Source organism: Siphateles boraxobius, unplaced genomic scaffold (assembly GCF_051911475.1).
Source record: "Siphateles boraxobius isolate OS27281-9 unplaced genomic scaffold, OSU_SipBor_1 48, whole genome shotgun sequence".
Lineage (NCBI taxonomy): Eukaryota > Metazoa > Chordata > Actinopteri > Cypriniformes > Leuciscidae > Siphateles > Siphateles boraxobius.
In genome coordinates, this window is record NW_027509119.1 from 989889 (window position 1) to 1134067 (window position 144179).

At 40.2% G+C, this 144179-nt stretch overlaps 3 protein-coding genes and 1 long non-coding RNA gene across 4 annotated transcripts in view; 1 reads left to right on the top strand and 3 right to left on the bottom strand.

The window, feature by feature from the left end:
- Positions 1 to 616, bottom strand: part of LOC143710610 (uncharacterized) — an 862-nt gene extending 246 nt beyond the window's left edge. The window contains exons 1-3 of the long non-coding RNA XR_013194602.1: positions 471 to 616; positions 260 to 388; positions 1 to 172 (exon numbers count right to left, since the gene is read on the bottom strand). The exon at positions 1 to 172 is cut by the window's left edge and continues 14 nt beyond it. This is a non-coding gene — a long non-coding RNA (uncharacterized LOC143710610). The remainder of the gene's footprint in view (positions 173 to 259; positions 389 to 470) is intronic.
- Positions 617 to 10185: 9569 nt separating this feature from the next.
- Positions 10186 to 67177, bottom strand: LOC143710809 (uncharacterized). Its single transcript, XM_077202001.1, has 26 exons — positions 67070 to 67177; positions 63362 to 63476; positions 60183 to 60433; positions 56181 to 56321; positions 55937 to 56092; positions 48652 to 48796; positions 48367 to 48539; positions 48156 to 48284; positions 47889 to 48074; positions 47560 to 47804; positions 41390 to 41532; positions 41255 to 41320; positions 34777 to 34848; positions 33884 to 34103; positions 28412 to 28502; positions 27619 to 27733; positions 24629 to 24879; positions 14851 to 14991; positions 14182 to 14337; positions 13696 to 13840; positions 13414 to 13586; positions 13203 to 13331; positions 12930 to 13115; positions 12601 to 12845; positions 10505 to 10647; positions 10186 to 10433 (listed from the first exon to the last, which is right to left on the bottom strand). Exons 1-26 carry the CDS (start codon positions 67139 to 67141, stop codon positions 10186 to 10188), a joined length of 4137 nt encoding a protein of 1378 aa, XP_077058116.1. The 5' UTR covers positions 67142 to 67177.
- Positions 67178 to 75612: 8435 nt separating this feature from the next.
- On the bottom strand, positions 75613 to 89443 carry LOC143710593 (cadherin-1-like). Its single transcript, XM_077201562.1, has 10 exons — positions 89309 to 89443; positions 87860 to 87974; positions 81878 to 82128; positions 79589 to 79729; positions 79340 to 79495; positions 78832 to 78976; positions 78555 to 78727; positions 78348 to 78472; positions 76124 to 76266; positions 75613 to 76050 (listed from the first exon to the last, which is right to left on the bottom strand). The coding sequence occupies exons 1-10, from the start codon at positions 89348 to 89350 to the stop codon at positions 75950 to 75952; spliced, it is 1392 nt and encodes a 463-aa protein (XP_077057677.1). The 5' UTR covers positions 89351 to 89443; the 3' UTR covers positions 75613 to 75949.
- An 18385-nt stretch (positions 89444 to 107828) lies between these two features.
- On the top strand, positions 107829 to 126417 carry cdh1 (cadherin 1, type 1, E-cadherin (epithelial)). Its single transcript, XM_077201520.1, has 16 exons — positions 107829 to 108267; positions 108392 to 108506; positions 110445 to 110719; positions 114421 to 114561; positions 114660 to 114815; positions 115137 to 115281; positions 115380 to 115552; positions 115635 to 115763; positions 115845 to 116030; positions 116115 to 116359; positions 117112 to 117254; positions 117326 to 117550; positions 117667 to 117885; positions 118491 to 118621; positions 121389 to 121532; positions 125561 to 126417. The coding sequence occupies exons 1-16, from the start codon at positions 108217 to 108219 to the stop codon at positions 125765 to 125767; spliced, it is 2685 nt and encodes an 894-aa protein (XP_077057635.1). The 5' UTR covers positions 107829 to 108216; the 3' UTR covers positions 125768 to 126417.
- The last annotated feature ends 17762 nt before the right edge of the window (positions 126418 to 144179 follow it).

Genomic DNA, 144179 nt, shown 5'->3' on the forward strand with positions numbered 1-144179 from the left:
TGATGCCCTCTAGCTGGCTGGGTCCAGTACTGACACTGAAAAACCCACTCCTGTCACCGCTAATAATCTTATATTTGGTTGACCAGGCAGGAGATCCATGTTCATCTTCATCAGTAACTGCAAGTCTGGCCACTTCAGCCCCAACTTTATTCTCTGGGACAGATACAGTGTGCTAAAACAAAGAGATGTATGGTGTAAATAAGTATTAATAAAGTTAAAATGCTTATTATAACATTCTGAATGTATTAATATACATTACTGTGGTTTGCTCAAACTGAGGTGCGTTATCATTGCTGTCAGTCACAGTAATAACAGCTGTGCCAGTGGTTGAATAACCATTTCCTTCCAGATCAGTAGCAGTAATTAACACAGTATATCTGGAAAATGTCTGAAAAGAAAGATGTTTTCAGGTGAGTTTGTTTACATGAAATTATTCTTCACCAATGTGAGATCAATTCATAATTTCTCACCTCTCTGTCCAAGCCTAAAGCATTCACACGAATTCCTCCGGTAACAGAGTTGATTGTAAACAGGTTTGGTTTTGGCAGTTCTGGATCTTGCTTGACGATTAATAAGTGACAATACCATTGTAAGTCTCTGGATCATCTGCATCAGTGGCTGTGACTGTCATAAACTCATGACCTTCAGTGAGAGAAGAAGAAAGACTGATTCGGTGGAAAAACTGAAGAGGCATTTGAAAAAGAAAAAAACTGCTAAAAACATTTAAAAATTACTGTCAGAAAAAGAGATTCAATTGGCTCAATAAAACATTTTGTCACATGTAAACCTGGTTTCCTGAGTTTTAAGGCTATATGCTACTCTTTTCATGTATTATTTACTTATAATTATTAAAACATTTCTCAATCGATTTTACACATTTCTGTGTTCAGAGTGGAAGGAAACGGTATTAGTGGAAAGTACTTGAGCGAGCTCTTAACGCATTATAGTCCTTCACGTCTATTGCGATCACAAAATTCTGGCCAGTTGATAATACCTAGAATATCTAAATCGTCTGCTGGCAGTAGATCCTTTTCCTACTTAGCACCAAAACTCTGGAACAATCTTCCTAACATTGTCCGGGGAAGCAGACACAGTCTGTCAGTTCAAATCTAGACTAAAAAAACGTCTCTTTGACCTAGCATTCATATAACACATTATAGACTTCTATAATTCAATATTAGGCTGCATAGTTTAGATCAGCCGGAACCGGAAACACTTCCCATAAATCCTGATGTACTCGGTACATCATAAGAAGGTGAAGAAGATGGTGTCTACGCTAATATTAGTCTCTCTGTTTATCCCGAGTTTTACCACAGTCCGCCGGATCCAGGCCATATCCGGATCTGATGAAGAACCATCACATGGACACGGCGACAAAGCATCCCTGAAGTGCCAGCCTCATCAACACTGTTGAGGCCTCATGGACAACTCAACAAACTCGTCTCCATACCAGCGTGATGACTCCGACCCAACCAGATGAACTGGATAAATATTGTGAAAGTTCTGATCTCATCTGACTTCTGACCTATAATGCTGCCTGAATCATAATCATACACTGTTCGTTCGTTGGCCACAGGAGAACTGGCCCCCCCGACTGAGCCTGGGTTCTCCCAAGGTTTATTTCTCTATTCTGTCACTGATGGAGTTTTGGTTCCTTGCCACTGTTACCTTTTTCGCCTTTGTCACCATTGGCTTTTGGCTTGTTTAGTTGGGGACATTTAATTTTATATTTAACAATATTTTTACAACATTATTTTCCTGTTATCTAAAGCTGATGTGAAACAGTCTGTATTGTAAAATGCGCTATATAAATAAAGGTGACTTGACTTGACTGATGAGAGCTGAAGAGGGATCGGCTTACAAGCATTACAGATTCTTGAGCCCAATAAAACTTTTTTCGTGTGTGTCCTCGTGTAGTTTATGAAAAAAAAAAAAACGAGAAAATGAGAATGAGAACACTGTGTTGCTGGGAATTCTAACAAAACATGGGCAGATAAATCCAGAATAAGAAGCTTTTGAGGAGCAATGGCATGCCCTGTTGAGGGGCCCTTTTATATTCCTCAGTTTAACCATGGTTAAAGAGATTGCATTTTGTAGATTGATTATTTTGTCAAATACTAAAAATATTTTACTATTTTCAGTTGCTTCAGTGTTTTGCATAAAGAGATCACTGGATCACACTAAAGAGATCCAAAGTTTTTGGAAAGTGCCCTGAATAAAATCCTACCTTACAGAGGAAAATAATAACTGCCAATTGCACAATCTTCATTATCGCAATTCAAAGCAAAATGTCTTAAAAAGGTCCTTTAGGTAATACTTCCTTGTTGGTTTTTAAGATTGTGCAGCTGTTTAATTGCTTGAGTTGCATAAATCCTGCAAATTTGTTTTTTAGGGGGTGGGGGCGGAGTCGCCTAAAGGAGGGGCATGAAGTGAGGTAAATTTGCTAGAACATAAATAACTAAAATAATTAAACTCAAAATTTTAAATACCTGCATTTTCCGGTGAATAAAGGCTACAGTATATCAGTATTTCACAATTTAGTACAGTATTTTTATGACTTGACTGGATCCAAGGGGGTCTATTATTTTTAAAACTGTATCTGTTACCATTTTAAATAACTTCAAGGGAAGTTTCTGGTCACATGTTTTTCAGAAACCTGGTGAAACAAGTGTTTGGGAACACAAGCATTTCCACAGTGTGCAAAAATTGAAGTCCAGAAAAAGTTTAGGTGTAGGCTACAGTAGGAGAAGTAGCCTACAACTTTTACACATTTATACTTTACTTAGCATTATTTGCCTACACAAAACATTCTGGTCAAAACAGCAGTTTATTTTTTATATTTGCAAACAATCTTTCAATTCTGAAGTCACTTCATACAAAAATCTTTATACAGTCTGCATTACCATCATGATATTAATATTAGCCCACACTGTTATTCTCATCTTTTCCCCCCCATTGCTAACATGTATTAAGCCACTGTCAAAACCCTTTTCACACAGTCAGCGAAACAGAAGACTTTCACTAAACAGGGAATTATTTTTCATTTCATTTAATGCCTGTATCTTCCATAATCTCTTTAGTCATTCATAGAGATTGTAGTTAATATGCCTCAGTCCTATTTTTTTAAAGTATAGTGTAAAACTGATTAGCCTACTGTCAGGTTGTGGGTAAGGGATGAGAAGAGGACTCAATCACAGAAGAATAAAGGGCTTTTATTAATAAAAAAATGAAACAAAACTCAAACAAATACTACCCCAAGGGGGAAAAGAAGCTGCCCCACTGCGGGTACGACTGTGGTCCCTTTGGTCCCGCTTGCACGGCCTCTGAGAGCCTGGCTAGCGCTCCCCAGCCCGTCACCCTGGCTCACTCGGACCATCAGGCTAGGCTATGAGATTCAGTTCGCCCGGCATCCCCCCTCAGTGAAAGCTGTCGATGGTCAAATGGGTCTGTCCCCAAGATTGGTTTGCAGCGAATGATCTGAAGGATGCCTACTCTCATGTCTCGATTCTTCTTCGACACAGGGCGTTTCTGCGCTTTGTGTTCGAGGGTCGAGCGTATAAGTACAAAGTCCTATCCTTCGGGTTGTCCCTGTCTCCCTGAGGCAGCCCTTGTTCCCATGAAGGAACTCACCGTTCACATTCTTAACTATCTCGACTACTGGCTGATACAAGCACAGTACAAGTTGTGTGAACACAGGATCTTTTCTCAGTATGGTGTTGGGTTCGATAAAACAGTCAGTACGCCTCACAGAGGAACATGCTCGTCGGTGCTTGAAAACTTTCAAGGGCAGGACGGCAGTCCCACATGAAATTCTTTCAGAGGCTCCTGGGGCATATGGCAGCCGCAGCAGCTGTGACACCGTTCGGCTTGCTTCATATAAGACTGCTTCAGCACTGGCTTCCACGGACTGCTCAACCATATGGCCGATGAGATATCCTGAGCTGTGCTTCCTGAAGAGTGGTGACTCCTCCCGCTTACGCTTACGCCTTGAAGTAAAACCTGTTCGCCGTGTGCTGTTCCTCTCGACCCCCGAAGATGTTCGATCAGTGTCTTGCTTTTTTTTCCTGCAGCACAGGTTGGAGCGAAGGCTGTCTCCCTCCACCCTCAAAGTTTATGCTGCTGCTATTTCCATATATCACCAGCCCATAGGAGGTAAGTTGGTTGAGAAGCATGACCTGGTCGTCAGGATCCTTATCTTTTGAAGTTTACATTTAGTCATTTAGCAGACGCTTTTATCCAAAGCGACTTACAACTGAGGACTAAAGACAAGTCAAGTCATTGTGAAGAGTTTTATTAAAGAATACATTAGTGTCCTGTATTCTTTCCTCACAGTAAAAAAAAAAATATATATTTATATATATATATATATATATATATATATATATATATATATATATATATATATATATGTAATTGAATTACAATTAGGTCAGTTTAAGTGCAGCAATTTTTTGGCAACCCAGCTGCCAGTGTACTGTGTTTTCCTTCTCTATATAGTCCATAATTGGTTACTGTGATTTTCTTCAGGACATAATTGATTATTGTGTTTTCTACAGTAGATTTGAAGTTATTGTGGATTTTTACAGGGCATTGCTACTCACACACACACACACACACACACACACACACACACACACACACACACACACACACACACACAAACACACACACACACACACACACACACACACACACACACACACACACACACACACACACACAATATTGCTTAAAATCTAACAAAGATTTATTAAATTTGGTTATCTGTTTTGGAAATTGCAAACCAGTTTTAAAGAATCGTCTCGGTTACGTATGTAACCCTAGCTCCCTGATAGGGAACGAGACGCTGCATCAAACGCTGTGGGAACGCCCCTGCGTTGTGCGTCATGAAGCATGTATGGAATCAGCCCAATGGAGAGATGGAACGTCATAGGCGGGTGACGTCATCGACCAGGAAACTATAAAGCACCCCATAAACACAAGCGCAACAGCTTCTGATAGGCCTGAAGGAAGCGCTAGCGGGAATGCCGGGAGTATGGTGGAATGACGCAGCGTCTCGTTCCCTATCAGGGATCTAGGGTACATACGTAACCGAGACGTTCCCTTTCAAGGGAACTCGAGCTGCGTCAAACGCTGTGGGAACGCTAATACCCACGTCGCCATAGGACCAAGTGACCGCCATGTGAGAACTAGCGCACAGAGGACGAGAGCACCTGTGCCCCAGGGGTAGAACTTAAGTCTAGGTCGTAGAACTTAATGAAAGTATGCGGTGAAGACCATCCAGCCGCATCACAAACGTCACTGAGGGAAACTCCTGACAGTAAGGCTTTAGAAGCCGCCATACTCCTGGTAGAGTGGGCTCGTACAGCCAAAGGTGAAGGCTGACCAGCCGACTCATAGGCAAGTGAGATAGCCTCGACCACCCACTTGCTCATTCTCTGTTTAGACACAGGACACCCCTTCTTGGGTGGCCCAAAGCACACAAATAGTTGTTCTGACTTCCTCCACAGGGCAGTTCTGTGGACATAGGCGTCTAACGCCCTAACAGGGCAGAGTAAATTAAGTTTCTCCTGGTCAGACGACAGAAATGGAGGAGGATAAAAGGCCTGCAGAACTGTAGGTCTAACAACATTAGTAGGGACCTTGGGAACGTAACCTGGTCTAGGATGCAGAAAAGCCTTAACCATGCCAGGCGAAAATTCCAGGCACAAGGGTGAAACCGACAGAGCCTGCAAATCCCCGATTCTCTTTAGTTCAGGAGATAGCAAGAAGAAAGATAGTCTTAAACGTGAGAAACTTCTCAGGAACTTCTTCGATAGGTTCAAGAGGAGCTAGGGAAAGACATTCTAATACGATGGCCAGATCCCCGGCCGGCACCCTCGTACGAACTGCTGGCCTCAGCCTCAGTGTGCCACGAAGGAAACGAGTTATAAGCGGGTGTCTCCCAAGAGAAACTCCACTGAAAGGGACGTGGTAAGCAGCCAGTGCCGCCACATACACCTTTAGTGTGGAGGGGGATAGCCCTGTGGAGAAGCGCTCCTGCAGGAATTCCAGCACTGCACCCACTGGGCAGTTAACTGGGTCCTGCAGGTGCTCTCCACACCAAGAAGTGAAGAGTTTCCACTTCAAGGCATAAAGCTTCCTCGTGGATGGAGCTCTGGAGTGAAGAATGGTCTCAACAACCTCGGTTGAGAGACCAGAGTTCATGAGCTGGGCCCCCTCAGAGGCCAAGCCCACAATACTGGGCGGGGGTGAAATATCATGCTGCCCGCCTGAGAGAGTAGATCCTTCCTGACCGGGAGCTCCAAGGGAGAGCCGTCCAGGAGAGAAATCAGGTCCGCAAAGCATACTCGGGCCGGCCAGAACGGGCTACTAATAGTAGGCTGACCCCGTCCCGGCGAACCCTCTCCAGAACTCCAGGTAGCAGAACAATCGGGGGAAAGGCGAACAGACGTGACGTGAAGCATCCGTCGTTAGCGTTACGCGACGACAAAGAGCCCCCAACACAGGCCCTTTGAATAGGAACCAAGTTTCTTTCCACATGACCAGAGCACGAAGGCAGCGCCGCGTTACTTTGACCGTGCGGAGCGGATTTCCCCTCGGGGAGAATCCCTTGATCCTGAGCCACCACTGTAGCGATCTCATGTACAACAGGCCGCAAGGTATAACGTCGGACGCTGCTGCCATCAGACCCGACAGTCTCTAAAACTGTTTTACAGTAGGTAACTGGCCTAGCTTTACTTGTTTCACAGCTGAGAGAATTGAAACAATGCGGGTCGGAGCGAGTCGCGCCTGCATCGAAACCGAAACCCAAACGACACCCAGAAAAGTGGTCTTCTGAGGAGGTAATACACTTTTCTTTGCGTTCAGCCTCAACCCCAACTTCCTGATATGAACGAGAACGACATCTCAATGTCGAACCGCCATCTGCTCTGTCTGAGCTAAAATCAACCAATCATTGATGTAATTGAGGACACGAACACCCTGAAGCCTCAGGGGCACTAGTGCTGCGTCCATGCATTTCGTGAAAGTGCGGGGAGATAAAGCTAGGCCAAACGAAAGAACCCTGTGCTGGTACACCTCGCCCCCGAAGGCGAATCTCAGGAACTTCCTGTGTTGTGGAAGGATGAAAATGTGGAAGTACGCGTCCCTTAGATCTATCGTGACAGACCAGTCCTCGGATCTGATTTGTGACACGATCTGCTTGATAGAGAGCATCTTGAATTTTGGCTTCCCTACCGAGCGATTCAATAGGCGCAGGTCTAAAATTGGACGCAACCCCCCATCCTATTTTGGAACGATGAAATATCGGCTGTAATAGCCTGACTCCACACTGGGAGGAGGAACCCGTTCTATAGCCTCCTTTTGAAGGAGTGCTTTCACCTCTTGTTCCATAACCAGAGCCAGCACACCAGCAGGGAACAACTGGTCTAACCGCTCTGAAACCCTCCTCAGAGCGAGCGAGCGTCCCTCGGGAAATCGCTCGCTGGGACCGTCTGCGCCCCGGCATGAAGGCGGGGTTGGCAGAACGGGCCCCTGAGGGCACCGAGGAAGAATGGGCACGGTAGAAAGAGGTGAACACCTTTCCGCCTCGGTGGGGACCACCCTCAGTGTCCTGCGCGCTGTGGCGCCAAGACTTCTTCTTAGCCGAAGCCTTCTTAGCTAATATAACTGTACTCAGATCAGTTCTATTACTGGGAGATTTCGGCTGAGAGTGCCGCGGCTGAGCCCACTGTCCAGCAGGGGGAGCACGAGACGCGACACTCTGCTTCAGCGCCCTATATGATGAGCTCGCAGACGGCCAGGGCTGCTCCCGCTCAGCAGCCCCAGGGACATGAATTTTTAAAGGGAGAAATTTCTTAAAAGCTGTTGTTTGCTTTTCCTTCTCCTGGAATTTATCGAAGACAGAATTTACAGCATCGCCAAATAAATCCAGGGGGGAGAGAGGAGTGTCTAAAAGGAAAGCTTTTTCTTTTTCTTTTATATTTGTCTGATTTAACCACAGATGTCTTTCTGCGGCCACCAGAGCTGCCATAGATCGACCCACTAGCTTGGCCGACTCTCTGGTTGCGCGCAGGGATAAATCAGCAGCCTGACGCAGTTCGCGAACCACGTCAGCACTGACCTCCTCACTCTCACTCACGTCCCTCAGCAGGTCAGCCTGGTATGCCTGCATAATAGACATAGTATGCAGACATGACGCAGCCTGACCCGCCGCCGAATACGCTTTACCCACAAAAACCGAAATAATTCTAAGAGGCTTGGTGGGTAATGCCGGTGCCTTAACAGATGACGCAGCCTCGAGGGAGAGAAAACTTGCAAGCGTCTCTTCCACGCGAGGCATAGCCGAATAACCATATGATTTTGCCCCCACAATATTAGAATATGTTGAAGTCTGGGGACTAAACACTCTATATGACACCGTTTTTTTCCACGATTTCAACACCTCAGTGTGGAGATCGGGAAAAAACGGCAAGCACCGGCGTGGAGGTTGCACTCGTGACGGCAAAAATCTCTCATCTAATTTTGATTTAGAAACAGACTCCTGTCTAGTCACTGGCCTTACAATGCTGAGTTTTTCTACAGCTCTTGTTAATACCTCCACTAGCTCATCACTTTCGGGAGTGTAAGGTGGCGAATCCTCCACATCTCCCTCATTTATAACTGGTGCCTCAGCCCGAGCGGAAGAAACCGCAGCGCGTGCTTCCGAACACGGGACTGAGGCACTGGATCTCACAGGTGAAGGGAGAGATAAGGCAGAGCCCGTCTCTAACCCCGCTGAGAGATCCATCTGCGATCCCCACGATATGCGCCGTCGCTCTGCCTCGGCAAGAGCGGGACCCGAACCGCGGGGAGCACGCACCGAACCGCTCTCCTTGAAGAGCGCCCGGCGGGAGCGGAGCGTCCTTAATGGCAGACGCTCGCAATGCTCACAATCAGCTCCCTCGAGAGCTGTCTGGGCATGCTGCACTCCCAAACAAACAACACAAAGAACGTGTGTATCCCCACTCGTAAAATAACACGAGCAGGGAAGGACACACTTCCTAAACTGCTGTTCGTTCGCCATATCTCTCTCAATATATATATATATATATATATATATAAATTGTTTGTGTGGTGCAGAGTATGTAAAAACAGACAATATTCACACAGGGACAGATTCACATATAGCGCGACTGAAGGCACAGAAAGCTGTTGCGCTTGTGTTTATGGGGTGCTTTATAGTTTCCTGGTCGATGACGTCACCCGCCTATGACGTTCCATCTCTCCATTGGGCTGATTCCATACGTGCTTCATGACGCACAACGCAGGGGCGTTCCCACAGCGTTTGACGCAGCTCGAGTTCCCTTGAAAGGGAACTATATTTTTAGTATAGATGTACTAAACAAATCTATGATTAAACATTCTATGATTAAACATTCAATCTTTTGGATTAATTGATAGTCAAATGTATTTAAATTAACAACAACAGATGCAAATTAGAAAGTTTAATGTTCATAACATTACAAAAGGCAACTGCTTTTTAAGAAAGGTAAATAAAGAATAAAAATATGAAAACAGAGTTAAAAAGTTACATTGAGATTTTGGACCTTGAAATATGTCAACAGAGAATATTATGAAATGTTTAAAAAACAGTGTATTTATGATGATCTGTTGTGCGATTTGTACAAACAAGTTTTTAAAATTTGAAAACCAATTGTGAAAATAGTACAAAACAATTGTAAAACAATACATTTTAATATAATAAAGCACAACAATGATTACAGCAATGTTAAGATGACATAGATATAATGAATGTAAAATGATCAGCAAAAAAATGAAAACAAAATAAAGGATTACTTATGAATAAATGATTAATGAATTATAAAGAAGTAAAAAACAAATACAACGTGAGCGATGCTAGCAAAAGACAGAATGTATTGCTTGCTAGGCAAGAAGTGTCGTCACAGACACTAAATTCTTCTCCTTCGCAGTGACACACAGTTGCTTGAATGGAGCTTTCCTGATCCAACCCACCCTGATCAATGACTTTCAGGACAACATTATAGTCACCCTGCTCCAATGAAGACTTTGGTGTCAGAAAGACACCGGTTGCTAAAATGGGCACATTATAATAGTTAGACATGTATAAGCCAGCCAGATATTTCAATGTGTAACGTATGAGAGAATGAGATTAATTTATCTTTAAAACATTAGTAATTGCTTACATGTGCGATTCATCGAGGTGAACCAATCTTTACTGGTTTCTCCGTGGGTCTCAACTCTAAAAGGCCCAGCGAAAGGAGGTCCATCTTTGTCCGTTATAGAGAGAAGCACTGGGGCTGAACCACGATTGCACATTTTTATATTCCTTTCACTGATGACAGGAGCGTTGTCATTTACATCCTCCAATTCAATTATCAGGGTTCTTGTGCCAGTTGCTTGAGGAGTACCTGCACACAAGCACAGACATCAGAAAAAGGCCAGCAAGAATTATTCTCTTAAAAAATAAAACACAAATTACCATCATCCAGCGCCCAAATGATAGCTCTGTATTTGCCATCTTTGACTAAGTGAGATTCTCTATCCATGAGGCTCTTGACTGTAATAATTCCAGTGTCTGGAGTAACACTCAGCCAGCCGGCAGGATCACTGCCAATTTTATACCTGGAAGGAACCAAACATACAGGTTTAAACTAGAAATGTTCAGCAAGAACAACTTAATTCTTGCCTGGAAGTTTTAAATCTTTTGACGTTCAAAGAATATTTAGGCATGCTATGATTTGAATTCTGTGTAGGGTCTGGACCAATCAGACCCACACTAATTATTCATATTCACTATATTTAATGAATATAAAGGTCTATGAAACTCTCCCCCAAAACTAACCTCACAAATGAAGTTACTTTGTCAGCCGGGTGTCCGGTTACAGAACACTTTAAGACTGATAACAGACTTTACGACCTCAAAGGAATGTGGCCACATGCGCCACATGCTTAAGAGAGAGAGACCCTCTTTAATTAAATAAACTTTGCGGTGTTACTCTGATCTATGAAGGAACATGCCTCACAGAAACTGTGATGATTTACTGTCTCGTGTACTATTAGGTATAACAACATGGTATGTTTGATTGGGGTGTATGTGGTTGAACAACCACCCAACGGTCAATATAACCTCACCTGTATCATGCTTCCTAGCAAATTAATCCTCATTTAATGACACACACTTTGATGTACATCACCTTCTCTTAGAATGCAATGTGAATTTGTTATGTCTATTTGAGCTTGAATGAACAGTCTAAGCATGCTGGGGACAAAGACCATAAATCAACTAAGAGCCGCTTCCCCTCTCGGACATGTCACCTTACTCATAGGTCCATTCAAACCTTAGGGGTTGGTTCTTTTCTCAGGGTATATCAGAGGCAGGCAACAGTGACCGCCCTCTCTTAGTTTTTTCATCCAGCCGCAACACTGTTCTGGTGAGACTGGGGAGCCCCCTCCCCCTCCACGGGGGCCCCAAGGGCCCAGCAGGCCTCGATTCCAACCAGAGGTTGGCTCAGGCAGGAGAGAGAAGACTCTCTCACAAAGAACCAATCTCAGGAGTTTTGGAACAAAGACTCCAACCAACAACGACTCCAATCACCCATCCTTTTGACTTCCTCACTTCCAATCATGCGTTCCTGGAGAAAGAGAACGCTCAACCAACTTCCACTTGACGCTGCCGGAACCATCAACGACTTCAATTTTCAACAACTTCAAGAATTGTTCCCATTACAAATGCAAGTATTCAATTCAATGAAATGTGAAAATGAAATTCTGATGGTTCTTCTCATAGACCCTCTTCCGGTTTCCAATTTCATCCTATCACTAACCTATTTATGTATTCATGTGTGTATGTTGTTTAGTGTATTTATATTGATATAAATATCTATATTTAGTTAATAAACTTGTACATAATATGTATTTGGTTCTGTTTTGTTTGCAATACAAGTCACTTTACGATCACGGTTTTTGCTACTGGCTCAAAGTACTGTACAGGCGAAGAAATAATTATTCTTCGGTGGCCATGGAAGATACCCTTTATTAGAATAAATTAATAATCAAAATAGTTCGTTGGAAGAACTGATTAATTGATTGTAATATTAATTCAGGCACATCAAGTTAATCCAATTAACTGACCCAAATATTTATAATTAATAATAACAAGATATTATTGATTATTAATATTTCCAAAAAGCTGAGTTCCTTACACTGTGTATGAGAGATTTTACATTGGAAGGGAAATAGGCCTTGATAGGTAGACAGTTGCTAAGGTGGTTCCCAGACAGTAACACAGTGTCGGCCCAGACCCGGCTCACATCTATGGAATCCGAATGTTCCAGATGATGGCCGGATCTGGGCAGACACTATGCGACTGTCTGGATTCTTAGTGGTTAGTAGTGCTAGTAAGGCTGTTTGTCAATTTCTTTTTGTTTAAAAAAAATAATGCAAAATCCATCACTGGAAGACTTTGGGATTTTTATTGTTTTAAAAGATCTGAATCTCTAGAGAAATCAAAGAGAATTTTCAAATGGAATAATTAAAATGGTTTGATTGTCTTGGAGGGGAAAAAACATTTCTTACGTTATCTTCTGTGATTTTCCAATGTCTGGATCAGTGGCTTTATAAGTAACCAGTTCACTACCAACTGGTGAATCTTCAGGTTTGTTAATAACCTTCTCCTTTGGATTAAACTCTGGAGGCTCATTAACATCTTCTACATTCACCGTGACTGTGGCAGTGGAAGTGGCCAAAGAACCGACAAATGGATCATCGTTCTCAACAATCACAGACAGAATGAATTGCTTGTTCTTCTCAAAGTCCAGGGGCTGAATGGAAAAGAAAGCATCTTTTACTAAAGGAACATGATCACAACCAATTGCCTGTGGAAACACATGAGCAACACACAGTACCTTTACAGTGGTGATGATGCCCTCTAGCTGGCTGGGTCCAGTACTGACACTGAAAAACCCACTCCTGTCACCGCTAATAATCTTATATTTGGTTGACCAGGCAGGAGATCCAGGTTCATCTTCATCAGTAACTGCAAGTCTGGCCACTTCAGCCCCAACTTTATTCTCTGGGACAGATACAGTGTGCTAAAACAAAGAGATGTATGGTGTAAATAAGTATTAATAAAATTAAAATGCTTATTATAAAATTCTGAATTTATTAATATACATTACCGTGGATTGCTCAAACTGAGGTGCGTTATCATTGCTGTCAGTCACAGTAATAACAGCTGTGCCAGTGGTTGCATAACCATTTCCTTCCATGTCAGTAGCAGTAATTAACAAAGTATATCTGGAAAATGTCTGAAAAGAAAGATGTTTTGAAGTGAGTTTGTTCACATGAAATTATTCTTCACCAATGTGAGATCAATTCATAATTTCTCACCTCTCTGTTCAAGCCTAAAGCATTCACACGAATTCCTCCGGTAACAGAGTTGATTGTAAACAGGTTTGGTTTTGGCAGTTCTGGATCTTGCTTGACGATTAAATAAGTGACAATACCATTGTGAGTGTTTGGATCATCTGCATCAGTGGCTGTGACTGTCATAAACTCATGACCTTCAGTGAGAGAAGAAAGACTGATTCGGTTTAAAAACTGAAAAGGCATTTGAAAAAGAAAAAAAACTGCTAATAAACATTTCATTGAGAAACTGCATCATACGCCTACCTATTTCAGCAGCTTCAGCAACATTTCCATTGAATGGATTTTGTGTAAAAACAGGCTTATTATCATTTTGGTCCATCACATATACAATAATTTCCATTGGATTTTCCCTGATATTCTGACCAACTGCAGTCGCATCAGATATAAGCTAAAAACAGGAGAAGAAATACAAGCACGTAAAGAAAATAATATCTGAGGTTGTTTGAAAACACAAATAAATTAGAGTTGTATTTTTTATTCCATGTCTGTTATATTTGACGTGTATATTTGCAAGTGTAGTTAAAATTAAATTTTTAGTTGATATACAAAAATAAAAATATATAAATAAAAAGTATAAAAAGTCTCTTTAAACATGAAAAGTAAATTGTGTGTCAAGCTATTTCACAGGGCCTTTTTATCTGAATCTTTATACTTTTTTTTATTTTAACTTTCAAAGAATTAAGTACAAGCAGACAATCCATTGCTGAAATGCACTAAAAATCAGCTTACTCTGTATGAAGCTTTTTTTTCTCTGTCGAGTGGCCGAGTCACATACAGAATCCCTGTTAATTTGTCAATAGTAAAAGTTTCCTTAGGCTCCAGATCCGCTCCTTCACCTGTTATTGTGAATTGCATCTGAAATTCCTTAGAATAGTCCGACTTTATCTAAATACAGAAAGCAATAAGATTCAGTAAAAAAAAGATGTCAATGATAGACAAACCACTTTCTCGTTCATCTAATTTTAAACATTCCCTTCATGACTTTATTTTTTTATTTTTTATTTTTATTTATTTTATTTATCAGGGACAATGGACAGTAAAGAACTGCCCCAGAATTAGCTACAAAGCTAAATTTCATCTGCAGTCACAATAGTATTGTCAGTTACTCAATCGTCAAGCAAGATCCAGAACTGCCAAAACCAAACCTGTTTACAATCAACTCTGTTACCGGAGGAATTCGTGTGAATGCTTTAGGCTTGGACAGAGAGGTGAGAAATTATGAATTGATCTTGCATTGGTGAAGGATAATTTCATGTGAACAAACTCACTTCAAAACAACTTTTTTTTCAGACATTTTCCAGATACACTTTGTTAATTACTGCTACTGACATGGAAGGAAATGGTTTTTCAACCACTGGCACAGCTGTTATTACTGAAAGTAAACAGACTTTCTCCTACCTGGACCAGTCTCTCTGGGAAAGGACCTCTGCTATTCTCAGTCACACTGAATGGAGGAATAACCCAACCTCTCTTTGCTCTCTTCAGACCCGTTGAAGACTTTGGAAACATCAGAACCAGATCATCAGAGGGAGATTCCATCTGAAAAAGTTAGTAAAAGACACTGAGCAACAAGACATTTTTCTTTTACAATTAAACACAGCACAAAACCATTAAATATTTGGATAATTGCATCTTTAGAATCAGAATGAACTTTATTGCCAAGTTTGCTTACAACACAAGGAATTTGTCTTCATGACAGCAGCTTCCAATGCACAGACAGAAGACAGTGACAAGACACAGATAATGAAACTAAAATAAGTGAATAAAAAATAACATAAAAATCAGTGCTGTCAGCGTTAACACGTGAAATCATGCGATTCATTTCAAAATCCTTAACACATTCAAATAATTTAATGCAATTTACGAAAAATAACTGACAAAAGTATGTGAAGCTGCTTCATTAACGTAATTTTCGTCACACAGTTAAATTTCCATTCTAACCCATTACACCGATTCTGCATCTGTGTTTGATCAGATCATTTTAAGCTGTAAACTCTGTGAAAGTTTTCAGTGATCCAGTAATCAAATTCATTCAAACAATCAGTCCAAAACAGCACTAATGCAAAGAAGGCAAGGCTGCACAGGCGTAACTATCGGTTCGCGGTTGCTTACGGGCCCGGACCAATCAGGGGCCCGCGTGACTGGAAGATATTGATTGACAGCCGGGGCCCCCTATCGCATTTTACTACTTTTAGTCTGATCGCATTTTACTTTATCGCGAATTTATTTGAATAAATAATGACAACAACATATTTTACTGATCATCGAATACATGTGTGAAACGAACAATGATGGATTTTGGTGTAAGGCTCAAGCCCCTGCCCCTTTTGTCTCAAAATGTATTGTGCCCCTCTCTTATAATTGTAAATAATAATAATAATAATAATTATTATTATTATAAATAGTATAATGAATAACAATACACTTATACACTATTGCCACTTACAATTATAATAATATGGAAAAGTTACATTTATCCTACCTTGCTACTGTAAAAGTTGCGGCAGCATGCGAGTTATGCTTAACTAAAATAAAAGTATAACTCGATTTCAGCCGCATTCTGAGTCTGACAATGCCATTCGTTTTTATCCAATAAGAAATACATTTAGTGAAATGAAATCTTCAGTCCATGTCCAAATCTAAATTGTAAGGAATTTATATCTTTGATTTCATAGTAACACTTTACAATAAGGTTCATTTGTTTATTATTCATGTATTAACTAACATTAACTAACCATGAGCAACACATTTGTTACTGTCTTTGTTAATCTTAGTTAATAATAATACACCTGTTAATTGTTTGTTCATGTTATGTCACAGTCAGTGCATTAACTAATTTTAACGAATTCAACTTTTGATTTTAATAATGTTTTATTGAATGCTGAAATTAATACTAACTAATATTAATAAATGCCGTAGAAGTGCAGTTCATTATTAGTTCATGTTAACAAATTTAACTAATGAAAGCTTATTGTAAAGCGGTACTTATTTCATGATAGCTAACACTATATGCATATAATAGTATTCATATAGGAATTGCGCTCTTGAAAACATTTCTAACTTTAACTTTCAGGGAAAATGTTTTTAAACAAAGACTGAGGGGCCGTTTATATGACCGTTTTCAACTAAAACGTTTTAGCCATTCATTTACATGACACTGGCATTTTGGGGCCCTGAAAATGCAAACTTTTGAAAATGAGTTTCAAAGTGCAAGATTTCGAAAACTGTGACGTTATGCGCACGCGTATTACGTGTTCAGTCCAGCGTTTTTAGTCGTTTTCGCAAATCCTTGTGGAAGGGGATTTTTTATATGTTCTTGTCGGTTTGCGAAAACTTCTGTTTTTAGTACATCGTTGTCATGTAAACGTCCCCTTAAAGGATTGTCGGAAGCTTAGTGATGGTGACGTTAAAGTCATGCAACTGTGGGGTTGTTCATACACTTCAAAATTCATAAAAGTTGTGTTCTAAATACTATTTAGTAATATTATAATAGTTTCCCTATTTTCGTTTGATGTGTTATGCATTCTAATTGTATCAACACATCTTTTCATAGAATGCCAAGGAAATAAAGGATAAAAAAAACGAAAAAAAAAACAAAACAAGGAACTCTTCTTTTTTTCTTTTTGCCCTTTTTGGTCCTTCCGCCCCTGCCCCCGAGGAGGTCTGTGCACGCCACTGTCCGAGAGAATAGACTAAATTGCGTTTTTAGTGTATTATTAATTCTAGTGTGAGCTTTGCTTTAAAACACGAGCTCCGTCATATTCTGTGATTGTTTTTAAAGAGCGCAGTTTTGGTGACGTTCAGGAATTGTACATGTAAGCTCATGAGAGTCTGTTATACTGATGCACAAACAACAAACAGTTTATGTGTGTTCTCAATAACTGATCACGTGCTGCATTTATGTACAGACACATTTCAGTTCCCTTTCAAGGGAACTCGAGCTGCGTTTGAGACGCGGTGGGAACGCTCTTTTGCTCTTTTGAACGCGTGATTACATCGTGAAGCACGTGTAAAATCAGTCCAATGGAAGCCCGCAACGACATAGGTGACGTCATATACCAGGAAACTATAAAGCACCCCTGAATTCAGACCGCGACAGCTTCTGTACCTTCAGCAAGCGCTCTCTGTGATATCTGTCCTATTCATTGTTGTCTGTCAAGCCCAATATATATATCTATTTATCTATCATTATGGCGAGCAAGCAAGATTATAAACGTTGTGTTGTTCCCTGCCCTCGTTATATCACGGGTGGGGACACACTTCAGCTTTGTGTTGCTTATTTGGGAGTGGAGCATACCCAGTCAGTCCTCGAGGGGGCTGACTGTGAGCATTGCATGAGTTTGTCTATGAAATCTCTCCGCTCTCGCCGGGGTTTGAGACGGGCCCCGCCCTTTCTCAGCCCTTACCTGCTGGAGCCTAGCCCGCTCTGCGGTTTCTCCTTCCCAGGTTGAGGCACCAATATTACGGCTATCCAGTTCTGAGGATCTGGATGTCGTTGAAATGGGGGATTTTGAGTGTTCGCCAGCTCATACCCCTGCTGATGAGGAGCTTATGGAGGTTTTATCTCGTGCTGTTACTAAATTAAATATTGAGTGGCCAGCCGATGATGATGTTGAATCTAGAAAGAGTCTTTTAGATGAACATTATCTACCATCTAGATCACGACCTCCTCGTCGGGAACTCCCGTTTTTTCCCGATCTCCACACCGAGGTGTCGAGATCGTGGAATAAACCGGCGTCTTCAGAGTGCATAATCCTCAGACCAGTAATTATATTAAAATTCAAGGGATTGATCACTATGGTTATATGACTATGCCTCGTGCGGAAGACACGCTGGCGAGCTATCTCTCCCCCGAGTCATCTTCATCTCTGAAAGCCATGACGTTACCCACCAGGCCTTTAAAAAATACATCTTTGTTGGTGGGTAAAGCGTATTCGGCAGCAGGTCAGGCCGCGGCATGCTTACATACTATGTCAATTCTCCAAGCATACCAGGCTGACCTGCTGAGGGACATGTATGATTGTGAGGAAGTAAGTGCTGATGCAATTCGAGAATTGTGTCGCACGACAGATCTATCTCTCCGGGCCACCAAGGAGAAGGCCAAATCTGTGGGCCGTTCTATGGCAGCCCTGGTGGCCACGGAGTGTAATTTATGGTTAAATCTATCAGAGATTAAAGATAAAGATAGGTCTGTTCTTCTGGACGCACCGCTTTCACCTACAAGTCTGTTCGGCGACACTATAAATTGTGTTGTCGATAGGTTTCAAGAAAACAAGAAACAAGCGGCTGCGTTTCAGAGGTTTCTTCCTCGCCGGTCCAGTGTCCCCGAGGCTGCTCGTAACATAAAGCCTGAGCAGTCTCGTCCGTCTACGAGCTCCGCACATAGATTTCAGCAAAAACAGAGCGTCGCCGCTCGGGCGCCTCCTCAATACGGGGTTCCTGAGTGGCGGTCGCAGTCCAAGCCTGTTAGAGGTAGACAGGATCTGAGGACTGTCATCACTAAGAGAGCTTGGTCTAAGAAGAATTCCTGACGCCAAGGCCATCAGGCTTCTGAGGGTGGTCCCCTCCAGGGAGGAACGATTCCAAGGAACCTTCCCTCCTTGGCGTCCTCCGGGGGGCGATTTTCCAAGAGTCGCAGCATTGCCACTTCGGTTGTTCCCTGCCGGTTCGCCGCTTCAGGGCGCCGAGGTGTCAGCGTCCCCGTGCAATCCTCTGAGGAGGGGTGTAGAACGGTTAGTTCGGTTTTTCCCTGCCGGTTCGCCGCTTCAGGGCACCGAAATTATTGTTCAATGAAATCCAGAGGCCAGTCTCGCCAGTTCCCTTATCGGAATTTCTGGTAGCGTGGAAACTTCTGCCAAATATTTCTATATATGTCCTGCACATAATAGAAAAGGGTTACAGAATTCTGTTCGGTACTCGTCCGCCCAGATTTCAAGGGGTCCTCTCTACGGTAGTTTACTCACAGCATGCTCTGGTTATTGAGCAGGAAGTACTGACACTTCTTCAAAAAGGAGCTATAGAAAAGGTTTCTACTCCCAGGAGATAGTCAGAGTTTTACAGCCATTACTTCATTGTTCCAAAGAAGGATGGAGGTTTGCGTCCTATTCTAGATCTGCGCCATTTAAACAGCAGAGTTCAGAAACTCAATTTCAGAATGCTTACACTCAAACAGATTGTATCACAGATTCAGTCCGAGGACTGGTTTGTAACAATAGACTTGAAGGACGCGTACATCCATGTATCTATCCATCCTCATCACAGGAAGTTCCTGAGGTTCGCTTTCGGAGGCGAAGCATACCAGTATCGGGTTCTTCAATTTGGCCTAGGTTTATCACCCAGCACCTTTACAAAATGCGTGGTCTCCTTTGAGACTCCAGGGCATTCGCGTATTAAATTACATCGACGATTGGTTGATTTTAGCTCAGCCAGAGCAGTTGGCAGTTCGGCATGTCGTTCTGTCCCACATAAAGAGTTTGGGGTTGCGGCTCAATACCAAAAAGAGTGTGCTCCTCCCTGCTCAGAGGACCACTTTTCTAGTTGTAATTTGGGATTGGACCACAATGCAGGCACGCCTGTCTCCTGCACGTATTTCTGCGATTCTCATAGCCGCAAAGAATGTGAAACTAGGGCAGTCACTCACTGTAAAACAGTTTCAGAGACTGTTGGGTCTCATGGCAGCTGCGTCCAACGTAATTACTTTTGGCCTTCTGTACATGAGACCCCTACTGTGGTGACTCAGGACCAAGGGGCTCGTCTGCTACTAGTAGCCCCTTACTGCCCAACCCGAGTTTAGTTCTCGGACATAGTGTCTCTTCTGGACGGCTCTCCCAATGAGATTCCACTCAGCAGGGACCTGCTGTCCCAGGCAGGGGGCACGATATTTCACCCTCGGCCGGAGTTGTGGAAACTGTGGGCCTGGCCTCTATAGGGGCCCAGCTCAGGGAATCCGGTCTCTCGACTGATGTCGTGTAGACCATTCTCCAATCCAGAGCTCCTTCCACGAGAAGACTTTATGCATTGAAATGGAAATTATTCTCCACTTGGTGTGGTGAACGTCACTTAGATCCTGTTAACTGCCCTGTTGGTTCAGTTCTTGATTTCCTGCAAGACCGTTTCTCTGCCAGATTATCTCCTTCCACCTTGAAGGTCTACCTGGCGGCTATATCGGCCTACCACACCCCTCTGGGGGGTACTTCTATCGGGAGAGATCCTTTAATTACTCGTTTTCTCCGTGGTACACTGAGGTTAAGGCCTGCACTGTACTCTAGAGCACCGGCTTGGGACTTGGCCGTTGTACTTGAGGGTCTGGCTTTGGCTCCCTTCGAGCCCATCGAAGAGGTTTCAGAGAAATTCCTCACTTTAAAAAACTGTGTTTCTCCTTGCTATTTCTTCTATCAAGAGAATTGGTGATTTGCATGCCCTGTCGGTTGCTCCTTCATGTCTGGAATTTGCACCTGGGATGATGAAAGCATTTCTCTACCCGAGACCGGGTTATATTCCTAAGGTCCCAGTCAATGTTGGGGGCCCAATAGTGCTGCAGGCCTTTTATCCTCCAGCTTTTAATACCCCAGATCAGGAACAACTTAACCTGTTATGTCCAGTTCGGGCTTTAGATGCCTACGTACACAGAGCTGCCCTGTGGCGTAAGTCTGAGCAATTATTTGTCTGCTTTGGGTCACTCAAGAGATGATGCCCTGCATCTAAACAGGTTATGAGCAAATGGATAGCTAAGGCTATATCAATGGCTTATGAAGCGGCCGGACAGCCTTCACCTATGGCTGTACGGGCACATTCTACTAGGAGTATGGCGGCCTCTATGGCCTTAATTTCGGGTGTTTCCCTTCTTGATATTTGTAATGCAGCAGGATGGTCTTCTCCGCATACATTTCCATTGGACTGATTTTACACGTGCTTCACGACGTAATCACGCAGAGCGTTCCCACCGCGTCTCAAACGCAGCGTCTCATTCCCTATCAGGGAACCAGGGTTACATACGTAACCTGAGACGTTTGAACACACACTAAGGATAATGTTTGATTCGTCATGTGTTGTTTTAGCTTCACGGTTCACTCATTTAAAATGAAAACAAGCTCTTTCTGGTTGCCATGTACACATACACTGTGAATTCTTTAAAGGTTTTCTTTTTCTCTAATGTTTTTTTTTTCATGGGTGCTTTAGTGTCCATTTTCTTTTATATAATAGAATTATATGGACTTCTTATATTATTTGGTTATTTGGTGTCCCTTTGGAGTCTCCAATGGTCCTTGAAGCTTGCAGAACATAGTTTTGTGAGAATCACCCTTCAATCTGATTGTTTACTTTGCTGGATATAGCACATTGTGAAAAAATTAATGGCATATGCTTAAAGTGTAAATTGCAGGTTACATTTTTCACGAAGATAATGCAATGTGCTTATTAAACATAAAGATAAGAACCGTCACCATTGTTTTGTATGTTTCATAGTGGTTTTAAGCACTCCCTCTCCCTTCCAATAGGCTGGGCGTGACGTCATAAATGGGACTCCAAACCTAGAGTTACCATTAGTCTAACGGCAAGTAGGCTAGCAGTTATATTGGAGACCTAACTCAGCTAGCACAAATGGTGTTGATTAATGAAGTAACTCAATTGTAAACACACTTGTGTGTGCTGGTTTCAAGAGGACCGTGATCCTGCCTGAAATGAGTGTAAGCTATTCGCAAAACAAACGGGTTCAGGCAGCATACGTCAAAACCAGGACGCTGCGTGAGGCACGTCAGATTTGCCGGTTGCGGGTCGAGCTGCTCTACTAAACTCAAACGCATTCAAAACACTCGTCAAATACAGCGATAGGGACATCAATCTCTTTTTTTTTCTGACAATGAGCATCGCTAATTAGTTGCGATTTAGAACACCCAATATCGCGCTCTGTCTGCAGATGCCAGCAAAAGTGCCATTGTGCCTGTGCAGTGTGTGCATCTCTGATTAAGACTACTAACACCATGCAAGTAAATAATGTCTTCAGTCGTTGTCCCTCCTTGCTATTCTACATGACGACAACATTTTGAAAAGACTTTGGCTTGTTCCCTATCCGGGTTAGCACCAGGTTAACGTAGGCTAGCTCTAGCTACTCACCAGGACACCTGGCCAACCCTCCACTCATTTTCCTCACAAGTATTGATAACTCTTTGAGGGCCATGATTTCTGGTAATGTCCTCCCCTCTCTCACGCCTGACTGGTTCAAAATTGTCCATAGTCAAGCCACAAACAGAAGGAATCTAGCAGAGTATGGGTTACTAATCAATCTTATGACATCATCACCCAGTTACGGTAATAAACATGCTAACTTTGAAGAAACCCCAATAAATGTTATTTTAACGCATTTTAAGACAGAAATGTTTAAATATATACATATTGAGCACTTTAATTTACACATTAATTGGTTGTGGTGGTTAACCTGCAATTTACACTTTAATTTCACGATAAGTGTGTGATTAATTAGATTAAAAATACAAAATAGACAATATGTGTATGTACAGGTGTTATGTACCAATGCAAGGGAATGTGAATAAAAGGTATTATATGCTTAATAAATATAAGTATAAATAGTGTTGTGCATTGCTCATGTTTATTGCCCAGTGGGGGCATTTAACTGTTCATGAACTGTTCACTGCCCGAGGAAATAACTTTTCTTGATTCTGGCGGTTCTGGTGCTCACTTGTCTGTAGCGCCGGCCAGACAGAAACAGTTCAAAGAGGCGGTGGGGTGGATGTGAGGAATCCAAAGTGATTTTGCCAGCCCTTTTACTCACTCTGGATGAGTACAGTTCTTGGAGAGTGGGAAGGGGTGTAGCGATGATTCTCTCGGCAGTGCGGACTATCCTCTGTAGTCTTCTGAGGTCTGATTTGCTAGCTGAGCTGAACCAGACAGCGATAGAAGTGCAGAGGACAGACTCTATGGGCCCTATTATACACCCGGCTAATTTCAGCCCGACTCAGTTATCATTTTCTCGTCCTGCACTACGTTGTTTAAATAGCAAATGCATTTGAGCCCATCTATTCGCCCATGGGCTGCTGGTCTGCAAATGAGGTGTGTTCAGGCGCATTGTTGGCGAGTTGCTATTTTGAGGTTACTTAAATAGACTGAGCCATTGACCAACTGAAACCTGGTCTAAAATCAATAGCGCAGTATTTTTTTGTTATTTAAAGAGCGCATTAGTAATATGAGCCTAAAGGCGGGTCCACAACGCGCTTACACTATGCTTATTACACACATGTGCATCAGCACACAAACATGCTAAATATTACAAATAAAATGATTACAATGTAAAATATTATTATTGTGTACATAAAGATATGGTGGAATCCGGCTTGTCCCGTAGATGGTCTGCTTGCACGCTTTAACCTTAAACCTTTGCACAAGCAGATCCGTTTTGCTAGAGAAGCATTCAGTCTTTCCGTTTGCAAATTCCACCATGCTGGCTGTCAGCACAGGATTTCAGACAGGCTGGTGAAACACCTGTTCATCATATAAAGTAATTGTGTATCTTCATAAAATTTGGACTAATCTCTTCATGAAATTTTTGAAGTGACAGTGGTAGTTGCATGGACTGTCAATGGAGGGACATAGAGCTCTCAGATTTCATTTAAGATATGTTCTCTTGTGTTTCGAATATGAACGAAAGTTTTACAGGTTTGGAACGACATGAGGGTGAGTATTACTGACTTTTTTTTTTGGTGAATAACCATTTATAGGGTAGGGATGCAAAGCAGAGGAAGAGATAGAAGAGGCCAATAACATAGGCACATTTCCGATGATATAAAGGCCACTATTGTCGACCATGTTTTCAATCATGGCCTTGCAGTAACATAACGCTGGGTGAACTCAGAAATGAGGGAGACCTGGATCCAAATGCAGAGTAAGATTTAATGAAAATAAGAGTCAAAATAATAATTAAAAACACCAGAGAAAACGAGGCCCAGAACTGAGAACACCAAACAAACAGACATACAAGGACAAGACCTGAAAATCAACACAGGAAACACTGAGGTTTATATACACAAGATAACAAGAAGCTAATGAGGAACAGGTGTGAGTAATGAATCACTATGGCAACAAACAAGGCATCAATGGAAACAAAAGCAAACAGGACAGGCTTGTACTGTACTGACAGCGTTTTTTTTAAGGAACTTGTTTGTACCTGTGGAGAGGAGATGTTCATGACCGTGTCCATGTGATGGTCCTCATGATGATGATTGACACGCTCAACTCTGACAGATACCGTGTGCTTCTTTCCACTGGAGTCCCAAGCATCCACAGAAAACACCTTGTGGCCTTCATGAAGAGTCACTTGTCTCTTCAGTGTTACAGTCCCATCCGTGTCCACATCAAAACACCTGTCAGCGGACTGGAAGAGCGTTCTTGTTCTTCCATCGCATGCATTAAAAATTACTGTCAGAAAAAGATTAAATTGGCAGATATGTAAACCTGGTTCCCTGGTCTGTAATAGTGCTGTCAAAAGTATCAGTAGGTCACCTTTGCAATAAGTCAGGGAATCAGGGTTAGCAAGTCAATACTTTATTTTTTTAAATGTAATGATACCAATCTTATCATACATAAGGGTCAATCCAGTACCCTCTGATAGGTCGTGATCTCGGCTTCATTGTTTAAAAAGGGAGCACTCTTTGCTCTCTTCATGTATATAACCCATTCATAATTTGAATAAAAGTTTGAATAAAAGTGCAACACTGCAAAGTTTTAGGAGTGATGACTGTATTAAAATGCAGGACTGAATCTGAAATTATGATGTTTGACATTGTGATAATGTCAGGACAGGATAGGCCAGGACAAAAAACCCCTGATAATTCAAAATAAATCTGTGCATAGTCTTCAAGTAAGTGCAATAGACCTGCCACTTGTTCTGGTACCTGTAATGTGTTTCTTTGTTTTTAATTTTATTACTAACTTTTGTTTGATCTTTTTAAAGAAAAGTTTACTTATTTTAACAATAGTTGAAGGCTACATGCTAATGTTTTATTGAATAATTTACTTAAAATTAGTAATATCTTTAATAAATTAACTAATTTACTTCATGTAATCTTTTACTTTTCCAATAGTTAAATAAAGCAACTATTAAAATAAAATAGTTACAATAGTTATTGCTAGTGCCACCTTCTGAGATGTCACATCACTGTTGCCTCAAAAGGAAGCGTATGTGCCATCAGATATCTACGAAGGAAGTCATAGCGTTAAGGGAAGGATTTGCATTGATCTAGAAGACCCAATCAGGGAGCGAATGTGGGCAGCCATGCCTTCATTTTCATAAGTCTCCATTTTTGTCCATCTACACTGAAATGCAACCCCAGAGTTTTCAAACTAAAACGGGGTTGGCAGCGTTTCCATTTTCAAGGGTCGAAAACTCCAGAGTAGTGTTGACCCAGGCGTAACCGCAGCAAAAGTTATACGTTTTAAAACAAAAATGCACTAATTTAAGCCTCAGGCTACGTAAACAATGACCTGGAGACAGACCTGCAAGTTTTGCTTTTTAGCGGCCATTGTGTAGTTAAACTCTGCATTTTATAATACTGCAGCTGCCTAAATGTGTTACAGGTCTGCCAGGTTCCTGCACTTACTAATCACACCGCATTGCCTATCACTCTCCTGAGCACTGATCACACACACCTGTACCTCATTATCACCCTCATCACCTCCACTATATAAGCACACACTTCACCCCAGTTCATTCTCTGATCTTGTTTCCTTATGAAGTGGACACCTTCATAAGTGATTTCCCCTGTGATTCCCCAGGAGGCGTTGGAGGCGTTGGAGGCGTTGGAGGCGTTGGAGGCGTTGGAGGCGTTGGAGGCGTTGGAGGCGTTGGAGGCGTTGGAGGCGTTGGAGGCGATGGAGGCGATGGAGGAGGCAGAGTGAACCAAAGTGGGGACTGGGCTGTCTGGCTCAAAGCGAAGATTATTCCAAATGCCTCAGTCCATACCTTGAGTGAAGATTTGCTCTCAGATTCAACTGACATTTGATATCCCCTCAGCAAGAGAAGCTTGCTCTGTTCCCAAAGAATAATGCACTGTGTTGATTCCACATTGGGCGCGAACATATCCCCCAATGGACTTTCTTGATTAACTGTGCCCCAACCTACTGACAAGGCGTCTGTCATTGACGCTTTTATGGGATTGCATTCACACGCCCTGTTTATTAAATCTGGCCCATAGAGTAAAAAATTGGGGATGTTTCTAAAGGTTAAACCGGAGACTCCTCAATGCTGACCATTCCGACTCAATTTAATGGATAGCACACCCATTTTATCAGGATCAGGAACGGCTCGCCTGCAATGCAGATCAGGAAGCCTTAGATACCAACCTCAGCCGGTCAGCCGGTCACCCCAGTTCTTCTTGGGGGAGTCCAGACAACCTCGCCGCTTGGATACTCTTGAGAGCTGAAGCGAGATCGGCTCACAGGCAGAACAAACTCTTGAGCCCGCCGGGGTAACTTATCGATGACAGCAATCACTGCGTCGCTGAAAAACCCCAACTGAGCAACAGGAGAATCTAGCAGAAAGGACTTTTTCTCAGGTATCTATGAGGTTCTACCACAAATGTCTCTCAGTCACCACCAACTCTGCCATAGAACGACCAGTGGCATGAGCCATATGCTTAGTTAATCAGAGAAACAAGTAATTTACTCGTTTGAGCTCCTTGACTGCCTCAGGAGTTAAGGAAGTGCCTTCATCCTTATCCTTGATGACATCAGCTTGGTACATCTGCAACACTGCTATAGTGTGCCTGTAACTCGCCCTATTATCAGCCATAAAGGAATTACCAATCAGTAGAAAGAACATCATTTCCAACCAAAAGACAAGCAAGCTTCCAGTTTTTGGCATTGTTAACTCCATCGAGAAATACACTTCAAACAGTCCGGTGAGAACAAAAAAGAAAGGGAGAAATCCATCTACTCGTTCTCTATAATCTCTTTCGTCTCAAGCTCAACATCAGATCCCTAGGATCCTGGGTCATGTCACGCCTCACAGCCACAGGATTAGTGTGACAATGGCGGATTTTCCCAATTTTCCTCATTTACATAGATTATTTAGCCTAATACTAAACATATTTAAACAAAAACTCTCAATGTTCAGTTGCTTCAGTGTTTTATTTAAAGAGATTTGTGAACACAGCCTACCTCTTCCTAGTCTTTTCCCTTGGTGAAGGTCATCTCTGTGCACTTTAAAAACCAGCAACTCCGACTCAAAGCCTGGAGAACATGAAGACTCATCCACAGATTCACACAAAAGGACCTAATTTGAAACATATAAAAATTTGTAACATTCACAAATTTTGAAATTTACATTTTGATTATTTAATCACTTCCAGCACAACAGCAGTATATGTGGGCTAAACTGTGGATCATTTTCCATTGTTTCCCCACAAACTGTATTAAAGGGGCGGTTGATTATGATTTAACTTTTTTAACTTTTGTTAGAGTAATATTGCTGTTTGAGCATAAACAACATCTGCAAAGTCTCGATGCTTAAAGTTCAAAGCAAAGGGAGATATTTTCTTTTAAAGAAATAGCTTTATGGATTACAAAAAACGGCTGGTAGTGACTACACAAAGGAATGTTGTGTAGCCCCTACCAACCGTTTGTTGTAATCCTTAAATATGAACTGAACTGAAAAAAAAAATTGATAACGTGTTGTTTATGACAATTAAAAGTAAATTACACTAAAAATTTTAAACAACACAAAAATTGTGTTTGTTAGTATACGAACGCTGGCAATTTCAATGACGTCACTGACATGGTAGGACCCGCTAAGGTATATAGGCAACAGCTGCAGGTCCTATATACAGTACACACACGAAAATGAGTAATTTTAATGGCATGGGTTATGCATATGAGCCTGTGAGGGACAGGCCAGTAGTATCTGACTACGACCACATGGAGGACGGTCAGTTTCAGGCTCCACCTACAGTACAGGGTCGTTTGGGGGAAGTGACTGGTGTGGGCGTGGGTGCTGCCGGAGCATGGACACTGCACCGGAGTCGATCTGTTGCAGAGAGCTCAACCTGGAACATTTATTGATCGGCGAAAATGCATCACCATGCACCGTTCATTTCAGATGCTGTGCAATGAGAGAGACGTGTTGGAGGTGGCTATGCTATCTCTGAGACGCTGGAGCGCCCCATAAGTAGCTGGTATGTATTTTACGAATTGGCGACTGGGCTAGGCTAACTTGTTATATCGTTTTCTCAGAATGTTTAGGTTAACAGCGTACAGCGGTAGTTCACTCTTTGGGCGAGGGGGCATTTGGGAAGGAGGAATAGGATTCCGTTCCCATCCTGTGCAGTGAACTACATCAGGAATCTTTTCCCCTCAGCCGAATATCAAGGATTCGAGTAACTTATGCGTTGGAGTTGTAGCTAAATAAAACATTTGATGTCAGACGCTTCATGTTCTCATTGACGTTTTCAACACATATGTCTCTCGAACCTAGGATTAAACACTAGAAATCAAGACTAGAATAATTTTGTCGACTATGCAGGGGGTAGAGAGAAGCTAGCTCTGCTAGAGTTGGTTTGCAACGGAGTAGCCTACCAAGCCAGTGACTAGCCGAATGTTGAAATCCAACATGGCGGTGCCCGTTGACAACAACAACATTTTCAAGGTACCATTTTATCCCTTTTAACAAATTCTGCCATTTTAATGTTTGTACCAATGAGAATTCACGAGTTCACACTTACATATAATTTTGAGGGAGTAAGATTGAATGCGTATTTGGCGTGCTGTCCGGAGGGAGGGCTCCGAGCTCGGAATTCAGCCCGAACCCAGAGTACTCCCCCCATATGTAAGTGATTTTTAGAACTAGGAGTGTGGAGAACTAGGAGTGTGGAGAAGGGGTGGAGGGGGGATGCTGCAAACTGTCAATGGATCGAGGTAAGACTGCTGAGTCTATATGTACCCTCTTATCATTGATTGCTGATTGCTGTCCACTCGTGTTAATTATCTGAACGTGCTCCTCCCGAACTTAGTTAATAAAACTTCATTAAATAAAATACATCTGTTATATCACCTTTACTCAAATTTCAGTTCAGTTCATCTTTAAAAAGCTATATTTTTAGTGACATCACTAACCCTAAAATTTACATAAACCCCACACCCAGGGAACACAATTTATAGATTGTCATGACAGAATATGCTAATCAGTGACTAGAAGATAACTACACATAGGCTACATAATTTCATCAACTAACCATTCAGAAATGTGGTCTACATGTCATCACTTCTTCTTGAGTCTCTCCATCTTTCCGACTCCGGTTTGAACATAAAAGGCTAAACGTTTTTGAAATTTTCAGGACACTACCTCTTGAAGTTCCACCCCTGTGCTGGGAGCAGCAGCTCATTTGCATTTAAAGGGACAGACACAAAAACAGGGCGTTTTTGATCACCCTCAAAAAGTGAAAATTTTAACATGCTATATAAAAATATCTGTGGGGTATTTTGAGCTAAAACTTCACATACACACTCTGGGGGGACATCAGAGACTTATTTTACATCTTGTGAAAAGGGCATTATACCATTATACCCCATTAGATGACTACATCTTTCAAATTACATGACACAACTCGGATCATGTTGGAGGATTATAAGTTTGTTCGGAGCATTTTGTTTTGTAAACGAGGCACTGTGTGCATGGAGAGTTCATAAATAAACTTTTGTTGACAGATGAAGCATCATGTGTAATTTAAACAAATTAGATGTTTCATAAGTAAAATGTAAAGTTGTACATTATTGGTGCAGAAACTGCAGAGATTTGATGTATTTGTAAATGAAGCACCACAATCACACACTGGTTACGTATCCTATTGAGTTAACAAAAGTCTTAAAACACTTGAATCCATATAACAAAAGGAAAAAGGCAGAAGCCTGTTTTGATAAAATCAATCCCTGAAAAATAAAGGTGACGTATAATTTAAAAATAACATTGACACATAAAAACATCCAAAGGTGTTGGATAAAATCCTACCTTACAGAGGAAGATAATAACTTCCAATATCCCAATCTTCATTGTCTCCATTTGAAACAAAATGTCTCGAAATGTCTTTCAGGTCCTACCTAGTTGTTTTTTAAGATTTCACTGGTATATAATTGCTTGAGTTGCGGGGGTGGGGTGTTCATTGGGTTTGCTGGTCAGTGGGTATATTTCCTGTGGGTATATTTCCTGTTTTGAGTGTGAAATGTGTCAAGTTCAAAAAAATTATTAAACTCAAAATGTAAACTATACCTGCATTTGTCAGTGTATATAAGGTCCAGTATATCAGTATTTAACAATTTAGTGCAGTATTTTAATTACTTGACTGGAGCCAAAGAGTTCTGTACTATCTAAAAAAAAGCTGTATCTGTGAACATTATAACATCAAGGGCAGTTTCTGGGCTCACATACTTTCAGCTAGAAACCTGGTGAAAAATATCCCACAGAGTGATTTTTTTAAAAGTACTTTTTAACAGTGTTGTACTAATGGCGACAAAGGAGAAAACAGAAGAATATTTGCTGGAGTAATACTGTTACACTATTATGCATAATTTAACGTTACAAGCCTATGCAAAATATTCTGGTCAAAACAGCAGTTTATTCTCTTTTTTTCAATTTCCTGTTATCACTGTAAAGCTGCTTTGAAATGGTCTGTATTGTATAAAGTGCTATACAGATAAAGGTGACTTGACTTTATTATTGCCAGTGGTGGAAAGAGTACTGAAAAAACAACCTCAAGTAAAAGTACCATTACATTCCAAAAAATGTAGTGTGAGTAGAGTAAAAAGTACTTGTCCAAAAAAAATACTTGAGTAAGAGTAAAAAAGTAGCTTATTTAAAAGTACTCATGAGTAGTGAGTAGTGAGTACTGAGCTGCGGATTCTACCCCTTATAATAAACATTGTGCACTACAATTTATAAATTAAACAAAATTGCACATACTGTAATTCACATTATATTTTATTCTTTGTCAGAAAGATTGAAGAATATCTATCATCCATCTTTTTAAAATGCATCAAATCAGTACACTCATCACCATTTAAATGTAATTACATTTACTCACATTGTAATGCTGATAATATAATTTGTAAGGACAATTGTGCATTAAATAGGGAAGTTATATCCAGGAAACTTTTACAAAAGAAACAAACAAACACACACACACACACACACACACACACACACACAAAAGCATGTCTCTTTGTAGTCTCGGCGAAGCTGTTTTATCAGCAGCATCCACACACAAAAAAACAAAAGTTGAACATGAAAAATGTTTTTGTGCAAGTGCACTTGCAAAATGAAGAAGGGTTGTATGGTTCAATCAAAAAACGTTGTTTATTAACGAGCTGTAGTCACGCACTGACAGAAATACAGTTCAAGTTAACGCCATGGTTCATAGAGTGCACTGATTCTGAATCTGGCGGCATGGCGAGCGCGAGACGCGGCAGTGCACAGATCGTGACACGCGTCTCTCTATAATGTGATTGTGAAGTAAATGGGAGCAGGAATTCACCACATTATGAACTCGTCACGTAATACCCCCAACCTCAGACCAAATGTTAAGCCCTGTAGACAGGCCAGCCTATATAAATATAATATTAAGCAGAAATGTGAAATGTACCTTAGCATATTAGAGGAAGATGCTGATATCTGGATTGAATTGATGCGTGAAGAATGCACTTCCACAGCAGGAATAAGCGGTTAAATTTTTCTATGCTTAATTTGATTTGATGACAGTCACAAGACCGGTTACTCGATCCAATCACGTTGATGGATAAAAATAAAATAAAATTAAAACAAGCATGTAACGAGTAGCCTAACTACCACAAACAGAAGGAAAATAGCGGAGAAAAAGTACCGATACATCACTTAAAATGTACTCAAGTAAAAGTAAAATTACACAATTTTTAAACTACTCAAAAAAGTACAATTTCTGAAAAAAACTACTTAATTACAGTAACGTGAGTATTTGTAATTCGTTACTTCACACCCCTGATTATTGCTAACAAAAATCATTCAATATTGAAGTCATCTTTTCAAAAATCTTTATACAGTCTGCATTACCATCATGATATTAATCTTAACCCACACTGTTATTCTCACCTTTTTTTTCAATTGCTAACACACATTGGTAAAAACTGAAGCCACTGTCACAACTCTTCACACAGTCAGCGAAACAGAAGTCTGTGAGGACTAAACAGTGAATCATTTTTTATTTCATTTAATGACGGCATCTTACAAAATCCATAAACCTAGAAATCCCTATATATGTGCAGCACATTTGTCAAATGTTAACACACTACTTTCCAAACTGATAAATCACATGCGAAATAGAATGATAGCACATTTTGTGCATGTTTGCAGTATCTTGAAATATATAGAAAACCATATGTGGCGAAGGACGGCCGAGGGACGTGAGAGAACGGCGCGAGGGCCGGTGGTGTGATTGCTAATGAGCAACACCTGTGTAGCACACCGGTCTCGCATCTCTCACGGAGGAGCGGAAGAATAAAGGAGGAGCGACGACGTTGATGATCGAGAGAGGAACAGGCCTGTATTTTAGTTGTGTTTGGTTTTTGTATTTGTATTTTATTTTAGCCAGCAGTCATCCGTGAGGGGCTGCTGGCAGTTCTTTATGTTTATTTTTGGTAGCCAGTAGTCGCCCGACAGGGGCTGCTGGCGGTATTTTTGTTTGTTTGTTTTATTTTATATAAAGTTTATTTAATTGTTCGCCGGTTCCCGCCTCCTTCTTCCCTGAACATTGCTACACTGGTGCCGAAACCCGGGAAGAGGGAGGAACGCGCTGTCAGAGAGTCCTCGCCGCTGTGGGGAATCCGCGGAGCCATCGAGCATGGTGCGCTAGTCGCCGGCGCTCGCCGTGGGCCGGAGCCTGCTGCCATCCGCCGAACGAGGGGAGGAGCAGGGAGCGGGGGACTCGCGACCATGGACGCTCGAGGCGATGCGCTGGAGTTAGTTGCCGGTGGGACGGTCGAGCTCGCTGCCGGCCGCCTGGGTATTGGAGGGGCGGCTGCCATCCGGGAGGGAGAGGAGGAGTCGCCGCCGCTCGCCGTGGGCCGGAGCCTGCTGCCGTCCACCAGCGAAGGGGAGGAGCAGGGAGCGGGGGACTCCTGCCATCTGCCCAAGGCACCCGAGGAGCCGTCGCCGTCCACCGGGCGGCGGAGGAGCGTCGAGCCGTCCACCGAGGGCTACCCAGCGTCACCGCCAGGCGCCGCGGAGGAGATCGCCCAGCTGGTGGGGGACCAGATGGCAGCGCGTTGTGGGAACCGGACCAATCTTTGGACCAATTTTCTGAATGCTGAACATTGTGATGACTCCATTTAATGGATAGCACACCCATTTTATCAGGATCAGGAACGGCTCGCCTGCAATGCAGATCAGGAAGTCTTAGATACCAACCTCAGGTACAGGCGTTTAAGAGGGGGTGAGGCCAAACTAGTGAAGCCGGTCACCCCAGTTCTTCTTGGGGGAGTCCAGACAACCTCGCTGCTCGGATGCTCTTGAGAGCTGAAGCGAGATCGGCTCACAGGCAGAACAAACTCTTGAGCCCGCCGGGGAACCTTATCGATGACAGCACTCACTGGGTCGCTGAAAAACCCCAACTGAGCAACAGGAGAATCTAGCAGAAAGGACTTCTTTCTCAGGTATCTGTGAGGTTCAACCACAAAAGTCTCTCAGTCACCACCAACTCTGCCATAGAACGACCAGTGGCATGAGCCATATGCTTAGTTAATCAGAGAAACAAGTAATTTACTCGTTTGAGCTCCTTGACTGCCTCAGGAGTTAAGGAAGTGCCTTCATCCTTATCCTTGATGACATCATCTTGGTACATCTGCAACACTGCTATAGTTTGCCTGTAACTTGCCTGATTATCAGCCATAAAGGAATTACCAATCAGTAGAAAGAACATCATTTCCAACCAAAAGACAAGCAAGCTTCCAGTTTTCGGCATTGTTAACTCCATCGAGAAATACACTTCAAACAGTCCGGTGAGGACAAAAAAGAAAGGGAGAAATCCATCTACTCGTTCTCTATAGTCTCTTTCGTCTCAAGCTCAACATCAGATCCCTAGGATCCTGGGTCATGTCACGCCTCACAGCCACAGAACTAGTGTGACAATGGCGGATTTTCCCAATTTTCCTCATTACATAGATTTAGCATAGATTTTACATAGATTACATAGATTTTCCTCATTTACTTATTTAGCCTAATAATAAACATATTTAAACAAAAACTCTCAATGTTCAGTTGCTTCAGTGTTTTATTTAAAGAGATTTGTGAACACAGCCTACCTCTTCCTAGTCTTTTCCCTTGGTGAAGGTCATCTCTGTACACTTTAAAAACCAGCAACTCCGACTCAAAGCCTGGAGAACATGAAGACTCATCCACAGATTCACACAAAAGGACCTAATTTGAAACATATTAAAATTTGTAACATTCACAAATTTTGAAATTTACATTTTGATTATTTAATCACTTCCAGCACAACAGCAGTATATGTGGGCTAAACTGTGGATCATTTTCCATTGTTTCCCCACAAACTGTATTAAAGGGGCGGTTGATTATGATTTAACTTTTTTAACTTTTGTTAAAGTAATATTGCTGTTTGAGCATAAACAACATCTGCAAAGTCTCGATGCTTAAAGTTCAAAGCAAAGGGAGATATTTTCTTTTAAAGAAATAGCTTTATAAGGATTACAAAAAACGGCTGGTAGTGACTACACAACATTCTGTGTGGAATGTGGTGTAGCCCCTACCAAGCGATTGTTGTAATCCTTAAAGATGAACTGAACTGAAAAAAAAATGTTGATAACGTGTTGTTTATGACAATTAAAAGTAAATTACACTAAAATATTTAAACAACACAAAAATTGCGTTTGTTAGTATACGAACGCTGGCAATTTCAATGACGTCACTGACATGGTAGGATCCGCTAAGGTATATAGGCAACAGCTGCAGGTCCTATATACAGTACACACACGAGAATGAGTAATTTTAATGGCATGGGTTATGCATATGAGCCTGTGAGGGACAGGCCAGTAGTATCTGACTACGACCACATGGAGGTCGGTCAGTTTCAGGCTCCACCTACAGTACAGGGTCGTTTGGGGGAAGTGACTGGTGTGGGTGTGGGTGCTGCCGGAGCATGGACACTGCACCGGAGTCGATCTGTTGCAGAGAGCTCAACCTGGAACATTTATTGATCGGCGAAAATGCATCACCATGCACCGTTCATTTCGGATTGCTGTGCAATGAGAGAGACGTGTTGGAGGTGGCTATGCTATCTCTGAGACGCTGGAGCGCCCCATAAGTAGCTGGTATGTAACAGTGTATTTTACGAATTGGCGACTGGGCTAGGCTAGGCTAACTTGTTATATCGTTTTCTCAGAATGTTTAGGTTAACAGCGTACAGCGGTAGTTCACTCTTTGGGCGAGGGGGGATTTGGGAAGGAGGAATAGGATTCCGTTCCCATCCTGTGCAGTGAACTACATCAGGGATCTTTTCCCCTCAGCCGAATATCAAGGAGTCAAGTAACTTATGCGTTGGACTTGTAGCTAAATAAAACATTTGATGTCAGACGCTTCATGTTCTCATTGACGTTTTCAACACATCTGTCTCGTACCTAGGATTAAACACTAGGAATCAAGACTAGAATAATTTTGTCGACTAGACAGGGGGTAGAGAGAAGCTAGCTCTGCTAGAGTTGGTTTGCAACGGAGTAGCCTACCAAGCCAGTGACATAGCCGAATGTTGAAATCCAACATGGCGGTGCCCGTTGACAACAACATTTTCTACATACCATTTTATCCCTTTTAACAAATTCTGCCATTTTAATAATTGTACTAATGAGAATCAAATAAATCTGTTATATTACCTTTACTCAAATTTCAGTTCAGTTCATCTTTAAAAAGCTATTTCTTTTAGTGACATCACTAACCCTAAAATTTACATAAACCCCACCCCTCGGGAACACAATATATAGATTATCATGACAGAATATGCTAATCAATGACAAGAAGATAACTACACATAGGCTACATAAATTCGTCAACTAACCATTCAGAAATGTGGTCTACATGTCGTCACTTCTTCTTGAGTCTCTCCATCTTTCATACTCCGGTTTGAACATAAAAGGCTAAAAGTTTTTGAAATCTTCAGGACACTACCTCTTGAAGCTCCACCCCTGTGCTGGGAGCAGCAGCTCATTTGCATTTAAAGGGACAGACACAAAAACAGGGCGTTTTTGATCACCCTCAAAAAGTGAAAATTTTAACATGCTATATAAAAATATCTGTGGGGTATTTTGAGCTAAAACTTCACATATACACTCTGGGGACATCAGAGACTTATTTTACATCTTGTGAAAAGGGCATTATACCACCCCATTAAATGACTACATCTTTCAAATTACATGAATTATTTTCTCAGTCAGACACAACTCGGATCATGTTGGAGGATTATATGTTTGTTCGGAGCATTTTGTTTTGTAAATGAGGCACTGTGTGCATGGAGAGTTCATAAATAAACTTTTGTTGACAGATGAAGCATCATGTGTAATTTAAACAAATTAGATGTTTCATATGTAAAATGTAAAGTTGCACATTATTGGTGCAGAAACTGCAGAGATTTGATGTATTTGTAAATGAAGCACCACAATCACACACTGGTTACGTATCCTATTGAGTTAACAAAAGTCCCTTGAATTTGAACCCTTGAATTTTTTTCCACAAATAAATTACTATTGTCACCCCTAGTCTTGTATGTGTTGTCTTAGTTTCACCTTCACAGACTCTTAATTCCCATCCAGTTTCGACTTGTAGCTTGTGTGGAATCGGATTAAGAGCTTACGGTCATGCTTTCCTTTTCTGTCCTGAGCGCTCGCGGTTGGATGATTGGTTCCTAGGTGTGGCGCGGTTCACAGCCGCACACGCCCCAGTGCCTTTCTTCCCACATGAGGAAGTTCAGAAGACGTGGAAGGTACCTTTTACTGCCCAAAGCCGTTCTTCTTCCTCCTCCACTCTCACTACCTACGATGGCGGGGCCACCAAGGGTTACGTGGATGTTCCACAGGTGGAGAACGCAATCGCGGTGCAAATTGAAAAGTGCCGCCACCTGGCGGAATCGTCCGCGCCCCCCGTCCAAGTCCACATTCATGTAAGACGACGGCAGCTCTGGCTGCTAAGGCTTACTCCGGCTTACTCCGCCGCTTCACAGGCCGCTTCCGCCCTGCATGCCATGGCCACCCTGCAGGTCCATAAGGCAAAAGCTCTCAAACAGCTGCACAAGGGTAGTTCTGAGCCGGGGTTGGTGCAGGAATCCCTCGGCCAGACGATGTACACTCTGGTGGTCCAGGAGTGTCATCTCTGGTTAGACCTGGCTGAGATGAAGGACGCCAACAAAGTTTGCTTTCTCGCAAACTTCCCCATCTCCCAGGCCGGCCTCTTTGGCGACACTGTTCGAGGACTTTGCCCAGCAGTTTTCGGCAGTCCAAAAGCAGATGGAGGCCATAAAGCACATATTAGCCCGGCATTACACTGCCACCAAGCCGCCACAGGCTGGCTCCCAGCTCAACCTGCTGCTGCTCCGGCTCCAGGAAGACCGCAGGCATCCCGGAAGGCGACGCAGCCCGCCCTGAGACGGGTGGCCCAGAGATGGAAGGAACTGCTCTGTTCCAGGGGACGGTGAGGACAACGCTTCACTCCTGTTTACCTCGGTGGCAGACAAAGACGCCCATGTTCTGTGTGCAGACATTGCAGTCCTCCTGGCAAAGGACGCAATCGGCCCCTCCAGCCGAGATGAAGTCAGGATTTCACAGTCCGTACTTCATAGTACCCCAAAAAAGCGAGGGGGTTGCGGCCAATCTTTGATCTGCGTTTCTTGAATCGGGCCCTGCACAAGCTCCTGTTGAAGATGCTCACGCAGAAATGCATCCTCATGTGCCTTCGCCCCCAGGATTGGTTTTCAGTGATCGACCTGAAGGATGCATACTTTTATGTGTTGATTCTGCCTCGACACTGACCGTTTCTACACTTTGCGTTCGAAGGTCGAGCATATCAGTACAAGGTACTGATACCTGTCTCTCTGTGTCTTTACCAAGGTCGTGGAAGCTGCCCTTGCCCCGCTCAGGGAGGAGGGCATTCACATCCTCAACCTGGCCCTCTCCCGAGATTAGTTATGTGAACACAGGGACGTTCAGCTCAACTGGGACTCTGTCAATATGTCATGCACAGTCGGTGATGAACTGTCTGAATACATTCAGGCAGAAGACAACAGTTTCATTGAAGCAAATTCAGAGGCTTCTGGGGCATATGGCATCCGCGGTCATACTACTCAGATTGATGCACATGAGACCACTTCAGCACTGGCTACACAGCCGAGTCACGAGACTCGGCGTGCAAATCTCACTGGCCAATATTCATTGGCTTGTTTTGTTACCACTTTGAGGTGATTGGGCTTCCAGGTGAGACCCCACTACGTCAGTATTGACGCAATGTCTCTGTTCCCGGGTCTTACATAAGTAACCTAGACGTTTGCATTCATCAGTTCCTGTTTCCTTTGTTCAGTTTTCCCGGTTCTCCTTTGTTGTCATGATCACTAATTTGATTTACCATCAAATTCACCTGTGTCGTCATTAATCACCTCGTCTGCCTGTGTATTTAAGTTCCTGTGTTTTCAGTTCTAGTTGTCCGGTCTCATTAATGTTACATGGTGTTTGTTTGCCTTCCTGCCTTCTGCTTAAGATTCCTTTAGATTTTATTAAAGATTGTTTGTACCTGAATCATCATCATCTTTGTGTGTATTCCTGCTATGAACTGTGACAACTATATGCAAAGACAAGTTGAAAAAAGTATTGCAGCATTTCTGATTCTTTCTTGTTACACATGCTTTACAGTTTTTTTTATTTATTATTTGTTTTGGTACTGATTTTACAAGGTTTGAACCTATTAGTATAAAAATCCAAACTGATCAATGTAAAATGCTGTATTTGATTCCATTTGTCTTCCTTCACATGGATCTCTGATTTAAACATAGCAGAATTAACTATAGCATACATTCATTGTTAAATTTGTACAGATTTTTTTTTACTACTACTTCTACTTTTTGCATTATAACTTAAAATCAGATGGTTATAGACCTTATATAAACAACGAGGTACAGATACTCTACGAGTGCCAAATAGATACATTAATAAACAGTACAATATTAATTGCATGCGCTTAAAGATATAACTCTGTTTTTATGACCTGCATGTGAAGATGTCTAACTTGTATCCCATAATCCTTGTGACACAGTTTGAAAACTGATCCATTTCACAGATTCAGAGGTTTGGTTTGTGTTGTGTTAACTAAAATAACTCTTAAATTGTGTTAAGTTTTTTTATTTTTTTTAACAGACCTATAATAGGCATTTTACAATAATCCCAGAACATTGGTAAATTGGACTTGATTAAATCATAAAAAGAAAAGAAAACATAATATTTTGATGTTAGTTGGAAAAATGTGATACACAATTACTACATTGACATTTATGCATTTAGCAGATGCTTTTATTCAAAGCTACTTACAAGAGAGGAATTCGTCAAGGAGTCAACAAAACATGTATATATATATATATATATATATATATATATATATATATATATATATATATATATATATATATATATAATACAATTTTGGTTAATCTGACTACTAGATTAGGAAGAAAGCAGAAATGCAGTGAAGAAAAGTTTAAGTGCATGAGAGCCTTGGTTTAATGCTGTGGTTGCAGAAACTGTTTCTTAAGCTGCTTCTTGAAAGATGTGATGGTCTCAGCAGTTTGGGTAGAGGTTGCTAGCTCATCCCACCAGAGAGGAATAGACAGTGTGAAAGGTCTTTTGGGCTTGAACAGTCCCGTGCTTATAACACAGCGCTATTGGATTGCATTTCCTATAGCGTCAAATATCGACGCAATGTGAGTAAACAGTTATCGAAAGAGGAACTTTTTGGTTACTAACGTAACCTCAGTTCTCTGAGATAGACAGGATCGAACATTGTGTACGCTTGTAACAGTTTAACAAACTGCTATGCTTTTCATCCTAACCCCTAGAGGGCATAATGTAGTTTTACCCTAAGGAAGTACTTTATTTTAAGTCAAAGAAGGAATGGCAGAGATTTGTGTTAGCAGACGCAGGGAGCGAGTGATGGGAGAAACAAAGTTTTTCAAATCTTTGAATCAATAGACACAAATCAGTTGCAAAATTATTCACTGTAAATGCAACAAACACACAGGCCAAACATGCATGAAAACATCTTTTAAAAACCCATTGCAAATGTTTTATTGAAAACATCGAAATCTATCAAATACAATGAACTAATCATCTAATACCATTAATGGAATTAAAGGCCCCCTGTAGTCAATTATTTTATCCATTAAAACTCATCTTTGATCACCAAAATGACATTTAAACGTTTTTTTTTTCCTGTGAAACTGCAGTTTTATGGAGAAAATACTCAGCAATGGTGTTGACATGAATTTGCACATTATTTGTCTGAAAGCATATTAAAAATACCACATAGACATATAAAAAACATTAAAAGTAAGATTTTCACCACAGGGGGACTTGAAGATCTTCAAGAAAGATTGGTGATGCATTAAACATAATCAGGGCGTGCTGTCATTTATGTCATCTAATTCAACTATAAAATAAACTTCTCTTTCGGATTTAACCTTGTTTACTTCTTCACAGCAGAAGTGGGAAAAGGGTTGATAGATGAATCATTGCAGACAGAATGTATTGCTTGAATCCTCCAATTTAATTACCAGGGTTCCTGTGCCAGTTGCTGGATCTTCAGCTGCACACAAGCACAGACATCAGAAAAAGGCCAGCAAGAATTATTCTCTTAAAAAAGGAAACAAATTACCATCATCCACGGCCAAAATTATAGCTGTGTATTTGCCATCTTTCACAAAGGGAGATTCTCTATCCATGAAGCTCTTGACTTTAATAATTCCAGTGTCTGGAGTAACACTCAGCCAGCCGGCAGGATCACTGCCAATTTTATACCTGGAAGGAACCAAACATACAGGTTAAAACTAGAAATGTTCAGCAAGAATAATGCTATGCTATGATTTGACAACTGCCTTGATACGTAGATTTCTATGGGGGGAAGCTTAGAAGTGAGTGTTAATTTCCCTGATTTATGGCAGACCTGGGCATTGTACGACCACATCAGGCTCTGACCGGCCAGCGTGAGGTATTTGGTTAATTAAAGCTGGAGTCCATAACTTTTTTTTGTGTTCAAATTTTACAAAAATTATACATTGAGCGAGTACATCATGAATCAATTTTACAAACCGTGTTTTGGTCTTATCCCGAATCACTATGGTACATCTATAATCAGTGTTTATATTCTGACTATTTTATGCTAGTCGGGTTAACTGCAGCTGCAGAGTAGCCCAGTGCCTGCGTGACTCGTCATAGACATGAGAGAAGTAGCTCCGGCTGCAATGTTCTTCCGCAAGACACGTGCAGTTCTGTTTATTAACTGCCAAAAGTTATTGACTGCTGTTTTAAAAGTCAAGGCAACTGATTTTTTTTCAGTGTTTGTGATCCACCTTCACTCATATGTGTTCGCGATCATGCAGCACACCTTTCAAGAAATGTGAGTTTGCTGTTAGCCTTGAAATATGTTAGCTAACGTTAAAAAAAGAAAGATTGATGCAGAATGTAGAGTTTTTAACAAGGCATGGACTTCTAAGTATTTATTTACTGAAGTCAAAGGTAAAGCTGTGTGTTTAGTTTGTGGAGAACAGATAGCTGTGCTCAAGGATTACAATTTGAATCACCATTATGAGACTAAACATGCAGAAAAATACAAGAATCTGTCGGACGCAGAGCGGGCACGGACATCTGACACGTTGCTAGCTAAGCTGCAGAAGCAGCAAGGACTTTTTAACAAGCTTCACGGATCCACGGATGCAGCAGTCAAGACCAGCTTTGTGATATCCCACAAAATCGCAAAAAACAGTAAGCCATTCTGTGATGGGGAGTTTATCAAAGAATATTTGGTGGACTCTGCAGCGCTAATATGCCCTGAGAAAAATAGACGCATTTGCGAATGTGTCTCTCTCCAGGCGAACAGTAACGAGACAAGTCGAGAACATCGCGGGAAATCTGGAGATTCAGCTGCAAAACAAAGTGGACAATTTTGACTATCTCTCCTTGGCTCTGGACGAGAGCTGTGCGTTTGTACGTGGGCTATACGTTTGTACGTGGGATAACGAAAGACTTTGCGATTACGGAGGAGCTGGCAGCTATGGGGTCAATGAAAGGGACTACAACAGGGAGTGATTTGTTCACAGAGGTAAATTTATCCATGGACAAACTGGGACTAAAATGGGACTAAAATGGGACAAACTGACAGGTGTTACAACCGATGGTTGTCCAAATCTGACAGGGAAAAATGTTGCACTTTTGAAGCGGATGCAAGATAAAGTGACTGAAATAAACCCAGAACAGAAATTGACATTTTTGAATTGCATTATTCACCAGGAGGTGTTGTGCAAGTCAGTACTAAAAATCAGTCATGTTATTGATGTTGTTACTAAAATAGTTAACTTCATCAGGGCAAGAGCACTGAACTAAGTGAACATCAGAGGATGTTGGTTCTCTTTGGATCTACCAACATTTGTGAACAAACATTCTCAGTGATGAGGTTTAACAAATCCAGATACAGATCCTCTCTCAGTGATGATCACTTGTGTGCTGTCCTTCGCATATCCACCTCAGATATGCAACCTGACTTCAGTGCACTTGTTAAAGCCCAACACAGGCTAGATTTCTCTCACTGAACAAGAAAAAAAAAACTTGGGTGAAACAATCAAACAAACAACACTGGGGGCATTTATTGCTTTTTTAGATAGTTAATGTGATGCTGGTCTTTGAAATACTTAATTTTTTTAATAAAAAGTTTTGATGCTAGTTTTTGAAACACTGCAAAAAATGCACATTTCAAAACTGTTTTTGTGAAATGTTTATTAAATAGTGATTCATTTCCTTCATTTACTGTTTTTTTTTTTATAAAGAGAAATAATATATTGGGCAGAACTGAGTTAAGTGTATTGGTCCGGCCCTCTGCAACCACCCCAGTTTCTCATGTGGCCTCTTGTCGAAATTAATTGCCCACCCCTGATTTATGGTATGGTTTAATTAATCTGTTTTGCCTCTTACTTGCAATTTGCAAGTTAATGATTTATTTATTTATTTTGGGGTTAGTAGGGAGGTGGGTGCCATTTATTTTGACTAATTTTTTCTCCTGTTTATGTTAGCAAGGGAGTTAGCTTATTTTGCTGTACTCTTGTTTTTCTTTTCTTTTATTTTAAGTAGTTTGGTTAATAAGGAGTTAGATTGATTATGTTTATTGTTTTGGCAATACCCCCTTCTGAATCTAAGACCCCTTTTTTGTCTTTTGTTTGATTTGTAAATAAAAACTACTTTCTTTAATGAGAGAATTGTTTATAGTGAAACAATTCTGGGTCTGGAGATGGGGTGGCTTCATGCTGTTGCACATTCATTTCACCACCATCCACTTTCTTTTGCTGTTGCTTTTCTCCCCTAGACCAATCAGGAAAACGTAATAGTAAATGGGGGCTCGTCCCTTGTTGATTTGTAGTATTGAAAATTTGTCTACCCTGTGTGTGACAATTATTTGTGGTAAGTGCTTTTTATTTCTGCATTTCTCACATTTGTTTGCCTGGCTGATTCACTTTTTGATGAGGGAGGAGTGTCTTTGTAGGATATGGAATTTGATCTAATTGCATTCACATTATATGCTTCTTGGGAAGCATATAACCGTTGTCGGAAAAAAGATTTATTTGAAATAGCAGATTTTTTTAATATTACTATTCCAAAAGAAGCGAGTAAACAGGTAATCAAGGAGGCGTTTTGTTAAAAGGTTACTTGAAAGTTCCTCTTACAGATCGTGCTTCTGCCATGTCGGCATCCGTGACACCGGATAGGTTTCTTCAATACTCCGTGATGGCTTTCGGAATGCGTAACGCACCAGACACCTTTCAGCAACTTATCAATATAGTGTTGGCTAGGGTGCCTAAGTGTAACGCATATTTAGACGACCTAGTAGTGTATTCCACCAATTGGTTGGAACATGTGTCGTTATTGCGAATAGTTTTTGAGCGTCTTGAGAAAGCGCCGTTGACTTTAAATTTAGCTAAATGCGAATTTGGTCAGGCCACTATTACGTATCTTGGGAAGGAAGTTGGTCAAGGTCAAGTGCGTCCAGTAGAAGCAAAAGTTGTCGATATAGCAGAGTTCCCTGCGCCAACCACTCGACGTGAACTCCGTCGATTTTTAGGGATGGCTGGCTATTATTGTGGCTTTTGCAAAAACTTTTCGACGATTGTGCACCCGCTGACTTCACTTTTTAGTCCATCCCGAACGTTTCTATGGTCTGATGAATGTCAGCATGCTTTTCACTCAATTAAAGTTCTTCTGTGTAATGCACCTGTTTTAGTCGCACCAGACTGTGACTCTGCTTTTAAACTCGATGTGGATGCCAGTGCTGTTGGTGCTGGAGCTGTCCTAATTCAGGAAGGTAAAGATGGTATTGATCATCCTATCTGTTATTTTTCACGGAAGTTTAACAGACATCAGTTGAAATATTTGACGATCGAGAAGGAAGCACTAGCACTTTTAATGGCTCTGCAATATTTTGATGTACATGTCGGATCGAGTAATATTCCAGTCACCGTGTGTACCGATCATAACCCTCTAGTCTTTCTGTCGCATATGTATTATCAGAATCAACGTTTGATGCGCTGGTCTCTGATTGTACAGGGTTATAATCTGGTAATCAAACTAAAGGAAGGCGTCTAAAATGTGATAGCTGACGCACTATCTAGAGTTGCTTATTGTGGCATTTGATAATTGTTTGACAACTATATTTTCGATTTATCCCACATATAGTTGGTTCTTAAGGGGGGAAGTGTTACGTTCCATGCGCGTTTTGTGTTTGTTTTCATTGTTCTGTGCACGTTAGTGTACTTTGCACGGCTGTTGTGCTCATTATCTTCTATCTGTCTCTAGCTCCCTCTCTCTGCTCGCAGGTTGCTGTGATTGGCTGAGTTGGACGTCAGTCATCATCAGTCATTATTAAGGCGTTGCTTAAGCACCAGTCGGAGGCCGCCCAGCTGGTTTTAAAACGATGGCGTGTTCATTCATGCTCTCTTTTCTGTAGCGAACTTTTCTCTTTGTAGCGAACTGAGTTTTCTGTAGCGAACTTTTCTCTTTGTAGCGAACTGAGTTTTCTGTAGCGAACTTTTCTCTCTGCAGCGAAATTAGTTTTCTATAGTGAACTGAGCTCTTTGTAGCGGAATGAGTATGTGTATGGCTTTGCCTGTGAACTGGGTGGTGTGCTATTTGTTTTGTTCTTTGTACTTTCAGTATTAAGACATGTCATGTGAGCTTAGTTTTGATGCATGTCTACCTTTTCATTTGCCCGGAGATATCGTTTAACAACAGATAAATTGGGAAGAGAACGCAGGTCAGTATATCGCGATATACACTGCACCCGTAGCAAATGACTGTCTAGACACACTAGGTAAGAGGTGAGCGCCATTCTTTGTACTTATGTTTTACTAGGTAGTTTAGTTAAGGTGCCGGAGTTGTGCAAAAATTTCAACTCCCTGCCAAATTATTACCCCCCTCGTTGAAATCAGTATCTGACTGCCTAAAGCCTAGTTCACACTACATGATTTTAAAACGTCGGGCTGAACTGTGCGGTTCACACTACATGACTTGCTCTCTGAGAAATCAGGAGTGTTCAAGTGTTGAGCTGTTCACACCACACGACACAGCGTGATTGATTCGCAACAGGAGGTAACGCACTACACGAGTTGACAACAACTCTGTCACCCAACGATTCTATCTTGTCTACAAATCTATCTGTCTAATGTCTATCTTGTTGCGATACAGCACGCGCGCCGATTCACAGCGAAGAACAACACAACACGCGAATATGGATGTCAGACAGAAACTAGTGCTGCAAACTGTTTGCGCGATGATTTGCTCTGAGAAAAAAGGCAAAAAAAGAAAAAATAAGAGAGTATGGGCGAAAGAGTGGATCTGCATACGAGAAGAGCAGGTCTGTGCTACAGAGAGAGTTGGAGGTGAGTAGCCTACAGCATGTTTATATCGGAGATGTAGCTGCATGTTTATGTTTAGCTGACGGCAAAAATCACGTATTTACCCGGTGACCTCAACTCATGCCTTGCTGTGATTGGCTGTCGCTCATGACATCAGTGAGATTGAGTCGTGCAACAGCTCTGGATATCTAGCATGCTAGATATTTTTCTAGGCTCGGCGACGCGCCTGCGAGGCGTCTGCGAGGGTCTTTGATGCGTTGTTGGCTCTTTCATACTAACAGATTGGCGAGCGCTCATCGCCCGCTAATCCCCCGCGATTTGCACGCGATAACACCCTGACCTGTCGGCGAGCTCAACGATTTGCAAATCGGTCTTAAATCGGGATTAAAATCATGTAGTGTGAACTAGGCTTAATCCTAACCCCATCCCTAATCCTAACCCCTCCCCCACAACTAATCCTAAACCTACCATACTGGGGGGGTAATAATTTGGTGGGGGTCAGAATTCGGCACCACATCGGATGCACTGAAGCTTTCGGTTTATTTTCTACATTTTTCTTTGGTTAGATTAGGTTTAGATTAAGGATTGTTTTGTTATATTTTGTTCTTTCTTTTGGCGCCGCTATCGTTCTTTTTCCCATTTATTGTTTGTTCCCTTAATTATTTTTGTACATAGCACACCTTATTGTTGTTTCTTTGACTGGATTCAGTGGCTTCGGCTTGTCGAAAATAAAGTCCAGTTTATTTTTCCCTTCAAGAAGAGCCTGTCATGTATTTTTCCACCATATCTCACCTTCAGCAGTACGTCAGTATATAAATGTTGCTGTATCTGCCCTTTCAAGGTTCGTAACACATACGTACATATAAAATAACATACGATTTCAGATCTAGAAATCTGTAAAGAATTTTAAAATGGAATAATGAAATCTTACGTTATCTTCTGTGATTTTCCAATGTCTGGATCAGAGGCTTTATAAGTAACCAGTTCACTACCAACTGGTGAATCTTCAGGTTTGTTAATAACCTTCTCCTTTGGATTAAACTCTGGAGGCTCATTAACATATTGTACAATCACCGTGACTGTGGCAGTGGAAGTGGCCAAAGAACCGATAAATGGATCATCGTTCTCAACAATCACAGACAGAATGAATTGCTTGTTCTTCTCAAAGTCCAGGGGCTGAATGGAAAAGAAAGCATCTTTTACTAAAGGAACATGATCACAACCAATTGCCTGTGGAAACACATGAGCAACACACAGTACCTTTACAGTGTTGATGATGCCCTCTAGCTGGCTGGGTCCAGTACTAACACTGAAAAACCCACTCCTGTCACCGTCAATAATTTTACATTTGGTTGACCAGGCAGGAGATCCATGTTCATCTTCATCAGTAACTGCAAGTCTGGCCACTTCAGCCCCTACTTTATTCTCTGGGACAGATACAGTGTGCTAAAACAAAGAGATGTATGGTGTAAATAAGTATTAATACAGGTAAAAATGCTTAACTCTGAATGTATTAATATACATTACCGTGGATTGCTCAAACTGAGGTGCGTTATCATTGCTGTCAGTCACAGTAATAACAGCTGTGCCAGTGGTTGCATAACCATTTCCTTCCATGTCAGTACCCGTAATTAACAAAGTATATCTGGAAAATGTCTGAAAAGAAAGATGTTTTAAGGTGAGTTTGTTTACATGAAATTATTCTTCACCAATGCAAGATCAATTCATAATTTCTCACCTCTCTGTTCAAGCCTAAAGCATTCACACGAATTCCTCCGGTAACAGGGTTGATTGTAAACAGATTTGGTTTTGGCAGTTCTGGATCTTGCTTGACGATTAAATAAGTGACAATACCATTGTGAGTGTTTGGATCATCTGCATCAGTGGCTGTGACTGTCATAAACTCATGGCCTTCAGTGAGAGAAGAAGAAAGACTGATTCGGTTTAAAAACTGAAGAGGCATTTGAAAAAGAAAAAAAACTGCTAATAACCATTTCATTGAGAAACTGCATCATACGCCTACCTATTTCAGAAGCTTCAGGAACATTTCCATTGAATGGATTTTGAGTAAAAACAGGCTTATTATCATTTTGGTCCTTCACATTTACAATAATTTCCATTGGATTTTCCCTGATATTCTGACCAACTGCAGTCGCATCAGATATAAGCTAAAGACAGGAGAAGAAATACAGGCACGTTAAGAGAATAATATCTGAGTTTGTGTCTTTTAGTCAGACCCGTCGCCAGACCTCAGTCTTAAGGGGGGCATGTGAAATGCATGGGGGGGGGGGCCCAATTATTATTAGCCTACAGCCTACGTATATTTATAATAATCAACTCTAGTCGCGCAGCACGTAATCATCACTTTTAAACATATAACCAACCGCAATATGACCAGGTCGCCTATAGCCTACACCACATTACATAGAAGCAATGTTATGAATATCCATAAAACACTTGACTATACAACATATTAGATGTAACACCAGAAGCATCTCTCAAAGATTGCATTTTAAAGCAGTCAACAGAGAGATATGCATTGCCATGAGACATACACACGCACGCACATACACTCGCACAGAGACTTTGAATCTACCGGTACTTTGAGTGGAGGCAGCGCTGTCCTCTCTCCAGTCCCTCCTGTCAGTACAGTTGGAGGCGGCGTTTCTCCGAGCAGAACCTCCTCGTCGAAGTATTCTTCCACTCGGAAGGAACTGAAGCGAGTATGCCGGGGAAACCTCGTTCCCTTTCGAGGGAACTCGAGCTGCGTTGAGACGCGGTGGGAACGCTCTGCGTGATTGCGTCGTGAAGCACGTGTATAATCAGTCCAATGGAAGAGCGAGACGTCATAGGCGGTGACGTCATAGACCAGGAAGCTATAAAGCACACCAGAAAACAGACCGCGACAGCTTCTGTTGCCTTCAGCAAGCGATCTGTGTATTCTGTCCTTGTCATATTTATTGTTGTCTGTCAAGTTGCAATATATATATATTATGGCAAAAGAGAGCAAGCAGCTTTTGTGTTGTTCCCTGCCCACGTTATATCACGGGTGGGGACACACACATCAGCTTTTTGTTACTATTTGGGAGTGGAGCATGCCACAGTCAGTTCTCGAGGGGGCTGACTGTGAGCATTGCGAGAAGCTGTCCGTGAGGACGCTCCGCTCCCGCCGGGCGTTCTTCGAGGAGGACGGTTCGGTTCGCGCTCCCCGCGCGGGTCCCGCTGTTGCCGATGCACAGCGGCGACTCGCATTTTGGGGTTCGCAAACGGATCTGACAGCGGGGGTTGGGACGGGCTCTGCCCTATCTCAGCTTTCACCTGCCAGATCCAGTGCTGGCGATTTCCAGTTCCGAGGAATTGGTATCGTTAGTGTTTTGTTTAGAAAAAGAGAACAAAACAAATAAAGATATTAAGAAAAGGCAGATGTTTGAGTTTTCAATAAATGAATAAATAAGTCAGCTCATAACTCTGTTGAATAAAGAGGAGCTTTAAAAGGAGGTTTATCTAGTGTTGTTGCTAGTTAAATATTTTCTGGCCAGCTGAACTTTATGAGAGTGAAAATAAGGAGTTTATTAGATGAAATAAATCTAAAAACAGAAAAACTCTGTATCTCAGCCTCCTCGTCGGGGACTGCCGTTTTTCCCTATCTCCACACCACACTGAGGTGTCAAGATCGTGGAATAACTCGGTTTCTATGTTATGTGTTTAATGCCCTACGTCTAACTATAGTAATGCTATGGGTATTAAGTATCATGGTATGACAGTGCCTCGGGTTAAAGAGACGCTTGCTAGCTTTCTCTCTCCCGAGTCGGCGTCATAATTTTTAACCCCGACGTTACCCACCAGCCATCTAAATAAAAAATTTTTTAGGCAACGCTGGTGGGTAAATTATAAAGACATGGATGAATGTGAGGTTGTCAGCACTGACGCTATTCGAGAATTGCGTCGTGCAAAAACAGATAAACTATACTGGGGAGGGACGGTTTCGAGAAATCGTTTCTCCTCTGCGTCCTCTGGGTGGCACCTCTCTGAGGAGGGTCGCACACGGCCAGTTCGGTTGTTTTCCTGCTGGTGGCCACGGACTGATATATATATATATATATATATATATATATATATATATATATATATATATACGTTTTTCTGATTTAAAAGTAAAGAAAAATAAGATAAAATTATGTCTGTTCTTCTGGATGCTCCGCTTTCAAGAAACTAAGAATAAACCGTTCAGCGGCGTTCCAGAGGTTTCTTCCTCACCAATCTATGTTCCTGAGACTGCTGGGCGGAGCAGTCTCAGTCTACTAAGCTCCTCGCAGCACAGCGAGCATCGCCATTTGGGCTCCTCCACAATCAAAGGGGACTCGGGTGGCGGTAGCAGTCTAGCCAGTTAGAGATATGCAAGATCTGAGGACTATTTTATCTCTAAAAAAAGCTTGGACAATAGGAAGCCCTGATGCCAAGGCTATCAGGCTTCTAAAGGGTGGTCCCCTCCGGGGTAGGGATGGTTTTTGAGAAAATCGTTTCTCCTCGGCGCCCTCTGGGGTGCGACTCTCTGAGGAGGGTCGCAGCGCTGCCAGTTCGGTTTTCCTGCCGGTTCGCCGTTCAGGACACCAAGGTGTCAGTGTCCCCAAACGATCCTCCGAGGGGGGTCGTAGAGCAGTCAGTTCGGTTTCCCTGCCGGTTCGCCGTTTCAGGGTGCCGAGGTGCCTGCTTTTTCCAATGATCCTCCGAGGAGGGTCATTGGAACGAAGTTATTTAAAGGGAGGCAAGATCTGAGGACTGTCATCTCTAATAAAGCTTCTGAGGGCTCCTCCGGGGCAGGGACGGTTTTGAGAAATCGTTTCTCCCCGGCGCCCTCTGGGGTGCGACTCTCTGAGGAGGGTCGCAGCGCTGCCAGTTCGGTTGTTCCCTGCCGGTTCGCCGTTCAGGGCACCGAGGTGTCAGCGTCCCCATACGATCCTCCGAGGAGGGTCGTAGAACGGTCAGTTCGGTTGTTCCCTGCCGGTTCGCCGCTTCAGGGCACCGTACTGACTGTTCAACCAAATCCAGAGGCCAGTCTTGAGAGACTGGTTCCCCTAGTAGAATTTCTGGCAGCGTGGAAACTACTGCCACATATTTCTCGGTGGGTCCTGCACACTATAGGAAAGGGTTCAGAATTCGGTTCTTGTCCGCCCAGATTTCTAGGGGTCCTCCCCACTGTGGTTGACCCCGAGCAGGCTTTGGTTATGGAGCAGGAAGTACTGACACTTCTGCAAAAGGAGCTGTAGAAGGGGTTCCTCCTCCCGGCAGACAGTCAGGGTTTTACTGCCATTACTTCATTGTTCCGAAAGAGGATGAGGGGTTGCGTCCTACTCTAGACCTGCGTCAATTAAACAGCATATTATGCTTACGCTAAATATGATTGTGTCACAGATTCAGTCCGAGGACTGGTTTGTCACAATAGACTTAAAGGACGCTTACTTATCTATCCATCCTCATCACAGGAGGTTCCTGAGGTTTGCTTTCAGGGGCGAAGCATACCAGTATCGGGTTCTTCCATTCGGCCTAGGTTATCACCCCACACCTTTTACAATATGCGTGGATGCAGCTCTGGCTCCTCTGAGATTCCAGGGCATTCGCGTATTAAATTATATCGACGATTGGTTGATTTTTAGCTCAGTCCGAGCTTTTGGCAGTTCAACATCGAGATGTCGTTCTGTCCCACATAAGGAGGTTGGGGTTGCGGCTCAACACCAAAAAGAGTGTACTCCTCCCAGCTTGAGGACCACTTTCTAGGTGTATTATGGGATTCGACAACAATGCAAGCACGTGTGTGTCTCCTGCACGTATTTCTGCGATTCTCACAGCCGTAAAGAATGTAAAACTAGGTCAGTCACTCACTGCAAACAGTCTCTGAGACTGTTGGGGCTCATGGTAGTTGCGTCTAACGTAGTTACTTTTGGCCTTCTGTACATGAGACCCCTGCAGTGGTGGCTCGGGACCAAGGGGTTTTCTCCGAGGGGAAATCCGTTTTTCGCATGATCAAGGTCACGCGGCTATGCCTTCGTGCCTCGGTCATGTGGAAGAAACCTTGGTTCCTCGCCCAGGGCCCAGTGCTGGGTGCTTCTTGTCGACGCGTCACGCTATCGACGGATGCTTCCCTCACAGGATGGGGGGCGGTCATGAGTGGCCGCTCGGTGAACGGTCTTTGGCTGGGGCTCATGGCAGTTGCGTCCAACGTAGTTACTTTTGGCCTTCTGTACATGAGACCCCTGCAGTGGTGGCTCGGGACCAAGGGGTTTTCTCCCAGGGGAAATCCGTTTTCGCATGATCAAGGTCACGCGGCTATGCCTTCGTGCCTCGGTCATGTGGAAGAACCTTGGTTCCTCGCCCAGGCCCATTCTTGGGGGCTTCTTGTCGACGCATAATGCTATCGACGGATGTTTCCCTCACAAGTCGGGGGCAATCATGAGTGGTTGGTCGGCGAATGGTCCGGACAACACACTGATGGTCTCGTATATCAGAGCAGATATCCTGTTGAGGCAGGGGCTGTGGCCCGGGGAATGGAGACTTCACCCCGAGGTGGTGGAGCTTCTTAGGGAGAACTTCGGTCAAACTACAAGTCGACCTTTCGCATCGCTTGTACAATGCATTGCCCTTGTGTTTCTCCCTCACGCATCCAGCTCCGCTTGGACTGGATGTAATGTAATAGGTGTGGTTGCCACTACACCTATACGCTTTTCCCGATATCTTTGCTCCTGGGAGCTCTGGAGTTGTGGATACTGTGGGCTCGGCCTCTGAGGGGGCCCAGCTCATAGATTCAGGTTTCTCGACCGAGGTCGTCGAGACCATACTCCAGTCTAGAGCTCCCTCCACGAGAAGACTAATATGCTGTTCTCTGCCTGGTGCAGAGAACGCCTTCTGAATCTCGTTTCTGCCCTTTTGGTACAGTACTTGATTTCTGTAATGAATATTTCTTTGCTGGGCTATCTCTGAGGAGAGATCCTTAATTTCGTCTTCTCCGTGGTACATGAGGCTGAGGCCTGCACGTACTTGGATTTGCACCTGGTGAGTGGTAGTATTTCTTCACCCCAGATCGGGTTGTATTTCTAGGTCCCTACTAAATGTGCGGGTCATTTGTGCTCCAGGCCTTCTGTCCTCCACCTTTAATACCCCAGATCAGGAAAATCTTAAATCTGTTATGCCCTGTCCGGGCTTTGGATGTTTAGGTCCACAGAGCTGCTCAGTGGCGTTTATCAGAACAATTATTTGTCTGCTTCGGGTAACCTAAGATAGGTTGCCCTGCATCTAAACAGATAATGAGCAAGTGGGTAGTTGAGGCTATCTCACTTGCTTATGAAGCGGCCGGACAGCGTTCACCTGTGGCTGTTCAGGCCCATTCTACTAGGAGTATGGCTGCCTCTAGGCTTTAATTTCGGGTGTTTCCCTTCAGGATATTTGTAATGCGGCAGGCTGGTCCTCACCTCATACATTTGTCAGATTTTATGACCTACACCTCTCCACTCCCGGGGCTAGGTTGCTTGCTTCTAGTGTGCGCAAGGACTTCACACAGAACGGGCATTTGTCTTATGGCGTAGTGGGTATGGGGTTCCCACCGCGTCTCAACGCAGCTCGAGTTCCCTTGAAAGGGAACGTCTCAGGTTACGTATGTAACCCTGGTTCCCTGAGAGGGAACGAGACGCTGCGTTCTCCCGCCATACTTCCTGCATGCCCTGATCGACTTGCTTCAGGCTTTTTCAGAAGCTGTCGCGGTCTGTTTTCTGGTGTGCTTTATAGCTTCCTGGTCTATGACGTCACCGCCTATGACGTCTCGCTCTTCCATTGGACTGATTATACACGTGCTTCACGACGCAATCACGCAGAGCGTTCCCACCGCGTCTCAACGCAGCGTCTCGTTCCCTCTCAGGGAACCAGGGTTACATACGTAACCTGAGACGTTTTGAAACAGCTTTTAAAAATGCGTGGTAACTGTTGAGCGGCTTAGTTGTACGTCACGTAGCCGACGTAGCCTAACGTTCCCATCAATCAAATAAAATCACACCATTGTTTCTTTATATTTTTAACGTTTTAATGATAAAGAATGCAACACAAAATTAGCAACTATGATAATATTAAAATTAAATTATCTGTGCCTCAAGTGGGGGGGCACAAGCATTTTTTGGGGCGGGCCCGGCCCCCTATGGCCCGCCCATAGCGACGGGTCTGCTTTTAGTCCATGTCTGTAAGCTTTGACACATCAATATGCAAGTGTAGTAGAAGAAAACACTTAATTTCTTAGTAGATATACACTGTAAACCCAGATTTTGTTCCTAATTAAACTTACGAGTGATCATTACTTATTCTTTTATGTTTTGTAAAAACCTGCTATTTCTAAACAACATTAGTTGTTTGTACTATTTAGCTAAAAGATTCATTGCACTAATCAAGTTAAGCAGAGATTACTTGGTATGTTTAGTTTCATAAGGAAGGGGAGGGGTTCAAACACCACATCACACTTCAAAAGGCAGAAACCACTGGTATTCAAAAACCTGCCTGGTCACGTGAAAAGACCCGCGTCTAACGTGCTTCCAAGGGGCTCTACACCTGGCTGGACGAGCACAGGCCTCGACAACAGACGGTATAGAGAATTAACAGAGGTTTAGATGTTGATGAATTATTGTTTAATTTAATTTACAAATATTCACCATAATGGTGATAAGTGTTGGCTTTAGTTGGTCTCTTGCCCTTGACATTTGAAACTAGATAATTATCTGGCTGCTTTACCTGTGTGTCTAAAAAGGCACATTTGTTATAGCTAAAAAGCTATAGTAAAGTGATCCAGTGATGACTGCACATTGATGTTGTCATCAATAGAGATTAAAAGTCATGAAAAATGAAAACCTTCATGTTGCAATGCATACTGGGTACCTAATAGTACACCTAAACTCAAAAAGTTTTAGAATGTGAACTAATGATTTTCAGTAAAGACTACTAATGTAAACTTGTTTTGTTTACAGCACCTACATATGTTAATGCAACTCAACATGTTAAGTTTCAGCTTGTGTAAAAACTAAAGTGGTATAGGGCAACGGGTTTCCACGCGATTTGCGAGTAAAGTCAACTAATTCGGGTTAAGAGTGTACAAATTACAAAAAAAACAAAAAGTATGCTCTCTGCAAAACACTCAAAGTGTCATTTCATGGGGCCTTTTTAACATTAACTGAGGACAGCTTTCAAAAATTAAGAATGAGCAAAAAATATTACGTTAAAAATACACCAAGAGGAACTAACTGCTGATTTTAAAAGTTAAAGGACTAAAATTAACTTACTCTGTATGAAGCTTTTTTTTCTCTGTCGAGTGTCCGAGTCACATACAGAGTCCCTGTTAATTTGTCTATAGTAAAAGTTCCCTTAGGCTCCAGATTCGCTCCTTCGCCTGTGATACTGTAAACCATCTTAACTTCCTTAGAATAGTCCGACTTGATCTAAATACAGAAAGCAATAAAAGAACAAAGTCAATAACAGACAAACCTCTTTCTTGTTTTAAACATTCCCCTCATGGCTTTCTCTCACCTGGACCAGAAACTCTGGGAAAGGACCTCTGCTATTCTCAGGTACATTGAATGGAGGAATAACCCAACCTCTCTTTGCTCTCTTCAGACCCGTTGAAGACTTTGGAAACGTCAGAACCAGATCATCAGAGGGAGATTCCACCTGAAATTTATTAAATGACACTTAGAAACAAATCAATTTCGTTTGCAATTACACACAACACACAAACCATTAAAATATCTGGCTATTTGTTGCATCTCCAGAATCAAAAAGAGCTTTATTGCCAAGTATGCTTAGACACACAAGAAATTTGTTTTGGTGACAGAAGATTGGTGAAAGACAGCGACAAGACACAGATAATATAAATGAAATAAGTGAATAAAAATAAATATATTTAAAAAATACACAATATACAAAACAGACAATAAAAAATATATGTATGTAAAGGTATTTTATATACCAATACTAGGAATGTAAATAATAGGTATATGCTACATAAATAAGTATAAATAGTGTTGTGTATTGCACATGTTTATTGCCCAGTGGGGGCATTTAACTGTTCATGAACTGTTCACTGCCTGAGGAAATAACTTTTCTTGATTCTGGCAGTTCTGGTGCTCACTGGTCTGTAGCGCCAGCCAGACAGAAACAGTTCAAAGAGGCGGTGGGGTGGATGTGAGGAATCCAAAGTGATTTTGCCAGCCCTTTTACTCACTCTGGATGAGTACAGTTCTTGGAGAGTGGGAAGGGGTGTAGCGATGATTCTCTCGGCAGTGCGGACTATCCGCTGTAGTCTTCTGAGGTCTGATTTGGTATCTGAGCTGAACCAGACAGCAATAGAAGAGCCAAGGACAGATTCAATGATGGCATGATGATCAGCACTTCCTCAGCTAATGAAGGAAGTACAACCACTGCTGGGCCTTTTTCACAATGAAGTTAATGTGATTTTACCACTCATAAAAGATGGTTGTGCCCAGGAACCTGAATGACTCCACTGCTGCCAAAGTGCTGTCCCAGATAGTAACATAATCTGCGTTTACATGGATCCTTATCAAATATATCCATATCGAATATAGCCATATATCGAATGGATGGCTCAATCGGACTAAAAAACATTAATGTAAACACCTTAATCGATCTGATTGAGATAGATTGGATTGGAATTTTGATTGGATTGAAAGGGGTGGATTATTCGTTTTGTAATCCGATCGAGAGAACATGTAAACACTTGATCGGATTGAAAACTGAAACTGAAAGGATTGCGCATGTGCAATGACGTAGAGATAGCGTAATGACATGTGACGCACGGAACGACCTGTTCTTCCTGTTGAATAAAGTGTCATCTAAATGAGTGTCCCGTTATCCTAAAATTCTCATTTCACTGCGTGTATGAAGTGGAGCAGGACAACGACCCACCAGTGCTTGTTTCAGACTCTCATCCACGGACGACTTGTTTTGGGCGCTGGGTTTTACTGCGTGATCAATATAAGCAGCGGCAAAACGGTTCATATTCTAAATGTCTCCAAATCATGACCAGAGACAGATAAATATTAAGTCTGCTGTTTAAAGCAAATAAAGAACCAATAGAGGAGAATAGTTATGCGTGAACAGCGGCAGTATTCGTGCAGTGTGCGCATGTCAAAAAATCAATTCCGATTTGAAGCTTGTGACATATAAACGCGCACATAAACCAATTACTTTATTTATCGTTCATGTAAACACCGTGTTCGAATTCATCAATCGGATTGATTTCATTCCGATTGAACCAAAAGGTGTCCATGTAAACGTGGCTGTAGTGCCGGCCCAGATCCGGCCCGCATCTGGTACATGTGGACACGTGGTCCCATGTTGACAGCATCATCGACAGACACGTTGGCTCGATAAGAGAAAAACTGTAAGGGGTCCAGCAAGGGTCCTGTGATGTCCTTCAGGTAGGCCAACACCAGTCTTTAAAATGAATTCATGACCACACACGTTAACAACTGGTCTGTAGTCATTCAGTCCTGTGATTTTGGAATTTATTTGGGATGATGGTGAAACTTTTGAAGCAGGAAGAGACTTTGCACAGCTCCAGAGATCTGGTGAAGATCTTGGTGAAAATAGGGGCCAGCTGGTCAGCACAGGATTTCAGACAGGCTGGTGAAACACCTGTTCATCATATAAAGTAATTGTGTCTCTTCATAAAATGTCGACTAATCTCTTATTGAAATTTTTGAAGTGACATAGTGGTAGTTGCATGGACTGTCAATGGAGGGACAGAAAGCTCTCAGATTTAATTCAAGATATCTTCTCTTGTGTTTCGAATATGAACGAAAATCTTATAGGTTTGGAACGACATGAATGTGAGTAACAACACACGGTTACTAACGTAACCTCGGTTCTCTTTAGATGAGGGAACGAGTGTTGCGTAAGCTAGCTTACGCTACCGGAAAACCTCTTTTCTCGAGAATACTGAGAGAATGAATATGCGGCAAGAGAGCAGCTGTCCTCGTCCGCGATGTTCTGGTCCGACTCCAGATGCACGACAGAAGCTGACTGAGGTTGGGCGGCCATGATCGAGGCGGGGGAACCAGACGGCGATGCACACTGGGAGATGGCCGGCGTGCATTCGCTCACACGAATGGGCTCTGGAGCTCTCTGCGAACATCGCTTTTCATGGCGCGACACAGACAAGAGAGACGGAGGGGTAGGGTCCACGTCAAAAGAGGCCAGTCGGACCCGCAGGGTCGACAGAGCCATGGCTTCGCATTCCGGGCAGCCGCCTCGGGAAAGCGCGAAGTCAGCGCGGGATCGTCCCAGGCAGGAAACACACAGGATGTGGCGGTCCCCGTCACTGAGAGGGGCTCTGCAAGAGCCGCATTTTGTAAAACGAGACATTTGCAACAACGCCTCGGCTCTTTTAGAAAGTTTGCAGGGCGAACACAAGCAATGAGAAAGGATATGGGCGCCGGATAGCACAGCAGGAATGGCGGCGAAACGGCGAAGATGGCCAACTCCTGTGTCTGCAAAGCAGATAGCTCGTCCCGCTGAGCGGCTTTTCGACAGCGCCGGCTTCTCCAGAGATTCAGCGATGTGGAGTCTTCGCGAAAAATCAAAGAACATCCTATCTGGACTCGGCTTATATAGACATAAGCCACACCCATTCTGGCGGGACATGACGTGCCAAGGCGCCTGCGCCCTCATTGGTACTCAAGTCATGAATAGTCCATCGATAGGCTGCAGCAGTTGCCGCAGAGCAACCAATAGGCGGGCAAGCTGCTTTGCCTAGGTCTCCTCTGTGTAGCAATGCGTTTTAAATTAATGCAAAATTAAGGATAATTTTTGGATTCAGTATTCTCGAGAAAAGAGGTCTTCCCGTAGCGTAAGCTAGCTTACGCAACACGAGAATACTCTCTTAAGAGAACTGACTTTTCTTTTTTTCATTTTTGGGTGAACTAACCATTTACAAGTTGTCAGAATTTATCAAGCACATTTTCTATCTATTTTCTAAAGCCGGAAAGAAGAAGAGGAGTGGAAGGGTGAATGGTGGTGGAAGTTTAGGGATACAAAACAGAGGAAGAGATAGAATAATTTAAAGATAGCATCCGCTATCTGATTAAGATTTCTAAAGAAGAAATAAAGGCCACTATTGTGGACCATGTTTTCAACCATGGCCTTACAATAACACTGAGTGAACTCAGAAATGAGGGAGATCTAGATCGAAATGCAGAGTAAGATTTAATGAAAATAAGAGTCAAAATAACAATAAAAACACCAGAGAACTTGAGGCGCAGAACTGAGAGCACCAAACAAACAGACATACAAGGACAAGACCTGACACAGCAGGTCCTCAAGCAGGTCCTCAGAGTTTCCTCAACACAGGAAACTCTGAGGATTATATACACAAGATAACAAGAAGCTAATGAGGAACAGGTGTGAGTAATGAATCACTATGGCAACAAACAAGGCAGCAATGGAAACAAAGGCAAACAGGACAGGCTTGTACTGTACTGACAGCGGTTTCTTGTAGGAACTTGTTTGTACCTGTGGAGAGGAGATGTTCATGACCGTGTCCATGTGATGGTCCTCATGATGATGATGGACACGCTCAACTCTGACAGATACCGTGTGCTTCTTTCCACTGGAGTCCCAAGCGTCCACAGAAAACACCTTGTTGCCTTCATGAAGAGTCACTTGTCTCTTCAGTGTTACAGTCCCATCCGTGTCCACATCAAAACACTTGTCAGAGGACTGAAAGATCGTTCTTGTTCTTCCATTGCATGCATTAAAAATTACTGTCAGAAAAAGGGATTCAATTGGCACAATAAAGTATCTTGTCACATATGTAAACCTGGTTCCCTGGGAGGGGAACAAGACGCTGTGTCAGTAGCTGATGCTATGTTGTCAAAAGTACCAGTACGTCAACTTTGTGATTAGTCAATGAATCAGTGTTACTAAGTTGAAACTTAATAAAAAAAATACCAGCCTCTCTGTAGTACCGTGTACCGGGTCAATCCAGTACCCACTGATAGAACATGATATCAGCTACATTGTTTATAAAGGGAGCGCTTTTTGCTCAGTTTCTGTGTATAACTTTTGCCCTACTACATCATGCCAGAGATGGTGATAAAGTCAGAGGAGTAAGTGAGTAAGTTACTTCAAAATCTCTTGACGGCCGGCCAAGAAGTGTGGCCTAACTTAGACTTCTCTTTCAGCTGACCAGTCCAACTTTAGTCATGGCACAAGTCTCCATGTCCAAAAGCTCGGAATATGCTAAAGAGAACCAAGCTTTCTGACCACTCAGGGGAAGAGCATTGGCCTACCTGTTGCCGAACAACTCAGTCTGAATCGGCAGTGGAAAGAACATCATTCCAACTGGAAGATATCTCATAGTGAGCTTCCAATCTTGGGCACAGTGCCTTAAGCTTAAATTCTACCGGAGCAAGAAAGAAAGGGAGAAATCCTTCTGCTCGCTCTCTATAACCTGAAGCTCAAAATTGGATCCCCAGGACTCTGGCACAAACGACATCTTGCAGCTGCAAAACCAATGCAACAAGGGGTGGTTGATTTTCCTCCTTTACTCATAAAAAAGTAGTTCAGAGAGCTGTTAAGTGTGGCTTGAGTATAACAAACACCCAAACACTTAAAGGGATACTTCAGCTCTGGGAAGATGAATGTGTATTTAATAGTGGTCATTTATATAGTAGAAATGTGAAATTATTTTTGAAATTGAAGCATTCTAGACTGAGAAAAGGCATTTATTTTTTACTCATGTGGCTGAAAGACAACAACTCCCAGAATGCACTTGCTTTGCTGCCCTTACGAGGCCAGGCCACTCCCTAACCACGCCTACCGGTTACAGGCGGCAGTATCCGAAAAATTTCTCCACACATTCTCTAGGCTAATACATACACTAGTAACAGTAAAGGTTTATAAAAAGAACCACAACCAATGTAAGTTATAACTTTTAATTAAAAAAATAATGAATATTAACACTTTTACACTCAAATACTCACTTTACACTAAGCCGTCCATTTGTCCCTGTGGGCTTTGGCTGGCGTTTCCAATTTAACTCGTCCAGAAGAAAATTACATCTCTGAAATTCGCGACAGCAATAGGACTCTCTATCTGTTTCCATGGGCGCACAGCGAGAGCACTGACACCACCAGTCTGCCCCAGCTGGTGTCTGGCCGGGCTCGAGTCAGGTCTTGTTCCCCTGCTGCAGCAGCTGCTCTGGCCGCCTCTTGTTCCTCCATCTCCCGCAACTGTTCATTGCTGTATTGCGGCTCGTACAGGTAGCCAGCTGCGAGCATCAGATTCGCGCAACAGATCTTCGAAATCCCCTTCTGCCATTTCAACTTCAAAACTACCTTCCGCCATCGTGATTAGACTGCTATACAAACTTTCTACACAGAGCTAGCCTGTTAGCTTAACTTCTACAGAAATATGGCTGACACTATCTTTACACACTGTAACACTCAGATCCCGCCCCATATGGGCGTGGTGAAAACATGCGGGACTAGCTACTAGTACTGGCTGTAGTTTTAAGCCTCTGGCCCAAAAATCCTCCGATGACGCAAAATGACGATTTTTGCGTCATCTGAGGATTTTTCCCAGACTAAAAATACATAAATCTCTAATATCAGGGGGATATGAGAGGGGGAAGTATGGTAATTCGTAAATACTACTGGTTTTCTACTGATACAAAGCTTAATGCTAAATCCTGAAGCATCCCTTTAACATTTGTGTGTTCTTACTCTGGGAAAAAGTTACGAAAAAGCCTGGTGTTTCACCCACAGATACAGTAGCTCTTGATGTGGATTGCTGGAAACAAAACAGAGGCGGATAATTCACTTCCTGAGTAAGAAAAATCTGTGGAGCGATAGCGTGTCCTTTTGAGGCATTACTCAGCTGGAGGGTGTCCTATATAGCATCAGCTACTGATGCAGCATCAAGTGAACCTATAAAAGAGAACAGTTATGCTGCGTTCCAAATGAGGTTGGATGTGGGAATATCCCAAATTAAATGTCTACCTTCCAGGCAATCAGAAGTCATGTTCACATGTTGACCACATGGTGTCGCAACGACACAACTAGAGCATATTGTGTTTTTGTGTCAATTATGGGAAAAATAGAATAAAACATGGAATCGCTTAGAAAACAGTTCACGAAAAGCAAAAACGAAAGTATCCTTACATAAACTTAATGTCTAATGTTAAAGTTTGTTTTCACGTTTATGCTTATTAGAAGCAGGACTTGCCGACATTTTGGAAGTGACGTCAAATGACGCGTCTCACTGAGGTTGGGGTTGATCGATGTATTGTGTTCACATGTCAAATGTCCGACTTTGAGTGGCATAACAAAAACGTTATTTCCAAGAACGAGGTGGGAAAAATCCAAATTCCAAGCTGTCTGGAATGCAGCATTATTTATGGCATACATCATCAATCAACCCTTATTTGTGAGCTACAACACTTACACTTAAGTGAGACCCTTAATTTTAACCCTGATGAAAGCAAATTTAGTAGATACAGATCATGTACATTATACAATTTGATTGAATGTAATAGATCACAGTTAAACCAGTTTTATTAGAAGAACTAGTACATATAGATATCTGATTGCATTAGGTAAGGCATTAAGTAGTAAACAAATTAAAATATAAAACAAAAACTCCAAAAGTTCAGTTGCTTCAAGGTTTTATTTAAAGAGAACACAGCTTACCTCTTCCTAGTCTTTTTCCTCGGTGAAGGTCATCTCTGTTCACTTTAAAAACCAGCAACTCCGACTCAAAGCCTGGAGAACATGAAGACTCCTCCACAAATCCACATACAAATACCTATTTTGAAACACAGCAAATGGCACCTATTATGCAAAATACATGGTGTATGGACATTAAGGTGTGTTGGCATTGTATGAAAACTATCACACTACAATGATAAAAATCCACCCAATCCTTTTTTTAAATGTCCCATATTGTCAAAAATAAAATTTCCTGGCTTTTTTCATGATAACTGCTGTGATTCCAGTCTTGTGTTCCACTTGTCGTGTGTGGACTTTTGTTATTTCCTTTTCTGTACCATGTTTTGTAGTCCATTGTAGTTTTTCTTGTTTATTAGTATCCCCAGGTGTTTCTGATTAGCCACGTCCCCTTGTTATCTTGTTTAGTTTGTTTGCCTTTGTATTTAAGCCCTGTATCTAGTTCAGTCTTGGTGAGTTCTTGTTATTGTAATGTTGTGTTATTCGATTCCCGTGTCCTGTTTCCATAGCCTGAGTTTGTCTAGTTCTGAGTTTTGAGTTTAATTAATAATGTGTGCTGCTTGTGGATCCTGCTTCATCCAAAGATTCAACCACAGCGTTACAGAAGAACTCACAAAAATGAATCCAGCAGCAAGGATCATGCGTCTCTCCGTCAAGGAAAATGTCCTATTTAGGAGTATGTGAGAGACTTAATAGAACTGGCAAATTTGACTGATGGACTCTGTATGCCTCATGATTTTTTTTAGAGGGAGGCTATCTGAGGCACTCGGTTCAACCATGCCTCTACACAATCCTCATTGGACTTTAAAATTGTATATTGACTTGGCCCTGCAACTGAGCGGCTCAACTTTTACTGTTGGTTTTGTGGACGAGGAGGCCCTGCAACCCCACAATGCCTGCCAAGGATCGGTCTCTTCACGTCATGCCTGCCGAGTCTGAGTCTATTCACGCCACGCCTGACCAGCCAGAGCCTCTCCACGTCAGTCCTGCCGAGCCTGCACTTTACGTCAGTCCTGCTGAGCCTGCACTTCACGTCATGGCCACCGAGCCAGAGACTGTTCACGTCGTGCCTGCCGCACAAGAGACTGTTCATGTCATGCCATTGTGTGCAAAGCCCCACGGGCCAGACCCACAGCTGCGTACACCCTGCCATTCAACTGAGATGTAAGTTACATCCTGTAACCCGTAATGGCTTTGATGGCAGGGCTGGAGTCTTCAACATTGATGTTTCTCCCATAAAAAGATAGCTCGCAAGCGCTTCTTCCATAGGAGGCATCGATGCATATCCGTGCTCGTGAATCCCCTAAACGCTCACAAAATTTGCGCAGTGTATACAAGGGAAGAATACAAGCTGAATATGATTTTCTGTCAAAACTTCTCCACCTCAGCATGAAGGTCCGGCAGAAACCAAAGACTCACATGAGCTACACGTTTATGGCCAGCCAGAAGTCGCTTGTCTAGATGCCCACGAGAGATCTGAAGCTTCTCAGGCTTCCAGATCTAATCTCTCTTCAGCGTGGGCCATAACTTCGAGCAGCTCATCATACGCGGGGCAAGCAGGCTGTGAGGGCTCATTAAACATTTATTCACCTTTCACAGCCACATCCTGCTCTTCCTGGCTAGAAGCCAACAGAGCACTGGATCAGATGACTCGTTTAGAGAAAGCACATCTGCCTCTAGCAGCTTGCTTGATCGAGTGGCAGGGGAACGAAAGATAGCCATACCTCGATCAAATTCCATTGCCAGCTCAACCTGCGATGCCCAAGTTCAGAGTCTTTGCTGGGCCTCAGTTGCAGGAAGTTCTCAACTTTGGGGTGCGGACGCATATCCTAATTCCCTCGAGAAAAGGAACAGACGTGAACACAGCTTCTTCATGGAGAAATCCTCGCAATCCGCGCATTCTGCCCCCCCGAGAACAGATCGCATGTGATCCTATCCAAGACAGATAACTCACAAGCCATGTGTATCGTTCGGTGTTGGATAATGCTGACACAGTGGCATACACCTCCTGAAACACTTGTCTGAGGATGCATCCATTATCGCCAGAAAACATGCTTCAAAACAAACAATCTCCTGAAGACCAAAGAAGCCGATGACGTCTATTACAGTTGCCCTTATACTGTATACTCAGGGGCGCACCAGTAGATTTCCCATTCAAAAGGGAACTAACAGCTCTTGTGTTTCATTTGGAAAACTCTACCATTCAAAATGCCACACACTATACTGTGTATCAGTATTGTCAAATATATTGATATTTCAATATATATTGATACTGAAATATCTGAAACGATTCCAATACTCCTTTTCTACAGTATCTATACACTGATACAAGCTGCACGTTCTCGCTCTCTCTGTCTCTGACAGCGAATTGACACACACCTGACTCCTCTCACTGACAATGCGTGTCCACTAGCATGGAAAAGAGCGAGCGTTTTCAAATAATTTCTATAGAAGTTGAGCTTCACACAGGTAACTACAGTCAGTTTTGGAACGTAAATAGTTGGGATAAAACGCATGTTATGTAACAATATATTGCATCCGTGCATAAGCATAAGCTGTTAAAGTGACAGCAGCCTAATAAACTTGCTGCTGTCTGTCAAGTTAATCAAAGAGCAAAAGACAAATACAAAAATAATTTGCTGATCTTGTTTTGTAATTCTAATTGTAAGAATAAATCTGTTTTTAATTTTTACAATAAAAACTATCCAGTGTTATTTTACATTGATTACTTTCATTCCAGTAGTATTTTTTTATTTAGTATATTTTATTTAGTACAGTAGTATATTTTTATTTTTTCATTTTACCTGAATACTGTTAGACCCACCTGCAAATCTTAAATCTTAACTTAAATCCATGTCTATTTCATTTGTCTCTTTATTCTATTGTATGTATTTGTGCTATTATTTGCAATATTTTGGTTCTTATTTTATTACTGACTGTTTACTTGTCTTTTTTTTCCTGTAAATTTAGTTCAACGATTCAAATAAAGCCTTCCTGTGCTGTGTAAAGCTGGGTGCACACTGTGCGATTTATTATTGTCCTTTATGATTGTTCCTTGTCAGACTGTAAGAACATGATCCTTGCTGTAAGTGATGTTTCGATCAGTATTTTCAATACTGACACTGCTCTTAACTGGTTTAAATCGTACCTCACTAACAGAACAGAATACATTTCACTTGGAAGTGCAAGGTCCCAGCAACACACAGTCACCTGCGGGGTCCCCCAGGGGTCAGTTCTTGGCCCCCAGGGGTCAGTTCTTCATCACTTACATCATCCCCCTCGGCCATGTCATTAGCCTCAATGGAGTCTCATTTCACTGCTATGCTGATGACACACAACTGTACATGAAATCGGAAACAAACACCTCTGCAATTTCACCAACATAACTTCCGTCTGCAACACTCACCACCTGTCTGGAGGAGATAAAGGTGTGGATGAAACACTACTTCCTCCAGTTAAACAGCTCCCAAACAGAGGCAATTCTTGTTGGCACCACAAATTAAACCCAGTCTTCCTCCATAACTGGTATAACTATCTCTGGTCATGACATTCCCCTCTCCACAACTGTCACCAATCTTGGTGTAAGATTGAACCCACAACTCACATTCGTAGCCCATATCAAAAACCTTTCTAACATCTCAGAAATATTGCAAAACTCCGTTCTACACTCACATTAGCGGATGCTGAAAAACTTGTCCACGCTTTTGTCTCCTCCAGATTGGATAATTGTAAAGCACTTCTCATCGGGATCCCTAACAAAAGCCTGCAGAGACTGCAGTATGTTTAGAATAGTGCTGCAAGGATTCTGATGAGAGTGCGAAAATACGACCGTATCACACCCATTCTCCATTCACTTCACTGGCTTCCTGTTGTGAACAGAGATTAATGATCTCAGTTGTCATTAATGTCACACTGTAAGATATCAGTTGTCATTAATGTCACACTGTAAGATCTCAGTTTTCATTAATGTCACACTGTAAGATCTCAGTTGTCATTAATGTCACATTGTAAGATCTCAGTTGTCATTAATGTCACACTGTAAGATCTCAGTTATCATTAATGTCACACTGTAAGATCTCAGTTATCATTAATGTCACATTGTAAGATCTCAGTTATCATTAATGTCACACTGTAAGATCTCAGTTGTCATTAATGTCACACTGTAAGATCTCAGTTGTCATTAATGTCACTCTGTAAGATCTCAGTTGTCAATGTCACACTGTAAGATCTCAGTTATCATTAATGTCACACTGTAAGATCTCAGTTGTCAATGTCACACTGTAAGATCTCAGTTATCATTAATGTCACACTGTAAGATCTCAGTTATCATTAATGTCACACTGTAAGATCTCAGTTGTCATTAATGTCACACTGTAAGATCTCAGTTATCATTAATGTCACACTGTAAGATCTCAGTTATCATTAATGTCACACTGTAAGATCTCAGTTATCATTAGTGTCACACTGTAAGATCTCAGTTATCATTAGTGTCACACTGTAAGATCTCAGTTATCATTAATGTCACACTGTAAGATCTCAGTTCTCATTAATGTCACACTGTAAGATCTCAGTTATCATTAGTGTCACACTGTAAGATCTCAGTTATCATTAATGTCACACTGTAAGATCTCAGTTATCATTAATGTCACACTGTAAGATCTCAGTTGTCATTAATGTCACACTGTAAGATCTCAGTTATCATTAATGTCACACTGTAAGATCTCAGTTGTCATTAATGTCACACTGTAAGATCTCAGTTATCATTAATGTCACACTGTAAGATCTCAGTTGTCATTAATGTCACACTGTAAGATCTCAGTTATCATTAATGTCACACTGTAAGATCTCAGTTATCATTAATGTCACACTGCAAGATCTCAGTTATCATTAATGTCACACTGTAAGATCTCAGTTATCATTAATGTCACACTGCAAGATCTCAGTTATCATTAATGTCACACTGTAAGATCTCAGTTGTCATTAATGTCACACTGTAAGATCTCAGTTATCATTAATGTCACACTGTAAGATCTCAGTTATCATTAATGTCACACTGTAAGATCTCAGTTATCATTAATGTCACACTGTAAGATCTCAGTTATCATTAATGTCACACTGTAAGATCTCAGTTATCATTCATGTCACACTGTAAGATCTCAGTTATCATTAATGTCACACTGTAAGATCTCAGTTGTCATTAATGTCACACTGTAAGATCTCAGTTATCATTAATGTCACACTGTAAGATCTCAGTTATCATTAATGTCACACTGTAAGATCTCAGTTATCATTAATGTCACACTGTAAGATCTCAGTTATCATTAATGTCACACTGTAAGATCTCAGTTATCATTAATGTCACACTGTAAGATCTCGGTTGTCATTAATGTCACACTGTAAGATCTCAGTTATCATTAATGTCACACTGTAAGATCTCAGTTATCATTAATGTCACACTGTAAGATCTCAGTTATCATTAATGTCACACTGTAAGATCTCAGTTGTCATTAATGTCACACTGTAAGATCTCAGTTATCATTAATGTCACACTGTAAGATCGTAAGATTTCAGTTATCATTAATGTCACACTGTAAGATCTCAGTTGTCATTAATGGCAGACTGTACGACAGTCAAGACGCACACAAGATTACAGAAGTTAAAAATAAACGCACACAAGAAAACTTGTCCGGAGTTTTATCAGTCAATGACTTGTTCTGTGACTGTGAGCTGCATTACACGCGGGATTGAAGTGGTGGCTACAAAGAAATCTCTAGCGTTTATTTTTAACATGGCTTTTCTTGGAAAACGAAGACAATTTGACGGTCTTCTTAGGAGAATCACTGCAGGACTGTGAGTTTGATCACAATGGTCATTAATCGGCTGTCGGTGAACATGTCAAATTAAGGATCAAATACTTCAGATTTTAGCCTAGGATCAGAGGATTATTTTAGGATTTGTAAAATTTGTCTCAGACGGCCAAATCGTGGCCAAAATCGCACAGTGTGCACCCCGGCTTAATGTCACATTGGAGAAGATCCAAAAATGAGGAAGAGTCAAAAGTTACAAATACAAAGTCAATTTAAGAGAGGTCTAACATATGCAACAGGGTGTCTTGCACAAACAAAAACTGACAAAGGACTAAATAGAAAATGGAGTATAAATGCACAGTAAATGAATACACTAAACATAAACTAAACAGACAAAGATGATCTAATTAGAAACCATAGTGCCTAACAAGAACTCATACAGACAGACAAGCACAGCTGAACAGAACATAATGAGATAATAAATGATCTGTATGGCAGTATATATGGCAGTTTTCCCTGTGGTATCGAAAAAGGTATCGAATATCGATATTTTTGAAGGCATCGCATCGAAGTTGGAAATTACAATATCATGACACTACAATGAATATTTTTATAATTGGATTTTCATGTTTTTAGATTGAAATTATGGGTCTGACACAAGGGGAAATCAGGTATTAATAAGGTGTACAAGTCATTTGACTTGTTGTAAAAAATGTTTTAATATAATGACTTTTAAAACGACTTCTATATAACAAAAGGAAAAAATCGGAAGTCTGTTATGGGAAAGAAAAAACAAATCATCCCCTTTTTTTCATGACTGCTATATAATAAAAGGAAAAAAGCAGAAGTCTATTTTGGGAAAGAAAAAAACAAATCAACCCCTGCAACATAAATGTGAATGAAATAAAAATGTTTGCAATCTCAGGCCAGCCACTTTTAATAACAAAGGCAACAGCAACACATATTATTATTTTTCTCTCACTTAAATGATTGATTTTCATTTTTGGATGTGGATGTTAAAATGTATAGCGTTTTATTTCTCACTCTTAGCACTCAACTTCATCTTAGCATTCCCAGATTGTTAATTTTTAATTTCAAATAAAATCAGCTTCAAAATATATTTGTTCCCCTGATTATTTTTGGGACCTTCAAACAATGTTTTTCAGACACTAATAAACACATCCAAAGCTTTTGGAACATGCTCTGATATAAGGTATATAAAATCCTACCTTACAAAGCAAAATAATAACTCCCAATAGCATAATTTTCATTGTCTCCATTCGAAGCAAAATGTCTCAAAAGTCCTTCAGGGATTATACTTTCTTATGGGTTTAGAAGAGTGTCAATTCCTTGAGTTCCCCAAAATGCATGCAGACGGGGGTTTATTATCTTTATAGGGGAGTTTGCCTAAAGGTTTTGCATGTGGAGTGATGCAATGTGTCAAGAAAAAATCTGACTTGACTGGAACTGTAATGTTTAGTTTTGTTTCTTGGTTCATGTTTCCTGTCTTGTCATGTGATTCCCTTGCCCTCATGCGATCCTGCCATGTGCTTTCCTGTTCTCTAGTGTCATGTTGTCATTGGTTAATTGTCTTGATTATATTCACAGCTGTGTCTTGTTTAGTCATTTAGTCTTTGTGTATTTAAGCCCTCATGTCTACCCTGCTACTTTGTCATTTGTTGAAGTATGTATGCTGTTCTATGTTTACAGGTTTGTTCATAGTCAAGTTTTGTTTCATTTTTTGGAATTTGTTTGATGTTTTTGGATCTTTGAACGCTGTCATTAAACTGCACTTGGGTTCTCTTCACCATCGCCTTCTGCTTCCACGTCAGCTGTTACAGGAACCATGGAGGTCTATGATATATCTAGTGATGGCCAAATGAAGCGTTTCGAAGCATTATTGCTTTCTGATACAATTGTGTCGAAAATGGTTCATTACTCGAAGCTTCATTCAGATAGAAATTGCAGCACCATCTCCTGGTGAAGTAAATGTAATGCACCAAAGCTGACCACCAAAAAATGCAAGTAGGCTTATATGTTAACACCCCGTTTATTACGTGTTTACCGATCGAAGCTGAAACAGTGTTAGTGCTGTGAAACTCATCTATGTAGGTGAATTTTACAGATACTGGTGAATTTCATGTGTTCACCATGATAATAAAACATTAAGCATGATGTGTGTGTGTAATTATTTCTTTAGACAAGGACAGACGATCAGAACAGCTTAAAAAAAGTTGGAAACCATCACAGAAATTCTAATGGTTTCTATTAAAATACCAATAGGAACCATTGGCTTTTACCATTTAAACCACTACACAATTCTTTTTTGTAGTGTTTTTGGGACATATTCCATTAGGATTTAATGGAAATACCAATAGAACCCAACACCTATCAGTAGAGACCCACAGAGACCACTATAATTCCCATTACAACCAATAAAATTCCCTTGAAAACCATTAAATCCAAAAGAATTTCTGTAATGGTTTCTATAGTTTTTTTTTAGCAGGACAGTATCATGTGTGAAAGCTTTATCTTGTTTAGCTGTGGGAAGCAGAACTCTAAACTTGTTAACTGGTGGGACTGGTATTGTTTGTATGTTGAAAAGGCTTGTGTAACTGGTTGTACTTGTATAATGTAGCAGAGGGTTTTTGAAGTTTCTGTCTTTGATGCATGTTTTTATGTAACAATGTTCATATGTTCTCTAATTAATAATAATAATAAAAAAAAACATTTGGCAGAGGATGTGCTTTGGGTACATCATGCAGAAGGCTTAGACAAATTGTTCATTAAATGGTATGGTTTTTATTCAGAAATATTATTTTCTCTGTGTTGCCATGGTTTGGCTTCACTTTTATAAGAAATACAGCCGCCAGACACCGAGTTTGAAGCAAGCTTCGGAGCGTCGGTGTCAGACGTAACATCACTAGAAGAAAGCTGCATCTGTTAGCATTTGCAATAACCTCAAGGCTGGTTTCTGGGCTCACATATTTTTTCATCTAGACACCTGGTGAAATAAGTGATCGGGAACACAACAAATATTCCCAGTGTTTCAAACTGCAAAAATATCAATTCCAGAAAAATATTTAAAAGTTTCCTTTTTATTAGGATTGTAGTAATGGAAACAAATAAGAAAAAAGTAAAACTGATTGAAAAACACACTATTTTTATTTGGCTACACAAAAATACTGGTCAAAACAGTAATTTACTTTTTCTTTTTTAATCGCTAACAAGCATTATTAAATACTGAATAAATGCTTTTTTTTATTATTTTTTTATTGCTAACAGACAGTCAGTGAAATTAGAAATCTGTGAGGTCCAAATAGTGAATAGTTTTATAATTTTTCATTGCTTTCGCAAAAAATACATTTAAAGAACACATCTTTCAAAATCCATGAACTTTTTGGTCATTCATATTCTGTCACCTGTAATTCATCTTCCATCAACCTGCTACGAGTGTCTCTACATCTGTCACAATACTTGTTTTACCTTTGCAGTTTAAATAAACCATATATCTATTCAACAAGGCAACTTGCTTCATTATCATTTATTATGAATTTCATAACCAAACTTCAAAAACATGAGGGCAGATCCATTGAGCGCAGCTAACTTTAAAGTGACGCTTGTGTAATCAGAAATATTCCAATATTTAATATGTCATAAACTTATTCGATACCTCCATCCTCATTAAACCCAGCACACATGCATTGCCTGGTCTCGTCAGTGCATATGCATAGCCGGCTGAATTAATACATATTAGTGCAACTACAGTATACTGTAAATTAGAATGCATAAAGGGGGGTCAAATTGACACGGCATGCTATAATGTTTTAAAAGATTTCAAATGACTTGCATGAAATGTGTGTGTTTTGTTTGAGAAGGATCACACGAGGGCTGATAGCGAGAGATTTACGGTGCAAAAGCTCCAATCCCTGAGCCACATGGACATTACCTGAAGCCAGTTTATAAAGTTATTAATATGGATATTTTTCTTTCACAAACTTTACGCAAAAGGCTTTGCTTCAGAAGACCTTTATGACCTTTGTGTTCGTCTGAAAGAAAAAAGCGATACACACCTAGGATGGTTTGAGGGTAAATTATGGGATAATTTTCATTTTTGGGTGAACTAACCCTTTAAATAGACATTTCCCAGCAAGCAAAAAGTCGTTTATTAGACGTTGAGTAGACGTAAATCTTCAACATCTAATTACGACATTTCAACGTTGAAAACATGTAGAATCTTCAACGTCTAAATGGAATATGTAAAACTCTTTCAGTTTATTTGGGATAATAATGAACATGGTTTGGTTGTTTGTTTTTCTCTGTTATTTTAGCACGTAGCTATAACAGACTTATCCTGTCTTAGATTATCACTTGAAAACATGTGGTATCTTAGATGATCAGTTGAAATCACGTTGTAAACTAGTCCAAGGTGGACCGACTTATTTTCAACCAAATTTCAACGTTGAAAGACGGTAATTGTTTACTTTGTTTTGAACAGAAATTAAAACAGACATTTTATAGTAATCTTGGTTTATTGATGAGACTTGTTTTAATAAAATAAAATCATGCTCATGTATTTTGAACTCTGTTTTACCCCTAAGTGAAGAATGAAAAAGAACTTCGCTGTGAGTATATCGGGTCCTTAACACCGTTTCAACACAGATTATTACTCTCATTTGGCGCTTTGAACCCGCGGCTAAGAAGCATTCTGTGCATGAGGAAATAAATGTAAAACATAACATTTTGCAGTTTATTTATTGTATAAGGCAATTTTGCGATTTCAATGATCATTCATCAGTCAGATTTATATAATTCATGTGGGTCCTGAAGTGTAAACTAGTCTCTCCACTGTAAGGCCTCCTTCCCTTTACCTCTGTACAGATAAAATATTGTAATTCCGGTTCCCAAAGCTATGCGGAAGCGATAAATAAATTCTGTATTATACATTTTTCAAGGCTTGTACCTTGGACCCTGTTTCATGGTTTGGGTTCTCGAGCCACCAGACACTGGTTTATGCAAATGAGCGGCATGATCGCATTAAAGGTTTTCAGTTGAAACGGTGTTGTGTGTTAGCCGATCCTAAGTTAATAACTAATGATGTTTACAACGGATGTGAATCAATCAAAACTAACTTTAGCTAGACAATAACTTTATTCTAGATCTGCTGTAAAGCCTAAACAATCTCTGTTACTGTAATCTCCTATTATCACTGTAAAGCTGCTTTGAAACATCTATATTGTTAAAAGCGCTTTATAAATGAAGGAGACTTGACTTGGGTCATACTTTTTATGTCGGAAAATGCGGAATACAGACAAATCAAATCACTGAATAGTTCTTTGGCTGTTTCTGCATTCTGCTAAGAAATTGCTTAGTTGATTGCTTTTTTTTTTTTTTTTTTTTTTTGCAAAGGACTTGCTATATTAAAATGAAAAAAAGGAAAAAGCGGAAATGCTGTTCTCAACCAGATGGTTGAAAAGAGGAATTTAAACAATAAAGAGATCGTTCAGATACAATCATCCACTCCTGAAAAGAGGAACAGTGTGTCTGCATAGAGAAACACTGAATTTATGCAACAACCCCGAAAAAAAAAAGAAAAAAAAATATATATATATATAGGCCTATATATATATATATATAGTGGGCAAACTGTTTAAACCCTGTAAAACTCAGTTAAACCAAAGGGTTACTTTAACATACAATTTCTTACACTGGATTTTGAAATTAAACGTTAACCAGATTAGTGAAATTCACTTTTATTTGCTCTGCAATGTTACCAAACCATACAGTTAGTGCATTTCATCACTAGGTTTTCTCAGCCTCAGTTATTGAGGCTCATAATCAGTTGTTCTGTTGTTTAGAGACTAGAGAGTGAGATGTTTCACCACTCAGTTCCTCTGGTGGTAGAAATAAGAATTACACACAGCAATAAGATTTTATGATTTAAATCAGGGGTATTCAGTTTAACTTCCAAAGGGTCTATATTTGAGGTCTAAGGTCTGTTCCTCTATATTTCCTTCCCAACGGAGGTCCAGATAACACTTTTTTTACATTTCCATCGAGCCATAGTACTTGTAAAAGAAAAAAAAAATCCTTAACACTCAAAAGTCATTAAAGATGAGAATCTAGGGCCGTGAGAGCCAGAGCAGTGAACAGTGAATTTTACCAAAAAAAGTAAATGTTTCTCCCAACTGGATATGAATATAGTTTCAAAACTTTACACACACATCTCACACACACACACACACACACACACACACACACACACACACACACACACACACACACACACACACACACTAAACAAATTATTGATTAAACATTATGCATGATGCAAATGATAAAGTTTAATGTTCATAACATTATGAAAGGCAATTCCTTTATAAGAAAAGTAAATAAAGATTAAACATATTAAAAGAGTGAAAAATTTAGTTGTTTATTTAGTTTTATTTTGAATCCTGTAATAAATCAACAGAAAATATTCTGAAATGTTAGAAAAACAGTACATTTATGATGATCTTTTGTGAGATTAGTATTAAAAAGTTTTTAAAATATGAAAACCAATTACATGTGAATTTAAAAATGTTGTAATAAACCATCTGGCTGTACACTATCATTTATATAACAATGATTACAGTAATGTTAAGAAGACGTAGATGTAATGAATGTAAAATTTTAATGTTCAGCAAATGTGAAAAATATATAAAGGATTAATGAACTATTAAGTTGTAAGGCCCTGTTCACACATTTAACCGATTGGGTCGATAGATGAATCCTTGCAGACAGAAGGAATACCCAAATCCTCCAATTCAATTACCAGGGTTCCTGTGCCAGTTGCTGGAGGAGTACCTGCACACAAGCAGACATCAGAAAAAGGATATGCCAACAAGAATTCTTCTCTTAAAAAAGAAACACAACTTACCATCATCCACGGTCAGAATGATAGCTGTGTATTTGCCATCTTTGACAAAGGGAGATTCTCTATCCGTGGGCCTCTTGACTTTAATCATTACAGTGTCTTGATGTACACTCAGCCAGCCGGCAGGATCACTGCCAATTTTATACCTGGAAGGAACCAAAACATACAGGTTAAAACTAGAAATGTTCAGCAAGAACATCTTAATGTTAGTTTGACAAAGTCTTGTCTGATAGTTTAAAATCATTTGATGTTCAAAGGATATACAGGCAAGCCGTAATTTTAATTCTGGGTAGAAGAAATTTGACATTGTTACATATTCCCTGGCTTTGTAGTTCATGTGTTATGGTAATTGGACTTTTAGTTTGCATTTCACCCTTTTCTGTTACTGTTTCAGGTCATGTGTGCCATTTTTGTAGTCCTTTGTAGTTTTTCTAGTTGATTAGTTCTATGATTATTCACAGGTGTGTCTTGTTTGCCTATTTCCCCTCTAGTATTTAAACCCCAGTGTTTCTTATTGTGACAAGCAAGGGCAGGGCCAAGAGCCGTGTGCTAACGAGCGTGTGCTAACGAGCGTGTGCTAACGAGCGTGTGCTAACGAGCAGCGTGTGCTAACGAGCGTGTGCTAACAAGCGTGTGCTAACGAGCGTGTGCTAACGAGCGTGTGCTAACGAGCGTGTGCTAACGAGCGTGTGCTAACGAGCGTGTGCTAACGAGCGTGTGCTAACGAGCGTGTGCTAACGAGCGTGTGCTAACGAGCGTGTTCTAACGAGCGTGTGCTAACAAGCGTGTGCTAACAAGCGTGTGCTAACGAGCGTCAACTGCACGCCAAACTGGTCTCATGGAGGAGCTCCAGGGGGATAAAAGGATGAGAGAGGAACAGGCCTGGACTTTACGTTATGTTTTTGTTTGTTTACATGCGGCAGTCGTCCATGAAGAGCTGCTGCTTTACTTTCGTTTTGTTAAAGTTTTATGTTAAACGTTTGCTGGTTCCCGCCACCTTCTTCCCGGAACACAAACCTTGCTACACTTATGTTCCATGTCGAGGCTTGTCCTGTACGTATGTATGTTTGGTGCTGCTCATTCTGTTCCCTGGTTCTCTGGTCTCTGTTGTAGATTTGCTTTTATGTTTATTTTATTATTAAACTCTTTGCATTTAGATCCAGCTCTCTGTGTTTGGTCAGCGTTAAAGAAGGAATATAGGCACGGTGGCCAATGGCTGATGACTTGAGAATTTACCGTCCATAAATACTTTTTTACCGGCTGTGAACAGGCCAAAACATGCAGTTATGACAATAAAATATTAGATACCAGTGAAAATTCTTTATTAAAATTTTGATACCACAGTTAAAACTACTAACCTAAATAATATAAATTTAATAAGTAAACAGTCAGTAATAAAATAACAAATTGCAAGCAATAGAACAAAGATACGTCTAACAGTAGTAAATTAAAGAGTAAAAAAATCGAATGTAAAATAACACTGCATAGTCTTCAGTGTATAACTTAAATGTAAATTAATCCTTATTAAAGTTACTAAATTTATTTAGTCAAGATCAGTAAGTGATCTTTTCTTTTTGTTTATCGTTTGTTTGATTAACATTAAAAACGCAGACAGCATCAGGATTATTAGTGCACGGATCTAATATACTGAAACTGACACACAAGTGTTTTCTTTCTCAATTGTTTACATTCACTTATGGACATAATCGACTATGTTTACTAGGATACTTGCTGAGACAGACATTTTTTTACATAATTGTGTGGGAATTTGTCAGTTCAAGCGCAAGACTTGAAAGAGAGCTCAAATTAGTATTCAAGCCTTGTCTGAGACGCGGGTTTCTTGGCAGTCGTTTCGGATGTGTAAACGTTACACATTGGGTTAAACTTTCGTGATGATGAAGCATACTTCATGTTTGTTCTCATTCATGTTTTTACAACATTGCATTGTTAGAATTCATAACCATGTTAAATGTCGCATTTTGTGTTTGGTGAGTGTTAATTTTAGGCTCTGGATATAGGCCTTTTTTTAGATAGTAGCTAGACAGTTGCTACGGTTCTCAGTGGTTAATAGTGCTAGTGAGGCAGTTTGACAAAAAAAATTGATTCACAAAAAGTTCATCAATGCAAATCTATGGGATTTTTATTGTTCGCTTCAAGATCTGGAAATCTCTAAAGAAAGTAGTCAGAATTTTTAAATGGGATAATGAAATTTTCTAATACTTCTCACATTATCTTCTGTGATTTTCCAATGTCTGGTGCGTCAGTCACAGTAATAACAGCTGTGCCAGTGGTTGAAAACCCATTTCCTTCCATGTCAGTAGCCGTAATTAATAAAGTATATCTGGAAAATGTCTGAAAAGAAAGATGTTTTCAAATGAGTTTGCTTACATGAAATTATTCGTCACCAATGCAAGATCAATTCATAATTTCTCACCTCTCTGTCCAAGCCTAAAGCATTCACACGAATTCCTCCGGTAACAGAGTTGATTGTAAACAGGTTTGGTTTTGGCAGTTCTGGATCTTGCTTGACGATTGAGTAACTGATTATACCATTGTGAGTGTCTGGATCATCTGAATCAGTGGCTGTGACTGTCATAAACTCATGACCTTCAGTGAGAGAAGAAGAAAGACTGGTTCGGTGGAAAAACTGAAGAGGCATTTGGGGAAAAAACTGCTAAACATTTCATTGAGAAACTGCATCATACACCTACCTATTTCAGCAGTTTCAGGAACAGTTCCATTGAATGGATTTTGTGTAAAAAGAGGCTTATTATCATTTTGGTCCATAACATGTACAATCATTTCCATTGGACTTTCCTTGATATTTACATCAACTCCAGTCGCATGAGCTATAAGCTAACGACAGGAGAAGAAATACGGGCATGTTAAGAGAATAATATCTGATGTTGTTTGAAAAAACACAATTAAATAAATTAAGAGTGGTATCTTTTAGTCCATGTCTTTTAGCTTTGACACAGCAAGTGTAGTTGAAGTAAACTGACTTCATTTTTACTAGCTATACAAATTATATCTAGCTTACAAAAGATTCATGCTCTAGGCAAACACATGAAGAGAAAAGCCTTTTTCTGGGGCCTTTTTATCTGATTAACTGATGATAGCTTTGAAAGAATTAAGAATGAGCAGAAAATCCAACACGCACTGGAATACACTTAGAACTAACTGCTGATTTTAAAAGTTAGAGACTAAAAATTAACTTACTCTGTATGAAGCTTTTTTTTCTCTGTCGAGTGGCCGATTCACATACAGAGTCCCTGTTAATTTGTCTATAGTAAAAGTTCCCTTAGGCTCCAGATCCGCTCCTTCACCTGTGATCTTGTATTGCATCTGAGATACCTTAGAAAAGTCTGTCTTTATCTAAATACAGAAAGCAATAAGAGAACAAAGTCAATAACAGACAAACCTCACTCGTTCATCTCATTTGGAATATTTCCTTCATGACTTTCTCACCTGGACCAGTCTCTCTGGGAAAGGACCTCTGCTATTCTCAGGTACATTGAATGGAGGAATAATCCAACCTCTCTTTGCTCTCTTCAGACCCGTTGAAGACTTTGGAAACATCAGAACCAGATCATCAGAGGGAGATTCCATCTGAAAATGTTAGTAAAAGACACTGAGCAACAAAACAGTTTTGTTTACAATTAAATACAGCACTCAATCCATCAAATATTTGGATACTTTTTGCATCTCAAAATGTTTACTACAGCTATTGACTGTAAAAATCTGTCTGGGGAAAAACAGTTTTAATATATGGGGAGGGTAACATTTTTGGGGTCCCTATTCAATAAACCAGTTTAGGTCGATTCGAAACCTCTTTGCTTCGTCGTCGGCTGAACATTATTCCCTTTTATTAAATGGAGAAGGCAAGCAGGACGAGGCTGAGGCAGAGATGCTCACAAGTCTCTGAGCTAGAGTCCAAGTCAAGTCTCAAGTCTTTGAGCTAGAGTCCAAGTCAAGTCTCAAGTCTTTGAGCTAAAGTCCAAGTCAAGTCTCAAGTCTTTGAGCTAAAGTCCAAGTCAAGTCTCAAGTCTCTTGTGGTTATAATAAGTGTTGCATCACGTACAGCGACCCATCCAGGCTGCTTAGAACACTGCATAGCTATTAAGGAATTCAAAGCATGTAATATGTTATTATGACTCCTTTATCTAATAGCATACAATATCAGCTTTGATTTAGGTATATAATCAGTGTAAACAGGCTATTTCAACATGACAAAAACACCAAGAACACTTTACTTTTAAGTTAATATCTGTATCTGTAAAAATTGAGGTTCTGAAGAAAAAGGACTCTCATGTCTGTTGCTGAATTATAATGAAAGGCCTTGGCTCCTATTGTGCTGGCTCTGTGGAGCCATTAGACCAAATATAGAAAATGTTATAGCCTACCTCACAGCACTAAAATTGACATAGTGCAAAACATCACAGTAGCTAAATGCAAAACACTATTGCAACCAAATGATGTGAAATACATGGTTCATATATTTGTGGCGGCCCGCCACACATTGATTTTCGATTTATTTTTTTATTTTTACTAAGCCTATTTAAAATCGTATTTGATTGCAGAGCGCCGTAGCGCATTCGCGCAGCACTACCTCTCGCACGTCTCTCTCTCTCTCTCTCGTACACCCACCTCTCGCGCTCTGGAACACCATGAGGTGCACGCGCGCAGATACCCCATATTTTGCATTGAGCGCTTCTTTTGTTTGGCCCGTCTTGTTTGAAGTTTTTAAACCCAAAGCTGACGATGAATGGCACAGCAACGGCCGGTGCAGTCGACATGTTTGTTTGTTGTCCTCTCATGTGTGGCCGCGCGCGCGCACGTAGTACGTGTTATGTAGGCAGGTTTTAGGTAACGGGTCAGAGGGAGGGGAATAACAGCGTGCTCATCAGACGTTTCCTAAAAATAAACATTGTTCACGAGTCCCGCAGCTCGAGTCCGAGTCGAGTCTGAAGTCTTTCGAGGACGAGTCTCAAGTCGAGTCTGAAGTCACTGTGTGTGCGACTTAAGTCGCACTCGAGTCCGAGTCTCAAACTCGAGTCCCCATCTCTGGGCTGAGGGACGTGAGAATGGCGCGTATCGTACGGAAAAGAGCTTCGGAAGTATAAAAGGAGGAGCGACAACAATGAAGGATGAGAGAGGACCAGGCCTGGACTATTTTACATTATGTTTTATTTATGTGTGGGTGGCAGTCATCCATGAGGGGCTTTTACTTTAGTTTTTTGTCTGTTTATTTTGCGATTATTAAAGTTTTGTGAAATGTTCACCCGTTCCCGCCTCCTCCTTCCCATAACAACACACCTCGCCACATGGCGTGTAATATAAAAGAGTGTAAGAGTTTAGGTAATCATAGGTTTTAGGCTTTAGCATTGCATAAATGAAACATATCGGCAGACTCATTGTGTGTTTGAGACCAATCAGAGAGAGCAGTGACTAATTATATTCATCATTAATCATTTAACACAGGCCTCCAATAATTAATTCTAAACATGTACAGATATTGATCATTGAATATGTCTATTTACAGTACCATAGTAAAGTTGCACACATAAAACTAAAATGTCCAATAGAGGTCAAGCTTGTACTGAGGTTTACACAAGATAACAAGGAACAGGTAATAATGAGGAACAGGTGTGAGTAATGAATCACTATGGCAACAAACAAGGCAGCAATGGAAACAAAAGCAAACAGGACAGGCTTTTACTGTACTGACAGCAGTTTCTTGTAGGAACTTGTTTGTACCTGTGGAGAGGAGAAGTTCATGGCCGTGTCCATATGATGGTCCTCATGATGATGATGGACACGCTCAACTCTGACAGATACCGTGTGCTTCTTTCCTCTGGAGTCCCAAGCGTCCACAGAAAACACCTTGTGGCCATCATGAAGAGTCACTTGTCTCCTCAGTGTTACAGTCCCATCCGTGTCCACATCAAACCGCTTGTCAGCAGACTGGAATAGCGTTCTTGTTCTTCCATCACATGCATTAAAAATTACTTTCAGAAAAAAATATTAAATTAGCACAATAAAGCATCTTGTCACATATGTAAACCTGGAGTGGGGAACAAGATGCTGTGTCAGCAGCTGATGCTATGGGAACACCCTCCGGGTGTGATGATGATCTGAAATAGTTTTGTCAAAAGTATCAGTACGTCAACTTCGTTATTAGTCAATGAATTAGTGTTACCAAATTGATATTTAAAGCTGCAGTCGGCAAGTCTGGCCGATTGAGGGGACTTAGCCAAAATTTTTAATGTTTACAACTCTCATGCCCCTCCCCCATCATCACCGAGCACCCTCCCATCCAGTTCGTGCTCGTCAGTGTGTGTTTATTGTAACATGGGCGGGGGGGGGATCTGTGTCGTGTGCATGAACTGGGATTGACAGTCAGATCTCACACTGCGCTGATTGGACCAGAAGATCCGAGAGCGGATTTTTGCCAAAAAAAAAAAAAACAGGCTCTAGGTGGAGGTAGATGAGCGGGTTTTTTTTTTAAAACCGGCTGATTTATGTAGTTCTGTCGGTTTCAGTGAATATGATCAAAAAAATCTTGCTGACTGCAGCTTTAATTTAAAAAATTTACAATACCAGCCTCTCTGTAATACCACATACTGGATCAATCCAGTTTGCTGATGGAACGATATCAGCTGCATTGTTTATGAATGGAGCGCTCTTTGCTCAGTTTCTGACAGTGGTGGGCCGTCAGGGTCAGCAAGGCCTTCTCTGCTGGCCTAAACACTATCAGAATCACTTACTTGCACTTTAATAAATTTTTTCCATGAATGAGTATTAAATTATTCCCAATAGACCATTCTCTTAATCTCACAGCATTTCTTTTGGTTGCGCTGCTTCCAGAATTGTATATTTATTTTAGCGCTTTTATCAAATTATATTTCAGTCATCATGTGTTGCCAGGGTGTTAGAATATCTTTGTCCTTCAGCATACAATATAACAGTCTATATACAATTTTTATTCTAGCCAGCACAACTGCCATGTCTTCACATTCTTTTCCAGTTGTGTCAGCTAAACATATGGTATTCATTAATGGAGGATGGAATAGCCCCCTCCTCTGTATGTTCGTTCTTTCTATACATTGTGTGTTTGAAAAGCTTTTAGGATCCCCGGGGTCAGATTTAATCAGCCAATCAGATAATCAGTCAGATTTAATCAGCCAATCAGATTTCGATTTGACTGCACCGGGGCCAACTAGCAGGCGTACGATAACGTCGGCATTTTCACGTCCTTTGATTGGCTGGTCAGAGCGCGTACTATTACTGGTAGTCAGAGGCTGAGCTAGCTAACGCATCTGTAGCAAACTGCAGAAACTAAAATACATTCCTGTAGATTTAATAGTTTTTCAACCCACAAATTAATGTTTCTTTCCCTCCTCGACCCCCAGCAGGTTCAATACTACCGGAAAAAATCCCTTATTCAGCCTTATCCAGCTTAACACAGAGTCACGGAACTCAATTCGATCTGTCCGGGTAAAAACAGAACTAGCTGAAACGCACAGTAGCCTAACCTGTACATCAGAGTAATTGAAGTATTTTAGAGGAAAGAAATTAGGATGGATTTTGTGTAAAACATAATCAGTAGTTTTAGTGAGTATAATGCTTTTTTGCCCCCGTTTTTTCCGTGGTGAATAGGATTTTTTTTGTAATTTTTCTTGTAAATTTATGATGTAATGTTTTTTTTCAAACATTCAAACTATTGTAACGTCTGACAAGGGACTATTGTAGCCCTTGAAGGACAAGACCAGGGAGGCTCTGTTTCTGAACTTATAATCGGAACGCAAGAATCACTGTAGCCTACACTAACGCACACGCCAAACTCACTCGCTTGTCTCTCTCTACCGGTCTTTTCCCAACTCACCGCATTAACCCTATAACTGCCGGTGCAACATAAAAACAGCAATTTCACAACACTTATAAAGAGTCTGTGCGCTGCCACACTATTAAAAGTTATTCATTCACTGAAGGCCTAGGTGTGAAATCAGGGCCTGATTAACATAAGGGCTAGGTGGGGCTTAAAGGTTGTATTAGTGATTTCTGGCCCAAAAATAAATGTCTAATCTTTCCTAACGATCCGCTAGCTGCCCGCCCCATAAGCATGCCGTCCAAAAACCTCGTCTCTGTAGGCAGCGTAGGCTCTGAGATCTGCACACAAAAACAAATGGGTACAACCACCACCCAAAACCAAAATAAAGTGTTCCAACCAATCACTGACAGGGGCGGGTGTTGCTCCGATTTCGCGTCCAGCCGTGCGCAAAGCGCAAAACCTCACAACACCAGCCCCTGTCAGTGATTGGTTGGAACACTTTATTTTGGTTTTGGGTGGTGGTTGTCCCATTTGTTTTGTGTGCAGATCTCAGAGCCTACGCTGCCTACAGAGACGAGGTTTTTGGACAGCATGCTTATGGGGCAGGCAGCTAGCGGATCGTCAGGAAAGATTAGACATTTATTTTTGGGCCTGAAATCACTGATACAACATTTTAGGGGGCCCGTGATTGGCTGGAGAAAATGAGATAGTCAAATCATAGGTGGTTGATTTTTGTATAATAAAATAACAAGAAGTTATTGGAAAATGTGCCTGACTGATATAATTCACCGCCCAATCAAATTAACTCTACAATTTGTGCCATGAGGTTGGGAAACGCCTCTTTTCGTTATGCTTTTCATAGAACATGGGTAAGGTATAAATCGCTCGCTAGAGTGCAAAAATTATGAAAAAAAAGTGATGGTGCACAAAAAAGGAAAAAAAAAAACTCGAAAGACAGAAAATGGATGCAAAAATTCCTGAACTAACTAAATACTTTGGTTCACTTTCATCCGTGCCCGTGGAAGACCCCGAGTGTAGCGACAGCAGTTAGCTTCACCCTCCTGCGTCGTCACCGATCTGCGTGTTTTATACGTCGAAGAAGATAAGCAAGCAGCTGAAGTAAGTTAATGAGTTAAGCACTATTTGGATGGTAATTGTTTCTCGTGGAGTCGTAAGGTATTTTCAATATTTATAGTGGCTAGTCTGTGATTTTATTGCAGTCTGAATCCAGAATGTCAGTGTTTTTTCTCCCACCACTCACCCGTGTAAAAATCCCTGGCCGAATTAGGCTACTGTTTTTTGACGAACATCTAAGGTCCAATATCCAAGGTCTACATGGGCATTTTTGCCCCGATGAGTTTTTGTCTTATTGTAATATTACATAATATAAAATAAATATATCACACGTAAAAACGCAGTTTTACCCAGATATCAGCACAATTGCTAATGTGATATATGTTATGCAACAATAAAAGAGTTGACCAATAAGTTAACATTGAGAGTTACGTTTTGGTTTATCGTCACTTCGCCGATGAAAAATCCAAAAGGAAACCACAGCAGAAACGATCTCTGAAACTGATAGTGATGATTCGTTACTGAATAATCCGCGTTTTGAAAAAATGGGTTCATTTAATGATTAAATGACTCCTCGTTTGCTTCGTCGTTTAATCAAACAGCCGTTTGAACAAATCGGTTGAATGAATGACTCGCTTATTAAGACAGTCACTAGATTTTAATGGATTTTAATGATATCATAAAGGATTTCTGCTCTGCTAAAGCTAGAAAAAAGACTATTTAACTGTAAGACCCTATGTAAAAGGAAAGCTCACCCAAAAATAAAAATAATGTCATCATTTACTCACCCTCATGTTGTTCAAACTGAAAGAACTTCTTTCTTATGCTGAACACAAAAGAAGATATTTTATATACTGTTAGTAACCAGACAGTTTGCGGTAGTGTTAGAAATATATTTCTCCTTTTCAGCATACGTATAGCACAGAACATACAATCTTTATTCTAAGCAGCAAAACTGCCATGTCTGCACATTTTTCCTTTTGTGTTTAAGCTAAACATCTGGTATTCATTAAAGGAGGATGGAATCGCCTCCTCCCCTGAATGTTCGTTCTTTCTATACATTGTGTGTTTGAAAAGCTTCTAGGGTCCCAGGGATATGTTGGAAATCTAACAGGATATTGCACATATTAAGAAGCTGTTATATAACGTCTATATGATATCTATGATGTAATTTTTGATTTTATTGGTTAGACCTGTATTCTTTTCTTTAAGACTTTCACTATATAAACTCTAGACAAAGGATATTGAGCTGAGCTTTTTACTCCAGCCGGCGCCGGGTAGGCTATATTGTATTATCTGTTCATAATAAAGACCAAGATTTGGGGCACTTTTCGTTTGGACCATTTCATTTCCATTCTAACAGGTAGTCATCGACTTAATATATATTTTTCCTACTATGGAAGTCAATGGGTACCTTCAACTGTCTGGTTACCAACATTCTTTAAAATATCTTTTTTTGTGTTCAGCAGAAGAAATAAATTCATACAGCTTTTGAACAACATGAGGGTGATGTTGTTGAACTATCCCTTTAAATTATTCATGGTTAAGTACTTATTGAGGAAGTATGACTGAAGTATTAGTAATGTTTTTGCTGATTTTGGCAACCTTTATGTTTTTGAGTTCATATCTGGAGTGAATGGACTTATGGAAGGGGAGGGGGTAAAAATGTTTTATCAATAAAATGTTCCCAAAATGAACCAAGAAATTATGTGGACTAATTTTTATCATGATATTCCATATCAAAATTTTCCTGTCGTAAGATGTTTATATTATGTTATATTATAACACGTTTGCATAACAGGGATTCTGTTCATACACCGTTTATTTCATAGCACTATGATTGTTATTTGTTTATACAAAATAAGATTTACTGCAATGCTTTTTTCCCCTATAGTTTATCAGAACAAAAGTGGATGTTACTTACTTGTTCAGACGTTATTTTCCGTTGAAAATTCTAATATTGGTCATACTTCCAAAAAGTATAATGTGTGATTGTGAATGCCCGTGTCCACACCGGCGCAGTGATTAACAGCCGCACACTCACCTCAAAACATTGGATTCATCCGCGCTGTTTCATGCCGATGTACAACCCACGTAAAGTTAATAATTCCGCAAATAACTGCAATTGCAGTTTTCGAACAGAGATGGCGACAAAGAGGAAAAGCTACGGACTGCAGCCTTAAAAACAATAAAAAAAAATATTTATTGCGGTAGAAGACGGTGGCGTGGCAATCAGATGAAAAGGGGCCCTTGGTGTTGCTATAGCCCCAGGGCCCAAAGTCCTCTTAATCCAAGCCTGTGTGAAATGCACGGCCCGCCACTGGTTTCGGAGTATAACGTTTGCCCTACTCCATCATGCCAGAGATGGTGATAAAGTCAGAGGAGATGGTGATCTGTGTTTGAGCATACAGCCAAACACTTAACATGTGTATCTCTGCTTGGACACAGAGATGCGCACCTTTAAAAAAACTCAGTGTCGCTGGAAATTCTAACAAAACACAGGCGGATAATTCACTTCCTGAATAAGAAAAATCTGTGGAGCGATAGCGTGTCCTGAGGCATTACTCAGCTGGAGGGTGTCCTATATAGCATCAGCTACTGATGCAGCATCAAGTGAACCTATGGACATTTATTTATTCCATACATCATTAATCAACACTTATTTGTGAGATACAATACTTAAACTTGAGTGAGACCCTTAATTTTGACTCTGGTGAAAGCACATTTACAGATCATGTACAGTATAAAATTTGATTTAATATTACAGATCACAGTTAAAGAAGAACTTCAGTTGCTTCAAAGTTTTATTAAGAGAGTAAGAGAACACAGCTTACCTCTTCCTAGTATTTTTCCTCGGTGAAGGTCATCTCTGTTCACTTTAAAAACCAGCAACTCCGACTCAAAGCCCGGAGAACATGAAGACTCCTCCGCAAATCCACATACAAACACCTAATTTGAAACATATTAAATCCCTTTATGTAATATATACACTTGATATTTCCCATTTTTCAATTGCTAGCAAGCATCAGTCTATACTGACACCACTTTTCAAAAGTAAATCTTTTTTATTTTGTTTTGTGTAAAGCCACTGTCTGCTTTACCAACAGGAATATTGGCCAGTCAGTTAATCTCAAGTCTCACAGATGTTCACCACAAAAACACTTCACAGATGTCTTAAAAATATGAATAACACCTGTTCACTTGACCTTACTACCTTTGTGTTTTGAAAGAATGAGTTGATTTGAGACATTTATGACGTATTTTGGTAGTTCCCATGAAGACTCCTCCTCAAATACACATAAAAAGACCTAATTTGAAACGTATTAAATCCCATTTTGTAATATATACACTTGATATTTCCAGGTTAAGGCCCAAGAGAATGTGTAGTTGGCATATTCTAGTTATGGAGGCGATATGATTCTTCCATCATTAGCATCACTGTGGCATTAGCTGTTGTGCCAATCGGTAAGGTGTTGAAAAAATGAACTAACTATTGAGAAATGGTTCCTAGCAACTGTTTTATTTTTATTTTTATTATTATTATTAAAAAGCTGGTCCGCATATACTTTGGTTTTGCTGACTGTGTGAAAAGTTTTGACAGGGTCACTTCATTTTTTACCAATGCATTATTAGCAATCTAAAAAAAAAAACTGTATTACATGCAGCAGATAAATTCAAATAAGAAACCTAAAATAAATCAATAACATTAGATTACAAATGGTGTTTCTTTTCACGTATGTGCACTCTTGTCCCAGCAGAACCTAATTTACAGACCAAGTGTGAATAACTACAAGCATATTTGCACTCACTACAAAACACTAAATAAACACAATTACATAGCATTAGACAGATATAGCATTCAAAACTAACAGGTCTTGTGTTTCGTTTGGAAAACACTGCCACACTCTACTTTGTATTTAATAAACATTTTTTAATTAGATTTTCATGTTTTTATGATTAAAAGGACAAGGGGAAATCAGCCATTATAAGGGATTTGAAAAGATTTGTAAAAATTTTTTTAGTTTAAATATTGCCATTTTTTATGACTTATATATAACAAAAGGAAAAATAAATGTTTTTCTTTTTTCTTTTATGTTGTTCTGTCAACATAAAAGTAACTGAAATTTGAAATTTCCCAAACTCTGTCTAATCACTGATAATACAAAAAATACACAGTTTTTTCTCTATTAAAAATTTGATATTCATTTTTGGTTGTGGATGTAAAAATGTTTAGCGTTTTATTTCTCACTCTCAGTCCTGATTTGAAGTATATAAAATCCTACCTTGCAAAGGAAAATAACAACTGCCAATCGCACAGTTTTCATTGTCTCTCAAAAGTCCTTCAAGGATTCCTTTGTTGTTGGTTTTTAAGAATGTGCAGCTATTTCATGTCTTGAGTTCCCCAGAATGCATGCAGACGGGGAGTTTGCTAACTTTATAGGGGAGTTTTCCTAAGGGTGTGGCATATGGAGTGATGCAATGTGCCAAGAAAAATAATATAACTTGACTGGAACCAATGAGGTGTAAGACTTGGTTTTCCTGCTAAAACAAAAGCTGAGATAAAACGCTGCAATAAAGCAATAAAAGGCACAGAAGATCTCAAAGAAAGAGCACAGGACTCTTGTCCAAACTTTTCTCCGTCCTTATCTCTGCATCCCTGACTCAAGCCACTAAAAGTTCACTAAGAAGGTCTACATACCAGTGGTGTAGTCTACGTGATACGCAGGTATACGCCGTATACCCACTAGGAAATGTCAAAGATCTCCGTATACCCACTTTAAAAAGCGTGAGGATTCGTAAACGTAACAACATCGTTTTGTGAAAGAACTTTCATTCATAAATTCACCCCGCCGTGACTTCTGTGTTTGCGCAGCGACACGGATCGAATCGCGGAATCCAGCAACAAATGTAACTTAGCCTACTGTAAAGCGGAACGTCACGCAATTTGGCCATTTTTGAATGAATAAATCAAAAGTAATGATACAAAGAATCAAAACTCGATATGTACTAAGTGTCCATGAATATTAAAGCTCAAAAAGACTGCTATTGAAATAAACTCTGAATGTTCTGCGTGTTTCTGTGAATGAGCGCGCTCTACTACACACTGACGCGCGCGTGACACTCGTGGTGTTTTCAGCGTCTATGAGGAGGACATGCACACATTTGAACTTCATTGCAGAGCTTTTATGAGAGTCACTTCACAAGAATTTTTCCATTTCATTTGATAAAACTATCGTCATTCATTCGTATCATATACACACTCACAAACTTTAAAGTCTTCATTACAACCTGTCAAAATCAAAGTTTTGTATAACTTGAAGAAAATATAACAGAAATATATTACTATTGCACAGTAGAGTATACTTCAAGTAGGCCTAATAATAATAATAATAGTTTATTAAAACACACAGAAGCTCAAATGTCTTTAATTTAGGGCTGATATATCACAGTACACTCACTACAAAAAACTAGACTACACCACTGCTACATACCACATTTTATCTATCTTTTGAATCTATTGTTTTTCCTTTTTATGTTTGGTATCATTTTAAATGTCGATTGGTAAAGTGGTTCTCTAAATTTAACAAAACATCTAGCATTAAAGCTGCAGTCTGTGAGAAAGACAGCTAGTGGTGGAAATAGGTACTGCAGTCCAAATTAAAAAAATCGGAGATTGTTGTTCCTCCTCTTCAGACTCGACGCTCAGGCAGTTTGCCAGTTTGAGGACACGCAACATGAGTTTTAATATCCTCTCGTTCATAGAGATTTTTAGATGATAGCGAGGCTTTTTAATGTCTGACCCAGTTTTGTTGTTGTATTTACTGCTATCTGGCATCCCGGGGTGTCGAAACACTACTGGGTAAAGTAGGCGGCGTCACACACACCAAAACAAAAACACACATTCCAATACGGAAACACACATTTAAAAGTAAAATGTCACAGTGTCTCGTTTGTGTTCCTTGGGTTTTCACTAGAGGTTTCTTTCCCTGATCGTCACCCTTATCATGAACTGCATTTCCCATAACCCTTTGCCTGAACTCATCACTGATCATTGCACACAGCTGGACATTCTTGTTCTTGGACTGACTTGTATGGAATTTGACCCCTGCCTGGACTGGATAACGTTTTATGGATTACCCAATAAATACTGCAATTGGATCTACTGTTTCCCGTGTGTGTATCGTGACAGATCGACTCCGTCATGCAAAGATCCAGTGGTATGGGTTTTCATGTCTCTTCCCCAACCACTGAGAGGGAGAGGAGGCAGCAGAGGGGGAACTCTCGGTCTGAAGAGCCAGAGCCGCGCATTACTTTATTTGAGTGTTTTGCCTTGTGGGCTCGTCAGACGGAGGAGTACATGACGGTCAACTCCTCTAAGCCCCCTTGCAGCAGCCCAGCTGATGCCTGGTCAGCCGACACCCCCCTCCATAGACGATCTTTTGAGGGAACCCGTTTGGCCAAGTTTTCTGGGACCCGTGGAGGCTGCAGGGGAGGAGGTTGTCGAGATGGACCCCGACACCATCCTCCACTTTTCCCCCTCTTCGACCCTGGGCCGTTGATTCTGCCCAGCCCTGAGTTCCCTTCACCGCTGGTCCCGTCCAGCCCAGAGCCTTCACCTCACCATCAAGGGCGGTGGAGGAGGAGGAGGAGGACTTCCTGCCTCTCCAACGTCCCAGCGCAGCCCGCTGTCTTCCCGGAGGCCGTCCCCTTGCAGCCCGCTGTCGTCCCGGTGGTCGTTCCCGAACAGCCTGCTGTCATTCCGGAGGCCGTCCCCGTGCAGCCCGCTGTCATCCCGGTGGTCATCCTAGTGCAGCCCGCTGTCATCCCGGAGGCCGTTCCCGTGCAACCCGCTGTCGTTCCAGTGGTCGTCCCCATGCAGCCCGCTGTCGTCTCAGAGACCATCCCAGAACTGTCCATCATCAGCCCTGCCTCGGCCAAGAGGGTGGTCTTCCTTTTTTATGCATTGGCTGTTCTACATGCATGGAGGAAGTATGTGAGTTCTGCTGATCCAGAGACTGTTCACATCACGTCTGCTGATCCAGAGACTGTTCACGTTACGTCTGCCGGTTCAGACACTGTTCGCGTTGCGTTTTCCGATTCAAAGACTGTTCACATCACGTCTGACATGGCCAGGAGGGCCGTCTTCCTTTTTTATGCATTAGCTGTTCTACATGCATGGAGGAAGTATATGGTTTCTGCCGATCCAGAGACTGTTCACGTTATGTCTGTCGGTTCAGACACTGTTCACGTCGCGTCTGCCGATTCAGACACTGTTCACGTCACGTCTGCCGATCCAGAGACCATACACGTCACGTGTGCTGATCCAAAGACTGTTCACGGCACGTCGGCCGATTCAGTGTCTTTGGACAAGATGGCCATCGTGTCTGTTCCTGAGCCGGTGTCTGTTCCTGTTCGTGAGCCCGAAGGGTCTTCTCCGCCCTGGCAGCCCGATGGACTGTCTTCTCCGCCCTGGCCGCCCGATGGAATGTCTTCTCCAACCTGGCCGCCCGATGGACTCTCTGTTTCGCCCTGGCTGCCCGATGGACTCTCTGTTTCGCCCTGGCTGCCCGATGGACTCTCTGTTTCGCCCTGGCCGCCCGATGGACTGTCTTCTCCGCCCTGGCCGCCCGATGGACTGTTTTCTCCGCCCTGGCCGCCCGATGGAATGTCTTCTCCAACCTGGCCGCCCGATGGACTCTCTGTTTCGCCCTGGCTGCCCGATGGACTCTCTGTTTCGCCCTGGCCGCCCGATGGACTCTCTGTTTTGCCCTGGCCGCCCGATGGACTGTCTTCTCCGCCCTGGCCGCCCGATGGACTGTCTTCTCCGCCCTGGCCGCCCGATGGAATGTCTTCTCCAACCTGGCCGCCCGATGGACTCTCTGTTTCGCCCTGGCCGCCCGATGGACTCTCTGTTTCGCCCTGGCTGCCCGATGGACTCTCTGTTTCGCCCTGGCCGCCCGATGGACTCTCTGTTTCGCCCTGGCCGCCCGATGGACTCTCTGTTTCGCCCTGGCCGCAGCTAAGCCGTCACCCCTTGTTCCTGTTCCCCTAAATGGACCTGGCCCACCATCCCTCCCCCTGATTCTCCACCGTTCCACCTCCCTCCTGGACTTGTGTTGTGTGGTGTCTTGGAGCGTCTGGTAGCCGCTCCGTAGAGGAGGGGGTTATGTCACAGTGTCTGGTTTGTGTTCCTTAGGTTTTCACTAGAGGTTTCTTTCCCTGATCGTCACCCTTATCATGAACTTGATTTCCCATAACCCTTTGCCTGAACTCATCACTGATCATTGCACACAGCTGTTTCCCATCACCTTGTTAGGATCTGTGTGTGTATATATACCCTGTTTGTTTCAGTGTTTGTCACGGAGTCATTGTTATTTATCAACGGCTTATTTTTCCACCTGAGATTGCCACCACTAACCTCGGACCAGATATTGTTTTGTGGTCTGGATCAGCACGCATGGTTCAACTGATAGAGTTAACAGTCCCATGGGAGGATGCTGTAGATGAGGCATATGAGAGGAAGAAACTGCGGTATGCTCAGCTGGCCACTGAAGCAGAACAGCGAGGATGGAGAGTCCAGGTTTATCCAGTGGAAGTGGGTTGTCGTGGATTTGTGGCACACTCCACAACCCGGTTCCTCAGAGACGTCGGATTCAATGGCCAAGAGTTGCGTCGCACAGTAAAGAACTTATCTGAAGCAGCAGAGAGGAGCAGCAACTGGCTGTGGTTGAGACGGAAAGAGTCTGGCTGGCTGTGTACAGGTCGCCATGCTACGGTTTCGAAAAATTCTTGAAAATTTGATAAGTCTGTTGGTTTATTTGTATAGTTTGCATAGTAATTACAGTTATTACGTTCCTGTTTATTTTGTGTGAATGAGGATTGGTGTTTGGACAGATATTGTGTTTTGCGGTAGTATGCCATACGGAACCGTTGCCACTGACCGCTTTAACGTCCGCAGTGGGGCTCGACAGCCGTAGTCAAACGGGTTGGCCTGTATGGTCGGGTTGTGGTTGTGAGAGATTGTGGTTAGGTCAAAGGAGCAGCCTCAGCAGCAGGAGGGATGTAAAGGTCAGTAAGCTGGGCTGAGTTGAGTGGGGGACGGAGGGGGGTGACTCTGGGACGCCAGAGTCACTGTCGAGTCCTCTTGAGGTGTCGTGGGCTAGTCGACGAAACACTGAGGACGGATGGTGCCCACTTGAAGACCCTAGAGATGTCCCCTACTCAGCTCAATCCAGACGGTTGTCATGAGGGGACCGCACTGTGGTTCCAGACGTTGTGTGTGCAAATACACTGCAGCTATTAACACCAGACAGAAGGAGATTCACATCACCATTTGGAAAGAAGCGTAAATGGATGGAGAAGCATAGGTTACTGTAAAGCTACGTCTTAGTTGGTGCTTATCTTGGCGAAAGCTGAGTACAAATCAGCATGAAGTTTTAACATCTACTCTCGTGTAATGGAAATCATACTGCAACTGCGTGGTTTATTTAACTATACCTTGCAATTTAATTACAGCAGTAGTTTTGTTTTGTTTGTTTTTTGCTGAACTTGCTACATCAGAATAGATTGAGGAACTGCTGTTGAAACCAGATGGTTCAAAAGAGGAATTTAAACACTAAACAGATTGTCCAGATGCAATTGAGGTCAGAATTTGTAAACATTTGATTTATGTTGTTTTCTCCAATTCTAGAAAAGACCAGATGGTTCTGAGGAAGTCAACACTTCTCCAGTGGAGAAGTGTTGGAGAAACATGCAAAAAGAGGGGGAACAAACTGTTTTAACCCTGTAAGACTTAAAATAAGGGTTACTTTAACACAATGGGAATTTCTTAAACTGGATTTGGACCAGATTTTTACTTGCTCTGTAATGTTACCAAACCATCATCAGCGTTACTCAGTTTCTCAGCATCAGTTATTGAGTATAGGCTCAGAATCAGTTGTTCTGTTGTTTAGAGAGTGAGATGTTTCACCCCTGAGTTCCTCTGGTGGTAGAAATAAGAATTACACACAGCAATAAGATGTTTAGGTATACCACTTTACAATAAGGTCTTATTTGTTAACATTAATGTATTACCTAACAAGAACTAACAATGAGCAATACATTTATAACAGTATTTATTAATCTTTGTTCATGTTGGTTAATAAAACGTTCACAGTAACTAATATTAACAAATACAACTTTTGATTGTAATGATATACTAGTAAATGTTGAAATTACCATGAACTAAGATTAATAAATGCTTTAGAAGTGCAGTTCATTATTAGATCAAGTAGGTAACTAATACAACCTTATTGTAAAGTGTTACTGTATTTTATGATTTAGATTATTTGAATGTCATCAAGATGGCTGGATCAAATGTAAACTATACTGTTCAAAAGTTTGGGATCATAAGACTTTTAAATGTTTTTCGAAGAAGTCTCTTCTGCTCAGCAAGCCTGCATTTATGTGATTAAAACTGTAAAACTAAAATATTGTGAAATATTATTGCAATTTAAAACAACTGCTCAATTCTATTTAATTATATTTAAAAAAAATAATTTATAAAAAATATTATATTTAATTCTATTAAAAAGGTAATTAATTAAATAATAATAATAATATATTTTAATTGTAATGCGCCTAGTGTTCCTCAAAGCGCTAGTGTTGTTTGTTTGTTAGTGTTGTTGCTATAAAATGTTTAATTCTAGAATTTTTTTAAATGTTTAATTCGATTTAAAAATGCATTTTTTAAATGTTTAATTCTATTTCAAAATGTAATTTATAAAATATGTAATTCTATTTCAAAATGTAATTTATAAGATGTATCACTTATCAATGTATAATAATAATAATAAATGTTTCTTGAGCATCAAATCATCATATCAGAATGATTTCTGAAGGATCATGTGACACTGAAAACTGGAGTAATGATGCTGAAAATTCAGCTTTGATCACAGGAATAAATTACATTTTATTATATAGCCACATATAAAACCGCTTACATTGTAATAATTTCACAATATTAAATGTTTTTTACTGCATTTTTGATTGGATTAATGCAGCCGTGGTGAGCAGAAGTTTTGATTTGTAGTTTATTTGTAATGATTTGGTAGTGGTTATAAGACAGCATTCAGCAGAGAGGCTGAGAATCCAAACGCAGTTTAATAACAAATAGAATCCAAGGTCATAGTTCATATACCAGACAGAGGGTCAAGCACATGTAATCAGTCCGAACACAAATACAACCCACAGAGGCGGACAGAAACAAGAAATCCCTCAGGAGCAAATAAATATAAAGAAGCCAGGAACTGCTCAAAATGCTGAAAGAAAGCATGAACCAAAATCAAAACAAACAAACAAGACTTCATACTGAATGAAGGCTAACAGGCATTTATGATCAATTGAAACACAGCTGAAACAGATAAACTAATGAGCAGAGGGTTCTGGGAAATGAAGTCTGGGAACAACAGAGTCTATGGGAACAGTGAAGGACTAGGGTGCCATCTATATATCTACAGATGTAACTGTAGTACACAGACAAGGAAAAGAGACAGAGAACAAGAGTAATATTGTGGGGTCAATGCACTCCTGAACAAGAAGAAAGTCTGCAGCTGTTAAATATCCCACAACTGTTGAAATATATCATTGATCAAGGTTTGCAAATCTCCAAGCCTCAGATTGGATATCCGAGGGTTTGTCAGATTGTGATGGAAATGCCAAGACCAAATTAAATATCAATGTGCAATTATTTTAAATCAAATACACATATATACACTCATATGTCACTACAGTGACATTCTACATACTGTAAGTCTGTGAACTTCCTGAACCTGAAGGCATAAACTGCTAAATCTGCCACAACAACAATCACTGCTGATTGTTTTTAATGCAACTGAAATGTATATAATTTGGACACTAGATGTCAGTATGACTCTTGCTCTCTCAGTGAGACTGGTCTAGTCTTATACTTCTTCCTTTTACCAGAGAATGTCTAATAAGTGGAGAACTTTAACTCTCAGTAAACTTCCGGCTTCTGAACCGGTTGCAGTTCCACTCTGGCTCCATATGAGGGCGCTCACAGGACGAGTGCAGATGAATGGAGGTCTATGGAGATATACCCCTCAAAATCCACTTTTCTCAGGATATATTTATTTGTCTAGTAATTTGAATGTTGTATTCGAAAGGAGATGCAAAGAAATTACACATTGCCGGGTGTTAGAGTCACTTATTTGCTTTAAAAAGTCTTTTAAAATGCCAATGACGTCATACACATCATACGACCAGAGATACTGCTTTACGGCAATCCTTCAGTCACTTTGGTGCTTTCACGCTCTGCACTTTCTTTTCTCTCGAGGCATCGACAACACCGCTAACACAGGTAAACACACGTGCTAGAAGAATTTTTGTTTTGTTGTTTTAAAAGACCACGCCGAAAATACACACACACATTCTGGCCCCGCTTCGGATGCCACGATGCCATCAAGCGGTATCTCTGGACGTAATCAGTCCTTCAATGACCAATCAGCGTTCATTAGCAGAATGCTAGCATGTTATGGGCAACAACAACTCAACCTGTAAGAAATCTAAAGGTCATAAGTGCTCGTTCATTCAACTTTGGACCTATAACCCATGTTGAACTTGCAAAACCTACAATCAAATCTGAGATTTCTCAACGGCAATCGGGTGAAAGAGACAAATTTAGCCGTCTAGCTCCATAGACTCCCATTCATTTTGGACTCAGGGCGATCGCCCCCAGTGGAACTCTGGTGGAACTACAACCAGAATTCGTTACAATAGGGCTTAAAAGACCCCTTTTGGACCGACGTCACAACTACGTCACGGCGTTAGCGGGAGGCAAAACAAAGTGAAAACTGGAGGCGGCCAATACAAACCAGCACAGAATCAGCTATATAATAAGGATCATAGATTATTATTATTTTTATTAAATGTCATCTTGTTGTGTTTCTGGGTGCAAAAACCACCTACAGGATCCAATTTGAAATTTTATCGCATAATGTTTTCTAAATTATTGTGATTATTTGTGAATCATCTATGATTGTATTTTTGTGATTGATTGTGATAGACTTTTTGAAGAACCAAGAAAGAATAATCAAAAACATAGTTAATTAATATAATTTTAATACATAAAAAATATTTTTATTTCTAGAAAATATTCACATCATTAAAATTGCACTGTATTGTAACTCTTTACATTGTCGTCTTCTGGCCTTGGCGCTGGGCAGGACCGCGCAATGTAACGTTGCCACAAGTCAAGACCATTCATCACATAGTTATAGGCATCTAAAGATGTATATGCCCTCAGTTTGTCTTTACACTCGATTTTTCTAACAGGTGTAGAAGGCAGGCCGCTCATCCGAGGTAACGTTAATCCTGTCAGATCGTCCATCCATTGCCTGAGCGTGTGCGGGTCGGCCAATCTGGTTCCGTCCGTTAAAATTAACTTTTGCAAATAACAATCGCGGTCCTGGACAGTGAGTGACCTTGCACATTAAGATCAAATCTGATTTTCTCCCGTCATTGTTAAAAAACAAGTCAACAAAACTTGCAAACTAGCGTTAGTGAAGCGGCCAGAGGGATCGTTCTGCCTCCACATAAGCTCCGCCCACATAAAAACGTCATCATGTTTACCAACTGAAAAGGAGTCTATAGGGAGTGGCCAGGCTCTCCATAGACAGGCTCTGCTTTTACTCAATTCTAATAATTTTCCCTAATATTCACTCAAAAATACTGATACATCAAAGTCAAGTTGGCATATTGAATCGACATTAGAATCAATTCTCCCTTCCAAACGCCTTTGAATTTGAATTTTTTTTTTTTTAATCTAAGAAGTCATTGACCCGACAAGATTTTTTAAAATCTTAGATCTTAGTTATCTCATTGCCTACTGTACGTTTCAGTTCTAAAGTTCATAGAAGATATGAGGTGATTCATTTGTGTCGTCTCAGTCTGGATTTGATTATCAAGACAAACATTACATTAGGCCTATGACACCCGCGCCATATAACTGGAATGAGGATAATGTTACAAATATAACAGTTAAAAAAAACACAACCTCATATTATGAAGCACATGCAAGCAAGTTGATAAGATTTTTTTTTTTTAATTTTAATGCTTGTTTTTACTGAAGCAGGCCTTAAAGAACACAAAAACATGTCACTTTTAAAGTTTAGACTGATTTTTGTTTAGAGTTTAGAATCATTGAAGATTCAGTGCTACATCTACATAATAATAATAATTAATGTGTTTTAATTAAAAAAACAATGGCTGATACCGATTACTGATAATTCTTTATATTTGAAAGCAGATACATGCCATATTGGCCAATAAATCTAAATGCAAATTTTTATATAATTTTTGAGAGCCTGATTAAAAAAAGTCTCACCATAAAATCCATGTCCCAAACACACAATCATAATGATGTTCTCACGATAGTTTTATATAGCCGATATGACAGACTTGCACATGTTGGACTTTACTGTATTTTCCTTTTTTGAAGTGATTCCTATTCCTATTTCAAGCAAGTAAAAGGCATCATGTTGAACAGTGCGCATCTGAAGTGTCTCAGCTGAAGGAAATAATAAATTATTTATCAGCTTTAATATATATATTAAGCCGGTAACGATAAGATTAAAAATGAACATATATCGTCCGATATCGATATGGTGGCCGATATATTGTGCATCCCTAATGTTTTCTATTATTTATAGTATCTTTCAGTCTCTACAGTATATTTTGTCATATACAGGTAAAACTCGAAAAATTAGAATAAAGTGCAACAGTTCATGTATTTCAGTAATTCAAATTAAAAGATGTAATTAATATATTGAGTATACTGTATATAGATATGCATGATTATACTTTTCAGAGGGCCGACATTTCTGTATTTAAAATCTTTTTTTTTATTGCTTTCATGTAATATTCTAATTTTTCTGAGATTTTGAATTTGGGTTTTTCATAAGCTGTAAGCCATAATCATCAAAATTATAACTTTTGCACGATATTCTAATTTTTTTGAGTTTTTTGAGTTTTTCCAGCTGACTGGCACTTTCTCATTGATGTGTAAATGCTTTAATGATTCCCTGAATCACCTTTTCAACAGGTTTTCAGCCTCTTGCCTCTCACAATGAGGCTCCATTGTTTCCGTCAACCTGCCTGAGCTTGAAAAACCTGTTTATAGATGAAGAGTGAATACACTTCCCACATGCCACATGTCTCTGCAAAGATACCTCATGCATGCAGTCTCTCCACTGTCAGCAACAAAAGCAGACTTGTTTTTACACGCCGTTCTGTACAAACTGTCCTCCTATTAAGCCGTAATATAGGTCAGCTACACATATTAAATTCCTTCTATGCAGCATCCTCCCAATTTACATGTCTTAATAGTAAATGCAATATGAATATATGAAATTATATTAGTTTACTAAAACTAAAGCATGGTTTCTTGGGAATATTTTTTTAATTGCTAATAATGCGTATTTCTGTCTCCAATGTCACTTTTTGCACAGTTTCGCAATGATGATCTCATGCAGGAAGTGACCGTTTTTCCTGGGAGAACAACGGCACAAACATCACTCTGTGTATGACATTAAATCCTTTCCTACGTTTCAACATATACATATTCATGTTTTTAAGCAGAGATTTATTTAATTATATATATCGGTACACCATATATACACCATATTGGTGTACACGTATATATATATATACACCATATTGGTATCGGCCGATATATAATCATTTTTAATATTATCGTTATTGACCTGAAAAGAAAATTTGGCCGATATATTAAAGCTGATAAATAATGTATTATTTCCTTCAGCTGAGACACTTCAGATGCACATGATGTTCAACATGATGCTTTTAAATCGCTTGAAATATGGTTGGAATCACTTCAAAAGGAAAATACAGTAAAGTGCAAATCTGTCAAATCAGCTTCATAGAATAATGAGAACATTATAATTGTGTACTTGTGATTAAATTACACTTTTGTTTTTGTAATCGGGTTCTCAAAAAAATGATATACAAATTTGGATTTAGATTTATCGGCCAATATATCGGTTATTGGCTTGCAAATATAAAGAATTATCGGTTATCGGTATCGGCCAACGTTTTTATATCGGTGCATCCCTGCTCAAAATCATTCATTTGCATTGTACGTGTTGATCAGGCAATTGACTGAGCAAAACCCATTATGCGTAAACAATAAAACCTGAAGTCGGGGGTTAAATGGAGAGATTTTGGGTGTGGTGACATTCCTCAGATCTCAGATCAAACTCAGGCTCAAACTCCACTGTAATCCTGCCGTCTGTCTGAGAGAGTCATGTGTCACCGATTTAAAAGCCCGGGGGACAAAGAGATTGTCAAGAGAGGATATTTAGTATCAACCAAATCTGGAGAAGTGTCACTGGAGTGACCATATACAGTCAAACCAAAAATTATTCAGTCACCAGATATAATTTTGTATTATTTTTTTTTACTAGTGTGTGCAGGACACTATAGTTCATTTATGTAAGTGAGGAGAGCAAAATAAAGTAAACTGTGACTATTATACCCAAATATTCTTCATACAGTGACTACCAGTAACATTTATAACAATTTGGGAGCAAATATTATTCGGACACTTTGAGCTGATCATGTTTTGCTGAAGTGTTTTTTCTTTAATTGCTAATGCGATCTTTTACACCACAGACTGAACAACATGAAGCATTGCTTGGTAATCATTTGAGCTAAACTGTTATGATCTAATTGTGTTGTTAAATCTAACAGCTGACAGATATTCAACATAATTCATGTGCGAGACAGTCTAACAGAAGGACGGACAAAACCAGTGAAATACCAACTGCATATTTTCTTGTCATATTTTATTACCATTTTCTGAACTATAGCGAATAGACTGTGATAATGTGGGAAATGTTGATGGTGTATGAAAAAAAATAAGTTTTGACTGTATATATTATTGTGCAGTTTGGGTCTTTTTCACTACCAGATACATAAGCTTATACTTCAAGGATATTAATAAAACATATAAGAGATGTCAGCAGCAATTTCGAAACAGAAAGGAGTGACTTGACGTCATAAATTCCCTCCCTGAGAACCGATAATCAGCCTCATTTCTTCAGTATTTGCCGTGTGATATCACACCAGTTTCCAGTATTAGACTGAACTGAACTCAAGTCTCAGCTCTACTTCCTTGTTTGTTAAAAGCCCTGTCAGACAGTCTATGTTTGCCAGACTAGTATCGACTCAGGGGGAGGGTGTTTAATCTGCATTAAGACAACTACATGCCTCTAGCTGTAAGGCTCAGTAGGAGATGGGAGGTCCTCTAATGCATTTCTAAGAAACAAAAGACCCGTCGCAACACAAGACCAGTCTTGTCCCATGGCTGTGAAACCAAGGTGTTATCAGCAGCTTTCTCTTCCAAATCCTGGAAGACGTCGAGTCACGATGCGCTATATGAACACGACACCGCAAGCAAATATGATACCGAAAGTTGTACAAGCATAAACATTTCATGGAGCCTAAAAGCCCTTCTTGGATAATGATGGGCTTTTAAGGCTGATGGACGCGAGAGGTCAATCGTGGCGGGAAGCACTGGAAGACACTCGAGTCCATGTTGACAAAGTTTAATAGATATCATATAGCCATTAACAGATAAGCAACATGCTGTACATTGCGCTGGGTAAAAGCTCTCATAATAGCATAGTTGCATTCATAATTATAAGCACAGGAAATATTGATTTGATTGGTCATAGTATCGAAGAAGAGCACTTTGAAGTGGATGAGTGGCTTTGACAGTGTAATGCGGGACTGGCGAGATAAGACACCATCCCCCATATGCTTTTAACTGAGCCTCGCCCAGCTTTAAACACTCCACAAACATACACAAACTTGTTTGTTATAACCACATAACAGCTCAGAGTGCATCCAAAGGTTTCTCCTCAGACAAATCCTATAGTTACGGTTATAATCAAAACTGTTAGAGTGATTATACTTGCTGTTACGCCTCGTCTAGGGGAGGGAGTGCAACATGAAAGACTCTGAAAAATGTAGGAAATTTGAACAATGATACGTTTATTGACTTAATTTGGGACCTTTGATTCAGGAGCTGACTGGGCCAAAATGACAAATTCCACTTTGAAGTGATAAACAATATGAATTCTTGAATATCTGGCTTTGATTTTTGATTCAGCTTAATCAACAGTATATGGAAACCAAACAGCATTTCATTTGGCGGCTGGCAGAGGACAGGATCTTTTCAAACAAAAATAGTTCAGTGTAATCATTAACTCAGACCTGCACTTCTGACCTCGTAATGCATTAACCAGTGTAAATGATTTCACACTGAATGCTGTTTACTGTACATGAAACTACTGCCACAGGCGCTCAGCAAAAACTCGTCTTCACTTGCAATGAATCAGCTCAAAATTCCCTTTTGAAAGTACTTCTATTTTGTATTGGTATGATTTTAATATCATGAGAAAATGTTACATGTGTTCGGCTCAGATTAAGATAAACCTTTTTGGAGCATACTGTCCTTCTTTTTATAATGCTTAAAAAAGTGAGCCTATATAAGCTTCAGATTGCCTACAAATGATTGTATGCGTATTTTATAAAAAAACAACAAAAAAAACACGAGGTGGAGCAGTGCAAGTAATCTGTTTTGTATGTCAAAACCTTTATGGATATAATGAGAAATTTGATGTATAAATGATAATTGACAGAATGCTATTATTATGCTGTTGTCGAACCTTAGGCAAAGTGTGATACCAGTCATCTATGAGAAGTATTGGCATGATTGTCTATTTTAAATGTTTTGTGTTGCATGTAATTTTGTGTAGGTTGTTGTATGTTTTCTTTTTTAATGGACCTTGAGTCTGGAAAAAATATATGAAAATTTTATTAAAGGAGCTACATGTAAGAATTTGTCTGTATTCATCGCTTTTTTATTGCCAATGTGTGAAAAGCTTGTAAAGAAAATGAATAAAGAAGACCTTCCCCGACTTTCTTCGGTTGTCTATGAAAGCCTGTAGGCAGATTTTTATGAGAAGTTCTCGGGACATTTTTGCCGGGAAAATCAAAAAGATGTGACGTCTACTCGCACGAAACTCTCTTACGTTAAATGGTAGATGAGACGAATGTGTTCAGGACAATGCCGAAAGAGCAATTCTGTACTGTACTGTCAATGTGTCATGCAAAGAAAAGGGATTAGTTCAAACTAAAGTCTCATATAGCCAGATCTATGGAAGCTTGTTTCTGCCACAGAATAAAACATTTTAAATGATAATTACGACTTTTTTATCTCACAATTGCGAACATCTTGCAATTCTGAATTTATGTCTCACAATTGCGTGATATAAAGTCAGAATTGTGAGATATAAACTCAAAATTGCATGATATAAAGTCAGAATTGTGAGATAAACTAGCAATTCTGACTTTTTTCTCGCAATTGCGAGTTTATATCCTGCAATTCTGACTTAATAACACACAATTGCGACTTTATTTCATGCAATTCTGAGATAAAAAAAATCAGAATTCTGAGAAAAAAAGCCACAATTACCTTTTTTATTTTTAATTCTGTGACGGAAACAAGCTTCCATAAAGATCTATAGCTAGTCTGAAATTTATAATCATAACAGTGTCATTTTAATTCAGCTACCTCATCTGTCGACATGATGAATCGCAGAGCTGGTTCAAATATATCCACATCGCTATGATCAGATGCTTTCTGAACTGCTGATTTCTCACCGCTGGCATTTTTGTTGTGTTTATGTTGTTTTTAAAGCTGGCAGCACATATTTACACATCTAAACGTCGCTTTCAGCAACATGGACACTATTGGGATGTTTGTTAATCGTATCGCTGCCTGCATGGGTATTTCTATCTTCTTTTCTAAGCTAGAAAGCAAAGAACAAAACAGAACTTCGCTATGAGTAAACCCCGGTCTTGAAATATGTTCAGTCTCTTGTACATCACGTGTGCGCGAGCAAAAAACATCGCTGGCTGCAGTTCACTTTATGGCCAGTGGTGTCACTAATAACAAGGGTTTCTGAATTCTGTATATCTTTGAATAATATTAACTTTTTGAGAAAAATTTACCATTTCAGAATTCAGATATGTAGCTGATTCTTTATTAGAAGACATTTATGAATGTCTCCTTTTTTTAAATCCTAAAACAGGGCCACTGTTTAAGAAAGAAATGGCCTGTAATGTCATTCTCCCTTCCAAGTGCACTGATTAGCATTGTAGCAACAAACGTTTGTTAGTATGTTATGTCTGAACACAGTCAAAACACAGCTACACATATTTAGACCTAATGTCAAGGACTAAAAACCGAAATTATGTGTACAGTCAGCAATGAATTAAGAGGCGCACACATTAAAACCAAATAGCAATACTCGTGATATATTAACAAAACTCATATCATACTAAAAAAACGAAGATGTGAAGAAGCATTTCCAAATAAAAAAGTTTTCTCATGCCAAAAACGATCTCTCTCCGTTGGTTCGGTCTGGGAATGGTATGCAGGCCTTGGTCACATTCTAGAGTATTTCATGTTTTCTCCTGCAACATTTGTTCTCTGGGGATTATCAGCAACAGATAAGCAGACGCCAAACAAATGATTAACAAAATATGCATTGTCTTCTAAGGTGCTCAGATGAATTTCAAGCCTTTCTCCAAATGCACACTGTGGAAACACATTGATTTGTACTATTATAAGCTTTGATAGTCAAGCCTTTGCACTCGATATAAAACCTCACAACTACAAACAGTGCTTAGGCTAGGGCCGTCGTCATGCTAAAAAGTCTCTACAAAGACAGAAATTAGAAAGAAACATTAAAGCCATCTTCAGAACTGATAGCAATTAGTTCAACAGTTTCCCCAAGGATGAAGAACACAATGTGCTCTTTTGTATGTGTTCTTGTATAAAGGTCAGCTGAATAACATTCATATTTTCGTGTTTTGTAAGAAGATCCGAACTCTCACAGTCAGAGTAGTTTAGTGACCTAACAAACATTGCTAAATTAAAAACAGGCTATGAACATTCATGCAGCAAAAAAATAAAAATTAAGAATAAAAGAAGGGGTTTGGTCTTGCTTGGGGAAACTGAATATCCTGATCCAGTTATTGAACTGAACTGAATCAACATTGAACTGACTCGAGTTGAATAATGGCATTAATGTTTTATAGAAGCTTGTTTCCTCCATGTAATAAGGGTTATTGCAATGTTTTATCTCACAATTCTGACCTTTTTTCCCTCGCAATTGCGAGATATAAACGTATAAAGTCAGAATTATGAGATATAAACACACAATTGTGTAAAAATGTCAGAACTGCGGGCTGACTTCTCTTTATCAAAATTGCAAGTTTACATCACACAATTGTGGTTTTATAACTCACAACTGCAAGTTTATATCTTGCAATTCTGAAAAAATCTCTCACTTCTGTCTTTATTTCTCAAAATTGCAACTTTATTTCTCAGAATCGCAAGTTTATATCTTCCAATGTCCAAGTTTATAAAAAGAAAAGTCAGAATTGTGAGATAAAAAAAGTTGCAGTTAACTTTTTTACATTTTTTATTTTGTAGCAGAAACAAGCTTATAGCTGAATTAAACTTGTTTCTTAAGAATGAGCTTTACATTATTGAACAGAACTACAACTGAAGAATAATGACACTATTGTTTTGCTACTTCTGCTTTACAGCAGATTTACAGTCTCATATTTGATCAAATTTGCATCATTAATTCTGCTATTTTCTTGTTTATTATTGCGAAGCTGCTTTGAAACCATTTCTATTGAAGCACTAAACAAATAAGGGTCACTTGACTTAAATTTGGACACATGGAAAAATATCCGTCATATATTTTAACTATACATCCATTTATTAGCTAATGATCTTACACTGACAAAAACAACAGATAGTGATATATTTTTCCTCGGACAATTACAAGGATAATGGAGGAGCCAATATATCTGGTTGTTTACAAAAATGAAAAGAAGATCACAAAGATAGAACGGCTAAAGACAGTTTCTCCTTGGAAACTATAGGCTCATTTTTACCACGCTCTGTTGGAAACAAAAATACTTATGGTTTCATGATCACATTGGAAACTCATGATCAAACTTAACACTTGAGGAAAAAAATAAACGTGATCTTTGATAGCTTGAGGCATCCCAAGCTGAACAGAAAGCAAACAAGAGGCACCCAAAATTAGTTATGGATATCTGGATAGTCCGTGAAATTAATAAATAGTCTACATTATAGGGTCAGTGATATAATACAAAGCAAGCATTATAGACTATGTTAGAGAGGTTATTATTGAGCCATTGTGTGGGAAGAGGCCTGATGACTCTTGGAAAGTCATAACCATTGTATTACTAATCTTGAAGTAAATCATCAGGGTCACAAGAAATACCAATCGAATAAGTAAGCTAACATGGAAGATGTGCAATATGTTTTACTGAAATCTAAGCTATTTTTGCTATTTCTTCACACAACCATATATAACCAACAATGGGATTCATTGGGAAAATAATGCACTGTTTGTATACTGTATGAGCAGACTGCACTGACATAGGCTACATGGTGTTGTTTTATTTAAGTTTTCATTTTATAGGTGTGGTCTATAAACAATTTCTCTTTCCAAAATCTACATTTTCATGTTTTTTTTAACAGAAACATAGTATATTTTGATTAATTTGGGATATTAGTTTCAGTAAATCAAGGCTAGTCAAGCCACCAGATTCATCATCGTTATCAATTTCATCATCAGCAGAAAGAGGATGTGTCTGAGGGGATTTCTCAGTATAAACCCATGAAAGGAGTTTTTCAATGCAACATGAGTGAGCAGCAGAACAAATAGTCTTTTAAAGAGTTAATTGTGTGAGATGATATGCAGGCTGTTTGAGAAGCGCAGCGTTTCGATATTTCACACGAAGTTCACTGATCCGGGGATTTTCGAACTCCTTTTTTATTTTTACCTGTGTGTTTGTCTCGAATATCCATATTTGGACATGGTAATTACCGGATGGGCGAGGTCACCTGGCTGCTGACGTCAGAGCAGAAATACCTGCTGAACACCATTTCCTCAATTTGCTGCTGTTGGAGAGGTTGGAAAAAACAGCAGCTCTTCACTTAAATACTTCGAAAGGTTATAAAGCTGAAGGATTCTGTGTGGATTTTGGCGTGTCGATGGCTTGTGTAGGGATTGTGCGATTAGGAGTTATCATTTTTCTATTTCAGGTAAGTTTTTTCTTTCTTTCTGGCGTCGAGTTGTGGACAGAAAATGGTCGCGCGTTTTTCGGACTCTTACGGCTTCAGTTTATTATAAAGTGTTGTATCTGTTGATTTTCATTTTTGTAACTAGGTATTTTCGTGTGGATATACGGAGGAGTCGACATGTACACCTGGGTTTGAGTCGGAAACGGTAGTTTTAAAAGTGCACAGAAATCACCTTCACAGGGGAAAAAGACTAGGAAGAGGTAAGTCAATGCAAATCTCTTTAAAGTAACAACACTGAAGATTTTTCAAAATGTTATTTAATATTCAAATACAACGCGAAGTACGCTAATTCAGAAATGCTATGTGTGGTTTATGCTAACGTTAAATCTGGTCTCACCTCAAGTTTAATTGTTGTGCCTCGAGTTTCGTCAAAAGTTGATGTAAGTTAAGTTACACGAACCGTGTTTTACAGCACTTTATTTAATTCAACCTATTTATATTCTTTACCTTAGCCTTTTATTAAATCTAGAGACTTTATCTTCTTAAAGATATTGGCAAGTTATTCCCTTGTTTTTGTTTCCTGGTGTGACAAAGCAAACGTTGAGAGTTTTTATTTGTTCAGGTTAAACTGTTGTTTTTCTATGCAACTTCGGGTTGAACTCCACAAATGTTGAATTAAATCACATTTTAGTTCTCTCATATGTCGGGATGTGAGGTGTTTAGTTAAAGTCTCTTTATGAAATATCATGCTTCAGAAAACCTGCAGGTGTTGTGAAATTCAGATGATCTCATCGTGAGTTTCTGTGGGAGTGAAACCAGGAGATCAGGGTCAACAAATCATTTAAGATTGAGCCTATCACTTTATTTTTTCTTTTCAATCATTGAAATATATAAACCCAGTTATATTTGGTTTTGTCATACCCTGTGCTTTATTAGCCACACTTTTTATTAAGTATAAGTAAGCATTCCTATGCAATGCATAGAATCAGGAACTTTCCATGAGAGGTGATGCAGTTTATAATCTTAGTTTCGATTTTATGCTCTAATCTCACAAGCATTGTTTTAGTATTTTTCTAGAGCCATTGTGTGAGTTAATACAGCATTATTCTGATTTATTCTTTCATATTAACTTTTTTATAAAAATAAAAAAAACGTTTTGTTTGGACATTAACCAGTCTTTGGTTTCATATTGCAATAGATCTGTAAGTTTACCTATGTACGTCTTGAAGGGAGTTTCCTTTTATTGTCCCACTAATGGTGGCTTATTTGCTTATTTGGTTTCACCACTTCCGACCTCTAATGGATGCACTATTAGCCATTGCAAAACCTCTGTATAACTGGATACTGGTTGTTTCAATGAATTATGTTGTAGTTTTGGGAAAGGGATCGACACAGTAAGCATCATTCTGAAGTTGTATGGCATAAACTAAAGCATGCATGTAAGCTCTACCACAAACAAATATTTAGCGTGAATATTGCAAATTGCATTTTTTTTTTTTTTTTAATCTGTTTCCGATTTTTTTTCGTAACACTTTACTTAACGCTCTTATGTGTAATCCATTATAGAAGTATTTTTAATGCAGTGATTCTGCCTTTTAATGCACCTTATAACTCATTGTATGTTCTCATGAATAATTGTAGCCACGGTTATAATACATTACTTCATTGAACACTCCTTTAGAAAGAAAAATGCATTAACACATGACAACCAATTTCAGATACTGCAAAAATTGTAATGCATTTTAACATTGTTCACAATTATTTATGAAAATATATAATTTACGTAATGTATAATAACCTTTTATAATGCATTATACAGAAGGACTTTAAGTAAAGTGTTACTTTTTTTTTTTTGGTCCCATCCATGAGGCTCTCAAACTCTTTCATGAGACCAGATATGTAGGCTATATTATATAGTAGCCGACTGGCCGTTATGACAGTGAATCGCTTAATACGGTGGGTGGTAAAACATGTGGCAACAAGTAGTTTTTGAATGATGAAAGTCTTGTGAAGTGAATCGAGTAAAGCTTATGTGGAAATATGACTGGTGTATGTACCACTACATGTTTCAGCATATCAATTGATACTTTATTACTTTCCTAAAGAAAAGTTATTTTTTATTTTTATAAAATCACATTGAAGTCATAGCTTGAGTTTGTTCTACCGGTCTTAAGTTTATGTGCCTTTCTCTCCCTCAGTACCTTTCATTAATTGCGATGGAAGAACAAGAACGCTCTTCCAGTCCGCTGACAAGCGGTTTGATGTGAACGCGGATGGGACTGTAACACTGAAGAGACAAGTGACTCTTCATGAAGGCCACAAGGTGTTTTCTGTGGACGCTTGGGACTCCAGTGGAAAGAAGCACACGGTATCTGTCAGAGTTGAGCGTGTCCATCATCATCATCATCATCAACATCATCATGAGGACCATCACATGGACATGGACACGGTCATGAACATCTCCTCTTCACAGGTACGAACAAGTTCCTTCCAGAAACCGCTGTCAGTGCAGTACAAGCCTGACCTCTATTGGACACTTGAGTTTTTATGTGTGTTACTTTGCTATCACAATTTAAACTACCGGATTCTGTACATTTTTCATATTATTTTTGCAGACCTGTTAAATTCATGATTTTTCCAAACCTAAAAGATTGCCTAAACTTTAACACTGTTCTATATTCTTAATCCTAAAGGTAATTTAATTTCAAAATTACTATTGTTTTGCATCAAGTGCGGTTTACTAATAATATTGCATTTTATTTTAGCACTGAGATGCAGATAAAATTAACTTTTATTATTAACAAAAGTAACATGCAAAAAGCGCAATTTTTTTAACATGGAAAACAATTCAGTGATTGTATAAGGAGCAGGTTTTAGAGTTTTACTTGTTTTCTGCGTAATTCAGTTGTAGTTTAAAGGGGTCATGAATTGAGAGGATTTATTGAGTTTTATTGTACTATAAAGATATGCTGTAAGTTGCAGAACTGCACTTCCTCATTAGTCCAAAAACAGCTTTTATTGAAATCAAGCTCAGAAAATGACTCGTTTCTGATTTTTGTCATTATTACGTCATAGTGCGACGAAAGACTGTAGTGCTGTTGTCATCTTTTTTCAACTAAAACGATGGAAACTGAAGTCTTGGCTGTAGCAAACAAACTATGTAATGCACATAAATGTTTCAGATATAGTTGAAACATAAAAGCATATGCTTACAATAAGGAGATTTCAACATCGGGAGTTTTTAAAACCATTCTACATGTGAAATGGCGGGGACATTGAAAATGTTAATATGCAAGCAAATTTTTATGTTAGCCAATCATGGCAGTGGGCGTTTACCTCAAGTCTTTAAAGGGACATTGTGTAGGAATTTCTCCCATCTAGCGGTGAAATTGTATTTAGCATTCAAACGAATTGTGCTCTCCAGCGCCTCGCTTTTTCAAAATGCGTGTTGCATCTACGGTAGCTGTTATGTACCAAAAAGCTACGACAGGATGTCTTCTAATAGCACTTCGTCGAGTTTTCCTTCGGGTGAACAGGTTTGTTATTTCAAACAAACTGCAACTTGACACAACGAACAAACGAATGTTACAGTATGAATAATAACAGTGTAATGCAGCCTTTTAAACTTGCCTCTCACTGCTCTGCTCCTCCGTTTCTGCTGCTTTCAGTCACGTGACGCTGGCTCTGAACGAAAACGCATTGTGGAAACGCGTTGGCCTAGTACTTTTTGACCCTCTCTGCTATTATAGTTTTTCAAGATGGCGGAACGACATGGAAGCCTCCGTGGACCTTCCCGTCACATGTATATAAAGATAATAAATTCTTCGTTTACGAGGATAAGTCAGATAATTGGCAGAGGTATTTGTACACCATTGAGGACAAATTTATGAATAAGAATTATGATTTTAGATGATAAAGTACCTAAAAAAACTACACATTGTCCCTTAAATGTGACTCATATATAGTGTTCAAAAGATAGGGTCAAACGAAGGGTAGAAAATAGATTCACTTCTAAATTAGATAACTTGATAACCTTATATGGACTTAAAAACATCTTTAAAGGGGTCGTGAGCTGTTTTTTTTTTTTTAAAGAGACTACAGTACAAAAGAGTGGTGCCAGACATGGCATTTATTATATGTATAAGTAGTCATTTCATAATGTCTAAATTTAAATTCAAAAGCTAAACATGAAAATTTGCCACCGAGGGTTAGTTTTCCTACATCTTGAAACTTTTAGTGTTACAAATGGGGACAATTTAAACTGGATGAAGAAATAATGTTTTTAGTGTTCTCATTAAAAATAACATTTAAATTGGATAATATTTAGAGCTTTGAAGTGCTGGGAAAGTTGTGAAGCACTTTAATGAGACCTTAAAGTGCTTGCATTTCACTCTCAAACAGTTGTAAGAACTCTTGAGATTAATATTTTAAAAACATTTGACTATTTCTGCCACAATACCATGGTAGCGTTACTACAATGGTGAATCCATGATGATTTCATGGATTGAAAAGCCATCCATAACTTAATTCATGGCACAATGTTTCTCCTGGTTTCTATCTCAGCACTTTTTGCTCTAATATGGTTTTATAATCGGGAATTGTGCCGAATTTGAATGCTTCCCAGTAATCTTGCTGTGACGTTAATACAGCCGCGTATATTCAGGCACTTTCTCACTGGATCTCCCAGCGCTGTGCAGTGATGGGAATAACAATGGCGTTACTAACGGCGTTATCTTTTTCAGTAACGAGTAATCAAACGAATTACTGTTTCACCCGTTACAACAGTTATCGTTACTGACAAAATGTGGCGTTACTATTGAACTCAATGAAGCGGTTTTCATCCGAGTATGCTCTCTCTCCACCATAGCAGGACCTGCAAAGTTTTTTCTCTGGTGTGTGTTTATGAGGCGCCAGAGTGGAAAAAAGCGAAGCCGAATGCGGCGAGCGCGCTCAATGCGCAAGAGAGACTGAGTGTGTCCGAGAGCACGCTCAACAGTTGTGCAAGAGAGACCGAGGGTTTCCGAGCATTATATAGTTTGTTTATAAATAAATGACAAATTTCAGCATTAGAATAATCTCTATAGCCTATTGGTATCATCTACAATGTTTTAATTAATTTGCATGGTTATACAAATAAAATCTAAAAAATAACCTGGGAAGGTTCTGTTTAGGTTATTAAAAAAAAACCTAAAAATAACAGGGAACGTTCTCTTTAGGTTATAAAAACCCCCCGAAAATAACCTGCAAGGAACATTCCCAGAAAACATCTTTGTTTGACCGGTTGTAAACACGTGCGGCTATTAATTTGGCTTAAATAACCTCTGATGATGTCCTCTGTAGGTTATAAAAATAAACCCCTGAAATAATATACTTTATTTATTTATTTTTGGTAAATTGTTCAGTTTTATATTGACAGAGCACTTTATGTTAAACTGTTTACTTTTGTGAGGAAGAAAATACATTATACTTTGCTAAAGTATGTCTACTAGGCCTAGTTGTGAAGTTGTGTAACAGTTTTATCGTTATAATATGCACTACAAAGAGTATGTATTTTTTAAATTATTTTTTATACATTTTTGGTACATTTCTTAAGTATAATTTATTTTTAAACTTATTTGTTGGCCAGTTGTGGTCTGTGCGATATTAAGTATAAACCATCTATTATGTTTTATTGTTCTACTATAGTAATGATAATATTTAGAATAATATATTGAATTTAATAGGTGTCTCTCACATTGTCCCACAGCAACATTAAAATAGTGTAGATTGGTGTTCAATGTTTTATAAAAATGTATTCCATTAAGTGTCCATTTCATTCATTTAACACATTTAATACTGGGGGCATCCAAGTTATTTGATATGGGCCTATTTGAACAATCTTTTAAAAAGTAACGCAATAGTTACTTTCTCTGGTAATTAGTTACTTTTATAATGATGTAACTTACTTACTAACTCAGTTACTATTTGTGAGAAGAAACTAGTAACTATAACTAATAACTTTTTTTAAGTAACATGCCCAACACTGGCACTGTCTAGTAACAGTCACATGATCGAGATCGGTCCACGGGAAAAAAAGGTCGCAAAATGCCACTAGTCGCAGTCTGGAGCCCTGAAATATACAATGTACAGCAAGCAAAGAAACAATGTCGCTCATTGTCATTTACTAAATTTCAGATGGAATCTCCCTCTGATGATCTGGTACTGATGTTTCCAAAGTCTTCAACGGGTCTGAAGAGAGCAAAGAGAGGTTGGGTTATTCCTCCATTCAATGTACCTGAGAATAGCAGAGGTCCTTTCCCAGAGTTTCTGGTCCAGGTGAGAAAGTTATGAAGGGAATGTTTAAAATTAGATGGATGAGAAAGCGTTTTTTCTGATATTGACTTTGTTCTCTTGATATTGCTTTCTGTATTTAGATCAAGTCGGACTATTCTAAGGAAGTTAAGATGGTTTACAGTATCACAGGTGAAGGAGCGGATCTGGAGCCTAAGGGAACTTTTACTATAGACAAATTAACAGGGACTCTGTATGTGACTCGGCCACTGGACAGAGAAAAAAAAGCTTCATATAGAGTAAGTTGATTTTAGGTCTTTAACTTTTAAAATCAGCAGTTAGTTCTTGGTGTATTTTTAATGTCAGATTTTTTTTTCATTCTTAATTGTTTGAAAGCTGTCATCAGTTAATGTTAAAAAGGCCCCATGAAATGACACTTTGTTTTGTGCAGAGAGCATACTTTTTTCTCTCTTTTTTTGTAATTTGTATATCTATTAAGAAATTACGTGTTTTCTACTACTACAGTTGCATATTGATGTGTCAAAGCTTACAGACATGGACTAAAAGACACAAACTCAGATATTCTCTTAACGTGCCTGTATTTCTTCTCCTGTCTTTAGCTTATAGCTGATGCGACTGCAGTTGGTCAGAATATCAGGGAAAATCCAATGGAAATTATTGTAAATGTGATGGACCAAAATGATAATAAGCCTATTTTTACACAAAATCCATTCAATGGAAATGTTGCTGAAGCTGCTGAAATAGGTAGGTGTATGATGCAGTTTCTTAATTAAATGTTTTTTTTCTTTTTCAAATGCCTTTTCAGTTTTTAAACCGAATCAGTCTTTCTTCTCTCACTGAAGGTCATGAGTTTATGACAGTCACAGCCACTGATGCAGATGATCCAAACACTCACAATGGTATTGTCACTTATTTAATCGTCAAGCAAGATCCAGAACTGCCAAAACCAAATCTGTTTACAGTCAACTCTGTTACCGGAGGAATTCGTGTGAATGCTTTAGGCTTGGACAGAGAGGTGAGAAATTATGAATTGATCTCGCATTGGTGAAGAATAATTTCATGTAAACAAACTCACCTTAAAACATCTTTCTTTTCAGACACTTACCAGATATACTTTGTTAATTACTGCTACTGACATGGAAGGAAATGGTTATTCAACCACTGGCACAGCTGTTATTACTGTGACTGACAGCAATGATAACGCACCTCAGTTTGAGCAATCCACGGTAATGTATATTAAATTAGTTTTATAATAAGCATTTTAACTTTATTAATACTTATTTACACCATACATCTCTTTGTTTTAGCACACTGTATCTGTCCCAGAGAATAAAGTTGGGGCTGAAGTGGCCAGACTTGCAGTTACTGATGAAGATGAACCTGGATCTCCTGCCTGGTCAACCAAATATAAGATTATTAGCGGTGACAGGAGTGGGTTTTTCAGTGTCAGTACTGGACCCAGCCAGCTAGAGGGCATCATCACCACTGTAAAGGTACTGTGTGTTGCTCATGTGTTTCCACAGGCAATTGGTTGTGATCATGTTCCTTTAGTAAAAGATGCTTTCTTTTCCTTTCAGCCCCTGGACTTTGAGAAGAACAAGCAATTCATTCTGTCTGTGATTGTTGAGAACGATGATCCATTTGTCGGTTCTTTGGCCACTTCCACTGCCACAGTCACGGTGAATGTAGAAGATGTTAATGAGCCTCCAGAGTTTAATCCAAAGGAGAAGGTTATTAACAAACCTGAAGATTCACCAGTTGGTAGTGAACTGGTTACTTATAAAGCCACTGATCCAGACATTGGAAAATCACAGAAGATAACGTAAGAAATGTTGCAAATCATTTAATCCCCTCTAAGACAATCAAACAACTAAAGTTTCATTCATTTGAAAATGGACTGCTTTCTCTAGAGAAGTGGTTCTCAACAAGGGGGGCGAAAATTGTTTTCAAGAAAAAAAAATGCAGACAGTGCATTTTTATACCAGGTGTATTTTATTGTGCTTTAAGCTGATGAATGCATAAATAAAAAAACACTGGATAAAACCAGCTGGCTCTCCAGAGGTCGGGTTTTACATCGCTTCTACAAATTGCGTTCAGAGGTGAAGATTTTTCTTGTTGATGCGAAGTTCAACCTCGTACCTGGAACTCCCTGTGGTTGGTGCAGTTGTCATACCTTGTAGACATTTTTGACAGGTTGAATTTGAACACATCGATGCCAACATCAAAGTCAGTGCATTCGTTGGCAAATTGGATCTTTGGCATGATCGGCTGATTAATTAATGTTGCATGTTTCCCAACTTCACTGACTATGTGCAAGAGATAGGGATAGTTCCAAAAGGTTGAGAACCTCAGCTCTAGAGATTCAGAATTTTAGCAGACAAATCTGAAAACCACCTCAGCAACTGTCTACCTATTAAGGCCTATTTCCCTTCCAATGTCAAATCTCTCATACGCAGAATTCAAATCATGCCATGCCTGAATATCCTTTGAACTTTAAATGTTTTTAAACCACCAGACTTAAGTTGTTCTTGCTGAACATTTCTAGTTTAAACCTGTATGTTTGGTTCCTTTCAGGTATAAAATTGGCAGTGATCCTGCCGGCTGGCTGAGTGTTACTCCAGACACTGGAATTATTACAGTCAAGAGCCTCATGGATAGAGAATCTCACTTAGTCAAAGATGGCAAATACAGAGCTATTATTTTGGCGCTGGATGATGGTAATTTGTGTTTTCTTTTTTAAGAGAATAATTCTTGCTGGCCTTTTTCTGATGTCTGTGCTTGTGTGCAGGTACTCCTCAAGCAACTGGCACAGGAACCCTGATAATTGAATTGGAGGATGTAAATGACAACGCTCCTGTCATCAGTGAAAGGAATATAAAAATGTGCAATCGTGGTTCAGCCCCAGTGCTTCTCTCTATAACGGACAAAGATGGACCTCCTTTCGCTGGGCCTTTTAGAGTTGAGACCCACGGAGAAACCAGTAAAAATTGGTCCACCTCGATGAATGGCACATGTGAGCAATTACTAATGTTTTAAAGATAAATTAATCTCATTCTTTCATAAGTTTCACATTGAAATATCTGGCTGGCTTGGTATACATGTCTAACTATTATAATGTGCCCATTTTAGCAACCGGTGTCTTTCTGACACCAAAGTCTTCATTGGAGCAGGGTGACTATAATGTTGTCCTGAAAGTTATTGATCAGGGTGGGTTGGATCAGGAAAGCTCCATTCAAGCAACTGTGTGTGACTGCGAAGGAGAAACAGTGAGTTGCGCTGACAAAACGATAGCAGGAATGCCACTATCTGGAGTTCTGGGAATCCTGGGAGGAATCTTGCTTCTGCTATGTATGTAATTTCTCCCTTGCATTTATGTGTGCATCTAGTTGGTCTTCCCAGTTTTGTATGCATACAGAAAGTTCAGTGTTTCCCACAGGATTGAACGTTGTACATTTTTAAAGAAATTCATGAATCCGATCACTTTGAGATTGTTCAATCTGCACACTGATTATGGGTTGGAGTTCTTGATTTCGAAGAGAAAAAGTCTGACTTGTACCTGAACTTTATCACGTTTTTTGGTTTCACAGCAATGGCGCAAAATGCAACGTTCAAGACCTTTTTGCTATTATGAGAAGTTAAAATGTATTTTTTGGCCACCACAGTGTAGTTAATGAATGGGTAGCACTGGCATCTATTTGTGGCGGTCAGTGTTGATATTGTGGCGAGCCACCACAGATAAGTAAACGTATGGGAAACACTGTACATTTATACTGCAGGAAAGGAGTCTTATTGCTAGCAAGTTTTCAAACACATTCACTCTTTGAATTGAACTCCTATAAGATCAATAGCAATCTAATTTTCCTTGACCTCTTTAGAGTCCCTATTCAGTCTTAGTTAATTACTGCTGAATACTTTAGGTTTGCTGTGTTAAAGTTGTGCTTCTTATACCACAGTGCTCGCTCTTCTTCTGCTATTGTTCATGAGGAGGAAAAGTAGTACCAAAAAAGAACTTCTCCTTCCTGAAGATGACATAAGGGACAACATCTACTATTATGATGAGGAAGGCGGTGGAGAAGATGATCAGGTTGGTTTTAATTTGAAATACTTTAATAATAATAGTTGAGTTTATTGGTAATTGGTAACTGAATACTAACAGTCAAACTTGCTGTTTTTTTTGCACAAGCAACATGTCTTTAATCACTTTCTTTTCCAGTATAAGTATTTGTGAAGCTCTAAATTAATGGGGTGCCCTTAGAAAGCGCTTATGGGGCCTAATTCAAGGTCCAGTGATTCACTACCTGAATCGCTGTGGTGCTAGCACGAAAACATTAAGGACCCCCAGGGACTCCGATGCTTGTGTAAAGACCGTCTATTGCATCGAATTAAAGGCCATAACTTGTACCAAGATGTACAAGAAACGCCTTTCTTTCAGGAGATCTTAAATTTGGAAACAGAAAAAGGAATCGTGAAATGGCTTAATGTAATTGCTTTTTAAACTTCAAAAGGCAACGATTTCATTGTGATAACTAACTTTGAACCATGCAGTGCTCTCATTTACGTGTTCACCTGCCCTTCCAATCTTAATAGTTAATGATAAATGAACTTTGTTTGAGGCTCGGCTTGCACTCTGAACGCAACCGAAAGTTCTTAGTACAGAAAAAATGGGGGGGGGGAAATGGAGGGAGAGATGGGAAATAGAGGGAGGGATGGATGGGGAGGTGGAAGAATGCTGGAAGAATTTCCTCTGGGACGACGTAATGAGGACTGCTTGTATACACAGATGAGCCAAAACTTTGACCACCTGTCTGTTCTTCTGCACGCTGCCAAAACTACACTCACCTGCCAAGGTGTGGACTCTAGTATCTGGCACTGAGTCATTAGCACCATATCCTTCCGATCTTGTAGGTTGTGAGGTAGAGTCACTGTGGATTAAACTTGTTGGTCCAGCACATCCCACAGATGCTCAATTGGATTGATATTTGGGGAATTTGGAGGACAGGGCAACACCTTGAACTCGAACCATTCCTGAACAATTTGGTAGATTGAGACATTATCCTGCCGAAGGAGGCCTCTTCCACCAGGGAACTGTCAGGAAAGACTGTACCTGGTCTGTAGCAATGTTTAGGTAAGTGGCATATGTCCAATGTACGTCCACATGAATGGCCGGACCTAGTGTTTCCCAGCAGAACATTGCTCAGAGCATCACTCACTCTCTCTACTGGCTTATTGCTGTCCCACAGTGGATCCTATTGCCATCAATTCCCCAGGTCAACAGCGCACACGTACATGGCCTTCCACTTGATGCAATAGGGCACTCAATTGGATTGATATCTGGGGAATTTGGAGGCCAGGCCAACACTTTGAACTCATTGTTCAGGAATGGTTTGCGAAACGTGTGCAGAGCGCATTATTCAGTTGGAGGCCACTTCTACCGGGGAACACTGTCAGGAAGGGCTGTACCTGGGTTGCAACAATGTTTAGGTAGTTGGCATATCAATCTTACGTCCACATGAATGGCCGGATCCAGTGTTTCCCAGCAGAGTTTTATGCCGTGACACATTCCTCCCATAACATTAAAATTTTTGTGACTTGTGCTACAGTGGACCTTCTGTTGGCTCAGACCATTCGGGATCGCATTCGTTGCCCTTGTCCATTGACAAGCCTTGAGCGCCCAACACCCTGTTTTAACTGTTTGTCCCTCCTCAGACCACTGGTAAATCCTCACCAGTGCTGACTGGGAGCAACCCACAAGCCTTGCTGTTTTAGAGATACTCTGACCCAGTCTCCGTGCCATAACAATTTGGCTCTTGTCAAAGTTTATCTTTATTTGTTGCCCTTTTTTTTTTTTTTCTCCATGATTACGAGAACTGACTGTTGGCTTACCATCTAATTTGTTCCGAGCTTAATATGTGGACTTGTTAGGATACGATCAATGATATTTGATTTTGCCTGTGACTGGTCAAAGTTTTGGCTCATCAGTGTAAGCTTGTGATAATGATTGGGCTCCTCCCAAGCCTAATTTTACTAACCCTAATTTTGACTCGTCTCTCTTAAAATGTTTAAAAGCTGAAATGTGAGGTTAAGTGTTTTATAACTTTGTCTTTGCTAAAACCTGCCCCTGCCCATATGGCCGTCTTGCCATTGCATAAAACACAAGCGGTTGCAGACGCTTATCACCACTTGATCTTAAGCATTGCTCAGATCACAATCACTTAAAGGTCCCATGTTGTACAACTTTCTGAAGTTTTATTTTAGGTTTTGATGTCCTTAAGAATATGTATTTGCGGTATAAGTACCAAAAACCATCTCAATATTTTTACTGCTCGTTTCTCATGAGCTCTGCCAAGAACAGGTCGATTTTGGCCTGTCTACTTAGAAAACAGGCCAATCAGAAGAGAGGCTCATGAATATTGAGTGACCCACCATTGGTGGGTGTGATGACTGAAGGCAGTGACTGAGTAGTTCTGACATCACATTTATATGGAAGTGTCAATGGCTTGTGAAAAGGTTTTCAGTTTTGACAATATGGGAGTATTATGAATGAGCATCATAAAAAGGACATGTGGTAACCCAGAAGTCAGCATGAACCATATTGGTGTGAATGCTTAATGCATACCTGCGGTTGCAGTTACGCCCCAGACAGCAACATAGTGTCTGCCCAGAGCCGGCCCACATCTGGTACACATGGTTTCCACAGCCCAGATGTGGGCCAGATCTGTTGCTGTCTGGGGCTGATGTTAATGTGCTGTAAATGCAAGGTTTGTGAAAATGTAATTACATACTGACCAACTGTCTGCTGTTATGTAGCAATTGGTTTTGCTGTACTTTAATATCAAATACTTTCTGCACAGGACTTTGATTTGAGCGTGCTGCATCGAGGCTTGGACAACAGACCTGAAGTGTTCAGAAACGATGTGGCTCCCACTTACATGTCAGCACCTCAGTTTAGACCACGACCCACCAACCCAGATGAGATTGGCACGTTCATTGATGATGTAAGTGATTTTGTTACTTTGTTAAACCTCAATTAAGAATTCCTGTTAAACCTCAATTAAGAATTCCTGTTAAAGCTATGTCGAAGTATTAGAGATGCATTGATGTATCTGCAAATAATCGGTATCGACGCGATTAAAGCTATTTTCGCCATTGGCCAATTGACCTATGGCTAAGTCACGCCCCCAAACGCGATGAGCCAATCACAGTGCGCATAGCTAACCCATACACTCGGACATTCTCTGCTTCCTCGTCCATTGAAATGCATTGCAGTTAGTCAGTTCATTTGTTTTTGTTTTTTCTTTTCATTTTAAGTTTAAAATGGTCAAACGGTGTGCATGGAGTACATGCAACTCCGACACTAGGTATCCCGAGAGGCTGGGCGACGGTGTGTATTTTTTACCCTTTCCCAAGCCACATCTCAACCGAGATAAGTGTCTGGATTAAGTTACGCGGTAGACCACAACACCAACTAAACGTGGATAAATTAAACGAGGATGTCTACATCTGTTCTAAAATAAGTCAACAACGTATTTGAACGTTATCTTTAACATCTCTAACGTAACGTTAGCCTAACATTAGAAAACGTTAACGTTAGCTTCTAGCTGCGTTGTACATAATGTCACTTAGCTTCATTAATGTATCTGTAAATAACCAAGATAACAAATGTTAGCAATGTTGTGCTGAATAATTCATGTAAATACTGTTGCACCAAACTAACGGAGAGGTACTCTTGGTAAAGATGGTAAAAAGGCTTGTCCTGGAAACGTATGCAACTTAGACCTGTACATATTTAATTTGATCATGAACCATTAATTACATATTAAAGCACAATATTTTAAACAAATTCCTACCAAAATATATATCTATATAATCTTTGTCTCCAATAATCATCAATTGCCTCCTGTGAAATGTTTCCTACTGTGACAGCTGCCATAGTGCCTGTCACTGAATGTTGACTGTTTGTCCGAGTGAGTGGAGGGGGCGTGGCTTAGCCATAGGTCAATTGTTCAAAAACAGCCGATGATCAGTGCCGATTATATTCTGCGTGAACTGTTCTGGGTCATTCATAAAATTGATACGTTTACTCTGCACTGTTTACAAATGTCTTCCAATTGGAGCGATTCCGAAACTAAAGCGCTTCTCCTCGTCCGGGCGTATGAAGAGATTTGTCAAAAACTTACAGGAACAGTTAGCGATATTATGTATGATCAAAATAAATAGCCTTCTTTAGGAACAAGGCATAAACCTCCGGTTAATGACATCATAGAGTTTACCGGTGTTTTGGAACTGATGTGTGCATTAGGGCTGCACGATTAATCGCAATGAAACTGCACACGATTTGACAAAGGCTGCGATTATTTTATGCACAGCTTGTCAGTGCAGCGGCTGATTTGTAGTTAATGCTCCCTCTGAACACCAGAGGGCGTCTCACACACACACACACACCCAAATATCCCTCTGAACACTTGAGGGCAATCACACACACTCACATACGCCAAATATCCCTCTGAACACCAGAGGGCGTCTCACACACACCTAATATCCTTCTGAACACCAGAGTCTGAACACACACACAATACTCCAAATATGCCCCTCCATAGAAGTATGATAAAAATGCATTATTCCAGGAAATCCCTATCGCTGTAGCTGAATAAACAGAAGATTAAAACGCTTTGATTAAACATGACTAATAAACGCAGGACTGCCTTATTCTGTGTAAGAAGCGCATCATAACGGCAGTTGAGGACCTTCTGTGAGATGACGTGAGTTGAGTAAAAGCATGTTATTAAATGTTGACTTTTGTTAAATGCTTCTCATGTTTGGAAAGCTGTTTGACGCGTATCGCTTTTTCAAATGCACGTTATAAGCGACTCAAACTCACAGTGCTTTTAGATGGAGCAGCGTTTACAGAGACGATCATCACTGACAAGCTGCGCATAAATCACAGCATTTGTGATTTTCAAAATCACGATAAGCCAAATCGATTTAAGTGCGATTACATGGAAATTGGGATTAATCGTGCAGCCCTTGCGTGATCGGTCCGTTACCGGTAAAAAGCCAGAACGCTGTTGCTTATGTGAACGGCAGACCTCTTAAGGATTTTAATTAACCGGTAACAGGGTGGCCGCGGGTCCTTAAAGTCTTAAAATGGCTTAATGTTTTCCTAATAAAAGGACTTAAAGTATTAAATGTCTTAAATTCAGATTCGATGGGTCTTAAATATTTCTGGTCACATTACTGCTAAAATTTCTCCAGTCAAAATAACCAGTGAAGTATCGAATCGCGAGAATGATTTTATTACATAAACAGCGATTGAAAATGTATTTCTGGTAGCGCTGTTGAGACTCGCGCTGCCTGTCTCTGTGAGAGGTTTTATAGTGAGAAATCAAAACAAATGAGCATAACATAAAAACATGTTTTTTAATTTATAACATATGATATAGCCTAGTTAAGTAACATAACATGACGCAGGGTCCGAAATTAACTTTTTGGCTCACCTGCCACGGGGACTGGTAGATGAAAAAAATCCACCAGCCAAGCATATTTTTTACCGGCCAAAATAATAAACAGCCTTTTTGTGTCACATATACATTCATTTCAGTACATTTAATTGAGAAGTATTATGTTGAATGAATAAGAGTACATAGAAGTCAAATCAGAGCAACAAATATAAGACATGGAAGATGTGAGCATGGAACTAGTGCTCATAACAGTACATTTGAAGGTTTTGTAAAACTATCAGATACTTTACCGAAAGTAAACATAAAATTATGTTTTAAAATTATATATACACACACACACTTAGCTTTTTTGTTTGTTTGCTGCATGGTAAAAAAAAAACAGTATATATACCCTGTATTTGTTAAATCATGGGGTGCGTCGACACGCGCAACCACACGCGCCTAAAGACATATTTCGCTGAGCAAGCACAATGAAGCAAGGCAAGCGAAAAGAAGTAGCTACTGTGTGGGACCATTTTGACAGAAAGGGCGACGAAGTTACTTGCAAAATATGCCACTTGGTATTAAAATAGCAGTAGGCCTAGTGCAAGTACAATGCAATATCACTGGCGAAGCAAACATCCACAAGCAAATGAAAGGCGCTTTCCGAAGTTGGCCACTCTAGCGAGACGTCATCTCTGTATTCCCTGGACATCTGTGCCATCGGAGATCCAGACTCACCCCACATCATGTAGACATTTTACTTTTTTAAGTAAAAACTAGACAAGCTGTGGATTGAGGAAGGCCTGCTATTTTTATTTGACGAAAAAACGTAGTCCGATGAAAAAAGAGGTTTTTTCAAAGCTTCAAACTGATTCAGTGTTTTCTTTTTGTCATCTTAATTTGTTAATTCTTTAAGTTAAAATAATATATTTAGTGCTGGTCTATTTTGGGTGTGGAGAAGGTTCACACACGCTTCTTGAGGCACACACACACACACACAAGGTCTCTCGCTCTCTGCAGTGCGCGCGCTACACGGTTTGGAGCACAGTATGAGCGCGCTCTTTCTTTCTCGCTCGCTCTAGATTCCTGGAGATTTGAACTAATTTGCGAGCATCAGGCAGCCGCTATCAATATGCGGGAGACTCCCGAAACTTCCGCAAGACTTTGGATGTCTGGAACATCCACCCGCCAGTGTGGCGGATAGCCTTTTGAGATTTACTCGCCAAACGGAAAATCTACCCGCATTTGGCGCTTGGCGGGTGCTAATTTCGGACCCTGATGACGGGAGCTATTTTGCTGAATATTCTCATGATTGCAAATGTTACATTTGATTTTTAGTTCAATAAACAAGTAGTTAATATTAAATTTACTTGGGTTAAACATTAAATATTACATATACATTTGTAATGTGTATTTCCATCACAGGTTTGGTCTTAAATTTCATTCAAAGTGGCATTAAAAAGGTCTTAAGTCTTAAATTTAACTTGTTTATATCTGTATAGCAAGTCGTTCTGGCTATTTTACGGTAATTTACCGGGATTTCTGTGTGAAAGGGGCTAACGACTCTATTCTTTGCCCGGTAGAATCTGAATGCTGCGGATAACGACCCCACCGCGCCGCCGTACGACTCTCTCCTGGTGTTCGACTATGAAGGAGGCGGCTCGGACGCAGGCTCGCTCAGCTCCCTCAACTCCTCCAGCTCAGGCGGAGACCAAGACTACGACTTCATCAATGATTGGGGCCCGCGCTTCAAGAAGCTGGCAGACATGTATGGAGGAGGAGACGATTAAGACTCTGTGTTTGTTCTTTGTGTTTGTTCTTTTTGGTTCTCTCTTTCTGTGCAAGTGACACATTGATGGTTTAAAAGTGCAAAATATGAGAATTTTTATACTTCGCTTTATGGTCTGGTGATTTGAATTGTTTAAAGTTGGAACTGGAAAAATAGCACTGTTCACCTGTAAACATAAAGGAAAGATTCTTAATAGTTTTCTTTTCATGGGAGGAGTCTTGAGAGGAACGTGGCTTTTTTTTCTTTCTCCCGTAAAAGCAGCTCCCAATTCAAAAGACATTCAATATTTGTTTGGATAGCTCTGTGGGGAAGCTGTAACGCAGCTTGAGATGTTTGTCCCAACTTTGTTTGCCCAGTATATTTTATGAAATGTAACGTTTATGTTTTTACAACTTCTTTGGCATTAAATATTGATTTAAACCATTAATTATCCTCTAAATGTACTTTTTTTTTTTTTTTTTTTTTTGAAAAGCACTGAATTTTCAAAAACTTTTGTATGCTGTTCTCTATTTCTGTCCTTTTCCCCTCAGCTGCAAGGATAATTGCATTTTGTATGCTTTTATTTCTTTTATATGGTTATGTTTGTTTCAGCATTCAATTTTTACACTGATGCTTATTTCCCTTTTTTTAATTAAAATTACTTTTACTGTTTTTGTTTCCAAGTGTTTACTCAATAACACATTTCAAAAACACTGGCTGAATTATTATTTTTAAAGTCTGCATGAAATCATTGCAACCAACTTTATTAACTTATGAACTCATATTTAAACTTACTATTATTTCTGAGACTAAAATTCTGTAACTCCTAGAGTTTTCAAGCTAGAACTAAAACACTCAGATCAGACTTTTCTGACCTGGTTTCTGACTTTATCTTATCTTGTTTTCCTTCCAATTATAAAGCGTAAGTTTACCATAGTCTTGCTTTGATGGAGTAATCAAATGAGTCAAGACTGTTAAAATTCAAGTTTAAACTCCCAGAAGCCCTTTAAACTCAAGCGTTTATCTTTTTATAATGTTAATCATGCTAGCAATGCGTTAATATTTAGCAACATGTTATCATGCTGGCAATGTGTTAAATCATGTTGACAACATGTTTACCATGTCACCACCACTACGCAATGTGTTAAATCATTCAAGCAACATTTTAAATCATGTTAGCAATGTGCTAATTCAAATTTGTACCATGCTAGCAACATGAAACAATTCCTATCTATCTGACGTGGGGTGAAAGGTGCAGACAATTATAGAGGCACTAAATCCAGAAGTTATGCTATATATTCCCCAACTCTTATGAATCATTGTAGTACATGCCCGAAAGTTCAAAGGAAACTACAAAAACTTGCATTATAGCAATCCAAGATGGCGCCGCGGATGGCTGCCTCGGTGTGGAGCTCTCCAGCTATTGTGTTGTTTTTGTTCGTTTGTTCTGCGTTTAGTCATTCTTTTCCTATCAGTTTCATCAAAGACGAACTACTGGACATTAGGAAACGCACACCAGAAACCTTTTCTACAGTTTTTGATTATTCGGACGTTTTGCTGGACATTCTCGTCGGAGGGGCAGCGGTGTTGTTCAAACGCGCGTTGAGACGCAAACGAGGGAAGCGAGCCGGCGCGCTGGTTAAACTCCGCGAGCGCGGCCTGCGCACTGCACTCCCCAGTATTCATCTCGCGAATCTCCGATCCCTTCCTAACAAAACGGATGAACTTCTTCTCCTCACCCACACTAACAAGGATTTTTTAAACTCTGCTGCTTTGTGCTTCACTGAAACCTGGCTGAGTGAAGCCATACCGGACAACGCAATACATCTGCCGGGCTTCCAGCTGTTCCGAGCGGATCGCATCGCGGAGCTAACGGGGAAAACGAGAGGTGGTGGATTGTGTTTCTACATTAACGAAAGTTGGTGTTCAGATGTAACAACACTGAAGAAGATGTGCTCTCCTAATTTAGAGGCACATTTCATAAACTGTAAACCCTTCTACTCGCCTCGGGAATTTTCCTCTTTCATTCTCGTGAATGTTTACATCCCTCCAGACGCGTGCGTGAGCGCGGCGCTACAACAGCTGGCTGAACAAATATCTGAAACGGAACAAAGGTACCCAGACTCTCTTTTAATCATTCTTGGGGATTTTAACAAAGCAAATCTTTCCTGTGAACTACCAAAATACAGACAGCACGTTACATGTCCCACCAGAGACAGTAATATACTGGACCACTGTTACACCACAATAAGAAATGCGTATCACTCCGTCCCACGGGCAGCTTTGGGGCTCTCTGATCACTGTTTGGTTCATCTCATACCGACCTACAGGCAGAAACTGAAATCAGCTAAACCTGTGATAAGGACTGTAAAAAGATGGACTAATGAAGCAGAGCAGAATCTACAGGCCTGCTTTGATTGCACTGATTGGACTGTTTTTGAAGCTGCTACCAATGATCTGGATGAGCTCACAGATACTGTAACATCATATATAAGTTTCTGTGAGGATACATGCATTCCTACCAGGACATTCTTATCATTCACTAATGATAAACCATGGTTTACTGGGAAACTCAAACACCTTCGTCATGCCAAAGAGGATGCTTACAGAAGTGGGGATAAAATCTTGTATAACCAGGCCAGAAACAGATTGACAAAGGAGATCAGAGTTGCTAAAAGGAACTACTCTGATAAACTGAAAAACCAGTTTTCATCCAACGACCCATCATCAGTCTGGAATGGCCTGAGGAACATCACCAACTACAAGTCACCATCCCCTCGATCTGTGGACAATCAACACCTGGCTGACGATTTAAATTCATTTTACTGCCGGTTTGAAAAGCCCTCATTCACACCACACACCCGGTCCGATCTACACTTCACACATTCACCATCACCTCCTGAACTCCAATTATCACTCCCCCCTCCTGCCATCCAACCTGAGCTTAAGGTCTGTGTGGAGGACGTGAGCTGAGTCTTCAAAAAACAGAAGACTAGGAAAGCCTCAGGCCCAGACGGCATCTCATCTGCTTGTTTAAAAGCCTGCGCTGACCAACTGGCCCCAGTCTTCACGCAGATCTTCAACAGATCATTGGAGCATTGTGAAGTTCCCTGCTGCTTCAAACGCTCCACTATCATTCCTGTCCCCAAAAAACCTGCATTATATCCCGCAACATCTCGACAGACCAGGGACTTATGCAAGGATCCTCTTTGTGGACTTCAGTTCGGCCTTCAATACCATCATGCCTGGTCTTCTCACAGCCAAACTGACCCAGCTCTCCATACCATCCTCGATCTGTCAGTGGATCACCAGCTTCCTGACGGACCGGCAGCAGCGAGTGAGACTGGGGAAACACACATCCAAGACACTCACAATCAGCACCGGAGCCCCCCAAGGGTGCGTTCTCTCCCCACTGCTCTTCTCCCTGTACACTAATGACTGCACTTCTAAAGACCCCACTGTCAAGCTCCTGAAATTTGCAGACGACACCACTGTCATCGGTCTCATCCAAAACGGTGACGAGTCTGCTTACAGACTGGAGGTTGAACAGCTGGCTGCCTGGTGCAGTTATAACAACCTTGAGCTGAACACGCTCAAAACAGTGGAGATGATCGTGGACTTCAGGAGGAACAGCCCAGCACTCCCCCCACTCACCATCATGAACAGCACTGTGGAAGCAGTGGAGTCATTCAGGTTCCTGGGCACTATCATCTCTCAGGACCTGAAGTGGGACAATCACATTGACTCCACTGTAAAAAAGGCCCAGCAGAGACTGTACTTCCTTCGCCAGCTGAGGAAGTTCAACCTGCCACAGGATCTGCTGATTCAGTTCTACTCAGCCGTCATTGAGTCTGTCTTGTGCGCTTCCATCACTGTCTGGTTTGGTTCAGCTACCAAATCAGACATCAGGAGACTACAACGGACAGTCCGGACTGCGGAGAGGATTATTGGTGCCCCCCTGCCATCCCTCCAGGACCTGTACTCTTCCAGAGTGAGGAAGAGAGCAGGTAAAATCATCACAGACTCCACTCACCCTGGACACCTCCTGTTTGAACTGTTACCGTCAAGACGGAGACTCAGATCACTGGCCACAAGAACATCTCGGCACAGGAACAGTTTCTTCCCACAGGCCATTTCCCTTCTGAACAGTTAACACACCTCCCAAGGCATATGCCTCTAAGTGCAATACTCCCACTGTTTAGTGCAATATCCCACAACTCAGGTGATACTTATATGTAGATTTATTTATTTATAATATTCAAAACACTGTAAATAGGTTCATAATCTGTAAATCTGAAAATGTCTATTCTGACTAAACCCAACTGTGATAGTTTTATTCTCATATATTTATATTTTTATTTTTTATTCTTATAATTTGTAGTATTATGTTTCATGTTGTATTTGTATATGTACACTGGAAGCCTCAATACCAAAACAAATTCCTTGTGTGTGCAAGCACACTTGGCAATAAAGCTCTTTCTGATTCTGATTCTGATTATAGTTAAATACGTTTTCTAAATGCCTCTTCCCTCTCCCCCCTCCATAAAAATGGTTGAGTCCGATGGAAACTGATTAGGGACCCTAATCGCAACTCCCAGCCCAATATATTGAACACAACCAGTCAGAAAACTGTTAAAGTTAGAAAAATTATAGTGCGACTGACTGAAAATGTCGGGATGTAGTTTGTTGGTTTGTAAAACATGCAAAATAATGTGTCAAGGACCGCAGATCTGCCGCTGCTGATGTGAAATGTTTAAGGTAACAATACTGTCAAGAAAACGTGAATAACTCCTGATGGTACATAAGCTTTATTTAATGAAATATTATGTTGTAGCATATTACGCTATCTTCATCAAAAATGAAGACAAAAATACATTTAAGTGGTTTTATTTTATATTTGCATTTCCCCCCATGAATGTTTACCTCAGCTGTTCGACACAAGACTGACTAGAAAGACATTTTAGATTATATTGCTAGTAGGCCTACTTAAAAAATTAAATTGTTTTATTATTTTATCTATCTATCTATCTGACAGTCTATTTATCGCCTTCAAAACATTCAAACTTTAAACATTATAAATGTCAAACTTTATAATGAAAACCTTCAAACTTTCTGGTCTGGCTTTCTCAAGCCAACTTCAAAGTTTGTCTTGACAAACATTAGTATTTATGACTAACTTCTGAATTAAACTGTGGTAGGCCTAATGCTTTTTTTTATGGTAAACTTGTTATACATGTGTACTTACTATAATGAATTATGCAGAATTACAACTCTAAACCTGTCCATAACCCTCTAGTAAGTACTGTTAATTATTGTTAATCAGTAATTAATTGCATTCACACATGATATTGACACCTTGAACTGAAGTGTAACTGAAACTGTTAAATTTTTGACAGTTTTCAATTTTATTAATTGATTGTTGACTGTCAGTCAGTCTCATAACAGGATTATGATATTCTGATTAAGAATTATAAAAGCAGTGATCTAATCTCAGGGTAAAATGTTAATTTCTGTTTTAATCCCAAAGGTATTTCTTATGAATTTTTATGACGCATTTCCGCCACCAACTGGAAAGGAGTGTGGATTTAATAGAATTTAATACTTTTATTTATTTGAACTAAACTATTGTTGTGAGCTAAACTCTATTAGCTTGCTCTGCTTTATAAATGACTGATGTGTAATTCTGGCCGGTGTGAAACAATGATGTCTTGAGATCATCAACTTCAATAACTGTAAACATTAAATTACAATGTTATATTTTCATGCATTTTTGTTTGTTCTTGTTAGCAAAGGTTTGGCGGACACATATCAAGTGTTTTGTACAATCTCTTTCTTCCAGGGAGCAAAAAAAGGTGAATATTAGTGACTTTTATTTTTAATCACATCTTTTCTTTCCACATAATGAAAGTGAGGGCAAGTCTGTGATTCTTTCCTAACATCTCCATGCATGTTTATCAGTTTAAAAACAACACGAGGATCAGCAAATGTATTTCATTATATGGGGATGAATTATTCCTAATTAAAAAAAAAATAGAGAGAAAAAAGAATCAACTTGATGCACATGTGATTACACTAATGACACACTAGATGGCGACATCGAGTAGAGGTGTAGACATAACCTCAAATCTCAATAGTACATTTCTCAAATCTTTTCAGAACATTAATTTCTTAAACCATTTCTCAGACAATTTCCCACTCCTTAAACAATCTGAATGGGAAATTGTTCTTGAAAAAAAAAGAAGCTAACAGACCTGTAGCATTTGTTCCCATATTATACGTGTTTGCAGAGAAGTTTGAAATACCTAACTAAGCTACTTTAATAATAGTAGTATTACACTGTATTTCAGTTATCCAGTTAAGAAACCCAACATTGGCTATTTGAATGGAAAACATTCCATTATTACAAATCAAAACTGTATCCTTGCAATTGGTTTTGTTGATCATGCATCTTCACTGCTGTTCAAACACAGCCGTCGTGAAATGTGTGCTCATTCTCTATTTATAAAGCGTGCACTCGCACAGATATGATCTTAGACGCTAAAATCCACGCCAACATTAATTTTTTTAAAACGCTCTTCGATGTGAAAAAACAGCTTATAGCGCTCCGTCAGGGTCTAAGCAGACATATGCACTTTTCCTTGTGGCAGAAAAGTACTCCAGCGGTGCTTCTCATTTCTTATTTGTGCATCTCGTTTCCTTTCCTCGCTTCCTTTCTTCGCGTCTCAGCTCCTCCTGTATAAATAAATAAATCAATGTGGAAATAAATAAATGTAGAAATAAATCAATGTGAAAATAAATAAATGTAGACATAAAAACATATATACGTAAATGAATGTGCAAATAAATAAAAGTGGAAATAAATAAATGTATAAATAAAAAAATAAAAAAATGTGTGAAAAAATACAATTATACATTAAAGGTTGTATCAGTGATTTCAGGCCCAAAAATAAATGTCTAATCTTTCCTAACGATCCGCTAGCTGCCCGCCCCATAAGCATGCCGTCCAAAAACCTTGTCTCTGTAGGCAGCGTAGGCTCTGAGATCTGCACACAAAACAAATGGGACAACCACCACCCAAAACCAAAATAAAGTGTTCCAACCAATCACTGACAGGGGCTGGTGTTGTGAGGTTTTGCGCTCGTGCACTGCTGGACGCGAAATCGGAGCAACACCCGCCCCTGTCAGTGATTGGTTGGAACACTTTATTTTGGTTTTGGGTGGTGGTTGTCCCATTTGTTTTTGTGTGCAGATCTCAGAGCCTACGCCGCCTACAGAGACGAGGTTTTTGGACGGCATGCTTATGGGGCGGGCAGCTAGCGGATCGTTAGGAAAGATTAGACATTTATTTTTGGGCCAGAAATCACTGATACAACCTTTAATAAGGAAATAAAAGTATAAATACTAATTTCTTTGTACTTTTTTACATTTCTTTGTATATTTATTTATGTATTTCTTTATTTATTTTTGCTTTTTTACATTTATTAATAATAAATAAATATACGGCATACATCAATAAATATACAAAATGTGTGAAAAAATACAATTATACATAAGGAAATAAAAGTATAAATACTCATTTATTTGTACTTTTTTACATTTCTTTGTATATTTATTTATGTATTTATTTATGTATTTTTGCTTTTTTACATTTATTAGTATATTTATTTATGTATTTATTTATGTATTTTTGCTTTTTTACATTTATTAGTATATTCATTTATGTATTTATTTATTTTTAATTAAGTCAGCTTTGGCATTCCATAGGATACGAGGGAAGGCTACAAGGAAAGAAAACGAGGACGGAGGAATCGAATGAAAGCTTTTTTTATACATTGGAATACTTGATCACTCGAGCGTCACTTCACAGCGTCATCAGCAGCGCTCAAAGGATCTGCCCTTATGTTGTTGAAGCTTGTTTATTTAAGAAATTCATAATGAATAATAATAAAGCAAGAGACCCTGTTGAAATATGTGAGGTGTGGATTATATAAACTGCAAAGGTAAAGTATAAATTAAAAAGATTGTGACCGATGTGAAGGGGGAGGAGAATTGATACGTGCGTCACGTTTAGTCGATAAAACACTTCCGCATAGGATACACCTGTGTATCCTCGCTCATGACTCCTCAGGAAGCCTCCTCACTCCTCGATCCTCGACTCCTCGCGGTGCAGTTAGAGAATTGAGATGTCCTTCAAGATGGCTGAGCTCGATCGGTTTCCGGGTCATAGGATGGAGGACGGAGGAGCGAGGAGACGAGGAGGGATATTGAGAAGCACCCCAGGTGTTTAGAAATCTGAGCAATTCTTGCTGTTTGCCATTCTCAGCTAAAGGATTTTGACTGGCGCTCTTTTATATGTTAAATACTTAATTAGGCAGAGTTTAAAAGGTGGAGATCCGAAACCATTCCGTTTCAGGACGATTTCAAGATCATTTGCGATTTATAAATTTTTTGTGTGTAGTCTACGTTTTCTGAATCACATGTACGCATTTGAGAAATTAACGTGAGATCAAATGTAGGACGATTTCTACGCAATATTTACACTGCAAGTCTTAATGCACAGATCTGATCTTCAAATAAAATTTTTTTTTATTTTTTTTATGTTGTCTAGTCTGTTTATGTTAGGCCTGTATTGCATCCAATATCTGTGTTTATCCCCGCCCAAATTGTAAGCTACTGTCGGTGATCCTGGTTGACCCTCAGGTTTTGAATGGCCGCTTTATATAGCCAATATCATTTATTTATATAATTTACGTCAGGTGGTACCATGATTATGTGCCAGAATGCCCTAGTGAAAAAAAACTATATCAAAATGTATTTAAAATACATTTAATTCATACTCAGTCCATTAACCTATTTACTGACATATCACTTGAGAATTACTGATTTGAGTATTATTATTAAACTTTATTTGGAGCACTTCTTAATTACACAATGCGCATTTATTATCTGTCACGGATACACCAGGTTCCACCATCACTCCCTCACAACGATCCCAGTCACCAGATCGAGGCTGGGTGAAACAGTTGAACAAATGTGCCGTATTGTGTCGAGGCTTCAAAAAACCTGTCTCCACACTGACCCCTAGTGGTCACACCATTGTAAATGCATAAAACACCTTTTACAAATCTATTGCAAAATTTTATTGAAAGTCAAATCTTTCAAATGCATTTATCTCATCTAATAAGATTATCAAGTGTCTATATGTTCTTTTATCAATTGTCTTTTGTTTTGTTTGTTCTATGGATGGCTCAGATAAACAGGCCAATAAGAGACTATTAGCTACCATTGTTAATTTTAATTATACTAATGTCTGATTAATATGTCTACAAATGTATAAAACTGATCAGGTAAAACCCACAGACAATTGTTCATTGGTTCTCAGTGGTGACTCATGAGTCATGTGTTTACAGAGATCATCGCCCCCAGCTGTGAACAATTGAAATTTCAAACTGTCTCGAAACGTTTCAAAACAATTATGATGTAATGAAGCCTCGTTTACTGAAATCACGTGACTCTGGCAGTTTGATACACGCTCTGAACCACTGATTCAAAACAAAAGATTTGTAAAGGTTTGGAAGCTAAGGTGGTGTCCACCTTACTGTACTTGTGTCTCCAGAACTTGTCGTACTCTATTGATTTACTCAGTTCACGCTGAGAACGCAGTCCTGTAAACTTGGGTTCCGACCACATTAGTTCCAAATTGGAGGAGAGGTTGATCATGTTAATTTGATAAGAAGGCGCACAACACTATTTATAGGTAGTATATGCGTGCTAGAACGCTTGTTTTTCAGCGGGAATGCAATTCATCTGCTCAAAACAACACCAATTTGACCAACTGCGTTAAGGCTACACTTCAACCAGGACAGTTATTGTAATATAGGCTGCACACAAATTAATGTTAATGTTAATTAAAGAACAAGGCTAGTAAACGTCTCCTATAAACTGCATGTTGAAATATGACCAGCACTTAAACATGAACACAAAACACCACACAAATGGTAGATTTCATGAGGTTAACTTCTACCCTACTTGTGGTTAGTCTGCACAAATACTTTATTTAAAGGGGCCGCAAAAGCGAACAAGCAAGTTGATCGGTATAGTTAGTAGCACTTTTTTTTTTTACCACAATAAAGTACTACCAACTATACCGATCAACATACTTGTTTGCTTTTGCAGCCCCTTCAAATAAAGTAAAAAAAAAGACTAAGCATTCGATCTACGTCATAGTGTCAGAGCGTCCACGAATCTTTGCCTTCCGACAGTAGGACCTGTATCCTTGTCATTGTTGATCAGTTCTCAAAAGTATGCCAGTTGATTCCCCTTAAGAACCTTCCCACTGCCAAAGAGACTGCACACCTGATGTTTAATCAAGTTTTTTTTACTGCAGATTTGGCCCTCCAGAGGATATAGTATTGGACAGTGGCCCACAGTTCATCTCCTGTGTCCGGAAATCATTCCTCTCCCATGGTTCTCGGTGTGACTGTCAGTCTCACCCCTCTGGTTATAACCCCAAGATGAAAAGGAGTATCTAAGAGATCTGTTGCTTCCTAAGTTTTTATTTTTATTTTTCCACCTGAGATTGCCACCACTAACCTACGACCAGATATTGTTTTGTGGTCTGGATCAGCACGCAATGTTCAACTGATAGAGTTAACAGTGCCATGGGAGGATGCGGTAGATGAGGCATATGAGAGGAAGAAACTGCGTTATGCTCATCTGGCAACTGAGGCAGAACAGCGAGGATGGAGAGTCCAGGTTTATCCAGTGGAAGTGGGTTGTCGAGGTTTTGTGGCACACTCTACAACCTGGTTCCTCAGAGACGTCGGATTCAGTGGCCAAGAGTTGCGTCGCACAGTAAAGAACTTATCTGAAGCAGCAGAAAGGAGCAGCAACTGGCTGTGGTTGAGACGGAAAGATTCTAGCTGGCTGTGTACAGGCCGCCATGCTACGGTTTCATAGATTTCTTGAAAACTTGAAGAGTCTGTTGGTTTATTTGTATAGGTTGTATAGTATTTACAGTCATTACGTTCCTGTGTATATTGCATGAATGACGGGTGGTTGGGCAGATATTGTGTTTTGTGGTAGGTGGTATGCCATACGGAACCGTTGCCACTGAAACTGCATATTAACGCACCAGTGGGGCTCGACAGCCTTAGTCAAATGGGTTGGCGCGTATGGTTGGGTTGCGGAGAGATTGTGAGATTGTGGTTAGGTCTCAGCTGCAAGAGGGAAGTAGAGGTCAGTAAGCTGGGCTGAGTTGAGTGGGGGACGGAGGGGGGTGACTCTGGGACGCCAGAGTCACTGTCGAGCCCTCTTGAGGTGTCGTGGGCTAGTCGACGAAACACTGAGGACGGAAGGTGCCCACTTGGAGACCCTAGAGATGTTCCCTACTCCGCTCAATCCAGAGGGTTGTTATGGGGGGACCGCACTGTGGTCGCAGCCGTTGTGTGTGCTGACGCGCAATACACTGCAGCTATTAACACCAGACAGAAGGAGATTCACGTCACCAGATGGAAAGAAGCGTAAATGGATGGAGAAGCATAGGTTACTGTAAAGCTACGTCTTAGTTGGTGCTTATCTTGGCGAAAGCCGAGTACAAATCAGCATGAATTTTTAACACCTACTCTCGTGTATTGGGAAATCAGAACCTCCTGTCATGGCTACCAGAACTCCTGGAACCAGTTCCTCCCCTGGGCCGAGCACGCTCAGAACTCCCTCAAACAGGGATCCCTCAAACCTTTAGATATTCCAGTGGTTGACTACTGGTTCCAGGAGAGTGAGAGGGTCTGGGACTCAGCTCATCACCATCTCCAATGAGCAGCTCGATACCAGAATACTGATGCTCCCACCAGAACTCGGGTAAAAGGTATGACTCTCCACTAGAGATATTAACCTGCGCCTGCTGTGTACACTGAAAAAAAAGTGTGTTGGATTTACATGATTTGATAGTGTACATCAGTCCCACATGAACCAATTAAACAAACATAATTTATTCATGTAACTTCAACATCATGAAAGTAAGTTATTTTAAGTGACACAATTAAGTAGTCTCAAAATGAATTTTAAAAGGCTCCCTGATATGATACATGTATTCAAATTCATATATTCATTCATCCAATAAAATTTTATTTATTATAGTCACCCAGTTGAATTTCTAAACTATAGCCAGCTATTAGCTAGCATTAGCACTTGTTCACATCGAAGATTAATATGCTCCTTCTGCCAAAACATTCATTATCTGTGTTGTTGAATCAGTCCACAGCCTAACCAAATGCTCCACTCTTCTCCACAAAGGTAACTCACTGTAATTTAAATGGTTCTAATAATTCCAAGTTAATTCACACTATCAAGTCTTCCCCTTTTCTCATTTTCTGAAAAACACATAAAATAACACATAATTTCAACATTTATTCTCTCTGAATTCAGCCATATGCAAAGCATGCTGGGAACTAACAAGCACCACTCACTTTCAGTTAATGCAACACAAATCATTCATGTAATCCAACACAAACGAATTAGGTAAACTATGATAAAACATAAAACTATGAAACCATTTTATTGAAGTGTTTTGATATGGAGAAATAAAATTAACTGAACTATTATTTATTTTAACATTTGATGCCCTTTGTTGAGTAGGATGATTAACAACGTCAGCATTAATACAACATCAGTAGAATCAGCAGGACTCAGGAGACATGTATTGCACAGTTGTCTTTGTTTTCTCTGGTCGAGCGCGGAGCAGAGCTTACATATCAACTGTCTGGAAAGGCTAGAGCCCCGTCTACCAGGCGTCTCTATGCCCTGAAATGGTCAGTGTTCTCCGGCTGGTGCTCCGCTAGACACTTTGAACCTCAGTCGTTCAAGGTATCAGTGAGTCTCTCCGTCCTACAAGAGCTGTTAGACACGGGCCGTTCCCCATCCACGCTCAAAGTATATGTGGCATTCATAGCAGCTTATCATGCTACAGTGGCTGGCCAATCACTGGGAAGAAATGACTTGGTCATACGGTTCCTTAAGGGGGGCAGGAGGATGAACCCCCCTAGGCCTCCTTCTGTACCATCTTGGGACCCATCCACGGTCCTTGGGGCCCTGAATGGTCCTCCATTTAAGCTATGGGACCGACCACCAAGTCTCATTAGCCGGTTGAAACCGGTTAAACGATTAGTTTAAAATATGCCACGCTATTTGAAATAACAGCCATTTCGAGCCGTGCCTGCAATTTCGCAACTCTGTTGCATCTCTCTGCCGCTCTGCCGCTCTGCCTCCCGCTCACACACACACACACACACACACACACACACACACACACACACACACACACACACTGCCCCGGGGCCGCCCTTCCACTCACGTCACTTTTTTTTTAAATCCCCTACAGCGAGAAACATGAGTCCCGCAAACGCGGTGCCGAGGAGCTTGTATGTAATCGGGGGACAAATGGCTCCTTAGTTTCTAAATGGTTTAGGTTCAAGGTGATCGCGTTGAAAAAAAGGCGTTAGTCTAGCGTTAGAAGCTCATTTGAAACATTGCCACGACTCATTTACGTCAGCATTAATACAACATCGGGGGACAAAATGAAAGCTCCGAAGAGGCGCCGCTTTAGTTTGAGGTAGTGCTAACAATAATAAAGAAAGATGATGATCATCATCACCTTATCTGTTACCACTGAAATGTAGATGTAATGTTTTTCCAAATCTAAGCCCATCTTATGCGGAATGTTGTCTAATAGACTGCAACACGATAAAACCAATGGATAAAACAGGCACCTTCAGAATGCGTAAAAGACAGACCGGGCAAGGTAGGTCTAACTCACTGTGTGCTTTCTAATAACAGACAGAACAAGTCGCGTTTTCAGGTGATACATCATAGATGATATAGGCCTACTGTATTTAAGCACTGTATCACACAAGTTGCAACTTACATCTGTGTCATTATTTTTGGTGAAATGGTCCCACACACTACGTTTCTTTACACGCTTCATCCTGTCGTCTGCCCTGGCTCTAACCTCGAGTGTTTTAGCCTGTAGCCTTTACTTTTTGCAAACCTTGTGAGCGTGCAAACCCAAACGCTGTGACCTCGCGCCAAATGTTTTTGTTATTGGTTTATTAAGTACAAACAGGCGAGTTATGAAAAATTGAGTGTGAGGGATTTGTTCACTTCACACAAAAATATCTTGGAATGAGATGGCTAACTGTAGTAGCGTTTAGTCCACTGTCTATAATAGCCTAATTTAGAGATCACTTTTTTTTTTAACCGACTACCGACAACTTTGATTGGTTAACGTTGATACGGTCAACCATCGGTCAAACGGTCATCGGTTAGCATCCCTAATTTGAGCCACTTCAGTCGGTTGATCTTAAAACCACTTTCGCTAAAGACTGCTCTCCTGCTGGCACTGGCATCTATCAAGCAAGTGGGAGATCTGCAGGCGCTCTCTGTGAGCCCCTCATGTTTGGAGTTTGGAATAGGTGACTCCAAACTTATGGGTCCCAGACATGGTTATGTCCCTAAGGTGCTCTCAACATCTGAGGAAAAGAGTTTCCCCACTGCATATAGCTACGCAATACTTGTTCCCTACTCTCAGGGAACCGAGGTTACGATAGTAACAGAGTACGTTTTTGGAAGTGAAAAAGAACAAGTCTTTGTATAATTTACAGTGAAAAACCATAAATTGACATTCCCACAATTCCCTGCATGACACTTCACATTTGATGTATTTTTGTTGAAATAACGGTTTCTTCATAGTTTTTCTTAGTTTTTTCGAATCAGTCATGTACAATACGGTTTTATGTTGCATTTAATGTTGTTAATTTAATATTTATTGAATTTTTTTAATTTCATGTGTGTTCCGGCACCAGCGGAAGTACCGCCCTACTCGACCTTGCGAAGGAGGATAGTTCAAATTGTATTGGTCGCTTTGTAAACAGTAGGGCGGTACTTCTGCTGGCGCCGGCGACATGGACATGACCTTTCAACGTAATGACGTAGTTCCCGGCGCGTTGTAGATCAGCTCAATCCGCACAATTGTAGTTAAAAAGTGTGTATATATATATATATATATATATAATTTTTTTTTTTTTTAAATGACCTATCGTTTCGCTAGAAAAGACCCTCCTCCTCAGCTGCGATCGTGCACAGCATTGTCAAGCACTTCAAAGACCTTTGAAACGGCATTGATTTTGACTTCAAAACAGTGGTTGTCATTGAAGTCCATTATTCGAAGAAAAATCCAGAAATGTTTTCCTCAAAAAACTTATTTTCTCTACCACTGAGGAAAGAAAGACATGGATATCTTGGATGGCATTGGGGTGAGTAAATTATTAAGAAATTTTCATTTTGAGGTGAACTAATCCTTTAAGCTCTTGTTGGACATTTTCCTGAGTAACCACACTAATATGTGCAAACTGCACACCATCTGTGTGTGTCCTCTGCATTTATATTTCCAAATTCTTTGAAAGCTTAAAAAAAAAACTACCATTGTCTGTAACTGTGGCACAGACCTTACACTGGATGTTGAATTCAGCAAGAATCTTGTTTCGTTTAGTTTTATTTATTTATAAAGCGCTTTTGACTGCTTGATTACCTCGGCTAGTGACTGCAAGGAGATCATTTCAAAATGGTCAAAACTAACAAATAGTGACCGGACAACTGAAGGATCAAACAAACTAGGTTTGATCATGGTTTTAACATCAAAGATCTTTTGGACAAAAAAGCCTCACAAGTGATAATTGAGGGGAAATAATCTCACTTATTTTGAGAATATCCATCGATCTGCTGTAGGGGACAGTTTCGATGCCCTGAAGTTTTCAATCAGTGATTCTTTCATGCTTGCGATGATTTATCAAGTTTTTCTGCACATAGGGGTTTTCCCTCCACTATTACCCTGTATAAGCTTGCGGAAGGATGCATGAGAATGGTTGCATATTTTCAGTTATGAAGTCAAAAATCAGTGGAGATGATTGCTATATCAAGTTTTGCTTGTTTTACAGGAAGACCACATGGAGAGTATGCTTTCAGCTCACAGAACCACATTGATAAGGCCTTATCCCATACACAGCAAAGATCCATGTAATGGAAGAAAACTAAAACTATCAACATAAAAGCTATGACAAAATTTGTATTAAAGCTGTCACAAAGCATTGCAATTTGTTCTTAATTTTTTTGTGGATCACATCTACAGGAAATAAATATTTTGTGTTGACCTTTTTTCGGTTGAATGAGATGTTAGTCTATTTGGCAAATAACATATCTGTTGAGGGGGGAAGGATTGGTTCCCTTTTTTATACATGTATATTATTTTAGGAATGCCTTAAATATCAGAATCTGGGTGCGGATTATGCTTTCTCGAGACAACACTCCCTTAGGCGAGTGGTCTCTAAACCCTCAGTCAGTTCGTCTGATATGGATAATTCATAACTCCATCAAGGTCACCTAGGAACCTTGGGGTTGTAATTGATGATCAGTTGAACTTCACAGGCCAAATTGCTAGAACTGTCCTTTCCTGCAGATTTGCCTTGCACGACATTAGGAGGATCAGGCCCTTCCTTACAGAGCATGCTACACAACTCCTTGTCCAAGCACTTGTTCTATCCAGACTGGACTATTGTAATGCTCTCCTGGCTGGTCTTCCAGCTTGCTCTGTCAAACCTCTGCAACTGATCCAGAATGCTGCAGCCAGAGTCGTCTTTAATGAGCCAAAGAGAGCACACGTCACTCCTGTCCTCACAAAATTGCACTGGTTGCCAGTTGCCGCTCGCATTAAATTCAAGGCACTGACGTTTGCCTCCAGAACAACCACTGGCACTGCTCCCTCTTACCTAAACTCATTACTTCAGACTTATGTGCCATCCAGAAACTTGCGCTCTGCTAGCAAATGTCGTCTTGTGGTACCATCTCAAAGAGGCACAAAATCTCTTTCTCGGACCTTTACCATGACTGTTCCCTGTTGGTGGAATGATCTGCCTAACTCAACCAGAGCTGCTGAGTCAGTACCCACTTTCAAGAAACTGCTGAAGACGTATATTTTTCGGCAGCACTTAATCCAGTAATACTAACACTTTCTTTTCTCTTCTCATCTATTCTACTATAAAAATAAAAAAAAACTGCGTTAAATTAAACTGAGAGGGGTCATAGCACTTACGTATTGTTGTTATTTTAAACTGCTTCTATTGTTCTCATTTGTAAGTCGCTTTGGATAAAAGCGTCTGCTAAATGAATAAATGCAATGTAAATGAAAATGTATCCAGTCTATTAGTATATTCATTTTGGGGTATGAGCTTAGTAACATCACTATATATATATATGATTTAGACCCGATGGTGTCCGGTCTTATCAGTATGTATATACTGTATATATATATGTATATACTATATGAATTCTGTCTTGTTTCTGTGAGCCCAGGGGTCCTGGGCTTCAGTTGCAGCCAGTTACTTATGGTGCGGCGTTTTACATTGCGTCCCCACTGCGTATAGCTACGCAACACATGTGACCGTTTTTGAAAGGGAACAAACTCGGTTACTATCGTAAACTCGGTTCCCTGAGAGTAGGGAACGAGTATTGCGTAGCCTGCCACACTGTAGTAACATGGCAAGTTGTCGCTTCAGTCGATTTAAACCTGCAATAATGGCGAATCTGGGTTCCCTTTATAGGCTCTCTGACGTGTGTCTATGTGCTGATCGCTGATTGGCGCACACATCCTTCGCCACTTTCGCCATTGGATGTGCAATTGCTGAATGACACTTCACATTTATATTTTGGTTGAAATAGTTTTTTCATAGTTTTTCTTAGTTTTTTTTTCGAATCAGTCATGTACATTAGGGTTTTATGTTACATTTAATGTTGTTAAATTAATGTTTATTGCATTTTTTTAATTTCATGTGTTACCATAAAGGGATGTTTAGTGTTTGTGTGAGTGACACTGCAGCTTCTACATATTAGTAATAACTTTCTTGAGGAAAAGATGCTTATGATGAGCTTTGAATCAACATGTGACTCTTAGCACTGCTGTGATTGGTGATTGTCAATGTATTAAAATGGTACAAACAGTGGCGGTTTTAGGCACGGGCGATTGCATTTTTTCATGTCACATGGGGGGCGGCACGAGCAGTTAAAAAAACAATTCTTGGCAAATTGGCGCCCCTGCTTGCTGAGAAGGTGCCGTGTGTGACGCCGGTTTCACACTGCTTGCGTTAGCAGTGCGTATTTTTTCGGCGCCCATGTTAACAGATTAGAGCATTCACACACCGCACACAGAGGCGGCGCGGCAGCGCGTAGCAGGAGCACTGTAGCGCAATACTCTAATGGAATTACTGGGCTAAAGTCAGTCACATCACCTCCCCTTTCTTCCAAAATAACGCACATTTCATTCATAATATTATAAATACAGGCCTATAGTTACTGCAAATTTTTGTTTTTCTGAATTGTGTGAAATGGCT

What these genes read in the sequence shown, in the direction of transcription:
- LOC143710809 (XM_077202001.1), bottom strand. Translation starts at nt 67,141, where the DNA reads ATGAGAAGTGCTTTACAATTATCCAATCTGGAGGAGACAAAAGCGTGG. An exon ending in AATTTTGGCCGTGGATGATG is followed by an intron (nt 41,321 to 41,389) that starts GTAATTTGTTTC and finishes GCTTGTGTGCAG; the next exon opens with CTGAAGATCCAGCAACTGGC. An exon ending in CTTTAGGCTTGAACAGAGAG is followed by an intron (nt 13,332 to 13,413) that starts GTGAGAAATTAT and finishes CTTTCTTTTCAG; the next exon opens with ACATTTTCCAGATATACTTT.
- LOC143710593 (XM_077201562.1), bottom strand. Translation starts at nt 89,350, where the DNA reads ATGAAAACTGTGCGATTGGCAGTTGTTATTTTCCTTTGCAAG. An exon ending in TCCCAGAGAGACTGGTCCAG is followed by an intron (nt 79,496 to 79,588) that starts GTGAGAAAGTCA and finishes TTCTGTATTTAG; the next exon opens with ATAAAGACAGACTTTTCTAA. An exon ending in TCCTGAAACTGCTGAAATAG is followed by an intron (nt 78,728 to 78,831) that starts GTAGGTGTATGA and finishes CTCTCACTGAAG; the next exon opens with GTCATGAGTTTATGACAGTC.
- cdh1 (XM_077201520.1), top strand. Translation starts at nt 108,217, where the DNA reads ATGGCTTGTGTAGGGATTGTGCGATTAGGAGTTATCATTTTTCTATTT. An exon ending in GGGAAAAAGACTAGGAAGAG is followed by an intron (nt 108,507 to 110,444) that starts GTAAGTCAATGC and finishes TCTCTCCCTCAG; the next exon opens with TACCTTTCATTAATTGCGAT. An exon ending in TTGGCACGTTCATTGATGAT is followed by an intron (nt 121,533 to 125,560) that starts GTAAGTGATTTT and finishes TTTGCCCGGTAG; the next exon opens with AATCTGAATGCTGCGGATAA.